At 45.0% G+C, this 134,443-nt stretch overlaps 2 protein-coding genes across 2 annotated transcripts; both read right to left on the bottom strand.

Annotated features, from left to right (window-relative positions):
- Nucleotides 1-18,517: 18,517 nt before the first annotated feature.
- Nucleotides 18,518-18,856, bottom strand: LOC102145385 (metallothionein-1E). Its single transcript, XM_045363914.3, has one exon. It carries the CDS (start codon nt 18,782-18,784, stop codon nt 18,599-18,601), a length of 186 nt encoding a protein of 61 aa, XP_045219849.2. The 5' UTR covers nt 18,785-18,856; the 3' UTR covers nt 18,518-18,598.
- A 5,387-nt stretch (nt 18,857-24,243) lies between these two features.
- On the bottom strand, nt 24,244-134,014 carry MAPK1 (mitogen-activated protein kinase 1). The gene is made up of 9 exons (XM_005567863.5): nt 133,688-134,014; nt 74,834-75,016; nt 72,711-72,900; nt 66,126-66,242; nt 56,495-56,609; nt 56,061-56,192; nt 38,351-38,460; nt 34,297-34,422; nt 24,244-28,168 (listed from the first exon to the last, which is right to left on the bottom strand). Exons 1-8 carry the CDS (start codon nt 133,804-133,806, stop codon nt 34,306-34,308), a joined length of 1,083 nt encoding a protein of 360 aa, XP_005567920.1. The 5' UTR covers nt 133,807-134,014; the 3' UTR covers nt 24,244-28,168; nt 34,297-34,305.
- Nucleotides 134,015-134,443: the final 429 nt, after the last annotated feature.

Genomic DNA, 134,443 nt, shown 5'->3' with positions numbered 1-134,443 from the left:
GCTAAACGTCCCATCCTAAACATCTGCCCTGCCTGCTGCCACGAACACATGGTTCGCCCTTTGTCCTGCGCCCCACGGCTTACTCGGCTGCCCCATCAGGGTAGGAGCTGTGTTCTTTCTCAGCTCCACGTGCCCTCTTTGGTTATGCCCACCTGTTCTGCAACTTTCAGGGCAAGTGACGCAGAAGGGCCTGGCCTGGGCTCCTCCCATGTCCACCTCCTATTCTTAGGGTTCCATCCCAACTGCTCCAACATTATGTCGCCAAACGTCATGTCGTCACATCTGGGCTCAGCCCATACCTTACTGGATGGTCCTACTAGCATTTCCTACAGTGGGGCGCTTTTTAAAAACACTTTCTTCACTTAGATTCTGGAGCCTTACTTTCTTCCTCACTGGCCTCCGTTTCCCCACCTGTCCTTACCCTCCTGATGTTGGAGGCCCCAAAAGTTGAGCCCTTAGGTCTCCTCCTTTCCCTCCACTGGCCTGACAGGTGATCTCCACCAAGCTCATTGGCAGTGGAAGACCACGGTGGAGCCTGCTACTGATCAAGTGTGTTCCTTGCCGACCACAGTGGCTCATCCCTATAATCCCAGTACTTTGGGAGGCCGAGGCAGGTGGATTGCTTGAGCCCAGGAGCTCAAGACCAGACTGGGCAACTTGGTGAAACCTCCTCTGTTTCTCTCCCTATATGTGTATATCTATATAGCTATATATTTATATATCTATATCTCTGTTTCTCTATATATCTATATAGATATGTATATATTATATAATATATACATAACATATATAATATATCTATATATAACCAAGCCTCTGTGTCTGCCAGCTCATATATATCAATCATATATATGTATTATATAATATATATATGCATTATATATTATGCATATATATCTATATATCTATATATAGAGATATATATATTTTTCAGACAGAGAGAGATATATGTGTATATATGTGAGCCACCACACCCAGCCCATTTTAACAATTTTAAGGGGGCAATTCAGTGGCATTCACATTGTTCTACAGCCATTCCCACTACCAATTCCAAATATATATATATATATATATATATAGGTATATACACACACACACACACACATACATATATATATGCAAAATTAGCCAGGTGTAGTGGCCACACGCCTGCAGTCCCAGGTACTTCGGAGGCTCAGGAGAGAGGATCACTCAAACCTGGGAAGCTGAGGCTGCAGGGAACACTCCAGCCTGGGCAACAGAACAAGGCCCTGTCTAAAAAAAAAAAAGTGTGATCCAGGCTCGGTGGCTCACACCTGTAATCCCAGCACTTTGGGAGGCCGAGGTGGGCAGATCATGAGGTCAGGAGATCGAGATCATCCTGGCAAACACGGTGAAACCCCGTCTCTACTAAAAAATACAAAAAATTAGCTGGGCGTGGTGGCGGGCGCCTGTAGTCCCAGCTTCTTGGGAGGCTGAGGCAGGAGAATGGTGTGAACCCGGGAGGCAGCGGAGCTTGCAGTGAGTGGAGATCGCACCTCTGCACTCCAGCCTGGGTGACAGAGGAAGACTCTGTCTCAAAAAAAAAAAAAAAAAAAAAAAAAGTGTGTTCCTCAGCACAAACCCTCCCCTGACCCCCAAGCTCTCACCTGCTGCAGCTGCCCACTCCCAGTCTGACTTGGAGGTCTACACTTTAAACTCGACACAAACCAAACCAAGCCTCTGTCTTCACCAGCTCAGTTAAGGGCATGGCCATTTCTCAAGGCACAGGCCAAATCCTCAGAGTCCTCCTTGACTCCTCTCTTTCCCTCACACCACAGGTCCAACTCCTCAGCAAGTCCCCGGGCTCCCACTCCTGTCACCAGCACCCAGGGCCTGAGCCACTCTCCTCTCTTGTCTAGATTATTGTCATTGCTCAAGTGGCCTCTAAATTACAAACTTTGCCTCCTTAACTCTATTCTTTACTGATCGATTCTTTTAGAACAAAAGCCAGATGTATACCTCCTCAAAAACCCCAGGTAAAAGCTAGAGTTCATTAATGGGCTGAAGTGATTTGGTTCCTTCCTCTCTTACCTCCTGAGTTTCCTATTACTGTCCCAGCAAGAGTTTAGCCAACTACAAAGTATAAAGTTTTTTGTTTTGTTTATTTTGAGACAGAGTTGCTCTATTGCCCAGGCTAGAATGCAATGGTGTGTTCTGGGCTCACTGCAACCTCCACCTCCTGGGTTCAAATAATTCTCCTGCCTTAGCCTCCCAAGTAGCTGGGGTTACAGGTGCCCACCACCACACCCCCTTAATTTTGTATGTGTGTGTGTGTATATATATATATATATATTTTTTTTTTTTTTCTTTTTTTTAGTAGAGACGAGGGGTTTCACCATGTTGCCAAGGTTGGTCTCAAACTCCTGACCTCAAGTGATCCTCCCACCTCGACCTCCCAAAGTGCTGGGATTACAGTTGTTAGCCACCACACTGGGCCCAGAGTTTGTACTGGGGCTCCATCACATAGGCGTGGGTGATGGCCCAGAAGGAGGAGCTTAGACCCCAGCCTCTGGGTGTGACCTGCAGCGCCACTTCCCTCTGGCAAGACACCTCCAGGGCTTGGTGATCAGCTCCCAGAAGCAGGTGCGCAGGTTAGCCCTCTCCCTGGGCAAGGTGAAATCCTCTGCTCTGCCGTCCCCCTGCGGACTGCTCTCTGGATGTTCCCACATCCTTGCTGTTCCCTTCCCTGCAAGGCTTCTCTCCTGTCAGCATCCTGGTCCCAGGGGCCCTCTCTCTGCACACTCAGGACCGCCCCCTCCGTGCTCTCTTTCCCTTGCACTGGTCTGTGTATTTCCCCTTCGCTTGGTTATTGTGGTCTCTCCTCCCCTCCCCAGGATGCGAGCAGGGGTTGGGAAGAGGCCTCGGTGTGTTCTCGGCTGGTCGCTGGTGCTGAGAGCGTCACTCGGCAGGACGGCTGAGGATTAGCTAAGACCCAAGACGCCAGGCACGGTCCACGCTTAGGAAACGCGAGCCTTCCTCCAGGTGCCCAGCTGCTTCCAGGGCAGGATTTCTTGGGAAGAGGCAGGACTGAGGGATAGGAGTAGCGGCTCAGTGAGAGTCCAGAGCTGAGAAAACAGATTTGTACCAGGGAGTTGCCCCACAGTGTTCCCAGGTATTGAAAAACAGCTGTCAGTCAGCTGGCCGTGGAGTTATCCACTCGAAGCCCAACATGGGTGAACAGACCTGGCTGCCTATTCCAGGCATGGTTAGGAGTATGGAGCCTATGAAATTGCTGCAGGGTTGGTGCCCATCACAGGCTCTCCAGCCCTGCACAGAATGACAGCATGTGTTGACTGATGAGATGGAGCCAGACCGCCGGAGGGCTGAGACACAGCAGAGGCTGAGGCCTCCCCAGGGGATCCCATCTGACTGGGTGGTACAGGCTGACTAAGTCCTTCACATGTGACTGCATTTGGAGAGAGAGTATTTAAAGAAAACATTGAGGTCATGAGGGTGGGCCTTAATCAATATGACTAGTGTCCTTATAAAAAGAGATTAGGCGACCAGGTGCGGTGGCTCACACCTGTAATCCCAGCACTTTGGGAGGCCGAGGCGGGCGGATCATCTGAGGTCAGGAGTTCGAGACCATCCTAACATGGTGAAACCCCATCTCTACTAAAAATACAAAAATTAGCCAGGTGTAGTGTTGGGCGCCTATAATCCCAGCTACTTGGGAGGCTGAGGCAGGAGAATCGCTTGAACCTGGGAGGCGGAGGTTGCAGTGAGCTGAGATTGTGCCACTGCACTCCAGCCTGGGCAACAGAGCGAGACTTCAGATCAAAAACAAACAAACAAACAAACAAACAAACAAACAAAAAACAGATTAGGCAAGACACAGTGGCTTATACCTATAATTCCGGCTCTTTGAGAGGCCCAGTCGGGAGACCCCCATCTCTAAAACAAATTATTATTTTTGGACACAGGGTCTTGCTCTGTTGCTCAGGCTGGAGTGCAGTGGCACGATCACGGCTCATTGCAGCTTCAGCCTCCTAGGCTCAAGCGATCCTCCCACCTCACCCTACCAAGTAGCTGGGACTACAGGCAGGCACCACCACGCCCAGCTAATTTTTAAATGTTTCTGTAGGCTGGGTGCCATGGCTCATGCCTGTAATCCCAGCACTTTGGGAGGCCAGTGTGGGCGGATCACCTGAGGTCAGGAGTTTGAGACCAACCTGGCCAACATGGTGAAACCCTGTCTCTATTAAAAGTACAAAATTAGCCAGGTGTGGTGGTGCACATCTGTAATCTCAGCTACCTAGGAGGCTGAGGCAGGAGAATTGCTTGAACCTGGGAGGGAGAGGTTGCAGTGAGCCGAGATAGTGCCACTGCATTCTGGCCTGGGCGACAGAGGGAGATTCCGTCTCAAAAACAAAAAAAAACTTTCTATGTTGCCCAAGCTGGTCTTGAACCCCTGGGCTCAAGTGATCCCCCGACCTCAGCCTCCCAAAGTACTAAGATTACAGGTGTGAGCCACTGTGCCTGGCTTTTTTTTTTTTTTTTTTTTAATTAGCTGGGTGTGGTAGCACATGCCTGTAGTCCCAGCTACTCGGGATGCTAAGGTGGAAAGATGGCTTCAGCCCGGGAGTCCGAGGCTGTAGTGAGGTATGACTGTGCCGCTGCACTCCAGCCTAGGCAACAGAGCAAGACCTGTCTCTTAAAAAAAAAGAGCGATTGGCCAGGTGTGGTGGCTCATGCCTGTAATCCCAACACTTTGGGAGGCCAAGGTGGGTGGATCACAAGGTCAGGAGATGGAGACCATTCTGGCCAACATGGTGAAACCCTGTTTCAACTAAAAATACAAAAATTAGCTGGGCATGATGGCTCACATCTGTAGTCCCAGCTACTCAGGAGGCTGAGGCAGGAGAATCTCTTGAACCTAGGAGGCGGAGGCTGCAGTGAGCCTGGAGCACACCACTGCACTCCAGCCTGGGCGACAGAGCAAGACTCCATCTTAAAAAAAAAAGAGAGAGAGAGAGATTAGAACACAGACACACACAGAGGGATGACCATGTGAGCCCACAGGGAGAAGATGCCATCAACAAGCCAGGGAGAGAGGCCACAGAAGAAATCCATCCTGCGGATGCCTTGACATTGGACTTCCAGCCTCCAGGACTATGAGAAAATAAATCCCTGCTGTTCAAGCTGCCCAGTCTGTGGTACTTTGTTACAGCAGCCCAAGCTGACTAATATACTGGATTTTGGGGGTAGAAGGATACTTACAGCAACTCTCCTCAAGGGTCGCCCAGCCTGCCTTCCACCCAAATCCTGCCTAAATCCTTCGGGTTGGCCAAAACTAAGCTGCCTGCTTTGGTGTAACTTCAGTGCAGGCTGGTAGAATTGCTGTGGATAAACAGGGAACTTAACCTCCAGGGTGCCAGTGGTCTCCTCTGCCAAGTGAGAGGCCGTGCTGTGTGGAGTGCCCTCCAGAGCCTCTGGAGTCTAAAGTTCTGTGACTTGCTAAGACTTTCCTTTATGATCAGAAAGCCCATTAGGAAGCAGGCAGGTGCTGTTGGCATAGCAACCACAAGTCATCTTATGTTCTTTCCAAATTAAAAATTTTCCAGCTTTAGAACTGAGGAGAGAAAGATGTAAGAGCAGAGATGAAATTAAGTTATTGATGGAAGCGGTTGCCATGGCATCATGCTGTCCTTGGAGTCTGCCAGCTGCCACTTGATTTCTCCATTTTTCGTGTAAATGAAGGAGTCCAAGAGAAGATAAGGACCAGCCTCCCACAGTGAGGGAGAAAAACAAAACGTATGTGTTCATTAGAAAGAGTTAAGTAATGATGGGAACCTAAAAAACATTTTAAGAGTAGTGGCCGGGCGCGGTGGCTCACACCTCTAATCCCAGCACTTTGGGAGGCTGAGGTGAACGGATCACGAGGTCAGGAGTTCAAGATCAGCCTGGCCAACATGGTGAAACCCTATCTCTACTAAAAATACAAAAATTAGCCGGCCTTGGTGGTGCTCACCTGTAATCCCAGCTACTCAGGAGGTTTAAACCCAGGAGGCAGAGGTTTTAGTGAGCTGAGATCGCGCTGTTGCACTCCAGCCTGGGCAACAAAGCCAGACTCCATTTCAAAAAATAAACAAACAAAACAGAGTAGCTATACACCCAATGTACAGGCCTTCTCAAAACTTACATGAATCACCCGGGGATTTTGTTAAAATGTGGTTGCTAAAATGGTAAGTCTGGGGTGTGGCCTAAGATTCTGCATTTTAGGCCGGGCACAGTGGCTCCCACCTGTAATCCCAGCACTTTGGGAGGCCAAGGCGGGCAGATCACTTGAGGTCAGGAGTTCGAGACCAGCCTTGCCAACATGGTGAAGCCCCGTCTCTACTAAAATACAAAAAAAAATAGCCAGGCATGGTGGCACATACCTGTGGTCTCAGCTACTCTGGAGGCTGAGGCATGAGGATTGTTTGAACCTGGGAGGCAAAGGTTGCAGTGAGCAGAGATTGTGCCACTGCTTGCCAGCCTGGGTGGTGCAATCTTGGCTCTGTCTCAAAAAAAGATTCTGCGTTTTATTTTATTTTATTTTCATTGTTTTATTTATTTATTTATTTATTTTGAGACGGAGTCTTGCTCTGTTGCCCAGGCTGGAGTGCAGTGGCGTGATCTCGGCTCACTGCAAGCTCTGCCTCCTGGGTTCACGTCATTCTCCTGCCTCAGCCTCCCGAGTAGCTTGGCTGGGATTACAGGCATGAGTCACCGCGCCGGCCTATTTATTTATTTTTGACACGGGATTTCACTCTGTTGCCCAGGCTGGAGTGCAGTGGCACAATCACGGCTCACTGCAACCTTCGCTTCCCAGGCTCAAGTGATTCTCCTGCCTCAGCCTCCCGAGTAGCTGGGACCACAGGCGTGCGCCACCACACCTGGCTAATTTTTTGCAGTTTTTGTAGAGATGGGGTTTTGCCACGTTGGCCAGGCTGGTCTCAAACTCCTGGATTCAAGTGATCCACCCGCGTTGGCCTCCCAAAGTGCTGGGATTACAGGTGTGAGCCACTGTACCCAGCCCATTATTTTAAATTGTGGTAAAATACACATAGCATAAAATTTACCATGTTAAACTGTTTTTTGTTTTTTTTTTTTTTGAGACGGAGTCTCGCTCTGTCGCCCCCCCCCCGAGTGGTGCGGTCTTGGCTCACTGCAAGCTCCGCTTCCCAGGTTCACGCCATTCTCCCGCCTCAGCCTCCGGAGTAGCTGGGACTACAGGCGCCCACCACCATGCCCGGCTAATTTCTTTTTTTTGTATTTTTAGTAGAGACGGGGTTTCACCGTGTTAGCCAGGATGGTCTCGATCTCCTGACTTCATGATCCACCCGCCTCGGCCTCCCAAAGTGCTGGGATTACAGGCTTGAGCCACTGTACCCAGCTTTTTTTTTTTTTGAGGGATGAAGTTTCATTCCGCCACCCAGGCCAGAGTGCAGAGGTGCAATCACTGCTCACTGCAGCCTCCTGGACTCAAGTAATCCTCCCATCTTAGTCGCCTGCGTAGCTGGGACTACAGGTCTGCGCCACTATGCCAAGCTAATTTTTTATTTTTATTTTTTTATTTTTATTTTTATTTATTTATTTTTTTTGAGACGGAGTCTCGCTTTGTCGCCCAGGCTGGAGTGCAGTGGCCGGATCTCAGCTCACTGCAAGCTCCGCCTCCCGGGTTTACGCCATTCTCCTGCCTCAGCCTCCCGAGTAGCTGGGACTACAGGCGCCCACCACCTCGCCCGGCTAGTTTTTTTTTGTATTTTTAGTAGAGACGGGGTTTTACCATATTAGTCAGGATGGTCTCGATCTCCTGACCTCGTGATCCGCCTGTCTCGGCCTCCCAAAGTGCTGGGATTACAGGCTTGAGCCACCGCGCCCGGCCTATTTTTATTTTTGTAGAAATGGGGTCTTCCTATGTTGCCCAGGCTGGTCTCAAACTCCTGGGCTCAAGCAATCGTCCTGCCTTGGCCTCCCAAAATGTTGGGATTACAGGCGTGAGCCACTGCACCCAGCCCATGTTAAGCCTTTTTTAAGTGTACAGTTCAGCAGCGTTCAATGTGTTCACACTGTTGTGCAATCTCCAAAACACTTTCCATATGGCAAAATGGAAACTGCACCTATTAAATAACAAGTCCTCGCGTCCCCCTCCCCACAGAGAGTCTGCATTTATGACCAGGTGATGACAGTGGTGCTGGTCTGTGGCCCACATTTTAAGCGTCAGCTGTCCTTTGGAGTCTTTCTTGATACCAGAGGCTGAGGTAAGTGGCAGGCAGGCCAGAGTGAGCAGGCCACACACTGTGCTTCCCAGGAACTTCCTGGCAGGTGGGGCAAGACACGGGGGTGATGAAACTTCATAGGAGTGGACAGGCTACCTCATTCACCAGTGTGACTAGCATTTGCTTGGTGCAGGGAGGATGCAAACATGGGCGGTAATGTGGAGACACTCAGTGACTGGCGCGTTTACTTGCTAAGTTTGCTAGACCAATTCCCTCATGCTGGCATGTTGGGCATTGGAGGCTACTCACCTTAGTTTTGCTATTATAAATAAGGCCGGTATAAACATCTTTGTATATGGGCTGTTTCCTCTTGAATTTTTGTCAAGAGAAGAAAATCTCAGGAATGGAATGACGGAGCCAAACTCATCTTCTTGTTGGCTCCAGTTGCATCTTCCAGATCCCACTGTATTCCTCTACGGTGCTGTTAACAATGCTAAAGGGGATGGATTTCTTTATACCTTTATGGCATTCGGCAGTTCTTTTTATTTTATTATTATTTTTTATTTTTAGAGATGGGGTTTCACTGTGTCACCCAGCCTGAAGTGCAGTGGCTCAATCACGGGTCAAGCGATCCTCCCACCCCAGCTTCCCAAGTAGCTAGGACTATAGGTGTGTGCCACCATGCCGGGCTAATTTAAAACAATTTTTTTTTCTTTTTTTTGGAGAAACGGGGCTTGCCATGTTGCCCAGGCTGGTCTCGAACTCCAGGTCTTAAACGATCCTCCTGCCTTGGCCTCCCAAAGTGCTGGACATTTGGCTTTCATAAGTTCTCTTTTGCGAAAAACCAAAGTCAGGTATACACAAAATGGCACTTCATCTTTAATTTGTGTTACCCTGTTTACTAATAGTGGATGCTTTCCTCATGTAAGCAGGCAGTTTTCCCTCACTGACAATCAGCTGGGGAGGAGGCAAGGTGTCTGTAGCTTCGTGATTCGTTACCTGTTTTGGAATGGACTTTTGTTATTGGCCACCCACGACAGATATGTCCCCAGCCCCCCGGCCCTCTGCACTGTGGTCATTGTTGGCATATGTGAAATCAGATACAAAGTACTCCTCTAGTCCTCTGGTTTGTCCAAGACCCTGGATTCATGGTTTATCCAACCACACCTGGTGAGCAAATACCCTGACCTTCTGGATTCATCTGTTAGGAAACGCACTGGGTAACAGGTATGAGAATGGGGGTGACTTCCAGTTTCAGTTCCAACACGTCAAGTCATCGCTCCTGCCCTTACAACAAAAACATAACTGAATAAAGTGAAACTCAATTATTTTCTTAGATCCATCAGGGAACTGAGGCCATAGGACAAGCCACCACCCCAAAAGCCAGAGAGGCAGGCAAAGGCCCGAGATCACAGTTTGCTGGGAGCAGAAGCCACCAGGGCCAGGAGCTGGCAGGAAGACTTAAAGGACCCCTTAAATGGCGACTTAGATGAATGGCCGGATTTTGTATGACTTTCAAGAGTCAAAAACTCATTGCAAGGGCCAGGCGCGGTGGCTCACGCCTGTAATCCCAGCACTTTGGGAGGCTGAGGTGGGCAGATCACTTGAGGTCAGGAGTTCGAGACCAGCCAGGCCAACATGGTGAAACCCTGTTTCTACTGAAAATACAAAAATTAGCCGGGCGTGGTGGTGGGCGCCTGTAATCCCAGCTACTTGGGAGGCTGAGGCAGGAGAATCGCTTGAACCTGGGAGGCAGAGGTTGCGGTGAGCTGAGATTGTGCCACTGCACTCCAGCCTGGGCGATGGAGAGAGACTCCATCTCAAAAAAACAAAACAAAACAAAACAAAACCACAACCTCATGGGGATCCAGTCTAAGCGGGACTCCCACACTTTTGTTGGTTTTACCTCCAAAGGGCCCCGTCAGGTTCTTATAGTGAAGAACGGAGGGAAGTCCCTTGTGTTTGACCAGGGAGAAGGGAAAAGCAACCATTCGGAATTGTTCCTAGAGTGTCCTCAACAACAAAGACCAGCCAGCAGGAGAGAAGACCTCCCAGAACCTTACCCAACACGGGGGAAGGGACACACTAACCCTTCTGACTTACCCAAGAGGGCAAGGAAAGCTAAGATGCACCTGTGAAGGTCACAGCCCAGGGACACAGGCTCACTACAAGACTGAGAGCTAATCGTGGGATCCCAGAGCGCTTCCCCTCCGTCCACACCTTGCCGCCCATCTGCAAGGCTCCCACACAATACAGAGGGTCACTGCTGAAAGAAGGAAGACTCAGGCTCCACTTAAGAAGAAGTCTCCAGGGAAAAAACAAAGACGAGAGGGGAAACAGAAACAAAGACACTGAAGACCATTTTAGCCTCTGACACGTACAGCAAAACACAGCCTCACTCTTAGCCAGAAAAACAGAAAAACTTCATACTAAAGGCTTATCCACCGCAGTGTTATTACCCAAAAGATCGCATCTTTCAACAAAAAATTGTGAGGCATGCTAAAAGATCAGAAAAAACACAGTTTGAAGAGACAAAGCAAGTGACAGACCCAGACTCAGATGGCAGAGACTTTGGAATGATCAGACTGAGAATTTAAAATACCTAGGATGAGTATGCTAAGGGCTCTAATGGAAAAAGTGGGACAAGCAAGAACAGATGGGTGATGTACGCAGAGAAATGGAAGCTTTAAGAGAGGAGCAGGGATTTAAAATGTTTATGTAGATCTGAGCTTCCAACTTATATCATTCTCCTTCCCTCTCAAGAACTTTTTTTTGAAACAGGGCCTCACTCTGTTACCTAGGCTGGAGTGCAGTGGTACGATAATGGCTCACTACAACCTCCACCTCCAGGGTTCAAGTGATCCTCCCACCTCAGCCCCCAAAGTAGCTACAGGTGTGAGCGACCGTGCCCAGCCAATTTTTGTATTTTTTGTAGAGATGGGGTTTCCCAATGTTGCCCAGGCTGATGAAGAACTTATTTTGGCCGGGCGCGGTGGCTCAAGCCTGTAATCCTAGCACTTTGGGAGGCCGAGACGGGTGGATCATGAGGTCAGGAGATCGAGACCATCCTGGCTAACACGGTGAAACCCCCTCTCTACTAAAAAATACAAAAAAAAACTAGTGGGACGAGGTGGTGGGCGCCTGTAATCCCAGCTACTCGGGAGGCTGAGGCAGGAGAATGGTGTGAACCTGGGAGGCGGAGCTTGCAGTGAGCTGAGATCCGGCCACTGCACTCCAGCCTGGGCGACAGAGCGAGACTCCGTCTCAAAAAAAAAAAAAAAAAAGGCCGGGCGCGGTGGCTCAAGCCTGTAATCCCAGCACTTTGGGAGGCCGAGACGGGCGGATCACGAGGTCGGGAGATCGAGACCATCCTGGTTAACACGGTGAAACCCCGTCTCTACTAAAAAATACAAAAAACTAGCCGGGCGAGGTGGCGGGCGCCTGTAGTCCCAGCTACTCGGGAGGCTGAGGCAGGAGAATGGCGTGAACCCGGGAGGCGGAGCTTGCAGTTAGCTGAGATCCGGCCACTGCACTCCAGCCTGGGTGACAGCGCGAGACTCCGTCTCAAAAAAAAAAAAAAAAAAAAAAGAACTTATTTTAACATTTCTTTTTTTTTTTTTTTTTTTTTTTTTTTTGAGACAGAGTCTCACGCTGTTGCCCAGGCTGGAGTGCAGTGGCGCGATCTCGGCTCACTGCAAGCTCCGCCTCCCGGGTTCCCGCCATTCTCCTGCCTCAGCCTCCTGAGTAGCTGGGACTACAGGCGCCCGCCACCGCGCCCGGCTAATTTTTTTGTATTTTTAGTAGAGACGGGGTTTCACTGTGGTCTCGATCTCCTGACCTTGTGATCCGCCCGCCTCGGCCTCCCAAAGTGCTGGGATTACAGGCTTGAGCCACCGCGCCCGGCCTAACATTTCTTATAAAGCAGTGCTACTGGCAAAATTCCCTCTGTTTTTGCTTGTCTAATAAAGTATTTATACTTTAGAGGCAGGGGCTTGCTCTGTGGCTTAGGATGGAGAGAAGTGGCACGATCCAAGCTCACTGCGACTTTGAACTTCTAGACTCAAGCAATCCTCCCGCCTTGGCTTCCCAAAGTACTGGGATTATAGGAGTGAGCCACTGTGCCTGGCAGTTTGTTTTGTTTTGTTTTGTTTTTGAGACAGTCTCGCTTTGTCTTCCAGGCTAGAGTGCAATGGCATGATCTTGGCTCACTGCAACCGACGTCTCTGGGTTCTAGCGATTCTGCTGCCTCAGCCTCTCAAGAAGCTGGGATTACAGGTGCCCACCACCACACCCAGCTAATTTTTGTATTTTTAGTAGAGAGGGGGTCTCACCATGTTGGCCAGGATGGTCTTGAACTCCTGACCTCAGGTGATCCACCCGCCTCGGCCTCCCAAAGTGCTGGGATTACAAGTGTGAGCCACCGCAACCGGCCTTGTTTTGTTTTTGAGACAGGCTCTTCTTCTGTCACTCAAGCTGGAGTACAGTGGTGCCATCATAGCTCACTGCAATCTTGAACTCCTAGACTCAAGTGATCCCCCTGCCTCAGCCTCCTGAGTAGCTGCGACTACAGGCTTGCGGAAACAAGCTGATTTTTTATTTTTTCCTTTTTCTTTCTTTTTTTTTTTTTTCTGGTAGAAGCAGTCTCACTTTGTTGCCCAGGCTGGTCTCAACCTGCTGGCCCCAAGAAATCCTCCTGCCTTGGCCTCCCAAAGTGCTGGGATTACAGGCATGAACCACTATGCTCAGCTATATTTTATCTCCATTATGAAAAAGTTTCATTGGACACAATATACTAGGATGGTGGTTTTTCTCTTTCAATACTATGTATAATCGGAGTGGTGGGAAGGGACACCCAATTATAGAGGGTGAACTTCTTGTTTCTCACCATTAAGCATGTTAGCTGTGGGTGTTTTGAAGATGTTCTTTATCAAGTTAAAAAAGTTCCTCTCTATTCTAATTTGCTGGGAGTTTTTACCATGAATGGGTGTCAGATTTTGTTGCTGAAGCTGGTCTCAAGTTCCTGGGCTTAGGTGATCCTCCTGCCTCAGCCTTCTGAGTAGCAGGGATTATAGTTGCAAGCCACCATACCTGGCTTCTTTCTGAATCTGTCTATCTGATCATGTATGATTTTTCTTTTTTAGCCTGTTGATGTGATGACCACAATTGATTTTTTTTTTTTTTTTTTCCGAGACAGTCTCGCTCTGTTGCCCAGAGTGCAATGGCACCATCTCGGCTCACTGCAACCTCCACCTCCTGGGTTCAAGTGATTCTCTTGCCTCAGCCTCCCACGTAGCTGGGATTACAGGCGCATGCCACCACGCCCAGCTAATTTTTGTATTTTTAGTAGAGACAGGGTTTTGCCATGTTGGCCCAGCTGGTCTCGAACTCCTGACCTCAGGTGATCCACCTGCCTCGGCTTCCCAAAGTGCTGGGATTACAGGCAGGAGCCACTGTGCCTGGCCCTGATTTATTTATTTTCTTTTTTTTTAGGCAGGATTTCACTCTGTCTCCCAGGGAGAAGTGACGTTTTGCCATCACTGCTCACTGCAGCTTTGAATTCCTGGTCCTAGGTGTTGCTCCCACCTCAGCCTCCTGAGTAGCTGGGACCACAGGCACTCGCCACCATGCCCGGCTGTCTGTATATTTTTTGTAGAGATGGGGTTTTGCCACATTGACCAGGCTAGTCTTAAACTCCTGGGCTCGAGTGATCTGCCTACCTCGACCCTAACGTGCTGGGATTACAGGTGTGAAGGTGTAAAATTGGCCCGATTTTTGAATGTTGAGCCAGATTTCCATGCCAGGAATCAATCCCACCTAGTCAAGACGTATACTTCTTTGTATACATTGTTGGGTTCTATTTGCTCATATTTTACTGAGCAATTTTGCATCTATGATCATGAAAAGATATTGCTCCATAGTTTTCCTTTATTTTTTATTTATTTATTTTTTGAGACAGAGTCTCCCTCTGTCAGCCAGGCTGGAGTGCAATGGCGTGATCTCGGCTCACTGCAACCTCCACCTCCTGGGTCCAAACGATTCTCCTGCCTCAGCCTCCTGAGTAGCTGGGATTACAGGCACGTGCCATCATGCCCAGCTAATTTTTTTGTACTTTTTAGTAGTTTCACCATGTTGGCCAGGCTGATCTTGAACTCCTGACCTCAAGTGATCCACCTGCCCCGGCCTCCTAAAGTGCTGGGATTACAGGCTTGAGTCATGGGGCCCGGCCTATATAACATCTTTATCTGGTTTTGGGATTAGGGTAATGCTGACATTATAGAATGAGTTATGAGTGATTCCTCTGCTTCTATTTTCTGGAAGAGATTGTAGAGAATTGATATTTCTGCTTCTATTTTCTGGAAGAGATTGTAGAGAATTGATATTTCATTTTTTTTTGAGATGGAGTCTCACTCTGTCACCCAGGCTTGAGTGCAATGGTGCCATCTCAGCTCACTGCAACCTCTGCCTCCTGGGTTCAAGCGATTCTCCTGCCTCAGCCTCCCAAGTAGCTGGGATGACAGGCGCCCACCACCACGCCTGGCTAATTTTTGTATTTTTAGTAGAGATGGGGTTTCACCATCTTGGCCAGGCTGGTGTTGAACTCCTGACCTTGTGATCTGCCCACCTGGGCCTCCTAAAGTGCTGGGATTACAGGCGTGAGCTACCGCACCCAGCTAATATTTCTTCTTTAAAACATCTGGCCCTGGTAGAGTCATGCCGAATGAGCTGAAAACTTAAGTTCACACAAAAACCTGCACTTGGATATGTTTACAGCAGCTTTATTTATAATTGCCAAAAATTGGACGCAAGTGAGATATTCTTTGATAGCCGAATGGAGGAATGGAGACACAATCAGTAGTATATCCAGACAATGGAATATTATTCAGTGACAAGAAGAAATGAGCTATGCAGCCACAAACAAACATGGAGGAATATTGACTGCGTATGGCTGAAAGAAGCCAGTCGGAAAATGACACATTCTGTTCTAACTACATGACAGTTTGGAAAGGCAAAACCACAGCAACAGTAAAAAGCCCCATGGTTGTCAAGGGTTGGCGGGGGATAGGTGTGCTGACGGTGCAGGGGTGGGTGTGTGGGACTCCATGTACTATCTGCTTAATTACTCTGTAAAAAGCGGTACTAAAAGGGTAAAATCTACTTTAAAAATAGAGAGATGAGCAAGAGGGGAGGAATGACCAGGTTTGCTGAAGAGAAGAGGCTTCGGGGCTTCACAGGGGTCAGGACTCGTCTAAGGGAAGTTTCATAACCATGGCCAAGGAGAGACATGGGCTCCCAGTGATCTGAGAGGATCTTGACAATGGAATGTTAACTACAACCTTCAAGATTTAACATTAGAGTCCTGGAGAGCCAAACATTTGTAAATGCAGTGCAAGGTCTACTTTTCATGCAGAGTGAACAGATGAAAGCATCAATGGCAGGAGGTAAAATGAAAGATTTCTGTGGACAGAAATGTCCTGGAGTTCTCGGCACCTGCATGTAGCCTCCTCACTGCTAGCTGACACGGCATTTTTTTCTTTTAAAGAGACAGGGTTTTGCCGTGTTGGCCCAGCTGGTCTCGAACTCCTGACCTCAGGTGATCCACCTGCCTCGGCTTCCTAAAGTGCTGGGATTACAGGCATGAGCCACTGTGCCTGGCCCTGGGTCTTGCTCTGTTGCCTAGGAGGAGTGCAGTGGTGCGATCATAGCTCACTGCAGCCTTGAACTACTGGGTTCATGTGATCCTCCTGCCTCAGCCTCCCCAGTAGCTGGGACCACAGGTGTGTGCCACTATGCCTGGCCAATTTTTTAAAAAATTATTTTTTGTAGAGGTAAATACAACCTGTGTTGTCCAGGCTGGCTTTGAACACCCAGTCTCAAACGATCCTCTTACCTTGGCCTGTCAAAGCGCAGGGATTACAGGTGTGAGCCACTACACACAGCACTGTTTTTGAGTTTTAATGCTTCCTCTTCTCTGGTTACCAAGGTAATACAAAGTATTAAACCTCCTGGTGTACCTGTCAAGAGGGTGCTGCACCTTAGAAATTCTCCAGCACACCAGGAGTGTGCTGCTCTCTGCTGTGGCCGGGGTGTGTGTGGTATCGGGCCTTTCCTCCATCCTCTGGAGTCAGATCTGGCAGGCACACGCTGTGCTTTAAGCCTTGGGGCTGGCAGTGGAGGCCTGGCCAGGGCCCTAGGCTGGGGTCGAAGGGCTGATCCTGAAAGGGCACAGGGCCAGCGGGCTGCAGCAGCAGCAGAGAGTGGCCTTCCATGGAAGGGGCTTCCCGGAGAAACTGCGTTACCTGATTCCCACCGCGTGTGCCTGCTGCTTGTGGTGGGCTGCCGTGCAGGGGATCAGGACAGTGGGGGCTCCTTCGGGGGTCTGACATGGGCTCAGAGCCAGAAATGTACACCTGCCACTTCCAAGGAAAAGAAAGCACAAAGCAAAGACAAAGAGGGGAGGGGAGGGGCGTGCAGCAGATCACGCTGTCACCCAGGTGGCCTTACTATCTCTGACCGCAACCTTGGGCTGCGCAGCTCATGGGAGCATCTAGTGGAGTCTTTGGCAATTGTGCCAAGGTGGGGCTGGGCCAATGTCTCAGCCACAAGGAGTCCTCACTGCCGCGACACTTCCTCCAGTGCCCAGATGTGGCCACCCTGGGTGGCTGGGGGTGTCTGTCTTGCCTCTGGCGCTCCTTTTGCCAGGGGGAGACTCTGTGTTCTCTGATCTCAGGTGGGGCCTCCTATTTTGATGACGTTCTTTTTGGTTTTTTTTTTGAGACGGAGTCTTGCTCTGTTGTCCAGGCTGGAGTGCAGTGGTGCGATCTCGGCTCACTGCAAGCTCCGCCTCCTGGGTTCATGCCATTCTCCTGCCTCAGCCTCCCAAGTAGCTGGGACTACAGGCGCCCACCACCACGCCTGGCTAATTTTTTGTATTTTTAGTAGAGACGGGGTTTCACTGTGTTAGCCAGGATGGTCTGGATCTCCTGACCTCGTGATCCACCAGTCTCGGCCTCCCGAACTGCTGGGATTACAGGCGTGAGCCACCTCGACCGGCCAACAGCACGTTCTTAAAACAGGGGAGCTTGTGTATACACATAGCTGAGTTGGTTTCGCGTTAATGTCGGATATGTGAGTGTGTTAGGCTGTTCTTGTGTTGGTATAAAAGAATACCTGAGACTGGGTACTTTATAGAGAAAAGAGGTTGAATTGGCTCACAGTTCTGCAGACCGCACAGGAAGCATGGCACTAGCATCTGCTTGGCTTCTGGGAGACCTCAGGGAGCTTTTACTCCTGGCAGAAAGGGAAGTGGGAGCAGGTGCGGCACAAGGCCCGAGCAGGGGTGAGAGCGTGAGTGTGGGGAGGTGCCACAGGCTTTTACACAACCACATCTCACAAGGGTAGCACCTCCCACCAGGCCCCACCTCCAACACTGGAGACTACATCTCAGTATGCTTTTTGGCGGGATCATCCAAACTCGTCATCAGCGAGCAACAAAGGGCTGCCAGGGGGGTGTGCATGCTACCCCACCCAGGTCAGCACAGTCACGCTCGCCCTGGGGGAGGACATGCAGCCACTGTGACCCCACTGTCACTCACCAACCAGTGACTCTGGTGTCTGCTTGGTGGGAGTCTAATTCTCCCTCTCTGAAAAAACGCAATGCCTTGGGTCGGCCTTGTCCTTGCAGAACCGTCTTCGCTTCAGTCTATCCAAGGCTCTCTTCCCATCAGAGAACAGCCGGTCACACTGTGGCTGGCTCCCTCCCCGGGGCCTGGCTGATGGTCCTGGGAGGGGCCGCAGCACAGGAGGCACATGTGCAGGCCACCTGCTCACCCTCTTTTCCACTTTCATCGCTTGTGAGAAAACAGAAACAAGAAAGGGGCTGCGTCCTTATCTGCCTCTCCTGCCTGCTGATTCCATTCGTATTCTGTGTTGCCTGCACATCGCAGGCAGCAATACCTTTCTCCTCAGAATTCACTTTGGCAGCCAAGCCCCCTTGCAGCTCCTCCTTGCCCTGTGCTCCCCTCTTTGGTAGGCGCCCTTTGAACACTGTGCCCCCAGCCTTGGGGCCCCGTTTCCCAGCAACGCTGAGTCCAGGGTGCTAATCCCCTGGTGCCTTCTGGCCACGGGCAGCCTTCACTGACAGTATGACTTTCTCCCATTTGAAATCTGCATTGGCCCAGCCTTTCTTTCTTAACTGAGACGTTGCAGATTTATGGAATTTTTTTTTTTTCAAGTCAAAATTCTTTTATGACAATAAAACAATCACATATTTAATATAAAAAGAAATGCAGAAAATGGCTCAGGGTTGTATTAAAAAAAAAATCCAGGTTGTGCAGGTTGCTGTATTTACATCTGGGAGCAGAGCTGTCCCCACATCAGGCACAGCAGCTGCACTTCTCCGACGCCCCTTTGCAGACACAGCCCTGGGCACACTTGGCACAGCCCATGGGGCAGCAGGAGCAGCAGCTCTTCTTGCAGGAGGTGCATTTGCACTCTTTGCACTTGCAGGAGCCGGCGCACGTGCAGGAACCACCAGTGGCGCAGGAGCAGTTGGGGTCCATTTCGAGCCAAGGAGATGCTGGAGCTCCCACCGGTAAGGCAAAAACGCAGTCAGGCAGTTGGAAAGTGCACTCTTTTTTTTTTTTTTTTTTTTTTTTTTTTTTTTTTTTTTTTTTTTTTTTTTTTTGAGACAGAGTTCTCACTCTGACGCCCAGGCTGGAGTGCAGTGGCGCCATCTCGGCTCACTGCAACCTCCGCCTCCTGGGTTCAAGCGATTCTCATGCCTCAGCCTCCAAGTAACTGGGACTACAGGCATCCGCCACCACGCCCGGCCAGATTTATGGATTTTTGTTTCCAATCTAGCAGTGACAGAGCTTTTTCTAAAACCGTGGGAGTCTGTGCTGCTCTCATTCCTGCACTTATTCTCCTTTAAGCACTTACTGCATTTGTAATTTTAACTTTTTTTTTTTTTTTTTTGAGATGGGGTCTTGCTCTGTCGCCCAGGCTGGAGTGCAGTGGCACAATCTCGGCTCATTGCAAGCTCCCCGCCTCCTGGGTTCATGCCATTCTCCTGCCTCAGCCTCCCGAGTAGCTGGGACTACAGGCACCCACCACCATGCCCGGCTTTTTTTTTTTTTTTTTTTTTTTTTGTATTTTTAGAAGAGGTGGGGTTTCACTGTGTTAGCCAGGATGGTCTCGATCTCTTGACCTCGTGATCCGCCCACCTTGGCCTCCCAAAGTGCTGGGATTACAGGTGTGAGCCACCGTGCCTGGCCAATTTTAACTTCTTTATATTAAATGGTTAAACTAACTAATGCCTGGCCTCTGGGAGGGCAGTCCCGTTTGTTTTGTTGACTGCAATACTCATCGCCTTACAAATGCATGTACTATCAGCCATTGCCTGCCCCTCCCCCATTTCTATGACTTCTCCAGTAGACTTAGTCATCCTTTCTATACTTTTAAACTAGTTAGATGACTGTACTCAATTCCCTAGCGAGGCCTTCCTGCTGCCAACCTGACGGTGATGCCCGTGCTGCCAGCTCTCTGTCCTACCTTGGTCCACTGTGGAGGCGTTAACAGTCACCTGTGGTCTTGTTCTGTTTTCTCAATTGCTTAGTCTTTTGTAACATTTGCTGTCCTCTCTCAGTTCCCATCACCTTTTTTTGGCTCCTCTGTGCCAGGCACATTATGCTATCTGTGGGAGGTAGACAGGTTCCCACCCTTGCTTATTCGGAGCAGGGAAAGTTCTACTGATTTCATTTCATAAAAGAATACCAGTGATAAAAGTACTTGAAAACCACTGCTTTGTGGAATGGGTAATGCAGCAGACTTTCAAAAGCAATTTAGAAAACAAATTGTCGTCCAGGCTGGAGTGCAATGGCACAATCATGGTTCACTGGAGCCTTGACCTCCCAGGTTCAAGCGATCCTCCAGCCTCAGTCTCCTTAGTAGTAGGCTCATGACACCACGCCTGGCTAATTTTTAATTTTTTTGCAGAGCTGGCGGGGTGGGGGGGGGGGGTCCCATATGTTGCCCAGGCTGGTCTCGACCACCTGGGTTCAAGCAACCCACCTGCCTCAGCCTCCCAAAGTTCTGCAATTACAGGTGTGAACCACTGCACCCAGCCACAAAGCAATTCTTGAAAAGCAACCAGGGTTGGCTTCCAAATGCTCAGCCCTATCATGGGTCTCATCCTATGGCCTTAGTGCCTTCCTCCTCCTTGTGTAGTTGGTTCCATCTCAGAAAACCTACATTTCCTAGCCTGTAAAGCTTAGCCCACTCCCCATGGAATGGGAACAATTTAGTAGTTTAAAGGAAGTATTAAGAAAGAGCACTCTCTGGGATTAAAGAGGGGGCAGGCTGAAGGAATGATGGCACGGCCACTGGGTCACTGCCTGACTCTCCAAACTGGTCTCAGAACTGGCCCCTCTGCACATGGACTGCTAGCTCGAGGGCCCGCACTGCTGAATGGCAGCACATCTTCCTACAGTGCCCTGTTTCAGGCTTGAAAACTTTGCCCTCGTGTCCCAGGGCACCGCACACCTCCACACCCCTTCTTCACACATTCGGCTTCCCTTGTCCAGGGTCCCACCATAGAGGAGCCTCCCCTGCTTCACCCACCACTTTCACAGCTCACAACTGGCTTCTGTTACTGTCTGGTCTTACTAAACAAAAGGGGCAGTGGCTCCTTCTGGCCATGAAATTCAAGGATTCCTCCCCAACTTCTACCAAATCAGGTACTTCTCTTACCTAGTATTTTAATTTTGACATGTCTTACCCAAGCCTGTGTCCGGAGCATGGTGGTTCTGTACTGAGCTGATACTGCTGGGATTCCTGTGCTTGGGACACATCCCAGTCAACTCAAGGGAGAGCATCTGTAGGCCCGATGTGTGCATGTGGGACATTAAACTCCCTTAGACTCCAAATTTGGGTAAGAAATTAGGAAACAAGATGGAAGGAAGAAGGAAACAAAATAATTTCTCCAGGCATTGGTGATTAAAGATGCCTTTCCTTTCAAAGCAAGCAGGCTGCTGTTTTCTGTGTGTGCCCCGTAGTACTAGGGTGACTCTCAGAGTACAGGGAGTGACAGTGGCCCAGAGGGTCCTTCTGATACCCAGATAAAGACAAAACTTTGCTTTAAATGGAGAACTGTTACTGTTCACATTCTTGCTGTAATCATCAGCTTTTACACACAATTTGTGGATCCCCACAGAAATACCACAGGCCCTGTGCGGTGGCTCACACCTGTAATCCCAGCACTGTGGGAGGCTGAATCATCTGAGGTCAGGAGTTTGAGACCAGCCTGGCCAACATGGTGAAACCCTGTCTCTACTAAAAATACAAAAATTTGCCAGGTGTGGTGGCACGTGCCTGTAATCCCAGCTAGTTGGGAGGCTGAGGCAGGACAATTGCTTGACCCCAGGAGGCGGAGGTTGCAGTGAGCAGAGATCACGCCACTGCACTCCAGCCTGAGTGACAGAGCAAGACTGTCTCAAAAAAAATATTAAAAAAATAAATATCACAGGCCGGGCGCGGTGGCTCACGCCTGTAATCCCTGCACTTTGGGAGGCCGAGGCGGGCGGATCACGAGGTCAGGAGATCGAGACCATCCTGGCTAACGCGGTGAAACCCTGTCTCTACTAAAACACAAAAAATTAGCCGGGCGCGGTGGCGGGCGCCTGTAGTCCCAGCTACTCCGGAGGCTGAGGCAGGAGAATGGCGCGAACCCAGGAGGCGGAGCTTGCAGTGAGCCGAGATGGTGCCACTGCACTCCAGCCTGGGCGACAGAGTGAAGACTCCGCCTCAAAAAAAAAAAAAAAATAAATAAATAAATAAAAAATAAATAAAATAAATATCACAAAGCTACTGACATCGGTCTTCTTGGCCTGCATATGGCTGAAAGGTGTTTTCCCTTCCCCCAGGGACTGGCAGCTCCAGGCATTTCCTGAAAATGGGAATTGTCCTGCTGCAGACCCTGCTCCTGGCCTCTGGTGCTATGACATATTTGGCAGGAACTCAGTGACTGCTGAATGGATCTGGAGCAGATAAGAAAGCCAGTGTGAAGTCCCAAGGAAACCCACAGGATTGGCACTGGTGTCTTCCACTGGGTATTTTGTGACTAAAGCTGGACAAGGTCTTTCTTCCCTCCCTCCTTGCTCCTGCCACCACTGTACATAATGTCACCATCTGCGGTGAGGGTGATATAGCTGGCCTCACAGTTCCCCAGGCAGCCCTAGACAACTTTCTGCTCTCCATAGACACAGTCTAGACTGGCGATGCTGAGGCGCTCTACATCATTGTCCAGACATGGTGGGGTCTAGGACCACTGCCCACACATGCTCAGACACAGCAGATGCCCAGTCATGCAGTCTCCGCCCACATGCCACAGCCCCTCCACCAGCCCTGTGGTTGCATCCCACATGGTCTCCCCACTGCACCTCTTCCCCTTGGTCTTCTATTTAGCCCAGCCCAGCTAACATGACATGCAGGCAGGGGGTGTCCTAGCGTCATTGCAGGCCCTTCCGGTGGTGGGCAGTCCTCCTATTACAATTTTCACGGTGGCTCTGCCTCATCGTCAGCAGAGACCTTGTCTCCCACCTTCACCTGCAAAAGACAACGTCATAGGGCACGAGCTCCCTCCATTCTCTCCTCTCCACCTGAAAATGATACTGTCTTCAGCTGTCCTTGGCGCCAGACTCAAGAGAACGAGCCCTGTGTCCATCCTGGCCCCATGGGGCCCAGTGCCAGCATCCCCTCCACTGTTTCTCCGCCTCTCTCTCCTTCTTCCTAGAGTCAGGGATGCTAAGCCTGTCCCTAGGAAAACCCATCCCTGTGCTGCTCCTCTTTGGCCACTCCCAAACTATGTCCCCCTTGGCTTCGGGGCCGGGGCTGGGGGTCTACACTTGCCTCCACAGCCTAGGGGTGTTTCCTGTTCCCCTCAGATGGTCCAGGCGAGCTCTGAACGTGTTGGTTCTGAGTAAATACAGTGAACCAGCCAGCCTAGATACCGGTCCGAACTGCCATCTGGAACTGCTGAGCTACTGCTGAGAGGAGGAGCCCATCACAAAGTGGGGAAAATGGGACCAGGTTTCTCTGCTGAACAAGGAAGATGATTATTCTGATCGCTTTCTACAGAATCTGGACAACAGGGAAGAGTGTTAAGTCTCTCAGGGAAAGGGCCAGTGGAATACTCTCACAGTGCTTCAAATACCCCATTGCAAACTCCCAGTTTACGTGCGATCAGCTCACTTCCCTGAAGGTTTCTGACAGGAGGGTTTCCTCTCAGATTAGCAGATACGTCTGTTTGCAGGCATTTTGGTGAGACCTTACAACAAAATTTAATGAAATACAGCAGCATTTAAAAAGACTTGCTATTTACCGAGTACTTGCTTTGAAGTACTATGCTCAACAGTTGAAATGTATTTTTATAATCTTTACCATATACAAGGCAAGTAATACTGCTTCCACTTTACAGCTGACAGTTTGAAGCAGAGAAAGCAAGCAGAGACGCAGAATGACTGGCCCACAGCCAGCTGCAGTTCTAAGCAGGGGATAGTTCTGAACCCAGCTGGATGAGTCCCAGGCCTGTGCTCTTTCCACAACACCACATCCAAAACATTTTCCAGTATCTTTGTTTTGTAAATAAGTCATTGCATAATGCCCAATATTGGTAAGAACCAAATGTCCAAGAACCCCTATCTTTATGACTTCTTGCTCTGAAATAAGGGGTTGCCCAGGACATCTGCCCAGCAGTGGGGCTGCTGAAGTTCAGGAGAATGAGGAGATGGGTGTAGGCTCCGCCTACCTCCCCCCATAGGCAAAGGTCTGCAGAACCACCTGGAGAACCCTAGGGAGCACTGACATCCCCATTCAACTCAAGGAGCAGCTCACAGCCCTAACACAAGTTACCACACGCAGAGCAAATCTGGAAGACATCTGGGGAACGTAATGAAGGACTAGACAATTTCACGCTTTCACGAATGAAACTGCAATTAAACTATACATGCACGGTGCTGTGTTATTTTGGTAATACAGGGACACAATTTAATGATTCTAAGGATTTTTTTGTAGTTTTTTTTTTTTACAAGTCAGGTGCCATAAACATTCAAATAATCCATCTTTTAAAAAGTACGTTTACAACATCAAAAGAATTAAGATGAAATATAAACCTTTCTACTTACAATTTTTATACAGATTAACCAAATCACAAATACCACAAATAAATGTTAATGTTAAATTGTAACAATATAATGAATAAACATTCAGATTCTTAATAAAATCTTCCTTTAACATTTTTTAACTTACCATTATGCTAAATAGTCTATGCAGAATTTTGGGGTGCAATACCAAGAAGGCACCAACAGTACAAAGCAGATACAAAGCAGTTTCAGAACTTTCTTGAGTGCTCTACACGGATAAACAGCACAAAAAAAGGCAACAAGCTTTAGGTAAACCTGGTGCAACCCTGGAGGACTTGCTCTGGATTTCCATTTGTTTCTGACCCATCGTGTCAAGGTGGATGACGTAAGAGAAACCGCATATTCACTGTGATAGCTTCTCATCTGCACTACAGGAGTATCATGTTTCAAACACCAGCATAACAATTTTAAAGCACAAATGCTTTAAAAATGTATAAGCGAAAGGATTGCTCAGATTTTCAAAACCATTACATTTACAAAAATATTTCCCTTAAACTTGGGATTGCTCCAAAACATTGATTTACAAATATAAAAGTATTATGGAAGGACTCAAAGCATGTGTGCATATGTATGTGTGTATTAACATACTGTTACCATACTATATAAAAGTTACCAATTTAAAAACCATATTAACATATAAGCAAATAAAGAGAAAACAGTCTCCTCTGAATGGTTGAAATATTATGTGGCATGCGGTGTGGGTAGTTTACCTTTGCGATTCCTTAGAGACAACCACTGGTGAGCCACATGTAGCTTGTCAAAGCTACCGGTTACATCTACACCCACTGCCTGCGCCCAAGAGCATAAGGAATGAGTGTGCACAGACCACACACTGTGCATGGCACACCGAATACACTATTCTTCTACCCAGATGCCACAATGTCTGCATATCTCTGCTAGCTTTGAGAACCTGTGTCAGGACAGAGTCCTCACGATGAGTTCTTTCAAATCCATCCCACTGGCTTGTTCGGTATGTCTTTTATACTAAATGAAAGGACTGGAATGTTTCAACAGGAATTTTTTGCTTACATTTTAGACACCAAAAAAGCTATTAGTCTGAAAGCTTATTTGAACATACTAATAGTGGAGGTGCTGTTCAGTGTCACTAATATGAACTAAGATGACCTAATCTGTACATTTTTACAAATGTAAGAAGAGCCAAAATGATGCATCTACTACACATGATAGTTAGCGCTTTTCATAGGTACCTTGGTTAGGACCATTCTCTGCCCTGTTACATTATGTTTGGCATGATTAATAAAAAGCACACAACTTATGGCTACAATGATTCTAGAATGAAGTTAGTGGTTTCATGCCAATCTGACTCCACAGTACCAGGAAGGGGAATGGGAAGGAGCTCATAGTCTCCAGATGTTAGTAGCCAAGGCTGTGGTTTTCTAATTAGAAGAGGATTGCAAATTAACCTCATAATACTAACTTTCCATTTAAAAAGTATAAAGAAACAAGAGTAATAAAACTGTCAATGTTTTAAAAATGAAAACTGACTTATCAGTGTTATCAGGTAACAGTCAAATTTCTGTGTCTTGTCAATGCTGTGTGGACCTTCAGATGGCAGCTCTGAGCACGCAAGTGAAAAGGGCGTATTTCAGGGCAAGAATAGAGATGTGGGTCTGTTTTCTGGGGATGAGCTGGCTATCCTTCCTCGGCCACAGGAGTGGTGAGCGTGAGCACCCTGGGCTGGGTGGTGAGGACTGCACGCTGCGGGGTGGCCCTTCCCAACACTCGGCTGTGCCCAGCAGCAGCTCTGGGGCACGCGGGCAGGCCCTCTTTAGAGAGAACCAGGGAATCCAACCTGAGATGGGGCTTCTTCGTTAGGGTTTGACAGAATATTTGAGACCTAAGATTGTGAATAAAGGAACATGACAGAATCGATTCTCCGCTGAGCAGAGGTAAAAAGGACCCTACAGAAACACCTTTCTAACTCATCTTATGTAAACCCAAGTGCTGGGCCAGTGCCTGGGTGGCAAAGTGAGGCCTGTGAGCATTTCTGTGTTCAGCACAACCTGAACCTGACTGTCCATTCAGACACGCTGATCCAGAGGAAAGCAACACTGAATCTTAACATGAATGTGAAGATAGAAGATGTACATTTATTTTCATGAATTACAAATGCGTTTCTGTTCGTATTAGCAGGCAGTCTTTATATAACCCATTCTCCATTGCTGTCAAAAATCAAACAAGAAAAAAGGACAGCTGAGAAATGAAAAGCTAAAAATAGAATTATTTTTCCTAAATGATCTGCTGGATAGCATTTTCTGTGGAACACAACTCAATCGAGGTAACAATAGAGTTTTCATTTCAATTGTAGGCATGTGGCACTTGGACAGTCATCTCTGCACAGAAAGCTGTAACAGTCATGCGAGGGTACAGTAATTATTGAACAAGGCAAATTTCTCACCACAGAGAGCAGTGGGGAAGTCAAGAGGAGGCACCGCACTGGGACAGAACACCGAGTCAACTCCACAGTACACAGTGGCAGGAACAAATACTTAAAGAGATCAGTAAAATATGGATAGAGCTCCAAACACGAGTTAGTGCTAGCTTTTTCTGACGGTCTGACTCAGCAGTATCAGAAATATTTGAGTACTTGACGACAAACAGTGCTTCATGTCATGAGCTCATGGAGGCTTTATTACAAATTGTTATATTGTAGGTTGAAAAACGAACTTGAGATGCTGACATGCTGTAGAAGGAAAAAGAATTGTATACTTTCTTATTTAAAGACGCAGTGTTCCTCTCTGCTAAATCCTCAGGCATGGAACATGGTTACTGAAACACGCACATTTGAAGTAGCTCAAAGGCGTATGTGCACCAGCATGTGGAGTTCCACCCTGGGACATCCCCAGAAACCACCCACAGCTCAGCACTGCAACCTTTGTACTTCTCTCACCAAATGCCGAGTGAAGCTGCCACTTTAAATCTTTTTTTTGTAAGTCTTACAAACATTAAGTACTGCACATAATGCTTCTTGGCAAGTGTTACACCTCTATATGGTACAAGTGACCACAGTAAGTCTACAGAGTGACATTGCTGGGTGCAGTACTTCCTTTTTATTTAGAAAAATGACTGCATTTCTAAAAGCTGGGTCAATAGCACATACCTTATAGATGTTAGTGACTACCATGATATGAGAAAAGACGTGGACAAGTGCTCCCCAAGGATTCCCGAGACGGAAGCACTTGCTGCAGGCTGCAACATCAGCCAAGGTATTTCCACAAGCTCCTGCTCTGGGGCAACAGTTATGGTCAAAGGGTGAAGTGCAAATAAGGGGCTGTCACTGACTTAAAGTGCCCTAGGCAGTAGCCTTCCCTATCATAAAGTGAGATGCCAGTGACTCGAGATAACTGGGGAAGAATCTCTCTCTGGTGCGGCTGCATGGTCAGCAGGGCATCATGTAGAAAAGGATTCAGGAGAGGGAGGAACCACTGCATCTTTCAAACCAGAAAGCGGTTAGTGACTAAAGCAACAGTAAGCAGTAGGTGCACTGAAGTACATACTGCCGCAGGTCACCAATAGGTGACACACACAGGGCTGCCAGGAGGAATTCTCTGGACTGAAGAAATTCTTTGAAAGCATAAAAGCCACAACTACCAGAAACCGCCCCTCCAAACGGCTCAAAGGAGTCAAAGTGGATAAGCCAAGACGGGCTGGAGACAGGACCAGGGGTCAAGAACTGGGAAGAAGAATACCGATGTCTGAGCACGTCCAGTCCTCTGAGCCCTTGTCCTACAGAAACACAAACAGACCACTGAGTTAAGAGTGAGTCATGTGAAAACAACATTGTCATCAGCATCACAAAACACAAAAGTGACAAGAGTGAACCACATTAAAACAGCAGCAGCAGCAATAGCATCATGAAAATAGAAAAGGGAAAAAAAACTCCTGCAAAATGGCCATCTCATTGGACACACTTGGGCAAGAGTAACACACGGCAGTTCTGAAGGGGCCAGGGTCAGCCCTCACTTCACAGGCACCTTCTCTCAGACAGTTCTGAGGTGGTTTCCACAACACTCATAGATGAGAGACACCACTCCCCCAGCCTACACTGACTGCAGTGTTCCCAAGATGCCCTTTATTTATCATAAGATATCCAACACTAGTGCTCGCTTTGGCAGCACATATACTAAGATATCCAACACTACTCCATGGTCAAAATTAGAGTTTAAGGGCCTTTGTAAAATAATACATCTTTACGCAAAAGGGTCTTCTGCCGCCTCCTATTCTTAGCAAGTCTCTTTCTAAATGACCAGCTAGGACAGAGTTAACTGCACAGTCAGGGGACAGTGCCCTGTTAATAATGCTCACATTTTCTCTGACTGAGGGCGAAACAGTCCTGGTGGGAAGTGTGAGTGGGGGTAATGGGCTGGGGTTTTAGCAAGGAGCTGTGACTGGTTCCCACCGGCAGGAGAGGTGCTGATCACGCAGGTCAGAGGTGACCTGACAGCTATGTTCCCATGAGGCCTCTGAACCAGTGCCCTGAAAGGAAGCATTTCCCTCACTCTCTATGCCCGGCCAGGGCCCACCTGGAGTATCACACCAGGCAAGCACAAGCAGCACGCTTTCCCTGTTTTTCCAATGTCTCTACTTTTACTTGGAGAAATTCTATTCCAAACCAAATCTACTCCAACTGTTTACAGGCCAGTGGTTCTCAGATGCTAGCCTGGAAAGCACCTGGAGGGCTTGCTAGAACAGATTGCTAGGGGTGGGCACAGAGCAGCCACACCTGCAGAGCCACTGCCTCATGGCTTCCACTGTACATAATGAGTGAACTTCACTCCCAGCTATCGATCACTCTGTCCCATCCGGTTTTTTTTTTTGAGACAGTTTCACTCTGTTGCCCAGGCTAGAGTGCAGTAGTGCACTCTCGGCTCCCTGTAACCTCTGCCTCCCAGGTTCAAGTAATTCTCCTGCTGTAGCCTCCCAAATAGCTTGGACTACAGGCACCTCCTACTACACCCAGCTCATTTTTATATTTTTAGTAGAGGCAGGGTTTCATCATGTTGGCCAGACTGGTTTCCCTGACCTCAAATGATCCACTTACCTAGGCCTCCCAAAGTGCTGGGATTACAGGCATGAGCCACTGCACCCAGCCTGTCCCATCCTTAAAAATGTGAAAACAGCCACTCAAATAATGTTTTGCATTCTGTGGTTCGGATGAAGAAGGTGGAGAAGGCCACTGGGGCAACCAAGTGTCTCAAAATGCAAACAAAACAGACTCTTCCCTTTGGAGATTCTCATTGGTGTGAAATGTTTTCCAGCATGAAAATCTAGCAGAGTATCACTTATTATTTCACAGAGCACTTTCAGAGCTATGGTTTTCATCTGCCACTCAAGAGTTGGGGCAAGAAGAACGGGTGTTACAGCCAAACTGTGGACTTGGAGATGGGCTGAGAGGGAGAAGTAGTCTCTTTTATGTAGAGGTGAAATGCAGCCAAACCTATGGGTTGGCAGGATGTTAAGCTGCCCTAAAATGCTTTCATCTTCAATAAACCAAAGGAAAATGCGGTTCATGCCCCTACTGATCAATCCACCTGAGAAAACTCACAATCAGGCGGACGAAGAAGAAAGTTGAGCACTGACCTCTACCTTCACCCGCCTCACAGGGTAGGAGACTGAGGATATGGGCTGGGTAGGAATGAGGCTTGTCACAGGTAGTAGGCATGTTCAGTTTTTTTTTTTTTTTTTGAGACGGAGTCTCGCTGTGTCTCCCGGGTTGGAGTGCAGTGGCGCTATCTCGGTTCACTGCAAGCTCCGCCTCCCAGGTTCACGCCGTTCTCCTGCCTCAGCCTCCCGAATAGCTGGACTACAGGCGCCTGCCACCACGCCCGGCTAACTTTTTGTATTTTTAGTAGACAGGGTTTCACCGTATTAGCCAGGATGGTCTTGATCTCCTGACCTCGTGATCCGCCTGCCTTGGCCTCCCAAACTGCTGGGATTACAGGCGTGAGCCACCGCGCCCGGCCGGCATGTTTAGTTTTTAAACTTGCCCATGGAAATTGACCCCCTTAAGCAAAACACAATGAATATACTTTGACCCTTTAAGATCTTTCGGCCAACACTACAAATATCACTTGATTGCTTCCTCTACCAAAGGGGCCCCACAGCTGTGCTCTGTGGTCCTGGGGTGTTATGTTTCTAGGCCCTTCCTGCTGCAGCCAAATGGTCAACAGTGCCCTCCCAGTGTTCCCTTGTTTTATTACACGTTTACCTCCTGAGTTCTCCAATTTAGAGCTCCTGATCTCCGGTGTGTGGGCTGAAAACTCAGAGACAATGCTCCTTAGTATTGTGAATGAGTCCCGAGACCTTTCCCAGGGAGCAAGGCTAGTCACAGGCAGTGTGCAGCCTGCCACTGTTTCATGCTGGCAAACATTTCAAGAAAATGGTATTCTGGGTCCAAAATACCTGGATTCTCTGCTTAGTTTTGCTACTTGATGTACAATCTTGAGCAAAGTGCTCAAAGGCTCATGTCTTCAGTTTCCTCAATCATAAACATGGGATGCATGCTGACTTCCCAACATTCTGTTGTGATCACCAAAATGAAATGTTTATGAAAGAACCTATCCCATAGTTTAATCAGCCAACCCAGCCCCAGCTTCCCCTGGATTCATGTGATATTCTAGATGATTAAATTATAAGTCAGTCTAGATGTTGGCAACTTCCTTTGCAATGAATGGATAAAATGAGATGGGTTGATGGGTAGATAGAGGAACAGATGGACAGATCTATGAGAAAACTAGTAAGATATTAATGTTAACTGTATAATCTAGGTGGTGGGAATACGGCTGTCTACTGTAAATTCCTTCAACTTTTCAGAATAGTTGAAAACTGTCATTAAAAGAATGTTGGGGGAAAAAATCATGCTATAAGCACACAGGGAGCATCTGTGTGTCTTTTGTGTCTGGAGCAAATGAACAACACACAGAGGTGACTGTCCTTGCCACGCTGGGACTCTCAGAGTGGTGGTGGACCCGATAGGGATACTGGTCCCCCGCCTTGCAAGGCTGGCTTCAGGAGGCTGTCAGCAACTGTGTCCTGTGGCCCCAGGAACAACCCTGCCGCTGTCTTGTCATCCTTGTGCCTGCGGTGCTGCCTGTCTCCAGTGGCCTGGCCAGCTGTCCCCCAAGTCCTTGCTCTCCGAGGTCCTCCTGCATCTTTACTGCCGCCAGAGTCACCTGAGCCATTGCTTCAGGTCAGGTAGCTACCTGTGAGGGAGAGCTGGGCTCCTGGGGAGGCAAAGGCCACAGCCTGGGCTGGCCTCTTTCTCTGCAGCCCCCTCTTGCTCTGCTGTCTGGCATGACCACCTTCCAGGTTCCACACAGCCGTGCCCCTCCCCAACCAGCAAAGAACCCAACTGTCAGGTTTCAGCTGCAGCCCAACTGCAAGTCGGCCACACTCTGCGAGGCTTTAATGTCTGCCTTACCCTCTGGGGCCCACCATGCCCGTGCCCACCACTGGGACTCTGTATACTCCTTGTTGTTTACATTTCCTGCTATGAGGCTGCTGGAAAGCAAAGCCTGTGTCTTATTCATCTTTGTTCCCTTCCTAACTGGCAAAAGGAAGTGCTCAATGCTGATTAAGTGATGAAAAATGAATTATCACGTCAACCCCAGAAGCTCTTTTATACTAAAAATGTGCATAGTTGTGTCTGTGTGCCTTTCTCCCCTACTATGGGCCCCTTTGAGGCCGCATTTAGATCCTGCTTGCTCCGCTTGCTCTTGGTGTCTAAGGTAGACTAAGCAGGCAGCACGCCTGACCTCAAGCGACAGAGAAGATGAGATGATCACAGACCACCACCTGGCTGAGGGAAAATGACTGTGAAAGGAATTGTGAAGGAAGAAAAGCAACAGAGGTTGCTCAGTTCCATCTTCTAGGTTCTGTAAAGGGCAAAAGAGTAAACCTCTCAGGCCTCACAGGCCATCCAGGTCTGTTGTGACTACCCCACTCCACCGCTGTAGAGGAAAGGCAGCAAAGGTAACCTGTGAGCAAATCCAAGGCCCTGTGCGGCTCCATTTACAAAAACAGGCAGCGGCTGACCAGGGTCTAGTTAACCTGACCTTGTACTGGGAGTGTGTCCTGGAGCCTCACGGTGGGGCAGGGACTCTTGAGAAACAGAGACAACTGCTCCACTGTGAGCGCCTCATGGAGGAGCCAGGAAGGAAGCTCTGTGGGGACTGCAGGTGTGAAAATGGTTGGATCCTGGGGCCCAGCTTTCTGTCAGTGAGTGAGTGTGCAAATCACTGTGGCTAACACCTCCTCCACTAGACAGCCACATGAGTATGGGGCAACAGAAGACAGGAACCAGCTCAGTCCCCTGCTGATAACAGGCTTCTTTCTCAGTCACTACGCAGGGCTTATGGCTAGCAGTCCATTGCACATCCTGTTTGCCTGACTCCACAACACTTCCCTTGGGTTTGAGAGATCGTCTTTTGGGGTGTGTCTGGTGTCAACAGCAAGCTAAGCGAGGGCTTAACAGTGCCAGCAGCCCTGCCTCCCCTAAGTTGGTAGGTTTAGAAAATTCGCAGTCTTTCAGACTTTGCCTTTCCTCCTTCTCTTGAATTTGCCGCTTCTCACCACTTCATTTCTAGTCCAACGCTACAGCCCCTTTGGTATGGAAGACCAGGCATTTGTTCTTAGCTGATGTCCTACCCAGTCTTCCCTCATTTCAACCCCTCCTGCTTTGATGTCAGACTTTTGAAAACACCATTTTCCATCCCCCAAACTACCAATTCCCCACTCTGTTGCCCTGCCTGGCTTTCAGCGCTATCTGCTTGGAGGCTGTGTGGGTCATGTCAGGCCTCAGCTCATGTCTGCTTGGTTCTTTGTCCTCAGTGACAGGGAATGGACACCTGTAACTGCAACACGGTTCTGTCCAAAGCATCTCCCCAGCAACTGCTTCTACCTTGGCTCACAATTCTTTATTCACTGCTCTTTTCTACAGAGTTCTAAACACAAGTCCAGTTCTCTCCCCTCTTGTCATATACTCTCTAAAATCAAGATTTGCCTTCTTTTCCTGTATACTATTTTTTTTTTTTTTTGAGAGAGGGTTCACCCAGGATGGAGTGCAGTGATACAGTCATAGCTCACTGCAGCCTTGGACTCTGAGATTCAAGAGATCCTCTCCCCTCAGCCTCTCAAAGTGCTGGAATTATAGGCATGAGCCATTGTGTTGGGTCTATTCAATTTTTAAAATCTACCAATATTGTCACGTTGTTCACCTCCCCTTATGACCTAAGCACATGCAGCTTCTGTGCAGGCCCATGTAAATCCCCGACTGGCCAGCCCAGCCTCCATCTCTTGGATGAAGTTTCCCCAGCTCTCCAGCCTACACTGCTAGTCTGAACTGGTAACACGGTCTGGGCCCCTTGCATGTGACATCAACTGTAGAACCAGGTCCCAGCTAGGAGTTTCTGAAGGGGCAGGCACAGAGGACCCTAACACTAGATTTATTTAACTGGTGGCTCTGCATTCCCTGGGAAGAAGGGAGTCCTGAGGCGAACCCTTTCCAGAGAGATGCTCATGTAACTGTGAAACTGCTCTGGACAGGCAGCAAGGAACAGATGAGAACCCAAACATGAACAATCTAGAATATGAAAAAGTTGTTTCCAAATAATCACATTCACTACCCTTGAGAGTAAAGGAGGTACCTGGAGTTTCTAATAAACAAGAAAGAGATTCCTAAAAGAATATATGTAACTTTCTAAATAATTTTTAATTCTAAATTAAAAAAAAAAAAAACCTTTCAATAAGGAGCTTGGAAAAGAATACAAAATAACGGACCTCGAGGAACACAACATTCTAGAAACAAAAGGCAGTGCCTCCCTTGCTGGAGTTCACTGTATTAAAGCTCCAGGTACCTGACAAATTTAAGATCTGTATCCCGGCTGGAATCTAGCAGTCTCTTCAAAAATTAGTTCTTTGAGCTTTTCCTTAGGCAAGTCATCCAATTCCATGTCGAATTTGAATGGTGCTTCGGCAATGGGCTTTAAGAGAAAACAAAACATTTAACAGTCAAAGTTGTTATGGGTAAGGCAGTAATTTACTGATTCATAAAATGACCACTGCTCAGATTCTGAATTTATACAACAGGACTGATGTCTCATAAAAACTTAAGAGTTGCTGGCCGGGCGTGGCGGCTCACACCTGTAATTCCAGCACTTTGGGAGGCCAAGGTGGGCGGATCACTTGAGGTCAGAAGCTCGAGACCAGCCTGGTCCAACATGGTGAAAACCTGTCTCTACCAAAAATATAAAAAATTAGCCGAGTGTGGTGGTGCACGCCTGTAATCTCAGCTACTCAGAAGGCTGAGGCAGGAGAACTGCTTGAACCCAGGAGGCAGAGGTTGCAGTGAGCTGAGATCGTGCCGTGGCACTCCAGTCTGGGGGACAGAGCGAAAGACTAAGAGTTGTGCCCACACTCCGGAAGGTCTCATAAGCACTTAGACCAGGAGCAACTGAATCCGTTTATAAAGTGTTCTTCTGAACTTATCACAAATCCCAGAAGAATTTTAAAATGTTTTAAGGCAGTGAATGCTGAAATAAGAGAAATGTGCTGCTGTGGAGGTGGTGGGTGTTTATCCAATCAACACCCATAATACTAAAATACATGCATTTCGTTAAATAAATCATGGTATCTTTATATGAAAAAACATCTTAGAGCTGTTAAAAATTAAGCTGTAAGGCCAGGCGCAGTGGCTCACACCTGTAACCCCAGCACTTTGGGAGGCCAAGGTGGGAGAATCATTTGAGACCAGCCTGACCAACATAGCAAAACCCCATCTCTACTAAAAATACACAAAAATTAGCTAGGCATGGTGGCAGATCCCTGTCATCCCAGCTACTTGGGAGGCTGAGGAAGGAGAATTGCTTGAACCCAGGAGGTGGAGGTGGCAGTGAGCTGAGATTGCGCCACTGCACTCTGGCCTGGGCGACAGAGCAAGATTCCATCTCAAAAAAACAAAACAAAACAAAACAAAAAAACTGGCCAGGCATGGTGGCTCACGCCTGTAATCCCAGCACTTTTGGGAGGCCGAGGCAGGTGGATCCTGAGGTCAAGAGATTGAGGACATCCTGGCCAACATAGTGAAACTCCGTCTCTAGTAAAACTACAAAAATTAGCTGGGTGTGGTGGTGCATGCCTGTAGTTCAAGCCACTCGGGAGGCTGAGGCAGGAGAATCGCTTGAACCCGGGAGGTGGAGGTTACAGTGAGCCGAGATTACACCATTGTACTCCAGCCTGGCCTGGTGACAGAGCAAGACTCCATCTCAAAAAAGAAAAAAAAAAAAAAAAAAAAAGGAAAGAAAAAAGAGAAAAAAAATAAACTGCAAGGAAGATTAATAGGAAAATGCCTATATTGTGTCAAGAAAATGAAAACTATTTTATTTTAAAAATTTAGATACAGAAATATAAGACTGAGAAGGAAATACTCCAAAATGTTAATAACTTTAACAAGATTATAGAGCTACATCTTTGTAGTATGAAAAAAAAAAAACACTCTTATATTTTCTCACAAGTTTTCTTCTTCTTCTTTTTTTTTTGACACAAAACCTTGCTCTGTTGCCCAGGCTGGAGTGCAGTGGTGCAATCCTGGCTTATTGCAACCTCCTCCTCCTGGGTTCAAGTGATTCTCCTGCCTCAGCCTCCAGAGTAGCTGGGATTATATGTGCCTGCCTGCCACAACACCCGCCTAATTTTTGTATTTTCAGTAGAGACAGGGTTTTCACCATGTTGGCCAGACTGGTCTACCTCTGACCTCAGGTGATCCGCCCACTTTGACCTCCCAAAGTGCTGGAATTACAAGTGTGAGCCACCACACCTGGCCCCATTTTTTTTTTTTTGAGACTGTCTCATTCTATTGCCAAGGCTGGTGTGCAGTGGCATGGTCTTGACTCGCTGCAACCTCCACCTCCTGGGTTCAAGTGATTCTTATACCTCAGCCTCCAGAGTGGCTGGGATTACAAACACGCACTATCATGCCCAGTTATTTTTGTATTTTTAGTAGAGAAGGGGTTTCCCCATGTTGGCCAGGCTGGTCTCCAACTCCTGACCTCAAGTCATCCGCCTGCCTCGACCTCCCAAAGTGTTGGGATTACAGGCGTGAGCCATCGTGTCCAGCTCCCATTTTAATTTTTAACCATACTCCAGAAAGCTATTTAAGTAAAATATGCGCTTAAATAGCTTAGTCTAGATCAAAGAACCCCATACACACTCAGTGACAAACAATGATATTATTTTTTAGAGAAAGAGTTTTGCCTGTCACCCAAGCTGGAGTGCAGTGGTGTGATCACAGCTCAATGAAACCTTGATCTCCTGGGCTGAAGCAATCTTCCCACCTCAGCCTTCTGAACAGCTGGGACTACAGGTGTGAGCCACTGTGCCTGGCCACATTTTGATTTTTACTGCCCGTGAACTAATGCAATGTTACAGAACTAAGCTGATGATGATACCAGTTGTCAGTCAGTGAATGCCTAGATTCTCACGTCTCACCCATGTAATCCTCACACGAGGCCTTTAGGAGGAGGAAGCACAGACCCCAAACTCCGCACTAAGCTTTGGCCATCCGAAAGCGGACAAGGACTCATGTCCAGAAGAATAAATAGCTCAACCCGAAGGAGGGCTATGCATCTGGGATCACAGCAGGTGTCCTACACGCATCATCCACTATCCCAGCCAGCTGATTTGGACTCAGAAGCTTGGGAAATCTCCAGCCCACTAAGCTTAGAAGAACCCCAAACCTGTATTCCCACCTATTCTGTGTTACTGGCTACGTTGTAGGTATTTCTTTTTTTTTTGAGACGGAGTCTCACGCTGTTGCCCAGGCTGGAGTGCAGTGGCCGGATCTCAGCTCACTGCAAGCTCCGCCTCCCGGGTTCACGCCATTCTCCGGCCTCAGCCTCCCGAGTAGCTGGGACTACAGGCGCCCGCCACCTCGCCCGGCTACTTTTTTGTATTTCTTAATAGAGACGGGGTTTCACCGTGTTAGCCAGGATGGTCTCGATCTCCTGACCTCGTGATCCGCCCGTCTCGGCCTCCCAAAGTGCTGGGATTACAGGCTTGAGCCACCGCGCCTGGCCCGTTGTAGGTATTTCACAAGCTGCCTCATTTGTTGCTGGAGGTAGGGAGATGGATGTGGAAGGGAAAGCTGATTCTTTCAAAAACAGGAGGGTAAAGACTATTCTCTGTGCATGTGAGCCTCAACTAGAACAATCCAAACTTTTGGTTCATACTGCATTTTTCTTTGTTATCCTCCAGAGATTAAAGTTAAAACTGAACCCCAGAGGAACCAGAGAGCCAAGGCACTAGGACTGTCTTGGAGAGAACATGACATGCAGCTTCTTCTACTCGAATGCCCCGCCTGCTCTGAAGAGCTGCCACATCCACTCTGGCCTCATCACTTCTTACAACAGACTCTCATGTCCTTGTCTCTAGGGAATAGCACACCCGACATGGAGTCGCCAAGCCACAGTGGAAACTGTCCAGGTTGACTTCCCTCCCTATTCTGTGTGCTGTCCCTGTCAGCAGGCTGACCACCTCCTCTCCACTCTGGCCATCCTCAGGGCCAGCACATCACTTCAGGTGTCTCTTCCTATCAAACCATGACAATGGCCTCCAGTCTCAGACCCCTGTCCTCTCTGTGCTCCACACTGGTGCAGCTGTCCCCTTTATACATGCATTTTCCCCACCCCTACCTGTTGCAGGTAGCCTGGAGGAAGTCTGCTGAGATAGAGAGTTATGCGGGGAGAAGGTTTCAAGCTGTGCCCCACAGCACTCATCCTCAAGGCAAAGGTGGGCTTGTTGGAAGAACCAGGTATGGCACCAGGTACATCTCAGGAAAATCTAAGCAAGATATGGTTGGTCCACTGCTGGCTGATCTATGTCCCTGAAGCAGCAGCCAGGAACATGAGCTCTTACCTCGTCACTCGGGTCGTAATACTGCTCCAGATATGGGTGGGCCAGAGCCTGTTCTACTTCAATCCTCTTGTGAGGGTTGAATGTCAACATTTTGTCCAGTAAGTCCAGAGCTATAAAGAGAAAGGTTTTGCAGTAGTGAGAGCAGGAGTAGTAGTCACGGAAATACTTCAATTTCCTGTTTAAGTAAACTCACCCACAAAACAACTAACCTAAGCATGACTACGGAGACAGCAGCCAGCACAAAAGATTCTGACTGTATCTCCAAGTCTCCTGAGACTGTGAACGTAGGGGCTGACCACCTGACAATCGCAGACCTCATCACTCGGGAAGGAGCGGGGATCATGATTCGAACCCAGGTCTGCCTACAAAACCTGGACTTTTCCTAAGATAGGACTCTGCGCTGCAGGTATCAAAGGCAAAGGTTTTATGTATGTACTTTTCTCAGATCAACTTGGAAGTCATTTTTGTCCTGGTCTATTTGTCTCCTGACACACAGAACAGGTCTCCAAGGTCACAGAAGAAAACACTCTTCTTCCAGGATCTGGTTGAGAGACATGTGTGGCCAAAGGCCTCCCAGCCAACTCTGCAGCTGAGTCTTTCTGCAAGGCCCAACGCCTTAAGTCCTCTTTTGCCCTGGCCAATAGTCAATAGCTGAGCAGTTCTTTTACCGCTAGGGTGCAGCAGCAGGAACAAACGTGGATCAACTGCACTGTGATAGAGGGGGCGCTGACAAGCAGCTCACCCTGATGGCCCCCATGGCTGGCCCCCAGTCACCACCTCAGCCAAAAGACGGCTGGAGGGTCTGGCTAACAGTGGCTGGGACAAGGGTTAAGAGAAATGTGAGGAAATACTGTGTTTAGTAGCAGGAGTAGGTGTATTGAGAAACAATACATGCTAAAGAACATTATTGTTCTGGTAAAAAGGTAGCAAAGGGGCTCCTTTTAAAAATATTTCATGTATCCTTTTATTTAGTGATGCTCAGACTACTGGTTTCAATTTAAGTAGCAGGTCTTTTCTTCAAATTAAACCCTAAGAGGAGCCTCAAGATATGGCAGAGGTAAAAAAGAAGATACTCTGTCTTCCCTTAGGTCCTAGTTCACAGCCTGAGGCACCCCAAAAAATCCAAGCCTCCAAGGAACAAGTCTGAAAAACTAGCCAATCAATAAAAACCACAAATTTTTAGACAATGTAGTGACACTAAAACAAGACAAAAACAGGCTAGGTGTGGTGGCTCACGCCTGTAATCCCAGCACTTTGGGAGGCTGAGGTGGGCGAGGTCAGGAGTTGAAGACCAGCCTGGTCAATACAGTGAAACTTGTCTCTACTTAAAAAAAAGAAAAAATACAAAAATTAGCTGGGCGTGGCAGCACATGCCTGTAGTCCCAGCTATTCAAGAGGCTGAGGCAGAAGAATTGCTTAAACCTGGGAGGCAGAGGTTGCAGTGAGCTGAGACCGTGCCACTGCACTCCAGCCTGGGTGACAGACCGAGACTCCGTCTCAAAAACCAAACCAAACCAAACCAAAAACACTGGCACTACTTAATGAAGTCTCTTTTCTGACAATGATCATTTCTTTTTTTTTTTTTTTTTTTGAGACGGAGTCTCCCTCTGTCGCCCAGACTGGAGTGCAGCAGTGCGATCTTGGCTTACTGCAAGCTCTGCCTCCCGGGTTCACACCATTCTCCTGCCTCAGCCTCCTGAGTGGCTGGGACTACAGGCGCCCGCCACCACGCCTGGCTAATTTTTTGTATTTTTAGTAAAGACGGGGTTTCACCGTGTTAGCCAGGATGGTCTCGATCTCCTGACCTCGTGATCTGCCCGCCTTGGCCTCCCGAAGTGCTGGGATTACAGGCGTGAGCCACCGCGCCCAGCTGGCAATGATCATTTCTTATTAGGTTATTTGTAGGTGGCAAGGTCAACTTCATCCATCTGCAAATTAGCACATACTATTAAGCCCTCAAAGTAGAATGATAAAATATCATTTATTTCTTCTTAAAACATTTTAAAATTTAATTGTATGTCCCTTCTCACCATTCCTAGAATGATGAACAATCACATAAAATTTGGTACAATACTCATGATCAGTTTAAGGAAATCACTTCTAGCTCACTATTTTGAAGTAAGTTAGTTTCCACTGTTTACTCACTAAGAAAATGTTGCCTAACCCTTAAGAACAGTCAGTAGACCTTCCGAAGGGACTGCTTGGGTGCTGGGTGGAGGTGGGAGACATCTAGCCACCTGAGGTCATTGAAGGGCTGTGGGTATGTATCTGTGCTCAGCACCAGCCCCCAATTTTGACTTCCCTTGTTGCAACCCCTGACCTTAAGACAACAGGAGATGATAAACATGGCAAACCACATGCTGGACATAATGAGAAATTCTGCATAGAATACATTTACAAGTTATGTATGTTTCTATCTATAATCTTTTCAATACATACAAGTGCACTTTAGGAAATTATGGAATAATGATATTTTGTTTTATAGCCTAGAGAACTTTTCAGAGTAGAGAATCCAGACAGGTTTTGCCGTGACTGAAGCAGCATCTGCGCAGTAGAAGAGGTGGTTATGCCTGCAGCTGGGACCCTGGGTCTGTGGGCACACAAACTGGCTAGGTTTAGCAAGTGGCCCTCTCAAGGGTCAGAATAAAGAAGCATGATGATCAAGAACCCAGGCATCTCTGGCTCAAATCCTACTTCCAACGAACACTTGTAGATATGTGTACAAGACACACAACCCTTGCCCAATCTTAAGATTCCTGTGGTCTATGATATAGGTAATAACTCCCACTTTGCTTCCTGCTCCCAACCAGCCCTCCCCACATAGAACTCACAGACATTTTCTCAAGGACTTTCTTGAAACTAGATTAAGTCATTTGGCTTTTCACTCAGTTAGACACTGTCTGTGCTAGCAAAAGTCCAGGAGGCCTGGACCACAATGAGATTCTAATAGCACTACTTCTAAATCACTGGGGGCAGGAGGGTCCTACCCAAACTTGTTAGTGTTAAGCAGAGAGGCACTCCAAGCCAACTGGATGTTTTGCAGCTTAAGCATTTCTGAAACAGATCCATTAGTTCCTTCAAGTTAAATAAATTCTAGGCCCTTAAACCTCCAGGCATAAATTTCGAAAGAAGACAGCTTTATTAAAAAAGATTTGCTACTTGAAAAATAGCTAGAGCTCTAGCCTTCTTTTACTGCAAGTGTTATTTCTACATTATTCATAGCTACAGAAGGAGAAAAGGAGAGAAATGGGAAGCAGCTGGCAGGTGCGGATCCCACAGTCAAGAGTGTCCGGACTCCCTCCTCCCACGCCACATGGGCATCCACTGGTAACACTCAGAGGGTGTGAATCATGGTTGCCCGTGTAGATGCTTACTTGGATACAGGTTTTATTTCTCCTAAGAGACTGGAAGTCCCTTTGAGGCTAGTATTACATCTGACCACAATTCCTGACTTTCCCAGTGCCTTCCAGAATGCCACATCTTCTCTTTCTGTGTTTTTTTTTTTTTTTTTTTTTTTTTTTTGAGACGGAGTCTCGCTCTGTCGCCCAGGCTGGAGTGCAGTGGCCGGATCTCAGCTCACTGCAAGCTCCGCCTCCCGGGTTTACGCCATTCTCCTGCCTCAGCCTCCCGAGTAGCTGGGACTACAGGCGCCCGCCACCTCGCCCGGCTAGTTTTTTTGTATTTTTAGTAGAGACGGGGTTTCACCATGTTAGCCAGGATGGTCTCGATCTCCTGACCTCGTGATCCGCCCGTCTCGGCCTCCCAAAGTGCTGGGATTACAGGCTTGAGCCACCGCGCCCGGCCTTCTTTCTGTGTTTTTTGAAACAGAGTTTGGATTTTGTTCTATGGCCCAGGCTGGAGTGCAGTGGCATGATCATAGCTTACTGCAGCCTTGAACTCCTGGGCTCAAGCAATCCTCCTGCCTCAGCCTCTCGAGTAGCTGGTAATACAGGCACATGTTACCACACCCAGCTAATTTTTTTAAATTAATTTTTTTTGTAGAGATGGGGTGTCACTATGTTGCCCAGGCTGGTCCTGAACTCCTGGGCTCAAGCGATCCTCCTGCCTCAGCCTCCCAAAGTGCTGAGATTACAGGCATGAGCCACTGTGCCTGGCCCTTCCCTCTTTTTTTTTTTCTTTTTTGAAACGGAGTCTCGCTCTGTTCCCCAACCTCCACCTCCTGGGTTCAAGCGATTCTCCTGCCTCAGCCTCCTGAGTAGCTGGGATTACAGGCGCCTGCCACCACGCCAGGCTAATTTTTTGTATTTTTAAGTAGAGACGGGGTTTCACCATGTTGGCCAGGGTGGTCTCGAACTCCTGACCTTGTGATCCACCCACCTCGGCCTCCCAAAGTGCTGGGATTACAAGTGTGAGCCACCACGCCTGGCCAGCCTGGCCCTTCTCGTTAACTTCAACTAGTATATAACAACCTGACCCCAACTCTTTCTTCTAATCCATCATCCTTTTTTCCTTCTTGCCCTGTCCTGGACCTGGGGAAAGCCAGTCGACTGGCTCTCCACAGTGCCTCTTCGTGTCCATCTTGACTGCCTCGTGAAACTCTGACCCTGAATCAGTGCTGCAACCTGTCACTTCCATCCTCAACTCATGTTTCTGTGCAGGGCCAGAGAAAAGACTGAACTGTGCAAAGTGTGCCAGTGCGACAGTGCTTCTCAAACTTTCTGATCTCACAAACTCTTTATACTCATAAAAACTACTGAGGGTTGATTTAAAAAGCAGTTAATTCCGCTCATAGCTCAAATAGTTACATAAGTGCTTCTCCCTGAGAAAACCACCACATTCAGTATGCAGCAAAAATGCTGTATATGTGTCACACAGACATTGTGAAGACATGTATTAAGGATGGATTTAATATGGTGAGTACTTTTCACTGGCACTGGTTTGAGCTGGTTTGAGCTGTGGCAGTGTAGAGCTCAGTAACCTCTCTAGTTCCACCGCCTTGACCTGGCTGTGGTGCTGCGGGCTCTGCTCACCATTGCTCCTGTGCCACAAGTGCTGATGGCAACATAGAGAGCAGTGTGAGTAACTCCTTAAGAGGATTATTAAAACAGCTTTAACCTCATGGATATCCTGAAAGGATCCCGGGGATCTCAACACTATCAGTAACTACTGTGCTACAAAAAATCAAGATTTTCAGTCTCGTCAAGGCCCTCAACAGCTTCTGGAAAGCCTTGGTCAGCCCCCTCCTCTACTCTCAGATTTCACCCAACTTGCATGGCTTGAATCATGACCTTCTTGCTAGCTGACCCTCATTACTCTCAGCACATTTTCTTGAGGATGCTACAGAGAAAACTGAGGTGCCCAAGAGTGATCTTCCTGGAATTCCCTCCTAGCCAGATCCACACATATCCTTATTGACACTGCCAAGAAAGATATCCTCTCTCTACCCAAAGTCAATTCTCCCTAACTTGTGGCCTGGTCCACAACCCCTTCCCCTCATGTGGACCAGTCATTTCTGTCTCCACTTTCCATTTCTTTTTTTTTTTTTTTTTTTTTTTGAAACGGAGTCTCGCTCGGCCGCCCAGGCTGGAGTGCAGTGGCCGGATCTCAGCTCACTGCAAGCTCCGCCTCCTGGGTTCACGCCATTCTCCTGCCTCAGCCTCCCGAGTAGTTGGGACTACAGGCGCCCGCCACTGCGCCCGGCTAGTTTTTTGTATTTTTTAGTAGAGACGGGGTTTCACCGTGTTAGCCAGGATGGTCTCGATCTCCTGACCTCGTGGTCCGCCCGTCTCGGCCTCCCAAAGTGCTGGGATTACAGGCTTGAGCCACCGCGCCCGGCTCCACTTTCCATTTCAAACTTCCCACTTCCACTCACTGTTTCAACTCCTCTTGCGTGGTCACCAACAAGCCCCTCACTGGAAAATCAACCCACATTTTCCAATCTGTATCTTGCTAGACCTCTCTGCCGCACGGACACTGCTGTGCATGCCTACTTTCTCAAAATGCCATCTTCTGCTTCTGTGGTATCACATGGCACTAGTTTCTTTTCTTTGTCCCTATTCCATCACTGGCTGAAGGTTTGTGTTCTTCAACTTCTCACAATCTCACTCTTTTTTTTTTTTTTGAGACAGGGTCTCGCTTTGTTGCACAGGATGGAATCCAGTGGTGTGATCTCGGATCACTGCAACTTCTGCCTCCTGGGTTCAAGCGATCCTCCTACTTCAGCCTCCTGAGTAGCTGGGATTACAGGTGTGTGTCACCACATCAGGCTTATTTTTGTATTTTTGGCAGAGACGGGGTTTCGCCATGATTCTCAGGCTGGTGTTGAACTCCTGGGCTCAAGTGATCCACCCACTTTGGCCTCCCATAGTGCTGGGATTAGAGGCATGAGCCACCGCACTTGACCACAATCGCATTCTTCTATCTTTTCAATCCCTTGCATGATTTGAAAGACCACAGGTTAAATACCTCCCAAAGCTATCTTGAGTTGAGGGTGACCAAGCTGTAGATTAATAAATCCAACTCTGTGTAGGTAATAAAACATATAGCCTATGATTCAATTTATAATCAATGTATGCATCTACATGGGTAATAACAAAGTCTGCAAGCTTTCCAAACATTAGGTTATCTGAGAAATGGAGACAGACTTCTTACAGAAATTGCATTTTTTAATTAAAAAAAAAAAGCGGGGGCCAGAAGCGGTGGCTCACGCATGTAATCCTAGCAGTTTGGGAGGCTGAGGCGGGCAGATCACCAGGTCAGGAGATCGAGACCATTCTGGCTAACACAGTGAAACCCCATCTCTACTAAAAAATACAAGAAATTAGCCGGGCATAGTGGTGGGCGCCTGTAGTCCCAGCTACTCCAGAGGCTGAGGCAGGAGAATGGCATGAACCTGGGAGGCGGGGCTTGCAGTGAGCCAAGATCTTGCCACTGCACTCCAGCCTGGGCAACAGAGCGAGACTCCGTCTCAAAAAAAAAAAAAAAAAAAAAAAAGTAGGTCTGGGTGTGGTAGTGGTGGGAGGATCCCATGAACCCAGGAGTTCAAGACAAGACTGGGAAACACAGTGAGATCCCATCTCTACAAAATTTCTTTTTTTAAATTAGCCAGGCATGGTGCTTGCCCGAGCCCAGGAGTTCAAGGCTGCAGTGAGCTGTGATTGTGCCACTGCACTCCAGCCTTCTAGCCTGGGCAACAGATGGAGATCCTGTCTCTTCAGGGAAAAAAAAAGAGGATGAGGGCAGAAAATAGAATTCCTTATCTTCCTTCACTCTTGGGGTCACCTGCTGGTTGTGCCCACCAGCATCCATCCACTGGCTCTCTATAATCCATCCAACTGTGTTTGCCATAGGGGAGTGCTCAGGCTTGCCCACGCTCCCGGGCTGTGCTGTGGGAATGGTGACACTGACTAGGCCACATTCACCTGAGTCCCCTTGGCCACAGTGACAGATCAGGGATAGGCATGGCATCCAAGCTGAGCACAAAGAGATGATGAGAGTCAGCCCAAGTCCTGGCTGCAACGATCAGGTCAAGTCTCTTATTGCCACCATAAGAAGAGAGGCTGACCTAAAGACAGTCCAGAGCAAGGCAAAGCTGGATGATAAAGAAGTCCAGATTCTAGACACAGTGTCTGTGCCCATCAATCCACATGCAACTGAACTTTTCAGTTATCAGAGCCAATAAAACCCTTTCTCAGGCCAGTAAGTTCTTGTTATGTGGAACTGTGGAACTGAAAAGACCTCAGACAGCTGACACACCAAACCTGGTCTTCTGGTCTGTGTGAATGACTCACCCACATTCCCTTGCTCCCCAAGCACCATCATTCAATGGTAACCACTGCTTATCTTTTCACATATGTTGTTGAATTCTTTTCTGTGCATTTTCTTTTAGAAGGCTGAAATCACAATATGTATGACAAATGCTGTTTTATTTTCCCTTAGTAAATACTGCTCATTAGTATTTTCTCCCACTATGAAAACTCTGTAAAAAAAAATCACTTTTAGCAGCAGTAAAATATTCCTTTAAGTAGATGTCTCATAATTTACTCAGCCATTTGATTAACATTTGGCACTTAGGTTGTTTCTAATGCTTTACAGGTGCCTTAAATTAAACATAGACTAAACCAAATTCTCAACTGCTGTCACCCAAACTGCTCCTCCTATAGTTATCCTCAGATCTGTATTTCCTTGTAGACTGTGTGTTCTTGTCCTTTGCTTATTTATTTATACACTGTGGTCTTAGATTTGTCTCTGCTCTTTAGATACTAATAATATTAATCATGAATCTAAAGTTAATAATAATTCCTTAACTCTTTTAATTATCCTATGAGGTGGGAACTACAAATTGTCTCAATTTTGGGTTGAGGAAATCATGAAACAGAGCTTAAATAACTTGTCCAAAGTCAAAAATCCAAGTAGCAGAACCCTAGTGTGAACTCAGGAGGCTGATTCCAGAGCACTGGGTATCACCACTGCATTTTGCTGCCTTCTACAGAAGAGTTAGGAGAAGATCAAGTGTTACTCAATTTAGAACATTTTAGACCTACTGTCCATACCTAATCTAATTTTATTTAGCTTTTAAACTTTTATATGTCTCTCTTTCCTTGATGTTTGTTTTAAAACACAGGAAGTCGGCCAGGCACGGCGGGTTACGCCTGTAATCCCAGCACTTTGGGAGGCCGAGGCGGATAGGTCACGAGGTCAGGAGATCGAGACCATCCTGGCTAACATGGTGAAACCCCGTCTCTACTAAAAATACAAGAAATTAGCCGGGTGTGGTGGCGGGCGCCTGTAGTCCCAGCTACTCGGGAGGTTGAGGCAGGAGAATGGCATGAACCCGGGAGGCGGAGCTTGCAGTGAGCAAAGATGACGCCACTGCACTCCAGCCTGGGCGACAGCGAGACTCCGTCTCAAAAAAAAAAAAAAAACAAAAAAACCCCCACAAAAACATAGGAAGTCTTTCTCCATGCAGAGATCAGAAAAATACTGTATACTCTAAATATTGTTAGTTTTTCATGATACAATTTTTAAGTATCAATTATTTTAGAATTCATTTTGATGTATAATGATTTAAATTGATTTTCCTCCAAATAGCTATTCAACTAGCCCAGTACCATCTGCTGAATAATAATTTCTTCCCCCTCACTGAAGTCATTTGAGAGAATCGTAAGCTAAGACTCCTTTACAGAAAAATCTACAATACTGCTGGTTTAAGGGATACAGCAATCAAAAATTTCCAACAAACATGAAAAAATTTCAATCTCACTCTTAATTACAGAAAAACAAATTAAATGCCACTCCCCCATTTAGTTGGTAGACCTAAAAGTTCAATACCCAGAATTGCTGGAACAAAAGACATGTGACAGAATCGCTAGACTGTCCTCTACAGAGACTCGACCAATTTACACTCCACCAGCTCTCTCTGAAAACGCCCTTTCCCCACAGCCTTGACCACACAGTAGGGTATCAAACTTTGATGTTCGCTTCTGTGATGAGGAGGGCGTTAAAAAAAAAAAAAAAAAGCAATTCCTAACTTTTTGACTTTTCAATGTTTGTATCTTGCATAATGAGTAAAAATGAGTACCTTTTATACATTTAAGAGCTGTTTCAACTTCCTTTTTGGTAAACTCTCACTACCTGAACTTAAAAATTCTAGCTTGTAAGTTTTTTAATCTCTTGAGTTCCCTGAGGTCTTCCATTATTTCTTGACAAACTTAGACTATCAGTTCTGTAAGAACGCGCTCTCTCTCTCTCTCTTTTTTTAATGAGTCCTCAGACCTCCTATCTCCAAACACGTTCTTAATCCCACTTATTGCTGGTACTATGTATGTCCAGGACCTTAGAAGCCTTGATGGCACAGAACAGATACTCAAATCTATTCACTGAATGAATGAATTTATGTATGTTTTCTTAAAAATATAAAAACAACTGGCCGGGTGTGGTGGCTCACCCCTGTAATCCCAGCACTTTGGGAGGCCAAGGCGGGTGGATCACGAGGTCAGGGGATCAAGACCATCCTGGCCAACATGGCCAACATCCTGGCTAAAAATACAAAAAATTAGCCAGGTGTGGCAGTGTGTGCCTGTAGTCCCAGCTACTAGGGAGGCTGAGGCAGGAGAACTGCTTGAACCTGGGAAGCGGAGGTTGCAGTGAGCCGAGATCGCACCACTGCACACCAGCCTGTGTGACAGAGTAAGACTCCGTCTCGAAATTAAATAAACACATACATACATACATAAAAAGCAAAAATTAGCCAGGTGTGGTGGTATGTGCCTATAATCCCAGCTATTCAGGAGGCTGGGGTGGGAGAATCGCTTGAACCTGGGAGGCAGAGGTTGCAGTGAGCTGAGACTGTGCCACTGCACTCCAGCCTGGGAGACAGAGTAAGACTCTGTCTCAAAAAAAAAAAAAAAAAAAAAAAAATTAAGCCAGGCACGCCACGTACTTGTGATCCCAGCTACTCAAGAGGCTGAGACACAGGACTGCTTGAGCCCAGGAGGTGGAGGTTGCAGTGAGTTGAGACTGTGCAACTGCACTCCAGTTTGAGTGGCAGAGTGAGATCTTGTCTCAAAACAACAACAACAAAAAAGCATGGTAGAACTGTTGAAGTGTTGTTCTGAGATTTGGTCCCAAGAGACCTTGCAGCATAGGCTCTTGCTCTTTTGGAATATTTATGCCATCATGAGAAGCCACTGAGTCTAGTCTACTTTAGGATAAAGAGGCAACTGCAGGAAGGACCAACTGTAAGATATTAAACCACTACAACTGAGGGATGGTGGAGGGAGCCAGCAGATGATAGTAGTGCATGGCTGAACCAGGCGGGCTCAGCAGAACTACTCAGCTGCACCAGCCCAATGGACTCAAGAACAAATGCATGGCTCTTGTTTCAAGCCTGAGTTTTGGAGTGTTTTTTTAAAGCAGCAATAGGTAACTGATGTAAACTTTAATGTCCAATGTGAGTATGGCTGAAGGACACTTATGGGTCATCCCTACAAGGGAACATTAGGTAGTCACTCTTTAACAACTAGAGGCCGGGCACGGTGGCTCACACCTGTAATTCCAGCATTTTGGGAGGCCAAAGCAGGTGGATCAACTGAGGTCAGGAGTTCGTGACCAGCCTGACCAACATGATGAAACCAGTCTCTACTAAAAATAAAAAAAAAATTAGGCCAGGTACAGTGGCTCACACCTGTAATCCCAGCACTCTGAGAGGCCGAGGCGGATGGATCACGAGGCCAGGAGATCCAGACCATCCTGGCTAACAAGGTGAAACCCCACCTCTACTAAAATACAAAAAATTAGCCGGGCATAGTGGCGGGTGCCTGTAGTCCCAGCTATTCGGGAGGCTGAGACAGGAGAATGGCGTCAACCCAGGAGGTGGAGCTTGCAGTGAGCCAAGATCTCGCCACTGCACTCCAGCCTGGGCAACAGAGCGAGACTCCATCTCAAAATAAAAATAAAAATAAAATAAATAAATAAATAAATAAAAATTAGCTGGGCCTGGTGGCAAGTGCCTGTAATTCCAGCTACGCAGGAGGCTGAGGCAGGAGAATAGCTTGAACCTGGGAGGTGGACGTTGCAGTGAGGCAAGATCGCACCTCTTGCACTCCACCCTGGGCAACAGAGCGAGGTATGGAAAGATGTTAGACCTACAAATGCCAGTGGTATGAACATTCACACAATCCTGTGATGCAGGTACTATCAATAATCATATAAGAAAGAAAACCGGCTGGGTGCGACGGCGCATGTCTGTAATATCAGCACTTTGGGAGGCCGAGGCAGGAGGACTGCTTGAACCTAGTAGTTCAAGACCAGCCTGGGCACCATAGTGAGAACCCATCTCTACAAAAAATACAAAAATTAGCCAGATGTGGTGGTGCATGCCTATAGTCTCAGATACTTAGGAGGCTGAAGTGGGAGGACTGCTTGAGCCCGGGAGTTTGAGGTTGCAGTGAGCTATGATCATGCCTCTGCACTCCAGCCTGGGTGACAGAGCAGGACTCCATCTCAAAACCAAACCAAACAAAAACACAATCCACCACTCCCCCTAAAAAAGAAACAAAAGAAAACTGAGGCTCAGAAAGGTTAAGGAGTTTGTCTAATAGTCACACAGCTAGTAAGAGGCTGGGTTGTGGACTGTACCCAGGAGGTCAGGCTACAAAACCTGTACTCCTAACACCTGATGCTATACTGCTCCCTGTAGCACCACCAATTCCCATTTCTCCACTTTCTTTATTTTATTTAGAGCTTTGCACTACTTCTTCATTATATTCACCCAATACCAGCATTGCAAATTTAATTTCCTGGATTTTAGTGGTGTCAATTATCTGCATGAATGAATCTCAAACTTCATAATCTTAACCTAAAAAAAATGGCCAGCAGTGGTGGCTCACGCCTGTAATCCCAACACTTTTTTGTTTTTTTTTTTGAGACAGAGTCTTGCTCTGTTGCCCAGGCTGGAGTGCAGTGGCACGATCTTGGCTCACTGCAAGCTCCGCCTCCTGGGTTCATGCCATTCTCCTGCCTCAGCCCACTGCAAGCTCCGCCTCCTGGGTTCATGCCATTCTCCTGCCTCAGCCTCCCGAGTACCTGGGACTACAGGTGCCCGCCAGCTAACTTTTTTGTATTTTAGTAGAGATGGGGCTTCAGCGTGGTCTCGATCTCCTGACCTTATGATCTGCCCACTGTGGCCTCCCAAAGTGCTGGGATGACAGGCGTAATCCACCGTGCCCAGGCTGTAATCCCAACACTCTGGGAGGCCAAGGAGGGTAGATTGCTTGAGCCCAGGAATTCAAGACCAGTCTGGCAACGTGGGGCAATGCTGTCTCTATGAAAAATACAAAAAATTAGCTGGGCGTGGTGACATGCGCTTGTGGTCCCAGCTACTCAGGAGGCTGAGGTGGGCAGATCACGCGAGCCCAGGGAGGTCGAGGCTGAAGTGAGCTGTGATCATGCCATTGTACTCCAGCCTGGGCAACACAGTAAGACCCCTCTCAAAAGAAAAAAGTGAGGCCAGGTGAGGTGGCTCACGCCTGTTAACCCCAGCACTTTGGAAGGCCGAGGCGGCGGATCACCTGAGGTCAGGAGATTGAGACCAGCCTGGCCAATGTGACGAAACCCCGTATCTACTAAAAATACAAAAAAATTAGCCGGGCATGGTGGCGTGCGCCCATAATCCCAGCTACTCAGGAGGTTGAGGCAGGAGAATCGCTTGAACCTAGGAGGTGGAGGTTGCAGTGAGACAAGATCACACCATTGCACTCCAGCCTGGGCAACAAGAGTGAAATTCTGTCTCAAAAAAAATTAAAAATAATAATAATAAAATGAAATAAAAAACAAAATGCAGGCTGGGTGGGAGCTGTGGCTCACGCCTGTAATCCCAGCACTTTGAGCGGCTAAGGCAGGTGGATCACCTGAGATCAGGAGTTTGAGACCAGCCTGACCAACATGCTAAAACCCCATCTCTATTAAAAATACAAAATTAGCTGGTCCATGCCTGTAATCCCAGCTACTTGGGAGGCTGAGGCAGGAGAATCACTTGAACTCGGGAGGCAGACGTTGCAGTGAGCCAAGATCACGCCATTGCACTCCAGCCCACTGGGCAACAGGAGCAAAACTTGAAAGAAAGAAAGGAAGAAAGAAAGGAGGGGAGGGGAGGGGAGAAAAAAGAAAATGAAAATAAGCGGCCGGGCACGGTGGCTCAGGCTGAGGCAGGTGGATCATGAGGTCAGGAGTTCAAGACCAGCCTGGCCAAGATGGTGACACCCCATCTCTACTAAAAATACAAAAATTAGCCAGGCACGGTGGCAGGCATCTGTAATCCCAGCTACTTGGGAGGCTGAGGCAAAGAACTGCTTGAACCCGGGAGGCAGAGGTTGCAATGAGCCGAGATCACGCCACTGAACTCTAGCCTGGGCGACAGAGTGAGACTGTCTCAGAAAAAAAAAAGGAAAAAAGAAAATGAAAACAAGCATAAAAAAAGAATCAGAAATAGTTTGATGCAAATCATGATTAACTACAGACAAGAGTAAGGAAACAAATAGGAGAGGAACATCTGGGAGTAGGCCTTTTTTTTGTTTTTTAAGAGAGAGAAGAGTCTCTCCGTCAGCATGGAGTGCAATGATGCAATCACAGCTAACAGCAGCTTTGACCTCCTTGGGCTTATGCAATCCTCCCTCCTCAGTTCCCCAGGTAGTTCAGACTACAGGTAGGTACTACTACACTTGGCTGAATTTTGAGTTTTTAATTTTGTAGAGATGGGGTCTTACTATGTTGTCCAAGCAGGTCTCAAATTCCTGGCCTCAAGCGATCCTCCTGTGTTGACCTCCCAATGGGCTAGGATCACAGGCATAAGCCACCATACCAGGCCTAATGATGCATCTCTGTTGCTTATGCACCTCTTTAAAAAAGCGACTCAGGAAATAACATTTAGTAACATTTAGGTAACATGCTTAGGAGGTATAATATACAAGCCAATCTAATCAGTAACATGTATTATGCATGTGACATTCTAGCTAAAAATATCCTACCATCAAAATACATTACAGGCCGGGTGTGGCTGCTCACGTCTGTAATCCTAACATTTTAGAAGCCCAGGGTGAGCAGATAGCTTGAGCTCAAGACTTCGGGACCAGACTGGGCAACACGGTGAAACCCTGTCTCTATAAAGAATACAAAAATTAGATAGGCATGGTGGCGGAGGTAGTTCCAGCTACTCAGTTGTAGTCCCAGCTACGCAGGTGGCTGAGGTGGGAGGATGGCTTGAGCCTGGGAGGTGGAGGTTGCAGTGAGCCGAGATTGTGCCACTGCGCTCCAGCCTGGGTGATATAGCCAGATCTGTCTCAAAAAAAAAAAAAAAAAAAAAAAAAACCCCAAAACCAAAATACATTATATAATTACAACCACACAGATAGAAGCTTGCACACATTAGTGCAAAAAAAACGAAAGGTTACTGTGGGATCCTGGTGATCAGGATCATACTCCCTTACCATTCCTCCTATACTTCTTAACTGTCTACAATGATGAAATTCTTCTACCTTTATATGAAAGATTAAAAGAAAGTTTCTCCCATTTTCAAAAGAAATTCAGTTCTAAACAACCAAGTATTTCTCAACCTTCACTCAGGTCAATACATAAAACCAATTCAACATTTAAGTAGACAGTTGTTAAATCTACATATACACATATATTCATATGCATGTACAGATAAACACATATAGATAAAACAGGAAGTTAGAAATAGCTAAATTTCTAACAGAAGACTGGATAAAAATGCTATAAAATCATTAACGATAAGCTAGATCTATGCACTGATGTGAAAAGATGTTCAAGACACAATTCTATTAACAATGACATTTAGGGAATAATTATAAAAGAATTTTACCTTCTTAAATATTTCTATAATTTCTGAATTTTTAAAAAAGTTAACCCTTATAATAATTATTTTAAAAAAATTAATTATAGAGAAAATACGTACACGTATGCAGATAAAGATATGGAAGGACAAGCACCCTATTCAGATTCCCCCCTCCACTTTTAAGGAATCCTGTTTTTATAAATGGGCCCACCTAGATAATCCACCTACCTAGAGAGACAATCCAGGAAAATCTTCCTATCTTTTTTTTTTTTTTTGAGACAGAGTCTGGCTCTGTAGCCCAGGCTGGAGTGCAGTGGTGAGATCTCAGCCCACTGCAAGCTCCCCCTCCTGGATTCAAGCCATTTTCCTGCCTCAGCCTCCCAGGTAGCTGGGATTACAGGTGCCTGCCACCACGCCCAGCTAATTTTTATTATTTTTTATTTTTTTATTTTTTTTTTTAGTAGAGATGGGGTTTCACCATATAAGCCAGGATGGTCTCCATCTCCTGACCTTGTGATCTACCCACCTCAGCCTCCCCAAAGTGCTGGGATTACAGGTGTGAGCCACCGCGCCTGGCAACCTTCCTATCTTAAAAGTCAGCTGATGGGCCTACTCTGGGCATACCACACCGCTCATGCATTAGCCCTGCCCTGTAAGGAGCAGTTGGAAAAAAAAAAAAGGTCAGCTGATAAACAATCTTGATTGCATCTGCAACCATAACTCCTGTTTGCCAGGGAACCTAACACAGTTAATAGGCTCCAGAAATTAGAATATAGCCATGGGGGTGGATGGGGGGGTCATTATTCCGCCTATCATGGTTTTATAATAGTATGATGTTTTAAAAACTAGCTGCCTAATATATTTAACAGGTACATGTTAAATGGGAATAAAGGATAATACAATTATTAAACGAAGATGACCTAAAAAAAAAAAAAGGGTAAAAATCAAATGTATCACTTTTTTCTTTTATGGGTACTCTAAAAAATCTTTGCCGGCCGGGCGCGGTGGCTCAAGCCTGTAATCCCAGCACTTTGGGAGGCCGAGACGGGCGGATCACGAGGTCAGGAGTTCGAGACCATCCTGGCTAACACGGTGAAACCCCGTCTCTACTAAAAAATACAAAAAACTAGCCGGGCGAGGTGGTGGGCGCCTGTAGTCCCGGCTACTCGGGAGGCTGAGGCAGGAGAATGGCGTAAAAACCCGGGAGGCAGAGCTTGCAGTGAGCTGAGATCCGGCCACTGCACTCCAGCCTGGGCGACACAGCGAGACTCCGTCTCAAAAAAAAAAAAAAAAAAAAAAAATCTTTGCCTAACATAAGGTCATGAAGATTCTCTCCTGTTTTCTTCTTGAAGGTTAATAACTTTAGGCCTTATATTTAGGTTTATGTTCCATTTTGAGTTTTGTAAATTTTGCATATGGGTGTCTAATTGTTCCAGCACCATTTGTTGAAGAGACTGACACAAGCAATGACGTGGATTTTTATAAATCTCAAATGCATTATGCTGAATGTGAGAATCTAGACATAAAAAGGCTACATACTCCATGATTCCATTAACATGACATGCCAGAAAAGGCACAACTATAGGGATAGAAATCAGATCAATGATTGCCAGAGACTGGGTTTGGAGAGGGGTGACCCACTACAAACGGCACAAGGCAACTTTTGGGGATGATGGGAGTATTATTCCACATCTCAATTGCAGCGGTTGTTATACGACAGTTCATGTTTGTTAAAATTCAGAGGCCCGCACAACTAAAAAGTGTGAATTTTATTCTGTGTAAATTATTATTCAATAAACCTGATTTTAAAAATTATCAAGTGACAAGATGAAAAGGTGTGATTTGTTTGCAGGGTTCAGCGCTGTGGCTCACGCCTGTAATCCCAGTACTTTGAGAGGCCGAGGCAGGCAGATCAAAAGGTCAGGAGTTCGATACCAGCCTGGCCAGCATAGTGAAACCCTATCTCTACTAAAAATACAAAAATGAGCCGGCGTGGTGGTGCGTGTCTGTAGTCCCAGTTACTCAGAAGACTGAGGCAGGAGACTCGCTTGAACCCAGGAGGAGGAGGCTGCAATGAGCTGAGATTGGGGCACTACATTCCAGCCTGGGCGACAGAGTGAGACTCTGTCCCAAACAAAAACAAAACAAAAGAAAGTGACCTTAATGCAAGTTAAAATTAGCAAAGAAACCAAAAGGGGGAGAACTAGACAGTCATTACCAGGCTCCCTTACTGCACTGCCACTGTTTCCCAAAAAAAGGGAAGACAGCAATTCAGAGTGAGCACTAAAGAAAGCATTATCCAATAGCCATAGGCTCACTTTTCAGGCTAGTGACCTAACAATTTAACAAACATGAAGCTAAGTCTAAGAAAAAACTAATCAACGAAATAACATTTACCTTTGGAGTCAGCATTTGGGAACAGCCTGTTCCATGGCACCTTATTTTTGTGTGGAAGAGAAAGCAAATAGTTCCTAGCTTTTAAATTTATTATACAATTCAGGTCTTCTTGTGATGGGGATCCAAGAATACCTATCAGATAAAAAAATTAGCTGTTAGTTATCAAGACCAAGGCAAATGACTACACACCATCAACTGTGAGTCAGAATGAACCCTGATAATTAACGGTTTATCACCACCCCTAATGCTTACCTTTCTTAAGTTTTTACACAAAAGTCCTTAACACTTTAAATCAGGGAAGGTTAAAAATTCACACCTACCACAGGTTAAAGAGTGTATTAGAATTCTTCTTAATTTAATGAAGTGACTTTGATATAAGCTGTAGGCAGGCAAACTTGAGTAAATTTAGCTCCTGAAGGGCTCGGGAACCTTACCCAGAATGTGGTTCAGCTGGTCAAGATAATGCTTCCCTGGAAAGATGGGCCTGTTAGAAAGCATTTCTGCCAGAATGCAGCCTACAGACCAAATATCAATGGACTTGGTGTAGCCCTGCAGGAGAAAGAGAGACAAGACTGAAAATGGCATCTGGTGTTATAGGACATGAAGAGATCTTCCTGTATGACAGGTACATTGCTGATGGGACTCTGAACTTCTCCTTTGACTCCACAATTCGGAAAGATGAGTAAACAGCATGGAAAAACAAAAAACAATTTGGCTTTCTTTGAGAAGCTGAACAACCAAGATTATGTGATTTTATTTTTCTCTTCATAGTTGATTAACTTGGGCTGGGCACAGTGGCTCATTCCTGTAATCCCAGCACTTTGGGAGGCAGAGGTGGGCAGATCACTTGAGGCCAGGAGTTTGAGCTTAGCCTGGCCAACATGGTGAAACCCCATCTCTACTAAAAATAAAAAAAAATTAGCTGGCCATGGTGGTGGGTGCCTGTAATTCCAGCTATGTGGGAGGCTGAGGCAGGAGAATTGCTTGAACCCAGGAGGCAGAGGTTGCAGTGAGCCAAGATTGTGCCACTGCACTCCAGCCTGGGTGACAGAGTGAGACTCCGTCTCAAAACAACAACAAACCCACAAAGTTGATTAATTTATTAAATTAGAATTTCCAAAGTATACATCAGTCCTTTTTTGAAACAATTTGAGAGACAGATTTAGAATTGTCATAAATTGGAGCTGGAAAAAGAAAAAAGGTCTAAAAATCTTTTCTGGGCTGGGGGGAGAGTGTGCTAACTCCAACATATTTTACCAAGCTCTTCTAAAATATTCTCGGCTGGGCATGGTGGCTCATGTCTGCAATCCCAACACTTTGGGAGGCTGAGATGGGCGAATCACCTGACGTCAGGAGTTCGAGACCAGCCTAGCCAACATGGTAAAACCCCGTCTCTACTAAAACTACAAAAATTAGCCGGGTGTGCTGGTGGGCACCCATAGTTCCAGCTACTTGGGAGCCTTAGGCAGGAGAATCACTTGAACCTGGGAGGCAGAGGTTGCAGTGAGTCAAGACTGTACCACTGCACTCCAGCCTGGGCAACAGAGGGAGACTCCATCTCCAAAAAATAATAATAATAAAAAATAAATAAATAAATAAAAGAATTCTCATCTTCTTTTCCTATTCATTTTTCAGGAATATATTTTCTTTTAAAGGAATCCTGTTAGAAGTCATGGGAGGATACTTTGGGAAGCTGAGGTGGGAGCACTGCTTGAGGCCAGGAGTTTGAGGCTGCAGTGAGCGCTGTTAGACTCCTAATGGCAGCATGTGAAAGAAAATGCATTTCCTCATGTCCTCAACAACACCGGGTATTATCTAATTATTTTATTATTATTATTTTTGCCACACACAGTGGCTCACACCTGCAGTTCCAGTTACTCGGGAGGCTGAGGTGGGAGGATCACTTGAGCTCAGGGATTGGAGGCTGCAGTGACCTATGACTGAGCCAATGCATTCCAGCCTGAGTGACACAGTGAGACCCTGTCTCTAAAAATAAAAATTAAAAAAAAATCATGTAAGGATTCTGTCTGAATTATAACAATGGTGCAAAAAAGATGTTTCTCCAAGGAATATAAGCTGACTCTTCTAAAATTAAGAGATGGTGTCATCACTCTGTCACTCAGGCTGAAGTGCAATGGTGTAATCATGCCTCACTGCAAAATCAACTTCCTTGTCTCAGGTGATCCTCTCACCTCAGCCTCCTGAGTAGCTGGGGCTACAAGCATACACCACCACACCTGGTGAATTTTTAAATTTTTTGTAGAGAAGGACCCCCACTATTTGCCCAGGCTGATTTCAAACTCCTGGGCTCAAACAATCCTCCTGCCTCAGCCAAAGTACTGGGATTATGGCATGAGGCACCATGCCTGGCTCCAGATGAGCCTTCTAATACAATGAAACGAGAAGTAAAACACTGCTTTTCTGATATTCATGTAAAAAATGCATGACACAAAACTGAGGGGCATTCTACAAAATAGCTCATCGGCACTCTTAAAGGAGACTAAAGAAACACAACAACCTGTCGCTATGAAAAGTACAAATATAAATAAGTAAATTAGCCAGGAGCGGTAGCACGTGCCTGTAGTCTCAGATACTTGGGAGGCTGAGTTGAGAGGATGGCCTTGAGCCCAGGAGGCGGAGTTGCAGTGAGCTGAGACGGTGCCACGGTACCCCAGCCTGGGTGACAGAATGAGAACCTGTTCTTTTTTTTTTTTTGGAGATGGAGTCTGGCTTTGTCACCCAGGCTGGAGTGCAATGGCGCGATCTCAGCTCATGCAACCTCCACCTCATGGGTTCAAGCGATTCTCCTGCCTCAGCCTCCTGAGTAGCTGGGATCACAGGCGACTGCCACTATGCCCAGCGAAATTTTTTGCATTTTTAGTAGAGACAGGGTTTCGCCATGTTGGCCAGGCTGATCTCGAACTCCTGACCTCATGTGATTTACCTGCCTCAGCCTCCCAAAGTGCTGGGATTACATGTGTGAGCCACTATGCCTGGCCTGAGAACCCGGTCTTAAATAAGCAAGCAAACAAACAAAACCCATGACAGTGTAACATGTGAGCCTGTGCCCAGGTGGTGGGGTGGTTTGGGTGGGGTATAGTTCAAAGGTTATTGGGATAATATCCAAAATGTGAATATAAACTGTGCGTTAGATATTGAATCAGTATTAAGTTTTCTGATTTTGAAAACTGTACTGTGGTCATGTTAGAGAATACTCTTAAGGCAGGGTTTTTCAACCTCGGTATGACTAACATTTTGGGCTGAGGAAGTTTCTATTGGGAGGGCGGTTCTGTACATTGTAGGATTTTTAGCAGCATCTCTGGCCTCTTGATGCAAGGAGCACCCCCTACCCCTCATTGTGACAACCAAAAATGTCTCTAAACATTGTCACATGTCCCCAGGGAACAACAGAACCATGGTTTGAATACATACTGAAACAAGGTAAAGGGGCATAACTACAATTTACTCTCAAATGACTCAGAGTGCGTGGGAGTGCCCACACACATGCACACAAAGAATGATAAAGCAAATGAGGCAAAAGCTAAAAAATCGGTGAGCCTGAATCTGGGGTAAAGGGTATTTAGGAGTTCTAACTGGCGGTTTTATAAGAGTGTTCCAGAGACGCCTATGGGTTCCCTCTAGAGGATTTGAGAGGTCACAGTACATTTATTATACTACTATGACATTTTCATCCTTTTCAGTCACGAGTGGAAAGGAGATTTTTCCAGATGCAATATGAAGAGTGATGATTTGTACATGAGATGTGACATTTGGAATACCTGTGTAACTCAGTGAACCAGTATTTTCCAAATACGTAACAAAATCATGCATGAGTATGAGTGCAAGGTAGACTAAAGAATTTTAACAAAATAGTATCAAGAGTTCACTGATATGATTTCAGATTCCACACTGCAATTAACCTTTAAGAAACCACCACTTGTTCAAATTGGAGGTAGTATCAAAGAATAGCCACAAGTAGCTGAAAAGACTACTAAAATTTCCCTCCTTCTTCCAGCTACATACCTGTGTGCAGAGTTTTCCTCATGAACTTAAACCAAAACAACATATTTGACAGACTGAATACAGAACCAGATGAGAATCCAACTGTCTTCTATTAAGCCAGACATTAAAGAGACTTGCAAAAATGAAAATAATGCCACTCTTTTGTAAGGTTGTTTTTTGTTTTGTTTTTTTTAAAAGACAGGATCTCACCCTGTTGCCCAGGCTGGAGTGCAGTAGTGTGATCATGGTACACTGCAGCCTCAATCTCCTGGGCTCAAGAAATCCTCTCATCTCAGCCTCTTGAGTGGCTGGGACTATAGGTGCACGCCACCACGCCCAGCTGATTTTAAAATTTTTTGTACAGACCGCAGGGTGCGGTGGCTCACGCCTGTAATCCCAGCACTTTGGGAGGCCGAGGCGGGCGGATCACAAGGTCAGGAGATTGAGCCCATCCTGACTAACACGGTGAAACCTCGTCTCTACTAAAAATACAAAAAAAATTAGCCAGGTGTGGTGGCGGGCGCCTGTCCCAGCTACTCGGGAGGCTGAGGCAAGAGAATGGCATGAACCCAGGAGGCGGAGATTGCAGTGAGCTGAGATCGCACCACTATACTCCAGCCTGGGCGACAGAGCGAGATTCCATCTCAAAAAAAAAAAAAAAAAAAAAAAATTTTTTTTTTTGGACAGACAGTTTCACTATGTTGCCAGGGCTGGTTTCAAACTCCTGGTGATCCTCCTGCATTGGCCTCCCAAAGCGTTGGGATTATAGGGAAAAGCCATCACGTCTGGCCTCACTAAAATGTTTTTATTGTGGAAAATAAACTTATTCTTATGAAAAACGTATAACTTAACATGTAGTGGGTTTACTATTTAAAAATTAATGAATACATTTTCAAGTTTCATATTATAGGCCGGGCGTGGTGGCTCACGCCTGTAATCCCAGGACTTTGGGAAGCTGAGGCGGTTAGATCACCTGAGGTCAGGAGTTTGAGACCAGCCTGGCCAACATGGTGAAACCCCGTCTTCACTAAAAAATACAAAAATTAGCCAGGCATGGTGGCAGGTGCCTTAATCCCAGCTATGCAGAAGGCAGGAGAATCGTTTGAACCCAGGAGGCGGAGGTTGTAGTGAGCCAAGATTGAGCCATTGCACTCAAGCCTGGGGGATGAGAACAAGACTTCTCTCAAAAAAAAAAAAAAAAAAAAAGTTTCATATTTAAAATAACAATAGATATAACCTATATACATAAAAAAATGTGTGTAGGTCCTTGTTTTTTTTTTTTTTTAAAGACAGTCTCACTGTGCAGTGCTGGAGTACTGTGGCACGATCTTGGCTCATTGCAACCTCCACCTCCCGGGTTCAAGCAATTCTCCTGCCTTAGCCTCCAAGTAGCTGGGATTACAGGCATGTGCCACCATGCCCAGTGCATTTTTTGTATTTTTAGTAGAGACAGGGCTTCTCCATGTTGGCCAGGCTGGTCTCAAACTCCTGGGCTCAACTGATCCATCTGCCTCAGCCTCCCAAAGTGCTGGGATTACAGGTGTGAGCCACCACACCCAGCTGATTCTTGATAATTTTTAACATATGTAAAGGGATCTTGGCCGGGGGCAGTGGCTCATGCCCGTAATCCCAGCAATATGGGAGGCTGAGGTGGGTGGATCAGTTGAGCCCAGGAGTTTGAGACCAGTCTGGCCAACTTGGCAAAACCCTGTCCCTACAAAAACACACAAAAATTAGCCGGGCATGGCGGTACACGCTTGTAGTCCCAGCAAAACGGGAGGCGGGGCCAGAGGAACGCTTGGGCCCAGGACAGGGAGGCTGCCATCCTGGGTGACAGAGAGAAACACTGTCTCAAAAAACCAAACCAAAACAAACAAAAAACAAAAGCCAGGCGCGGTGGCTCACGCCTGTAATCCCAGCACTTTAGGCTGAAGTGGGTGGATCATCTGAGGTCAGGAGTTCAAGGCCAGCCTGGCCAATGTGGTGAAACCCAGTCTCTATTAAAAATACAAAAATCAGGCAGGCATGGTGGTGGGCACCTGTAATCCCAGCTACTTGGGAGGCTGAGGCATGAGAATCACTTGAACCTGGGAGGCGGCAGTTGCAGTGAGCCGAGCACTCCAGCCTGGGTGACAGAGTGAGACCCATTCTCAAAAACACAGAACGAACGAAAGAAAGAATGAACGAACGAACGAACGAACGAAAGAAAGAAATGTAAAGGGATCCTGAGACCAGAAGGTTTGAGAATGGCTACCTTATACTTTTCTTACAACTTTTATTTTTTTAGACAGTCTCACTCTGTTGCCCAGGCTGGAGTATAGAGGCATGACCTTGCCTCACTGCAACCTCTGCCTCCTGGGTTCAAACAATTCTCATGCCTCAGCCTCCTGAGTAGCTGGGATTACAGGTGTCCGCCATCATGCCTAGCTAATTTTTTGTGTTTTTAGCAGAGATGGAGTTTCACCAAGTTGGCCAGGCTGGTATCGAACTCCTGGCGAGTAATCCACCCATCTCGGCCTCCCGAAGTGCTGGGATTACAAGTGTGAGCCACCGTGCTTGGCAACTTTTCTTTTTAAAAATTTTTTTCTTTCCTAAACAAGCTAAAACAGAGCAAGTTTTCTGAAAGCTGAAATTCTACAAAACGTTACAAATATGTACACAGAGTGCTCTAGCTTCTCAAAAGTGGGACAATATGAGTTAAAAAAAAAAAAGAAAATTAAAATGGACAACACATAAAAAAAAATTCTAGGCCGGGTGTGGTGGCTCACGCCTGTAATCCCAGCACTTTGGGAGAGGCCGAGGTGGGTGGATCATGAGGTCAGGAGATGGAGACCATCTTGGCTAACACGGTGAAACCCCACCTCTACTAAAAACACAAAAAATTAGCCGGGCGTGGTGGCAGGCGCCTGTAGTCCCAGCTACTCAGGAGGCTGAGGCAGGAGAATGGCGTGAACCCAGGAGGCGGAGCTTGCAGTGAGCCGAGATCGAGCCACTGCACTCCAGCCTGGGCGCAGAGCGAGACTCCATCTCAAAAAAAAAAAAAAAAATCCTGGGTCTGTAATAGTGTTTTAAAAACAAAGATAGGATACACAGGAAGAGAAAGGTAAATGGGAAAAATCTTCATAGAAGAATGCTAGCTAATACAAGTAAAAGGAAGAATAAATTTAGAAAATTACCATTTTATAACCCCCAATATGATAACTGACAGAAGTAAGTGCTGAATCACTGGGGGAAGCCTGCTGGGAAACAGATTCACATACACCATTCTCCAGGAATCTGTAGTGGTCATGTCAGAAACGTGCAAGCTACATCTCATCAGGAAGAACTCATCGGAAGAATCCACAATGTGAACCACTTTGTGAAACAACTGATCTGTACATTGCAAAGTACTGAATATCTTGAAGAAGAGAGGAAGGGCAAGACTGTTCTAGACTAAGAATAATGCATGAAACAATTAAATCATGTGTTGAAAACAGAGTTACTTAGACTTTTTTAGGGGGATGGGATGTCATGAAATTAATGCTGATCATTTTATGAAAGGCTAAGGGTACTCTAGCTGTGGGAAGAACACTTTCTTTGTAAGAAGCATTAGTATGCCCCAAAGGGTCTAGGAGTGAAGTGGTATATGTTGCTGAAGTGTCACACGGTCTGACAAAAGAGAAGAGACAGAAAAAGAGAGAGGGAGAGAAAGGAAAGAGTAAGAGAGGGAAGGAGGGATAGGAAATATGACAAGATGTTAACAGCTGGAGAATCAAGGACAGGGGCATATGGGTGTTCACTCTACTCTCAATTTTTCTATGGGTTTGATAATTCTCTACATTAATAAAAATGAACAAAATGAAGACAACTGTTAGAAGTAACATTCTCAGGCTACAGGTATTGCAAATAAGAAAAAAATGAACACTCAATTTTCACTTTGGTGACCCTGCAAGTAGAAGGAAAAGCTGGTCATCTTGAAGAACACCCTCTCTGGCTACTTCTGCCTGGAGGGTAATCAAGAAGTGAAGACAGTGGGGGCATCTAAGTCAGAACGGAGACTGCAAGACCAAGAAGCCACACCAGGACAAACGCACACCAACAGCTCCCTTTACAACTGGCACTGAACACTGGCATGCCAATGCTCCTTGTTTAGAATGGCTGTCACGTGGCCAGTCAGAGAAAGAACCTGTTATGTGGGATTATTTGTGATACAGAATTAGAGAGTCAACATGGCATTTTCTCCTCTGAAACATCTGTTACACCAAATCCTTCTTTATAATGGAATTTATGTTAATGAGATTTTACTTTTATAACTAAACTGAACAAATGTAGGACATCAAGAAAAACTAAATGCTTTAAACAAATTCCATTTCCTTATGAAAAAAATCTAATAGCTTATCTGTACTCACAAAGGATGGAGGAAGAGAAAGAAGCCTATGAGCTAATTAGACCTGTTGTTTCATTTCCACTAAGCCTCTCAGGACTATTTCTGGTTCCTGGGCCCTAGATACAAGATCCAATGTCTATTTTTGTTGCTTTTCTTCAAGTATCTTTACATGATAGCAGATGGAACTGTGTTTAAGAATCTTATAAACCTGAGACACTAGTTATAGGTAGTATGTCAGGCCTACTTAACTACTCAATTTTCACACCTTATTCATATATTATTTGCAAATGACAGTAAAAATACTGAATCTCAATCTCCATAGCAGCCCTCAATTTTTGCCTCCTGGCTCATAAACCCAACAAAAAATGTCACACTTCACTTTTTTGGGCTTTTGTAAACTTATTTATGACCAAGACACAGACCTTGCCAGTACAGTGTGGATGAGACCTGGTGCACTCTCTATAGCCACTCACAGATGCAGAGGAAAGCACTTCATTTGGAAGCAGGAAATCATGGAAATCATATAATTTCAAAAGAATCTACAGCAGTTCCTACTATGTCCACATTTATGTTTTCTTCAAGTACAACAAATTACAATATAATTCTGCCAAAGAGACATTCTTCATTATCAGAAAAATTTGACCTTTATAGAACAGCCCTGGCCCATGTTTACAGAAATACACATTACTGAATAACCTCTACAACAAACCCAGCGCACACCTAACAGTGACAGCGATAAGCAGGACTTCAGGACAGCTGTCCAAGGAGTGAAACACAGACCACTTATGGTAATAGTGACTGGAGAGGCACACCCTCTCCTACTCTACAACCGTCAGCACTATACCAGCTGAGGTAGAGGCTGAGCCCTAGGGCCCAGAAGTTCAACGCCAAACAAAATTTAGACAGCACCTTGGGGCCAGGTGTGGTGGCTCATCCCTGTAACCCCAGCACTTTGGTGCGGGGGCTGAGGTGGGCAGAGCCCTTGAGCTCAGGAATTCAAGACCAGCCTGGGCAACATAGGAAGACCCCCTACTTTTACAAAAAAAATTAAAAAATCAGCCAGGTGTGGCCAGGTGCAGTGGCTCACGCCTGTAATCCCAGCACTTTGGGAGGCTGAGGCAGGCGGATCATGAGGTCAGGAGATAGAGACCATCCTGGCTAACACGGTGAAACCCTATCTCTACTAAAAATACAAAAAATTAGCCGGGCGTGGTGGCGGGCGCCTGTAGTCCCAGCTACTAGGGAGGCTGAGGCAGGAGAATGGCATGAACCCAGGAGGCGGAGCTTGCAGTGAGCCGAGATTGCACTATTGCACTCCAGCCTGGGCAACAGAGGGAGACTCCATCTCAAAAAAAAAAAAAAAAAAAAAAAAATCAGCCAGGCGTAGTGGTGCACTCTGTAGTTCCAGCTACTCTGGAGATTGAGGTGAGGAGGGTCACTTGAGCCTGGGAGGTTGAGACTGAGCCGTGATGGTCCCACTGCACTCCAGCCTGGGTGACAGAGTAAGACCCTGTCTCAAAAAAAAAAAAAATTAAATTAAATTAAATTTAAAAAAAAGACAGCACCTTGGCTCTGACCAGGTAGGCCAACTCTCAACAAGTAGAAACAGAGAGAGAGGGAGACTTATGGCTTACTGCAATGCATTCAGAAAGTTCTCCTACTTACTGGATTTCTTTTTATGCAAACTTAGTCCTTACCTTGGAATTCAACATAATTTCTGGAGCCCTGTACCAACGTGTAGCCACATATTCTGTCAGGAACCCTGTGTGATCATGGTCTGGATCTGCAACACGGGCCAGGCCAAAGTCACAGATCTAAGAGAGAAAAAAACAGGATAACTTCTTAGAAATTCTAACCTTTCACAACAAAACATCACAAAAATAAAAAAGGCAATAGCAATCATAATGATACTAACTAGTTGTTCCCATTACTATGTTGCAGATACTTTCTGGGCATTCTAGAAATTCATTAATTAATTTTCCCAACAACCTGAAAAGCAATCAACATGTTAGAGACCAGGACGCAGGCTGAAGAAGTCTTTATAGAACACACTTTGAGAAGCATCCCTACCTTTCATTATCTGCTTAGCACAAAGCAATATCAATTAGGTGAATTGACAAAAACTGTTCTGGGTAAAGTCACCAAAAACAGCCAGTACCCTTTTCTCAGCCTGTCCTGCTGGAGCTCTGACGACTGCTGTGAAGATCTGCACTGACCTTCTATTTCTCAGACTCTACTTTCTGTGAGTCTTCTACCTAGTCTATAAATATAAGTATTTCCATCTTCCCATTTCCTTCTCCTTCCAGGTAGTCAAACCTACTCCCAAAGTTTTTTTTTTTTTTAAGTTTCATATACTGAAGAATATTTTATTTTTAAAAAATTCATAGTTTCTCATTTTCTCCGGTCTCAACCATCTACTGGCCTTTCATCATCTGGTCCTCCAATACCATGGTGTGGCTTATTTTCTATTTTTGGTAGAGATGGTGTTTCACCATGTTGGCCAGGCTGGTCTCGAACTCCTCCTCTCAGGTGCTTCAACCACCTCAGCCTCCCAAAGTGTTGGGATTACAGGTGTGAGCCACCAGGCCTGGCCATGATTTTTTTTTAAGGTCTGTCAACACTATAATATCAAAGACTAACCAAATTTACATGACACTAACCAATACAATGCCAACGCTACAAAATAAAAAAAGGAGTAGTACTCAGTATAATTCCATACAAAGGAAAATAAAGATATGGTTCAAGAAAACATATCTTTTGGGCTGTGTAAATTCAGATTTTCAAAAACAAAGGGAGCTCAAAAGACGTGTTTCATTTGTATCTATCACAGTCTTCCACAGGCACAGCCAGAATTTTCACGTGTTGTGATCCCAGCATCTTGTGACTCCTACTGGGATTTCTGTGGGATCAGTCTAGTAAACAAGGGTACAGACTACTATAGGTCACATTCCCTGGTAGTTACACTAGAAATGTGCTAGCAGAGCCTCCAAATAGGGTCTGTAACCCTGGTGAGTTCCCGTGGTCCTGAAAAATAAAGTCTACAAGAGAGGATCCTGGAAGGGTCCTGAGATGTCAATGTCTGCTGGGTCTTAAGCTTCAGATAATAAGTGCAAAGCATGTTTACAGAAACCAAAAAGCAAGCTTATTTCTGTCGGCCTTGACTGATACCAGAGCCAAAAGTTAAAGGTCTAAGACACTGAAAATAGCTGGTATCAGTAAGGGTTCAAGAGTAAAAAACACTTTGTAACACAGAAGCCATTGGATAAAGGGACGAAATCCTCTTGAAAATTCAAAAGGACCTAAATAACAAGAGGTCAGTGAGGCTGCAAGTTACAAACTTACTAGGCCAAGGGTCCTGTGGGAATGGGCATCACGGTCACAAGGCACTGAGGATGTGATAAATGTGTAGTGATCCCAGAGCTCCAGGAAACACAAGTCCTCTCCTCATGTGGTGTTCTATGTACATTGTCGTATGTACATATCATGTAGTATGACAGGTAGTTCATGTCATATGTACACTGAACTACCACTGCCTCTTGCTCTGCTTGGACATGCTCACTGTACCAAATCAGTGACATACCATATCCATCTTTGAATGAGATTCTCTCTTCTTGAATTTATATCCATGAGAATGATGTACATACAGTGCTGCATACTTTTTTTTTTTTCTGAGACGGAGTCTCACCCTGTCGTCCAGGCTGGAGTGCAGTGGTGCCATCTCAGCTCACTCCAACCTCTGCCTCCCAGCGATTCTCGTGCCTCAGTCTCCCAAGTAGCTGGGATTACAGGCGTGTGCCACCACACCCAGCTAATTTGTTTGTATTTTCAGTAGAGACAGGGTTTCACCAAGTTGGCCAGATTGGACTTGAACTGCTGACCTCAGGCCATTCGTTTGCCTCAGCCACCCAAAGTGCTGGGATTACAGGCATGAGCCACGGCACCTGACCACTGTATACTTTTAAAATATTAGTGAAGGTTGGGTTGGGTGTGGTGGCAAACGCCCATACAATCCCAGCACTTTGGGAGGTCAAAGCAGGCGGATCACGAGATCAGAAGTTCGAGACCAGCCTGGCCAATATGGTGAAACCCCGTCTCTACCGAAAATATAAAAATTAGCCAGGCATGGTGGCGGGCACCTGTAATCCCAGCTACTTAGGAGGCTTCGGCAGAACTGCTTGAACCCAGGAGGTGAAGGTTGCAGTGAGCTGAGATCATGCCACCGCACTCCAGCCTGGGCAACAGAGCAAGACTCTGTCTCAAAAAAGTATATAAAATTCAAATTAAAATAAATAAAATAAAAAAAAATAGTGAATTGTACCACTTTAAATATTCAAAATATAATGTTATGCTTCTGATTCCTTGTGTTAACTTGGGTATTCAAGACGATGCCTGAATTATGCCATGGCCAACAACTCATGTGTGTGTGAGTGTGAGTAGGTGAACAGAATGGCCTTAAAGACAAGTCCATAAACTGGGAAGAGACAACAGAGAAAGTAGTCTGGTTCTGTTTGTTTTATTCTTAAGGATGAACACTTTCAAGTAAAAATAAGAGCCAATTCTTCCCAGAAATGTTATATGCTTAAAATATTGATTGAGAATGTCTCTCCAAAAACAAAAGCAATCTGCCATAACAGGGCTATGATGATAACCAAAAGAAAAAAAAAACACGAGGAGACATAAAAATATTCACTGCAAATTTTCAAGAAAATCATTAAGTGTCAAAGAAGCAGTACAGCCATCCTAAACATAGCTTTATTTGTTTTGTGCCCACCTGACTCTTAGTTGCACTGATCCAGGGAAAGAAGCTGGTTCCATCCCACGTGGAAAGGACATAAACCTGTATCAGAAGGATCCCAAGGGGTGACAGAGTCCAATCCACACAATATCAGATGAAGGAAGCCGTCCTCTACAACACCTTACTGGACATTGGCCACCGTGACAAAACCCACTGCTTTTTACACACAGTTCTAGACGGTTCCCCATGATCTACTTGCAACCAACCTTTCCAGCTTAGTGTCAATGACTCCCTATTACTCATCCAATGCTGCAGCCACAGGGAGGAAGACTCAGTGTTTTCGGTAGTAGTCCCTCCCTTATTTTATTTATGTACCCTCTGCCTACAATACCCTATGTCCAATACAGCCGCTGGCCTCCCACAGGAAAAGCTACCCATCCTCGAGGGCCAGCACAGACACCACCTTCTTCCTGCTGCCTCCTAGCCCCAGCCAGAGCTAAACCACTTCTCTCCTTTGCATCTGTACACCATTTTTTTTTTCCAATCTCAGTTACAGAACATCTCATTATAATCACCTACTGTCTACCAGATTTCTGATCTATCAGTTTTCAGATTTCAAGGGCAGACCCTCATCTCTCGTCTGGCATATCTCACAGGGTTTCTCATAGGAGCGTCCGTCAAACTGAAATCCAACAAATGATTATTGCTAGACATCTATACATACTTAAGTAGCTTTATTAAGCTATAATTCACACATCATAGAATTTGCTCATTTAAAGTGTGTAACTCAATGGTTTTAGTATAATGGTGGACTTACACAACCATTACCACCATCCAATTTGAAAATATTTTTATAACCTCAAAAAGAGATTCCAGTGAGTTAGTATTCCTTCCTTCATTATTCTCCCAACTCCTCCAGCCCTAGGCAATCAGTAAGCCACAAATCTAATTTCTGTCTCTATGGATTTGCCTATTCTAGACATTTCATGTAAACAGAATCATACAATATGTGTCTTTTGCGACTGCCTTCCTTCACAGACATAACGTTTGCAAGATTCATCTATGTTGTAGTGCTATGTTATCAGTGCTTCACTCCTTTCTCTTCTACTGTGTGGATCCACCACATTTTATTTATTCATCAAAAGTTCAACATTTAGATTGTTTCTACTTATTGGCTATAGTGAACAATACCGCTATGAAAATTCGTGTTCAAGTTTTTGTGTAGATGCATGTTTTCATTTTCACTAAGGAGTGGAATCCTCACCAACACTTATTATCTGACTTTTTAAATTACAGCCATCCTAGTTAGGATAAAGTTATTTCAATGTAATTTTGATTTGCATTTTTCTATTGACTAATGATGTCAAGCGTCTACCATTCCATGTGCTTATTGGGAATTTGTATATCTTCTTTAGAGAAATGTCTATTCAGATTCTTTGTCCATTTTTTAAACTAGGCTATTTACCTTTTCATTTACTGAGTTATATTATGAGTTCTTCATATATTCTAGTTGTAAGTCTCTTACCAGATGTATGATTTGCAAATACCTTCCCTCATTCTGTGGCTTGCCTTTTCACTTTTTTGATGGTTTGCTTTGTAGCACAAGTTTCTAATCTTGATGGAATTCACTTTTTTTCTTTTGTTGCCTGTGCTTTTGGTGTCATGTCTAAGAGGCTTTGCCTAACATAAGATTGCAAAGATTTACTTCCATGTTTTCTAAGAGTATTAAAGTTTTAGCTTTTAAATTGAGTTCTTCAATCCATTTTGAATTTTTTTTCCCTTTTGAGACAGGGTCTCACCCTGTCACCCCAGATGGAGTGCAGTGGCACAATCTCTGCTCACTGCAACTTCCACCTCCCAGGCGCAAGCAGTCCTCCCACTCAGCCTCCTGAGTAGCTGGGACCACAGGCACATGCCCCATGCCCAGATTAATTTTTTTGTATTTTTGGTATAGATGGGGTTTTGCCATGTTGTCCAGGCTGGACTTGCTCCGGAGCTCAGGCAATCCACCTGCCTTGGCCTCCCAAAGTGCTGGGATTACAGGCGCAAACCACTGCACCCAGCCATTTTGAATTAATTTTTTCATCTTTTTGTATGTGGCTATTCAGTTGTACCAGACTCATTTGCTGAAAAGACTACTGTCTCCCCAATGAAGGGTCCTGGCATCCTTGTCAAAATTCAGTTGACCAGAGATATACGGGCTTATTTACTGACTCTCGCTTCTATTCCACTGACCTATATGTCTATTCTCATGCCAGTAGCACACTGTCTTGATTACTGTGTTTTGCAGCAAGTTTTGAAATCAGGAAGTGTATCAGTCCTCCATATGAATTTCCATATGAAGTTTAGGATCAGCCTGTCAATTTCTATAGAAAAAAAACAGCTGGGGCTTTGATAGGGATTACACTAAATCTGCAGATCAATTTGGAGAATACTGCCATCTTAACAGTATTAAGTCTTATGATCCACGGACATGGGATATCTTCCCATTTATTTAGGTCTTCTTGAATTCCTGTGCATTTTTTTAGACTGAATCGACATCGCTCTATCACATCTAAGATATCCATAAATTTCCCTCCTTGTTTACCTGCGACTCCCATTAAAATAGAAATATGTAAATGCTGCACATTTTCAGGAGAACTCTGAGGACTGTAAAGAATTTGAGGTTTTCTTATTTAGTTGGAATGCCATATTAGGTATTAAAGTCAGTGAGGTTAAGTTTCATGCTGCTATCTTTTGAATAAAATGTATTGAACAAAAATGTTACCAACGAAACAGATGATTTTAAAACTAATACATAATGTACATGATCCTGTTTACCTACATAAAGTATAAAAGTACACATGTATGTAAGAGCATAGAAAATACTTTGGGAGAAAATACACCAATTTGTTTTTTGTTTGTTTTTTGAGGACGGAGTTTTGCTCTGTCACTCAGGCTGGTGTGCAGTGGTGTGATCTCGGCTCCCTGCAACCTCCGCTTCCCAGGTTCAAGCGGTTCTCCTGCCTCAGTTCCCATGTAGCTGGGATTACAGGCGCGTGCCACCATGCCCAGCTGATTTTTGTATTTTTAGTAGAAATGGGGTTTCGCTATGTTGGCCAGGCTGGTCTCGAACTCCTGACCTCAGGTGCTCCACCCACCTCGGCCTCCCAAGGTGCTAGGATTACAGGTGTGAGCCACTGCAACCGGCCACCAATTTGTTACAGTAGTTAGTTATCTTGGCCTGGTGCTGTGGCCCATGTATGTAATCCCAGCACTCTGGGAGGCCGAGAAAGGAGGACTGCTTGAGCCCAGGAGTTCAGACCAGGCTGGGCAACATACTAAGACTCTATCTTAAAAAAAAAAAAGAAAAAAAAAAGTATCTCTGGGGAAAAAGGAGCAATGGGATAAGGAAGAAGAGGACTATCACTCTACTAGCATTTTTGCCATAAAAATGTTTTTGGGCATTTCTGGTGTCATTTAAAATACGATAATGACAAATATAACTACGCTTCAGTGAAAGAGTTTTTCAATATATATCAGCTTAATAGTTAATAACCTGGCTGACCTTGAGATCACAGGTGGTGTTGAGCAGCAGGTTGGAAGGCTTGAGGTCACGGTGCAGAACGTTAGCTGAATGGATATATTTTAACCCTCTGAGGATCTGGTAAAGAAAATAGCAGATATGGTCGTTGCTGAGGTGTTGTGTCTTCAAGAGCTTGTAAAGATCTGTTTCCATGAGGTCTTGTACTATATATCTGTTTGCAAAGGTTAAGTAAAACACCAATTAGCTGGTCATATTTAGCAAAGCGTTGAAAACAAAAATGCGTCCTCTCTTGACTCTCTTCCCAAACAGTCCATTATTACACTATGAGGCCCTTAAAGGAAAGAAAAACCTGAGGAAAACTTGGTTTCTTTCATGGAAGGAACCTGAAGTCGTTAACTTCTTTTCGGTCCTGTGAGATGGCAAGAATTACGGCATTACATCTGACTGATGCAGCTATGGGCCTAGACTGAGATCTGAAACAGGCTGTTACAGAAATTCTGGTCAATCTTCAAGTCTCAACCTCTTTGTTCTCTAAATTGTCCACCATCAACGAACCCCCTCCAAGGTTTGTTGGAAATACTGGTGGCCTGTAAGTAGCACATATTCCCTCCTCTGTTTGGTCCAGTAACCTGTAATGTCACTATTCTTTTTCCTTTTTGTTGCCGCTCCCCTCCTTTCCCAAGTTCCTCAAAAGCCAAACATAAAACTTCCAGAAATACAGGTCTAGAAACATACCCTTACTAGTAAATCCAACCCTAAGTCTATCTATTTTCTTACTCTCCCATAACTGTTAAGATCCTAAATAAATAAGACTATGGGCAAGTCGTGCTAAGAAGGGGTTTGTGCGTGTTTTGCTCCTCTTGCTTTCTTGCCTGGTCACTTATTTAACTACCTAAAACTTCAGCTATGGCTACTTTCTTTCTTTCTTTTTTTTTTTTTTTTTTTTTTTGAGACGGAGTCTCACGCTGTTGCCCAGGCTGGAGTGCAGTGGCGTGATCTCGGCTCACTGCAAGCTCCGCCTCCTGGGTTCACGCCATTCTCCTGCCTCAGCCTCCTGAGTAGCTAGGACTACAGGCGCCCGCCACCGCGCCCGGCTAATTTTTTGTATTTTTAGTAGACACGGGGTTTCACTGTGGTCTCGATCTCCTGACCTTGTGATCCGCCCGCCTCGGCCTCCCAAAGTGCTGGGATTACAGGCTTGAGCCACCGCGCCCGGCTGGCTACTTTCTTTCTAACAGAAATTAAATTATTAAAGCATTTAGCCTTTAACTTCATCATAGTATTATTTCATTAGCAGTATTTCTGCATTTTTTTTTACTCTCTCTGTGTAAATAATATTCTCCGTTTCTTACAGATTTATGCTAGAGGCGGCGCAGCATGGGATTCAAAGGAAACATGATTTTAAAATCTGTCATTTGAGAGAGGCTTATTTTCATGGCAAAAGTAAAGTAGGACCAACAGGTGGTAGTGGCAGGAGGCATTTCACTTCAAATATCACTACAACTTATTAACAGAGCTGTTTAAAAATGGAAAGGCTGCCTAGAGACAGCGAGCTCCCGCACCCTGGAGGGTGGAATACAAATTGGGTAAACTGATAGGAGTGCTGTATAACCCTCTCCCTTCTGGCAGATCCTCTTCAGTATACTTAACCTCTCTATCTTTCAAATGGAGTCTTTGCCCAGGCAGCATCCTCTAGACCTATTCAGTCCAGATATCTAAATGTTGGTCATAGTTAATCACATAATTTCAGAGCCCAGTTGACCTTAAAGATCATGACAACTAGTTCCTTCATTTTAAAGGAGGGGAAACTGAGACCTAAAGTGGTGACCTGATTCTAAGATCAGGACAGTCCTAATTTCACCCGGTAGATAGCCAGGGCACCCTCTTTCTTAGTCTACTACTGATCTTCCCTTTACCTTTTCATCATCACAACAAACCATCTCTTAGACAGAAAAAAACATGACTGCAAATGGAGTTAACCAAGATTTTCCATGACTAGACTTAGGGAGTAAATAGCAAACAGATTACGATTTTCCCTTTAGCATGTTTAAAGCACTTTTCCTTTAAGTTTAGGAAATTTCAAGTTCTATTTACTCAACAAAGTTACCAAGCAGTGGAATTGGCTAGTTGCCTAAAAAGGATACACATCTTTCATTTGCTCGATGGTTGGTGCTCGAATAATGTCATTGATTCCAATGATGTTCTCATGTCTGAAGCGCAGTAAGATTTTTATCTCCCGCAGGGTTCTCTGGCAGTAGGTCTGGTGCTCAAAGGGGCTGATTTTCTTGATAGCTACTCGAACTTTGTTGACATTATCATAAGCAGAGCTTAAAAGAGAGAGAAAGACAGATGGCATTAAAAACAGCCCTCAGAATAGTTGAAGAATGCAAACTGGCAAAGTATTATATTTTTAACACTCTGTGTAAACACCTGTTTCATACCTGTGAAGGTAGCATGTATATTATCCACAAAAAGGCCTCAAGCTAGGGAGGATGGATGCAACTGACATGAGATAGCATACAGCGACACTCAAAACTAAGACAGAACCTAGACCTGTTAACTGGGTGAATGTGTATTTTCATAAACCCAGAAATACACAAACAAGCATTTTCCCATTGTCTTAAACGGCAACTGCATTCTGGTGAGAATAATCACTTCTGCCTCCAAAACACCTTCCTACTGTTGTATCAAATTCCTCTGACACAGAAGAGACATTCAAATAACCGACAACAGTACATCTTTATCCCTAACAAAAATGGACCCAAGAGAACACCTTGATGATTTGTATCAACTTTGTTTCTCTCTCTTGCAAAATGACATGACCATTTCTTCCAAGAAACTGAATCAAGATGTTTGGGTAGTTTTATAAGAAAACCTAGAAAGTATTATTCGAAAAACACATCTGCGGCAGCAACATGGGGCCCAGTTCTTTCCAAGTTGTCCTTAATGTCTAATATACCAGAATTCTAAGTAAAAGCAATAATAAAAATTATACCTTCAATTTTATGAATTTGAATCTTGAGAATTACTACTATCTTTATGATAAACATTCTATTAAAATCTTGTGTATAAGAAATTTTCATACTAATAAATGTCAACATCTGGTCCACTGACCAAAGCAATAAAATAACACTGACAGGCAATAAGACAACATTTCTTGTTTCCTTGGGATAAGTGCTAGAACAGAAAACAGTAAAATAACTTTATTCTAAAGTTTACGCTTCTAAGGCCGGGTGCAGTGGCTCACGCCTGCAATCCCAGCACTTTGGGAAGCTGAGGCGGGCGGATCACTAGAGGACAGGAGTTTTGAGACCAGCCTGGATGACATGGTGAAACTCTGCCTCTACTAAAAATACAAAAAAATTAGCCAGGCATGGTGGCACACACCTGTAATCCCAGCTACCTGGGAGACTGAGGCACAAGAATCACTTGAACCTGGGAGATGGAGGTGGCAGTAAGCCAAGATTGTACCACTGCACTCCAGCCTGGGCAACAGAGTGAGACTCTGTCTCTAAATAAAGTTTATGCTTCTATAATAATATTTATCAGTCTACTAATCCAAAGAATTATTGATATATTTATCTGATTCTATGACAAGATAATGCTCTAGAGGGGAACTTTGTCTTACTAGGATCCAATTATCCTACAACACCATTAACACACAGTACACAGGTGGCCCCAAATGCTCTGAAATATAATATATTTTCTTAAGTAAAAGAACCACTACTCAAATCTTATTTTGCTTTGGTTTGGTGCATGAGGCCCTAAGCCAGTAATTTTCAACTAGACAGGCAACAGCATACATAATAATAATAATTTAACATAGCATTAAAAAGCATATATAATAAGCAAGCTTATTCAATATTGGGAATATTTTTAGAAATAGAAATTCTATTTTGGTAATTCAACCCATAGAACAAGAGTTCAATGACAGGACAGATTAGTTACAAAATACTGGTTTAAACTCAACATTACAACTTTCTAGTGTTAATATTATAAAGTTCTAGTGTTAACAGTCAAATGTGGCCATAATTTGCTCTGCAAAATTATAATCCAACAAAATTTTTGGAGAGAGGAGCTTATGGTCTGTGTGTCCCTCTACTGTATCAACACTCAGTGACGAAATGACTGCCCCCCGCTTTTTAAAAACTTTTTTGGGAAGGAGCCTCGCTCTGTCGCCCAGGCTGGAGTGCAGTGGTGCGATCTCGGCTCACTGCAAGCTCCGCCTCCTGGGTTCATGCCATTCTCCTGCCTCAGCCTCCAGGAGCCTGCCACCACGCCCGGCTAATTTTTTGTATTTTTAGTAGAGACGGAGTTTCACCATGTTAGCCAGGATGGTCTTGATCTCCTGACCTCGTGATCGGCCCACCTCGGCCTCCCAAAGTGCTGGGATTATAGGCGTGAGCCAGCACACCCGGTCAACTGCCTCCTTTTAATTGAGAAAACATGAGATCATCCTCATCTGGTACCACTTGAAAAAAAGGAGTTTGGTCCATGGAGTTTGGTCTGTTCCTGTCTGCTCCACTTAACCATTCTGCTGCCTTTTTGGTTTACGCAATCTATCTTTCAGAGAACTGATGACAAAGAGGGATGCACTCTTCCATAACAACTCCATACTTGCTAGCTTCTCCTTGGATTTATAGGTGTTGTTTTATATATTTTATTGTTGATACTTGGGAAATAAGGCAAACCATGAACTTTCAGGTGTCTATGAATAGTTTATGCTTTAAAATCACTTTGACATTACCAACTGTATCTTGTTTTGCTCAACCCCTTTTGTCCCTAACTACCACCACACTACAGGTTTTTGCTATGTGTCTCTTATCACAGGAATCTAAAGATGGTTCATTAAAAAGGAACATTAACAAAGAAGGCTGGGCGCGGTGGCTCACGTCTGTAATCCCAGCACTTTGGGAGGCCAAGGCAGGTGGATCATGAGGTCAAGAGATCGAGCCATCCTGGCCAAAAATGTGAAATCCCGTCTCTACTAAAAATACAAAAATTAGCTGGGTGGAGTGGTGGACACCCATAGTCCCAGCTACTCGGGAGGCTGAGGCAGGAGAATTGCTTGAACCCAGGAGGCGGAGGCTGCAGTGAGCCGAAATCATGCCACTTCACTCCAGCCTGGCAACAGAGCGAGACTCGGTCTCAAAAAAAGGGGGGGGGGGGCAGTCCTAATGGGTATGTGGTGATAGCTCATTGTGGTTTTGATTTGCATTTCTCTAATGATTCGTGATGATGACCATCTTTTCTTATGTCTTCTTTTGAAACGTGTATTCAATGTTACGCCTTTTCTATTTTATTTTATTTTATTTATTTATTTTTTTTGAGACGGAGTCTCGCTCTGTCGCCCAGGCTGGAGTGCAGTGGCCGGATCTCAGCTCACTGCAAGCTCCACCTCCCGGGTTCACGCCATTCTCCTGCCTCAGCCTCCTCAGTAGCTGGGACTACAGGCGCCCGCCACCTCGCCCGGCTAGTTTTTTTGTATTTTTTTAGTAGAGAAGGGGTTTCACCGTGTTAGCCAGGATGGTCTCGATCTCCTGACCTCGTGATCCGCCCGTCTCGGCCTCCCAAAGTGCTGGGATTACGGGCTTGAGCCACCGCGCCCGGCCACACCTTTTTTATTTTGAGACAGAGTCTTGCTCTTTCGCCAGGCTGGGGTGCAGTGGCATAATCTCCTGACCTCGTGACTCGCCTGCCTCGGCCTCCCAAAGTGCTGGGATTACAGGCGTGAGCTACCCACCACGACCAGCCAGGATTGCCACTATTAAAAACAAACAAACAAACAAACAGAAAAGAGTAAGTGTGAGGATGTGGATAAATTCGAACCTTGTACTCTATTGTTGAGTGTGTAAAATGGTGTAACCACTTGGAAATTCCTCAAAAAATTAAAAATAGAAATCCCATATGGTCCAGCAATCCCACTTCTGAGCATATATCCAAAACAATTCAAAGTAGAATCTTTAAGAGTTATTGGCAGGTTCATGTTCACTGCAGCATTATGCACAATACACAAGATGTGGAAGCAACCGAAATGTCCACTATGGATGAATGGATAAAGAAAATGTAGCATATACATAGACTGGAATATTATTCAGCTTTAAAAAAAAAAAAAAACAAGGAAATTCAATTCAACATCCAAAACCATGGCTGGCTAATATTTTTTTATTTTTTATTTGTTTATTTATTTTGAGACACAGTCTCGCTCTGTCACCCAGGCTGGAGTGCAGTAGCGCATCTTGGCTCACTGCAAGCTCTGCCTCCCGGGTTCTCGCCATTCTCCCGCCTCAGCCTCCTGGGTAGCTGGGACTACAGGCACCCGCCACCACGTCTGGTTAATTTCTTTTTTTTTTGTATTTTTGGTAGAGACACAGTTTCACCGTGTTAGCCAGTATGGTCTCGATCTCCTGACCTCGTGATCTGCCCGCCTTGGCCTCCCAAAGTGCTGGGATTACAGGTATGAGCCACTGCGTCCGGCCAATTGTTTTTAATTTAAAAACTTTTTGGTACAGATGGGGTCTCGCTATGTTATCCAGGCTGGTCTTGAACTCCTGGTCTTAAGTGATCCTCCCACCTCAGCCTCCCAAAGTGCTAGGATTACAGGCATGAACCACTGTGCCTGGCCTGAATTAATATTCTTAATTGTCTACACTACTCAGTGTGGTCTGCAGAGTCAATGTAATCCCTATCAAAGTTCCAATGCCATTTTTCACAGAAACAGAAAATGCAAGCTTTAAATTAATATATGGAACCACAAAAGACCCCATATAGCCAAAGCAATCTTGAGCAAGAACAAAGTTGGAGGCTTCATATCACCTGATTTCAAAATACACTACAAAGCTATAGTAACCAAAACAGCATAACACTGCAGGGATAGGGTGAAATGTGCAGATAATTTGTTAGAGTATAAAGTTTCAGTTAACCAGGATGAGTAAGTTCTACAGCTCTATCCTACAGCAAAATATAGAAGGAGTTCCGAGTGGTCCCAGCTACACTGAAGGCTGAGGTGGGTGAAGGCCACCCGCGTGACCGCAGATAGCTGCCCTCGCATCGGTGTGCTGCAGCGTCAAGTGGGACGGCCACCGGTATTATATACTTGCAAACTGCTAAAAGATTAGATCTTAAACATTCTCACCACAAAAAGTATGTGAGATAACAGATACGTTAATTAGCTTGATTTAATCATTTCACAATATACACATATATCAAAACATCATGTTGTACACCATGAATATATACTAATTTTTTTTCCAGCACTTCCACTTCAGCTTCATATACTAATTTGTATTTGTCAATTATACCTTAATAAAGCTGGGTGGGGGGCAGGGAATCAGCATGGTACTGGCATGAAAACAGACAAATAGACAAATAGAACAGAATAAAGAGCCCAAACATAAAGGATAGTCTCTTCAATAAATGGTGCTGGGAAAATTGGATATCCACTTGCAAAAGAAGAAAATGGATACTTATTTCACACCCTATACAAAAATCAAATCGAGACAGATTAAAGACAAAAACTGTAAAACCTGAAATCATAAAACTACTACAAGAGGCCGGGCGTGGTAGCTCATGCCTGTAATCCCAGCACTTTGGGAGGCCAATGCGTGTGGATCACAAGGTCAGGAGATCAAGACCATCCTCGCTAACATGGTGAAACCCTGTCTCTACTAAAAATACAAACAAAGACAAAAAAAATTAGCTGGGCATGGTGGCAGGGCGCCTGTAGTACTAGCTACTCAGGAAGCTGAGGCAGGAGAATGGTGTGAACCTGGGAGGCAGAGCTTGCAGTGAGCTGAGATCGCACCACTGCACTCCAGCTTGGGCAACACAGCGAGACTCCATTTCAAACAAACAAACAAACAAACGAACAAACAAAACTACTAGAAATATAGGGGGAAAGCTTCTTGACACTGGTCTGGGCAATTATTTTTTGGTTATGACCCCCAAAGCACAGGCAACAAAAGCAAAAATAGACAAATGGAATTGCATCAAACTAAAAAGCTTCTGCACAGCACAAGCAGCAATCAACAGAGTGAAGAGACAACGCACAGAATGGGAGAAAATATTTACAAACCACATATCTGATAAAGGGCTAATATTTAAAATATATAAGAAATTCAAACAATTCAACAGCAGGAAACAAACAAAATATTTTAAAATGGGCAAAGGCCAGGAGCAGTGGCACTTGCTTGTAGTCCTAGCAATTCAGGAGGCTGAGGTAGGAAGACTGCTTGAGACCAAGAGTTCAAGACCAGCCTGGGCAACATAGAGAGACCCTGTCTCAAAAATGGAAAAAAAGGCAGGTGGGTGTGGTAGAGAGTGGGGGCAAAGAACCCAAACAGACATTTCTCAAAATAAGACATACAAATGGCCAACAGGTATATGAAAAAAGGCTCAACATCACTAATCAGAAAAATGCCAATCAAAACCACAATGAGATATCACCTCACAGCTATCAGAATGGCTACTATCAGCTGCGTGCCGTGGCTCACACCTGTAATCCCAGCACTTTGGGAGGCCATGGCAGGCGGAAAACCTGAGGTCAGAAGTTTGAGACCAGCCTGGCCAACATGGTGAAACCCTGTCTCTACTAAAAATACCAAAGTTAGCCAGGCGTGATGGCAGGTGCCTGTAATCCTGGCTACTTGGGAGGCTGAGTCAGGAGAATCACTTGAACCCAAGAGGCGGAGGTTGCAGTGAGCTGAGATGGCACCACTGCACTCTAGCCCAGGCAACAAGAGTGAAACTCCGTCTCTGAAGGAAAAAAAACAAAAACAAAAACACGTAAATGTTCTTGCCCCCACCACACACAAACGTAACTATGTGAGGTGATGGGTATCTTAATTAGCTTTACTGTGGGGATCATTTCGCATGGTATACATATATCAAAACATCACATTGAACATAGTAAATACATTCAACTTTTATTTGATAATTATGCCCCAATAAAGGTGGGGGGAAAAACCAAAAAGGTCATTCTATCACATGCTATAACATGGATGAAGCTTGAGGACATTATATCAACAGAAATAAACAAGTCACAAAAAGACAAATACTGCATAATTTCACTTATATGAGGTACTGAATATTAATAAACTCATAGAATCAGAAAGGAGAAAGGTGGTTACAAATGGCTGAGGAGAGGGAGAAATGGGGAGATGTGTTCAAGAGTACAGGTTTTCAATTTATTTTCCAAGATGAAAAAGTTCCACATCTGTTGTGCAACAATGTGAATATACTTAACACTACTGAACTGTGTACTTAAAAATGGTTAAGACGGTTAATTTTGTTTTTTGCCAAAACATATAATTAACCAAAACAATTTTTCTTTGTAAAGAGATGAAGTCTCGGATGGGCAAAGTGGTTCATGCCTGTAATACCAGGACTTTGGGAGGCCGAGGCAGGCGGAGCACGAGGTCAGGAGATCGAGACCAGCCTGGCTAACATGGTGAAACCCCGTCTCCACTAAAAATACAAAAATTAGCAGGGCATGGAGGCACGAACCTGTAATTCCAGCTACTCAGGAGGCTGAGGCAAGATAATTGCTTGAACCCAGAAGGCAAAGGTTGAGTGAGCCAAGATCGCGCCACTGCACTCCAGCTCTAGGCGACAGAGCAAGACTCCGTCTCAGGGGGGAAAAAGAGAGAGAGAGAGAGAGAGAGAGAGAGAGAGAAAGATGAAGTCTCACTATGCTACCTAGGCCGGTCCTGAACTCCGGAAGTCACTTCCTCAGCCTTCCAAGTAGTTGGGACTACGTGCATATGCCATGTAAAAAAAAATTTTTTTAAGGGGGAATGAGACATGTTAAAGAGGGAAAAATATTAAATTTTAATTTTTTTTTTTTTGAGATGGAGTCTCGCTCTGTTGCCCAGGCTGGATGGAGTGCAGTGGTGCAATCTTGGCTCACTGCAACCTCTGCCTCCTGGGTTCAAGCGATTTTCCTGCCTCAGCCTCCTGAGTAGCCGGGACTACCGGCGCCCGTCACCATGCCCAGCTAATTTTTTGTATTTCAGTAAATGGTGAAATGTATTTCACCATTTTGGCCAGGATGGTCTCGATCTCCTGACCTCACGATCCACCCACCTCGGCCTCCCAAAGTTCTGGGATTACAGGCGTGAGCCACTGCGCCTGGCCCTTTTATTTCTTTCTTTTGAGATGGGCTACTCTGTCACTGATGCTAGAGTGTACTGGCGCAATCATGGCTGACTGCAGCCCCAACCTCCCACGTAGCCAGTAGTGTAGCAGTGTAGCGGGGACCACAGGCGAGCGCCACCACGCTTGGCTAATTAAAAAAAGTTTTTTTGGAGACGCAGGGTTCTACAATGTTGCCCAGGCTGGTCCCGAACTCCTGAACTCAAGTGATCCTCTTGCCTTGGCCTCCCAAAGTGCTAGGATTACAGGCGTGAACCACCACACCTGGCCAATAATGGGGGAAACTTTTATCCAGCATTGGGTTAGTACCTTCTATATATTAAGAACTATTCTAACATTAGGATGCAAAGATTATGATTAATACTCTGGGCCGGGGATGGCTGCTCACACCTGTACTCCCAGCACTTTAGAAGGCCAAGGTAGGCGTATCATGAGATCAAGAGTCTGATACCAGCCTGGCCAACATGGTGAAACCCCATCTCTACTAAAGATAAAAAAAAAATTAGCCGGGCATGGTGGCACATGCCTGTAATCCCACCTACTTGCAAGGCTGAGGCAGGAGAATCGCATGAACCCAGAAGGCAGGGGCTGCAGTGAGCCGAGACTGTGCCACTGCTCTTTAGCCTGGGCGACAGATCTAGACTCCATCTCAAAAAAATAAAAAAATAATAATACTCTTCCCTTGAGGATTCCAAGATATTGAGACTGTCCAGTTATCTTAAATGAACACAACCTCAAGTCCCAGATGAATTCTATCCTAAGACCCATAAATCATGGAGAATGGGAGGATATTAAGGTCCGAAGTGAGCACACCCATCTCAAGTCTCAAAATGGATAGATTCCTGCTATTTGATAAGAAAAGGAAATGAGATTCCTGCTATTTGATAAGAAAAGGAAATTAGATTCCTGCTATTTAATAACAGGAAATGAACTATTGATATATGCAACACAGATGCATCTCAAATAATTATGGTGAGTGAAGCCAGACCAAAAGAAACGTATTTCCATTTATAGAAAATACAAAGTAATCCTAGGTTTACTTTGGATTTACCCCCAGGGTTGCCTGGGAATGAGAGGAAGAAGATTACAATTGGAAAGGAGGTAACTTTTGGAGGCAATGAGTATGTTCTTTATCCTGACTGTGTTGATGGTTTCGTAGGTGTATAATGTATTAAAACTTATCCAACTTTATACTTTAAATGTGTGCAATATTTTGTGTATCAATTATTTCTTAGTAAAGCAATTAAAAAAAAAAAAAAGGAACCAGGGCTCTTTGGCCACATGATCCATTTCAGTGCTGCGGCGAGTGGGAAACAGATTCCAGAAGCGTACTGATCAATAAACGCAGAAGTCCATGAAATTCTGGAGTAGATTATTTAACAGACGTTTTTGTGATCGCTTAGGGAAGAAAAGGGAACCAGCATGAGTCAATTATGAACAAGTCATGCTAAACTAGCTTTATTTCCTGTTTTGATAGGGTTACCACAACAACACGAAATGAAGACAGAGTTTCGGTGAATTCAAGCCACGCTTGTCAAGAACTTCCCATTTGTGAGGCTTCATATTAGGACTGGTGGCAAAAACAAACAATGATCCTGCTCTTAAGAAACTTGCAACTTTGTGAGGGAAGGAGACAGGAACACAGAACATACTTTGCCTTTTATCATAGTGAAGCACTTCTGAAACACGAGGAGGAGCTGGGTTAATTTCAAATACTAAGGGAAGGATTAAAAGAAGATGAAGCCCACAAAAGCCATATCCTGAAGGATGAGTAGGCTTCTGACAGAAAAGAAGACCGCAAAGAAAAGAAAGAGGAAACATGAGGCGAGGTAAGCGACTGAGACATCTGTGGTCACTGGCCACTAACCCTCACCCAGCCATGCCCATGCCCATGAGAGAAGGTTTCTGGGGTCAGGGGACCATGCTCCTCAGGTGCCCCAGAATCCCCTGCATCTGGAAAAGTGTAGGTCCACACCCAGCAGGTGCACTTCAGGTGGTGGTCAAAGGGGCAGCTGCTCGCTGGCATGTACTGAGCCTAGACTGTGCAGGCAGGAGGCCACACACATGTGCTCAAGCTCACAACACATGGACAGTGCTGTGGCTGGGGAGGGAAGAGGACTATGCTGAAGGCCTGCTCTGCTGGAACTACTGACACAGAACTCTACGGAGTCTGAGTATTTTCTATTTGAACCCAACCTTTCAGGTCATTAAGAAGGTATACTAGGCCTGGTGCGGGCATGGTGGTGCACGCTTGTAATCCCAGTACTTTGGGAGGGTGAGGAGGGCAGATCACTTGAATCCAGGTGTTCGAGATCAGTGTGGACAACATCATGAAACCCTGTCTCTACAAAAAATACAAAAATTAGCTGGGCATGGTGGCACTTGCCTGTAGTCCCAGCCATTTAGGGGACTAGGCAGGAGGATCACTTGAGCCAGGGAGGTTGAGGCTGCAGTGAGCCATGAATGTGCCACTGCACTCCAGCCTGGGTGACAAAGTGAGACCCTATCTCAAAAAAAAAAAAAGGAAAAGAAGGCATATCTGTCATGGCAGGAGGAGACAGCAAAGTCTGCTTAATGTTTCTTAGGTCGATCTTTTTTTTTTTTTTACGGTATGTAAGGCTCCATTTGTATTCTTAACCTAGGCGAGGTAGGCCTGGGTCTGGGAGGTACATAAAGAAAGTGGAGGTGAGGGACAAAGATAGTTTTGAGCATCCTGATTTAAAAATCTAAGGATGCCTGTGGGCGATTCAGATAGAGGAGACGACGGTTCCATCCTTCCAGCAGCATCAGGAGAGATCATGCTGGAAATCCTTAACAGAAGCCACAGTGGTTAGCATTCCTGCAGAGAGAGAATTTCAAGAAAAGAGGTTGGAGGACAAAACTCAGGAGCAGCATGAGGATGAAGAATCAGTTCAAGAAAATGGAAAGAAATGATAATGGAGTAAGAACCTTTAGGCCAGGTGCAGTGGCTCACGCCTGTAATCCCAACACTTTGGGAGGCTGAGGTGGGAGGATCACGAGGTCAGGAGATCAAGACCATCCTGGCGAACCTGGTGAAACCCCCGTCTCTACTAAAAATACAAAAAATTAGCCGGGCGTGGTGGCGGGCACCTGTAGTCCCAGCTACTTGGGAGGCTGAGGCAGGAGAATGGCGTGAACCCGGGAGGTGGAGCTTACAGTGAGCCTAGATCGTGCCACTGCACTCCAGCCTGGGCAACAGAGCGAGACGCCGTCTCAAAAAAAAAAAAAAAAAAAAGGACCTTTGTTGTCCAACTCCAAAGGCCATGTCCATGTACTTCTGCTTAACCATGTAGCAGAACCAGAAAAGGGTGGTGCTTCCCAAGACAAAGAAGGAAGGCGTTTCAAACAGGAGAGAATGAGAAAGGTAAGAACTGGAAAGCATTCACTGAATCTGCATGCAACCAGACGATGTGTGGTAACTTTGGTTCAAGTAAGGAAATGGAGAGGATGGGGAGAACAGCAGGAGTACGGACGACTACTTTTTAAAGACTGATAAGGCAAGGATAAGGAAAAAAACTTAAATCCAGGTGAAAAACTGAGAGGCATAGGGTGTTATGAAAGCCACGGTCGGGGGTGGGGGGAGGGGAGGCTGAAGGCTGCAGGACCAGGTAGGGTAAAAGAGAAGGCTCCAATCGCTAACTAGGGGGGGAAGAGAAGTGAGAGTAAATTCCAGGCAGAGATGTGGGGCAGTGGTGTAGAGGCCTGTGGGAACCTGGGGTGACAGAGTGTCTGCAGAGAGGGGGACACACAGGAACATGACAGGGGAAGCTGGAGGGTGGGCAAGAGCCAGGCCATATTTATATTTTCATAATTGTATCCTGGGAAGCCACCAAAGGATGCTAAGCAGACTTTAAGCATGCCAACATTTATATTTTTACAACATTTCCTCAGGTAGCAGCTTGTTGAAAGAATGGGGAGGATGGTGCACTGGGTCACCTGCAGGCAAGGAGCCCTTTCTGCCAACTCAGAATGAGGGGAGCCACAGCTCTGGATAAATGGGCAAATAGTAGGCTCACAAGAAATGGGTGCTTATTTCACAAACCTCCCACGTCCCAGCAGGGTCCTGTTCAAGCAGTCTCCATCCAATTAGATGAAATTCCTCAAGGGCACAACTATATGTTCTAAATAGCTCATGTGTTCTTTACTGCAGCTGCAACCAGCTCATGTGTTCTTTACTGCAGGGCAGGAAAAAAACAGTATCCTTATCTAACGCCTGTCAACGAAGATATGCTAACAAAAATCCTACAGGTGGCCACAAATGCCATAAAAAACAAGCTGTTAGCCAGAAGTACTTTGGTCCTGACAACTCAGCTTCCACCTGTCCTAGCCCCAAAATACATGAAATACTAATGGGCCCCAGGCTCAAGTGACCCAAGATATTTCAAATGTCTTTTTCTTTTCTTTCCTTTTTTTTTTTTTTTTTTAAGACAGAATCTTGCTGCCACCCAGGCTGGAGTGCAGTTGTGCAATCTCGGCTCACTGTCATCTCACCCACCCAGGTTCAAGTGATTCTCCTGCTTCAGCCTCCCAAGTAGCTGGGACTACCTACAGGCACAGGCCACCAAGCCCAGCTAATTTTTTTTTTAAGTAGAGACAGAGTTTCACTATGTTGGCCAGGCTGGTCTCAAACTCCAGACCTCAAGTGATCCACCCACCTCAGCCTCCCAAAGTGCTGAGATTATAGGCATGAGCCACTGCGCCTGGCCTATTCTTTATTCTTAAGACTTTATTCATTTGAAAGTTTTGCTTTTGTGGTAAGGTACAGTTCCTTTCACTGATGTTTATTTGTTCTATCATTTCTCCTAACACCCTACATCCTGGAGGTACTTGTGTTTTTGTAGAAATATTTAGGTCTGTCCATGGCCCTGACCCTGTCAATAGGGCACTTGACATTACCATTGTTCTCCAATGCCCACAGAAGCTCAAAAAGCAATGAACCAACCTGATCCCCACAGCTATACCACTTCCAATACAGCTACCGCATTCTTTTTTTTTTTTTTTTTTTTCTTTTTTTTTTGAGAGAGAGTCTCGCTCTGTTGCCCAGGCTGGAGTACAGTGGTGCGATCTTGGCACACTGCAAGCTCCGCCTCCCAGGTTCAAGTGATTCTCCTGCCTCGGCCTCCTGAGTAGCAGGTGCGTGCCACCACACCTGACTAATTTTTGTATTTTTAGTAGAGCGGGGTTTCACTATGTTAGTCACGATGGTCTCAAACTCCTGACCTCGTGATCCACCCGCCTCAGCCTCCCAAAGTGCTGGGATTACAGGTATGAGCCACTGTGCCTGCTCATCTCCTCCTTTCAACACCATATTTACTACTGTGTGAAAAGCAACAAATGTTAATATAGTTAATGCAATACATAGTACTTTCAAGTCTTGCATCTTCCTATGTGAAGACTTCGGTTTTTGGTGTATTTTATATGAGGCAGACATATATACTCAGTAGCAATTTAAGTATATTAAAGGTATTAAAAAACAGAGTTCTTAGGAGCTTGAGGATTCTGTTTTACAAAAAAAGACTGATAGTACTTGAAATCAATCTTATAGACTGGTGGGGTTTGTGATTAAGTATGAAGAATAAGAAATGTCCATATCTGCCCATGAAATCATTTTCTCCCTGTGCTCTGATTACAATTGATAAACATTCAAACTGAGATTAAAACAAAATTCTACACATTAATCATTTATGCATTCACTTTACATTAAACTTGCTTATACGTACTGAAAATACTGCTTTGTCTTAGTTTATAGATGTATATTACTCAAAATATTTATAGTTTATTTACTGGCCAGGTAATGATGGTACTGAAAAGAAGTTATCAACAATTCTTATTTAATAGTATCTAATTTATTGAGTGTTTATTATCTGTCAGGCTCTGCTCTATGTTAGTATCTGTGGACCTCTCTAAGAAGGTGGTAATTAATGGTGCCTTGAAAAGCAGGCAGGATTTTAATAGGCAGCACATGAAAAAGCACTTAAGGAAGAAGCAGCTACAGGAGCTGAAGCATGGAAGGCTGAGTACCAGTGCTGGATAGTTCAATATGGCTGGAGTTTACACCTGTCCAGGGAAAAACAAAAGGTGATGTTACTGGAAAGCTGAGAAATCTGTACTTTACTTCGATAACAGAAAATGAAGAGTCCAGATGTGGTGGCTTATGCCCGTAATCCCCGCACTTTGGGAGGCTGAGGCGGGTGGACCACCAGAGGTCAGGAGTTCGAGACCAGCCTGGCCAACATGGTGCAACCCCATATCTACTAAAAACACAAAAATTAGGCATGGTGGTGCGTGCCTGTAATCCCAGCTACTTGGGAGGCTGAGGCAGGAGAATCACTTGAATCCAGGAGGCGGTGGTTGTAGTGAGCCAAGATCATGCCATTGCACTCTAGCCTGGGTGACACAGTGAGACTCTGTCTCGGGGAAAGCAGGACAGGGGAAGGCAGAAGAAGGGAGGGGAGAGGGAGGGAGGGGAGAGGAGGGGAATCAGAAACACGGGTATAGAACTGACTGAGGCTGGGTGTGGTGGCTCATGCCTGTAATCCCAGCACTTTGGGAGGCCGAGGCGGGTGGATCACCTGGGGTCAGGAGTTTGAGACCAGCCTGACCAACATGGTAAAACCCTGTCTCTACTAAAAATACAAAAATTAGTAGGTTCCTGTAATTCCAGCTACCTGGGAGGCTGAGGCAGGAGAATTGCTTGAACCCAGGAGGTGGAGGGTGCAGTGAGCCAAGATCATGCCACTGCACTCCAGCCTGGGCGACAGAGCAAAACTCCATTTCAAAAAGAAAGAGAGAGAGAAAAAAAAAACTTGACTAAAGAGGCTAAAACTAGACATAGGGAGACTAGTTATAATTCTTGAAATATCTACACCCATCAACACTTTGAAATTACAGTGCTTGTTAGACTTGCTGCCTGATCTTGCTATTTACGGCATCAGTAAAGAAGGACATATAAAGGCTTCTTAATTTTTCAAAAGTGGTATTTCAGTATAACTGACTCCCTTTGTAATCTCACATTTTATTCATTTAAAACATTAATCTGAAAAGGAGCCACAAGTCTCACTAACTGCCTAAAGGATTCACGGCATTAAAAAAAAAAAAAAAAAGGCCGGGCGCAGTGGCTCACGCCTGTAATCCCAGCACTTTGAGAGGCCGAGGAGGGCGGATCACGAGGTCAGGAGATCGAGACCATCCTGGCTAACATGGTGAAACCCCGTCTCTACTAAAAATACAAAAATTACCCGGGCGTGGAGGTGTGCGCCTGTAGTCCCAGCTACTTGGAGGCTGAGGCAGGAGAATGGCGTGAACCCGGGAGGCGGAGCTTGCAGTGAGCCGAGATCGCGCCACTGCACTCCAGCCTGGGCGACAAAGCGAGACTCCGTCTCAAAAAAAAAAAAAAAAAAAAAAAAAGATGAGAACTCTTGTTTTAAGGGCAATTTATAGATGCACTGGAAATGGCAGGGACAGGAAACTAGTACAGAAGTTTGTATTCAAGAGAAAAAAACGTCAGTTTGGGATCTAAAAGGATGTGCATCAAATAACTTTAAAAACATTCAAATGTTAAAGTCAATTTTATTTATTAAATAATCACCTACATTACGTTAAGCACTGTGGATAAAGCAGTAAAAATAGAATGCTCTCTGCCCTCATTAAACTATATGAGAGGAGATAAAGAGACACAGAGGCCGGGCACGGTGGCTCACACCTGTAATCCCAGCACTTTGGGAGGCTGCGGCGGGTGGATCACCTGAGGTCAGGAGTTCGAGACCTGCCTGATCAACATGGTGAAACTCCGTCTCTACTGAAAATACAAAAATTAGCTGTGCGTGGTGCCGTGCATTTGTAGTCCCAGCTACTTGGGAGGCTGAGACAGGATAATCGCTTGAACCAGGGAAGCAGAGGTTGCAGTGAGCTGAGATCGTGCCACTGCACTCCAGCCTGGGTGACAGAGGGAGATTCCGTCACAAAAAAAAAAAAAAAAAAAGAGAGAGAGAGACATAGATATTAATAAACATATTTGTCATAAATATATGACTATATTATACATTATGATAACTGCTAAGGAAAATGCAAGTTATATAATTAATGTTATTAAGGATAACTAGAAAACTTAGTTTAAAATAGAAGCTTATGGAAGGCTCTTCTTCTCTTAAGGAAATTAGGAAGGCATTTAAACAGAGAACTGAAGGATGAGCCAGAATTAACCAGGTTGCCAGTAGCACTCTCAAGTCAGTAAAACAATTAAAAAAAAAAAAGAAAAAAAAAACCACCCACCACATCACTGAAGGGAGTGGTAAAGTCCTTGGAATGTGTAAGAGTAGTGACGGTGGAAACGGAAAGAGACAGCCAAGACTGAAAGGGAAAGGCTACTGAATGGGATCCATGAATGAGATGGTGAGCAGAGCAGGCCAGATAAGATGATCAGGGTCAAAAATGAATTGTGCAGATAGGAGAAAAAAATTGCAATATGTAGGACTTGTATTTAGAATACATAAAAAACTCTTAAAACTTCAAAACAAGACTACAAACAATGCAATATTACAAATAGGCAAAAGAATAAACACTTCCTTTGTGACAACAAATATGAAAATATGACGAATGAGTCATAAAGGAAATGTAAATTAAAACCAAATATCCATTAGAATGGCTAAAATAACTGACCAATACCAAGTGTTGGGGAGGATGCAGCAAAGCTGAAACTCTCATATACAGATGTCTGTAGGAGCTTTATTCCTAACAACCCCAAACTGGGTACAACCCAAATGTTAATTAACAAGGAAAGGGTAAACAAACTGTGGTACATGCATGCAACAGGACAGTACTCAGCAATAAAAGGAAGTACTACTAATCCATGAAACAAGGACAAATCTGAAAAACACTATGCTAAATGAAAGAAGCCAAACACAAAGAGAACAAACTTTTAAATCCCATTTATATGAGATTCTAGAAAAGCTGAAGCTAACCTATAGTGATAGAAAGCCGTGGCCAGGTGCAGTGGCTCACACCTGTAATCCTATGACTTTGGGAGGCTGAGGTGGGCGGATGATGGTTAGGAGTTTGAGACCAGCTTGGCCAACATGGTGAAACCCCATCTCTACTAAAAATACAAAAATTGGCCGGGCGCGGTGGCTCAAGCTTGTAATCCCAGCACTTTGGGAGGCCGAGACGGGCGGATCACAAGGTCAGGAGATCGAGACCATCCTGGCTAACATGGTGAAACCCGGTCTCTACTAAAAAATACAAAAAAACTAGCTGGGCGAGGTGGCGGGCGCCTGTAGTCCCAGCTACTCTGGAGGCTGAGGCAGGAGAATGGCATAAACCCGGGAGGCGGAGCTTGCAGTGAGCTGAGATCCGGCCACTGCAGTCCAGCCCGGGTGACAGAGCGAGACTCCGTCTCAAAACAAACAAACAAACAAAAAAAACAAAAATACAAAAATTAGCTGTGTGTGGTGGTGCAGGTCTGTAATCTCAGCTAGTCAGGAGGCCAAGGCAAGAGAATCGGTTGAACTTGAAAGGCGGGAGGTTGCAATGAGTCGAGATCGCGCCACTGCACTCCGGCCTGGGTGACAGAGCTGGACTCCGTCTTAAAAAAACAAAAAAAAAGGCCGGGCGCGGTGGCTCAAGCCTGTAATCCCAGCACTTCGGGAGGCTGAGACGGGTGGATCACGAGGTCAGGAAATCGAGACCATCCTGGCTAACACGGTGAAACCCCGTCTCTACTAAAAAATACAAAAAAACTAGCCGGGCGTGGTGGCGGGCGCCTGTAGTCCCAGCTACTCGGGAGGCTGAGGCAGGAGAATGGCGGGAACCCGGGAGGCGGAGCTTGCAGTGAGCCGAGATCCGGCCACTGCACTCCAGCCTGGGCGACAGAGCGAGACTCCGTCTCAAAAAAAAAAAAAAAAAAAAAAAAGGAAAGAAAAGAAAACCGTGCTTGCCTGAGGCACAAACTGACTGCAAAGGTGCCCAAAAAAGCTTTCTGAAGTGATGTAAATATTCTGTATCTTTATTGTGGTGGCAGTTACACAACTACATACATGTGTCAAGATTTCACTGAACAGTACACATAAAAAATACATTTTATTGCATATAAATTATATCTCAAAAGGTGATTTTTAAAAAAATTTAGCTGTGCTACAAAATTAACGGGTTGATTCTCTTTCATGGTTCATAAGCTTGTATTCAAGGAAATTCCAAGATAAATGCTCTCCAAACAAGTTTTGAGTAATGACAGTATCATTAGAATAAATGCCCAGCCTTCCACAATCATTTCAAAGGCTTTGACATAAAATTTCTAATATTTTTAGGTTTTCTTCCCATCCTCTCCATCCCGTCATTATAGTCATGTCTCATAGTAGAGCCTCAATATTTGTGGATAATAGATCCACCTTATTTAGACAAACGTTATCATCATGCACAAGCACCATATACTGTAGCAACTAAAACGCTACCTATCAACTGTTTAATGGGTTATTTTTAGGGAAAGCTATTAAGCTGTTCTCTAAGCCACCCATTTTGGTGAACTTTAATTATCTGAACACGAAACTACAGTACTTTGTTTCACAGATAAAAATTAACTTGTCTTCAGATGCTAAGTTAGACTGAGCCAAACTAATGTTCCAAAAATAAATAGGTAGATAATACTAATGATTGCTTTAAAAGAAAATGTATTCCAAAAAAAAAAAAAAAAGAAAATGTATTCCTTACTTTAGGTTGGTTCTCTGACAATTCACTAACCAAGAAAAACAGTGCAGAGGTTTTTTTTTTTCAGATGCTGCAAACCATTAAGTGAACAATTAAAAGCTAGCCTAAGGTTATTTTAGCAATAAAACCAGTAACAGTAAATGCTTTGCATTTAGAATTATTTTAAGAGCTAATGTTCCAACGTACTATAGGTACCATGGCTTAAAATCTGGTCATTAACAAGTGTGCAACTTCTCTAGAAAAGGTGCTCTGGAGAGCCCAGAGCTTGAACAAGTTTTGTTGGTTACATACACATTTGTCAATTTCTTCAGTAATAAAATAGGCTAAAAGACCCAGAAAAGGTTTCAATTCTGGTCCTATCCCTCACTAGCTGAGAGACACTAGTTGAGTTACCTAGTATCTCTGAGCAACCATTTGCTTGGCTAGAAGATGAGGAAAGTCTGGGGGTTGTGAAGATTACAGAAAAAGCAGATGCAGCCTAAAAGATAGTAAGTCTTCAAAAAAAAGTTGTAAGGTCTTTTAAAAATTTTTTTTACGGCCGGGCGCGGTGGCTCAAGCCTGTAATCCCAGCACTTTGGGAGGCCGAGACGGGCGGATCACGAGGTCAGGAGATTGAGACCATCCTGGCTAACATGGTGAAACCCCGTCTCTACTAAAAAATACAAAAAAAACTAGCCGGGCGAGGTGGCGGGCGCCTGTAGTCCCAGCTACTCGGGAGGCTGAGGCAGGAGAATGGCGTAAACCCGGGAGGCGGAGCTTGCAGTGAGCTGAGATCCGGCCACTGCACTCCAGCCTGGGAGACAGAGCGAAACTCCACCTCAAAAAAAAAAAAAAAAAAAAAAATTTTTTTTTACTTGGCCGGGTGTGGTGACTCACGCCTGTAATCCCAGCACTTTGGGAGGCTCAGGCGGGCGGTCACAAGGTCAGGAGATCAAGACCATCCTGGCTGACATGGTGAAACCCCATCTCTACTAAAAGTACAAAAAAATAGCCGGGCATGGTGGCGGGCACCTGTGGTCCCTGCTACTCGGGAGGCTGAGGCAGGAGAATGGCGTGAACCCAAGAGGTGGAGGTTGCAGTGAGCTGAGATCATGTCACTGCACTCCAGCCTGGGCGACAGAGCAAGACTCCATCTCAAGAAAAAAAAAAAATTATTTTACTTATTATTATTAATCACATTTATCATGTGATACCCTAAAAAGGAAGTAACATCAGAAAAGAACACTGAGCTTTAAATCAGGAGGTCTGAGTTTTAGTCCTATTTCCTACATATATGCTTTGATAATGTTGGCCAAGTTACAAAAAGAAGATTCCATTATTTCATGTTCAGGCTACATCCAAACATAAGCAGCACAAAACAAAAAATATGGATAAAGAGAATGAAAAAAAAACCCCACACTCAGTTATACATGTGTATGCATAGACACTGACATAGAGGAAGACTTGTACTGACATATTCAGAAAAGGTTCCACAAATTTTTGGTGAACTGTAGTACCCAAATTATTAAAGAAGTATGAAAAACATTTCTCTCTTCATGAATAGGAAAAATAAGTCTATTTTACTTGATCTAAGATACACTATCAGGATTTAGTATTGTGACTATCCATCATCTTAAAAATCCATAACCAAGCAGCTTTGTTTTACTTAAAGCATGCTAGGGTAGCCCAAAGTGAGACTTGGTAACAGATACTCTCTAACGCAAAGCAGTTACTACTTAGAAGTATTTTGAACTTGCCATGAGAAAGAAAAGGAGACCCTGATGAAATAGATGGGATACCCACTTCTTGATCACTTCCCTACATTTCCTTTCTCCTCAATTATTTCCTCCCACTTTCAGTGGAAAAGAACTTTACAATGGTCTGGGTGAGACCAGCTGGCAGTGAGTTATGACAACAACTAGAAGTAATATCAACACACACCAAGAGCATTAAGTGACCTGAGGTAGAGTGAGAAAATGAGGAAGGACCACATTTAATCATAATGATCATAGTCATTAGCACAGTGCTAAGAACTTAAGAAAAATTCTTATATTATCTTCACCACAACCCTATGAAGCATAACCCCTACTTTATAGATGAAGAAACTGAGGCAGAATGGAGGGTCAATTAACTTGTTCATGATTACATACCTAGTAGTTAACAGAACTGAGATTCAAATTCAGGTGTGCTGCCCCCAAAACCCATGTTCTGAACCATGACACCTTATATAGGCCAATAGTCCTTGGCCACAGCCTCTTGTGGTGATCAACCAAGTTCAGGTTCATGATTGAGCCAGATTCGAACAGGTCAATTGAAAAGAAGCTGAAGAAGGCAGGCAGTAAGGACAAGAAAAATAATAATAATGATCATGATATAGAAAATGTACTGCCTCCCAAAGTAGCCTATAGTTCTGGCTACTTAGATCTATTTCCTCAGGATAAGTCAAAACCTGTCTCTCCTGAAATAAGGCAAGTATGTGTTGTAAATGAGGTGTGGGAGTATGGGAGAGCAGGCTGGAAGGCAAAAGATGTGAAAGCAAACCAGGCACAGGGAAGGTGAGAAAGGGACCCGAATGGGGACAAGTTAAAAGAACACATTGAAGACTCAGCAGAAAGAATCCAGAGATGTTTAGTGCTGCCAATCATGACAATTAAAGTGATTTTCTCCAGCATATATCAGCAGTCTGAGCAAGATCAGACAAAATAAACAGTAGGGTTCCTGTACAGCGGGAGTTGAGGGATCAGGAGAACTGAGACAATCTGGTCAGAGTGGGGAGGTTAGCAGACAGAATCCAGAGCAAGGCCAGAGAGGACCAGCACACCGGGAAAACATAAAGGTGAGGGTCTCAAGCCTGGGGACCTCAGGGAGAGAGGGCAGGATAGGGAGCCATAGTCTGAAAAGAGGATGATCTACTTTGTCATGGTGACCCTGGCATGCTTTTGTAAGTTGCACCCAACGAGTCAAGTCAAAGGAAGAGATGCTCAGACGACCACCTCTGTCACCGAAACAATAGAGTGAAGAAATGCAAATATTTTCTGAACTGCTTTACTTTCAGAAATATTAAACACCTGTCTCAGAAATGAGGAAAATGACTCTCTAAGAGGGGGAAAATGTTTAAACTTGCAGTATTCAGTATTACTATCTAAACTGAAAAGAACTGCCTGCACAACTAAGCAGGTGGTGAGATGTTATATAACAGATGCTAAACTAGGTAAAGTGGAAAAATGTAATACATAATTATAACTTTTAAATGCCAGTAAGAAAATCTTCAGTCAGCTCTGGAAAACTAATTTTACTTCTTTTCATGAAAAAGTTGCAGTTGGTTTCTTTTGCAACCTGTCATGATAGAAGAGGAATTGCAGAAGGAAAGGAAGATCCTAAACAAAACTGATAATCATTCATCTGTATGTGTTTTAAAATATATGCAAGGAAGTTTTCATATATGGCTGGTGGGAATGCAAACTGTACAACTCTTCTGGAGGGGAATTGGGCAATACCTAAGAAAATTATATATGTGTACATCTTTTAACCCAGCAAACCTACTTCTAAGAATCTACTCTGGCCAGGCGCAGTGGCTCACGCCTGTAATCCCAGCACTTTGGGAGGCCGAGACGGGCGGATCACGAGGTCAGGAGATCGAGACCATCCTGGCCAACATGGTGAAACCCCGTCTCTACTAAAAAATAGAAAAAATTAGCTGGGCATGGTGGCGGGAGCCTGTAGTCCCAGCTACTCGGGAGGCTGAGGCAGGAGAATGACGTGAACCCGGGAGGTGGAGTTTGCAGTGAGCCGAGATCGCGCCACTGCACTCCAGCCTGGGTGACAGAGCGAGACTCCGTCTCAAAAAAACAAAACAACTGTAATCCCAGCACTTTAGGAGGCTGAGACGGGCGAATCACGAAGTCAGGAGATCGAGACCATCCTGGTTAACATGTTGAAACCTCGTCTCTACTAAAAAAAAAAAAATACAAAAAACTAGCCAGGCGAGGTGGTGGGCGCCTGTAGTCCCAGTTACTCCGGAGGCTGAGGCAGGAGAATGGTGTAAACCCGGGAGGCGGAGCTTGCAATGAGCTGAGATCCCGCCACTGCACTCCAGCCTGGGCGACGGAGCGAGACTCCCTCTCAAAAAAAACCAAAAAAACAAAAAACAAACAACAAAAAACAAACAAACAAAAAAACAAAAAAAAAATCTACTCTGAAGGTACACCTCCAATGATATGGGAGAAAAAAAAAACACATATGCACAAGGTTATCCACTGTAGCACTATTTGTAATTGCAAAATACTGGAAACAATCTAAATGCCCACACATTGGAGGAGACTGAAGACACTATGGTATATCCACATGGAGTATTATGCAGCAGTAAAAATAAATGAAAATCATTCTAAGATGTCTAAGAACTGACACAGAATGAATTCCAAGATACATTGTTAAGTGAAAAAAGCAAAGTAAAAAAAGATTTAGACAATGCTATCCTTCATATAAGAAATGGGAATAAGAACACATACAGATATCTGCTTATTTGTACAAAAGAAATACAGGAAGGATAAACCAGAAACTAAAGAGATCAGCTACCCACAAGGGATACGTGGGAAAGGGATAAAAGGAAATGGGAATGGATGGTAGGGATAAGGAAGGGGTGATTACTTCTCTGAGTATATCTTTTGTATAGATGACTCAAAACCAGAGTAATGTAGCACATACTAAAAAAATTTAAAAACTCAGAATACAAACAATAACAAGCGAATCTAACTGCATTACAAACGAATAACATAAATACACTGAAGAGCATGAGGAAGAAACTTTGAAAACCTATTTTGACTGAATATCGTAAAGCTAAACAAAGCCATAAAAACTGTAACACAAATCCTGTTACCTAGTTAGTAAATTTGTGTTTCTCACAAAGATATGGGTTAGCAATTCTGACACTAATTCATATTGACAGTGGTACTGAAAAAGTAAGTTTTAAAAAATGAAGGATAATGACAGCCTAATAATTGGCAAAATAATTACAAATATGGGGGAAGGCTAAAATAAACCATACAGTGTTGGATTAGAATGAGATATCGGTATGAACTCATTTGTAACATATACACAGACATACACAGAAATAAACATAGATACATGTGTAATATGTAGCTGAGTATACATAAGCCTATTTCCTAGTTCTGTTTGCTGAGAAGACTTAGAAGCAGTGACACCCGGTAGCAATGAGCACACTTAAAAGCATACTGACAGCCGGGCTGTAATCCCATTTTGGGAGGCCGAGGTGGGTGGATCATTTGAGGTCAGGAGTTTGAGACCAGCCTGGTCAACATGGTGCAACTCCTCCTTTACTAAATAAATACATTCCTTTACTAAATAAATAAAAAAATTAGCCCGGCGTGGTGGCGGGCACCTGTAATCGTAGCTACTCAGGAGGCTGAGGTAGAAGAATTGCTTGAACCCAGGAGGCGGAGGTTGCAGTGAGCCGAGATCATGCCATTGCACTCCAGCCTAGGGGACAGAGCTATTGAAAGGGCCTAGATTGGGCCGGGCGCGGTGGCTCAAGCCTGTAATCCCAGCACTTTGGGAGGCCGAGATGGGCGGATCACAAGGTCAGGAGATCGAGACCATCCTGGCTAACACGGTGAAACCCCGTCTCTACTAAAAAATACAAAAACCTAGCTGGGCGAGGTGGCGGGCGTCTGTAGTCCCAGCTACTCGGGAGGCTGAGGCAGGAGAATGGCGTGAACCCGGGAGGCGGAGCTTGCAGTGAGCTGAGATCCGGCCACTGCACTCCAGTCTGGGCGACAAAGCGAGACTCTGTCTCAACAACAACAACAACAACAAAAAAAGAAAGGGCCTAGATGCCAATCTGAAAGAGCAAACAAAAGCTGAAATTTCTAACAATCTGAGCAACAAAATAAATCACAGTATTAGACTAAGTCCATAGAAAAAAACATGCATCCATGAATCCACACCTACATAAACAAGTGAATACATGAGAGGGAGGATAGCTCTTCCTTACAGATGCACTCCAATTAATACAGAAGGAATGAAGGAAATTGGGGGGAAAAATCAGACTTAGGCAAAAACCACACTAATAGTTGCAGATAAGACCCATGGATGGATGCTAAAATTAGTGAGTAAAATTGATCACAGTCTCAGAGTACATCCCCTAAGATATCTACGACAATAGTTGTAAAAGGATAAACAGGCAGATACCACCTTAACCAAATGATTAACATCTAAGACACGGCAACATCATGAATTCTCAGATACGGTGTGCTGAGAAGGGCACAGCACTTAAAAATGATTAGAATGATTAGAACCTCATTCTAATCATGAAAAAAATCAGACAAGGCCAGGCGCGGTGGCTCATGCCTATAATCCCAGCGCTTTGGGAGGCCAAGGCGGTTGGATCATCTGAGGTCAGGAGTTCGAGACCAGCCTGGCCAACGTGATGAAACCTCGTCTCTATTAAAAACACAAAAAACTAGCCAGGCACAGTGGTGAGCGCCTGTAATCCCAGCTATTTGGGAGGCTGAGGCAGGAGAATCGATTGAACCTGGGAGACGGAGGTTGCAGTGAGCCAAGATCGCGCCACTGCACTCCAGCCTGGGCAACAAGAGCAAAACACTGTCTCAAACAAACAAAAAATCAGACGAGCCAAATGCAGTGGCTCACACCTGTAATCCCAGCTATTTGGGAGGCTAAGGCAGCAGGACTGCTTTAGCCCAGGAGTTTGAGGAAGACCCTGTCTCAAAACAACAAAAAAATCCCTAAGAAGAACTGTCCCAGACTGTGCGTATGTGCATATATGAATTGGGATTTTATCTTTTAAAGGACCCCAAGTGATTCCAAAGCTCAACTAAAATGGAGAGTTACTGCACCAACCCTTTTCTTCTCAGCTCACTTTGTCCTGGGCCCATATCTCATGGTTTTAGGTCTACCGTGCAAGTACCTTCTCTACAGAACAAAGACAAAACAATAGAACCCAAATTCTTCCAATTCCCTTTGGGATCTATTCCCTTCTCCTGCCTACCAGTATGAACTTCTATGGGATTATGCTGATGAGGAAAAACAAATTACATTTAAGTGACTGACACCAAAAACTGGAATTACTTCACAGATGAGAAACCTGGTCCCAGATACAATGCACCTTCTGGTCCTCAGTATATTCAATTTTAAAATCATTGTTTTGATTTTGATTTCTAATTGTTAAGTTGAAATGTTTCTTTAAATTTTTAAGTTGTTTAAAATGTGTGTGTGTGTGTGTAAGAAAGAGAGATCTTGCTCCCCCATCCTCGCCAGCCTCATCAATCTCCACCCATTACCATTTTTATTAGTTGCTTATCTTTCCATTATTTCCTCATGCAAACACAAATACACATTAATTTACTTACACATATTAAAGTGATTTCTAAATATGAGGAGGCATCAGACTCATCCAGGGAGCTTTTTAAACATGTAGACACTTAGTTTCTATTCTGTACCTATTGACTGAACAAAACCCCTGGACAGTGGAGCCTGGAACTTGACAGAGTTCTCCCAGGCAGTTTTCTGTGACAGACACACCTTTCAGGGTATTTACCCCAGCCCATATCACCTTTACCCAATAGGGGTCTGTCCCATTTTGTCTGTGCTGATGAGAGTACTGCTCCTGGCCACAGCTGATGAGGTACTACCCAGCCCAGACAAGAGTCCATTCTAAGGCAGAGCTGGGCCAACTAGCTCTTCTCAGAGAGCCTGGAACTGGAGCATAGAGACTCCAAGGGGCCAGGCTGGCTGGCAGAAGACTATCTGGTTGCATAACTGGGAATGCTGGGATGGACCACATGCACCCAGACTTCATTTTGCAGAGAGAGAAGAGCCAAGCAGTAGACAGATCTGGACTGCAGAAACAAGGCCTGCTGCTCCACAGAGAATGACAGAAGTACTGCCTTGGTTCCCAGTGACTTCCCAATTCGTCAATCTAGTCCTCCATTCCTCGGGTCTTCAGTAGGTTTTCTGGAGTGAGTGAAGGCAGCAGGAGTTTCAGCAGTCGTCCTGCAGATCATCTGTTACTCTGAATATGCAGTGGGTTAGTGCTGTGGGCGTGGCTGTTATCTGGGGGCAGGCTGAAAAGCTGCAACATTGCCACTGACTCTGGCAGTTATTTCTCTGTCTAGGTCTTTGCTTGTGTTTGGAACAGATGTATTTACTGCTCAAGAGTGCAAGTGAGGAGACAATATGGGAAGAAAAGAAACTTATTTCAGAAATAAGATTTCCACTGTAACTTGAGAAATAAAAAAATTTGAGTAATTTCACAAGAACTCATAATTCTGTTTGACTAGTATTCCGTAGGATGACAGTGGCAATGTGGCAGCTTTTCAACCTGCCCCCAGATAGCAGCTATGCCCACAACACTAACCCACGATACATTCAGAGTAACAGATGATCTCCAGGACGAATGTTCAAACTTGTGCCGTCTTCACTCACTCCCGAAAACCTACTTATGTGATAGAGTATATTTGAAGAAATCACCTTAAAACTATTCAACTTTTATTTTGGGTCAAGATACAAAGCCTTAGTCTTGGAAGTCCTGAAACCTGAATTCAAGTTCTTGCACAGTCATAGCTCTGTGCTTGTAACCTCGGGCAATTATCTTAACCTCACTGAACCTCAGTATCTTCCTCTGTAAAATGTAAAGAATACTTATCTCACATATAAGGTTACTTGGATGAATAGGTATATGAACTTGTTTCATAAATTCAATACAAATACAAACAGTGTCACTGCCATCTAGATTTTTATCACTTTCATCTCCAATCTCATTTTTTCGTTATTTTAATATAATTTTAAATAATTACTTTTTCTTTTTTTTTGAGATGGAGTCTCGCTCTGTCACCCAGGCTGGAATGTAGTGGCGCGACCTCTGGTCACTGCAACCTCCACCTCCCAGGTTCAAGCGATTCTCCTGTTTCAGCCTCCCAAGTAGCTGGGATTACAGGCACCCTGTAATTTTTTCATATTTTTAGTAGAGATGGGGTTTCACCATGTTGGGCAGGCTGGTCTCGAACTCCTCGTCTCAAGTGATCTGCCTGCCTTGGCCACCCAAAGTGCTAGGATTATAGGGGTGAGTCACCACACCTGGCCCTTAAATAATTAAATTTAATAATCATCATTCTTATGCTTTTTGTTGATAATTGTAAACTCTGCACTAGTTCTCCTTATATTTCTTTTCCTTTTGTTTTTTTTGATACAGAATCTCGCCTTGACTGGAATGCAGTAGTGCAATCTTGGCTCACTGCAACCTCTGCCTCCCGGGTTCAAGAGATTTTCCCATCTCAGCCTCCCGAGTAGCTGGGATTACAGGTGCCCGCCACCTCAGCAGAGAGAGAGTTTCGCCATGTTGGCCAGGCTGGTCTTGAATCCCTGCCCTCAAGTGATCCACCTGCTTTGGCCTCCCAAAGTGCTGGGGTTACAGGCATGAGTCACCAGGCCTGGCCAGTTTTCCTTATATTTCGTTAGATACAAAAATTATGAGGCTGGGAGCGGTGGCTCACGGTGTAATCCTAGCACTCTGGGAGGCCGAGGCGGATGGATCACTTGAGGTCAGGAGTTCTAGACCAGCCTGACCAACATGGTGAAACCCTGCCTCTACTAAAAATATAAAATTAGCCAGGCATGGTGCTGCATGCCTGTAATCCTAGTTACTTGGGAGGCTGAGGCAGGAGAATCACTTGAACCAGGGAGGCAGAGCTGCAGTGAGCCAAGATCGAGCAAAACTCCATCACACAAAAAAATATATATATGTGTGTGTGTATATATATATACACACACACATATATATGCTAATTTCTAGAACATGATAACTACATAGGACTTTAAAATAGTTAAAAGTACTACCATAGAGTCTAAGTGACTTAGCCAGTCACCCAAAAACAGAGCTAGGATTAACCCTTATTCATTCTTCTAAATTCTATGTTCTTTCCATTATACAAGTATGTGCCCAGAAAGTCCTACACAACAGAACTCTGGGAAGAGCTAAGCTGAGAAATGGTACAGAATGCCGCCTTCAAAACCCAAGAAAATAAACACATTATAAACAAAGAACAAAGATAAGACTCAACTGCAAGGAACACAGCAAGCAAATTTTAAAGGGCAGCCCAGGAAGGAGCTGGGAGTGTTAAGTACAAACCATCCAGGCTCAAGAGAAAAGGAGACGGCTTTACAGAATCAGAAGTCCACAAAAAGTCAGGCATGATGGCTCACACCTGTAATTCCAGCATTTGGGGAAGCTGAAGCAGGTGGATGGCTTGCCCCTATGAGTTTCAGACCAGCCTGGGCAACACAGAAAGTGGTCTCCATTAACACAAAACATTTTAAAAATTAGCTGGGCATGATGGCTCCTGTCTGTAGTCCCAGTTACTCGGGAGGCTGAACTGAGGGAGGAAGGGGCCCAGGAGTTGGAGGCTGCAGTGAGCTATGATCACTGCAGTCTAGCCTGGGCAACAGAGACCCAGTCTCTAAAACTAACTAAAGAAATAAATAGCAGGAAGAAGAAAAAAGAAAGATCTAGAATGTAGGAAGAGAATGAGAAGACACATACCTGGACCCAGCCAAAAAAATTAAAAATTGACAATGATTACTCTCGAAATTGATGTTATGAAATCAATGCCAAACACATAAATAAATAAATCCTGATACAAAATAGTAAAATGCATGCAGAAATGTAAGCAAACAAGAGTGCAAAAGAACACTTGCACACTCAGAGTCAAGTAGGGCTGGTTCTACATTGTTAAAGGAGATAGAGGCTGGTTGCTACATGCTGGGGGAGGGAAGAAATGGAGAGTGACTGCTAACGGGAGTGGGGTTGCTTTTTGAGGTAATAAAATGTTCTGGGATTAGAGGATTAGACAGTGGTGGTGGTTCCAAAACTTTGTTAATGTATACTGAAAACAACTAAATTATATACTTTTTAAAGGTGGAGTTTTTCTTTTCTCTGGTAGGTAAATTATGTCAAAAAAAAAAAAAAATGGTCCCTTAAAATAAAAATCCCTATTCTCAGATCATTATTTCAGGAGCTAACATTTAAAAGAGAGATCCTTTCACTCTGGAAAGCTGACAGTAATCAAAACAGGGCATGAAAGCCTGGAGTAGGGAGACAGATCAGCTCTGGGAGTTGGGGTGGGGAAGAGGAGAGAAAAGGCATCTTGATGATACTTTTTATCCTGGCCAACCCACTTCACCAGAGAAGAAAAGCTGATAAGCACTCAAGACAGAGGCCCTACAGTAAAAAATTTAGAAGTATATAGGCCGGGTGTGGCAATTTGCACCTGTAATCCCAGCACTTTGGGAGGCTGAGGCGGGCAGATCACTTGAGGTCAGGAGTTCAAGACCAGCCTGGTCAACACAGAAAAACCCAGTCTCTACTAAAAATACAAAAATTAGCCAGATGTGGTAGTGGTGCAAGCTTGTAGTCCCAGCTGCTTGGGAGGCTGAGGCAGGATAATCACTTGAACCCAGGAGGCAGAGGTTGCAGTGAGCCGAGATCATGCCACTGTACTCCAGCCTGGGCGACACAGTGAGACTCTAAAAAACAAACAGACCAGTGAGACTCTAAAAAACAAAAAAACACACACAGAATGTAAAAGTATACATCTAGGGGGAGAAAAAAACTGTAGGGCTCATGCCTGTAATCCCAGCACTCTGGGAAGCTGCGGCTGTGGACTCCTTGAGCCTAGAAGTTCGAGATCAGCCCTGGGCAATATGCAGAAACCCAGCCTCTACAAAAAAATACAAAAAAATTATCTGTAGCTGGGTGTGGTGGCGTGTGCCTGTAATCCCAGCTACTCAGGAGGCTGAGGTAGGAGAATCGCTTGAACTCAAAAGGCAGAGGTTGCAGTGAGCCAAGACTGCGCCACTGCACTCTTGCCTGGAAGACAGAGCGAGACTCCGTCTCAAAATTAAAAAAAAAAAAAAAAAAAAAAAAAATCTGGGGTGATGGTGTGCGCCTGTGGTCCCAACTACTTGGGAGGCTGAGGTGGTAGAAACACCTGAGCCCAGGAGGTTCTGCAGTGAGCCATGATCATGCCATTGCACTCTAGCCTGGGCAACAAAGTGAGGTTGTCTCTAAAAAGTTAAAAGTACATTAAAACTAAAATGAGGGCCGGGTGTGGTAGCTCACGCCTGTAATCCCAGCACTTTGGGAGGCCAAGGTGGGAGGATCGCTTGAGTCCAGGAGTTCGAGACCAGCCTGGGCAACATAGTGAGCTCCTGTCTCTTGAAAATAAAAAATTTAAAAATTTTTAAAAAATGAAAAAATGAAACAATACAAATGCCCAACAAATGAGGAGCAGTTATATAAACAACTTGTTTTTAATACAATTTAACGTTATGTTGATGTTACATGTTGGAGTCAGATACATAGAAAGAGGAAAAAACAGGACACACAGTATGGAATAAACATTAAGTAGGCTTAAAAAACAAAACAATCCTTGCTGAGAACTGGTTCAGCAGAGCAAAGGGAGCTTTTAGCCTGAAGTGGGAGGGAGAAAGTGAAACAGTGGGCAGGGCCCTGAAAGAAACAAGGATAGTAGTGCTTCAAAGGGAAGTAGAGGTTTTGGCTTTGTTTTATTTTTAGGACAGGAGAGTAATCAGCCCCTAGGAATTTGGATGAGATCATCCAGAGAGAGCGTATGGAACACAGAGGGCCCAAGAACTAAGAACAAAGAGTCAAAGACTTGGGAAAACCAGAGGTATCTCAGCAAAGTAGTAGATGTAACTTTTTAAAAAGGAAATGGCTTATAACATCAAGTGCTCCAGAAAAAAATTAAAATATTTTGATTTTCCAGGGAGAATGGCAAAAAAAGGGGAAAAAGAATCTTTGGTGAGGAAGGCCTTCAGGAAAAAGCAACCAGTCCAGAAAGATCAAAATCAAAACAGACTGTACATACAGTGTGCACACCATCAGTTCAGAGTGCAAGAGTGGGGGTAGGCAGTAAAGTCTGGCTGTCATAGGCAGAAGAGGTGGGCAAAGAAAGCAGAGCGAGCAGGACGAACCATTCCCGAGAGAGCCTGGCTATGAAGGGGAGAGAACAAATGGCACTTGTCTTGCAGACTCTGAGGCAGGTCCTAGGAAGTTAAATTTAGGACTACATATCAATTTAAAAGTACTGGATAGAGTAACAAAGAGTGATTTTTCAGTAAATCACTGTACAGCAGAAGGCTTGTTTTTGTTGATTTTAAAAATCTTTCATGGGAGACTGGAGAGATGCTGGCCAAAAAATACAACATTAAAATAAAATCTTTCACTATAAAACTAGCTAATACGGCCAGGCGTGGTGGCTCACACCTGTAATTCCAGCACTTTGGGAGGCTGAGGCGGGTGGATCACCTGAGGTCAGGAGTTTGAGACCAATCTGGCCAACATCATGAAACCCTGTCTCTACTAAAAATACAAAAATTAGCCGAGCCGTGGTGGTGTGCGCCTGTAATTCCAGCTACTTGGGAGGCGGAGACAGGAGAATTGCTTGAACCCGGAGGCGGAGGTTGCAGTGAGCTGAGATGGTACCACTGCACTCCGGCCTGGGCGACACAGCAAGACTCGGTCTCAAAAAAATAAATTAAGTAATTAGTTTTTAAAAAATGCTAGTACAACTTCAGAAAACTAAGAATATGATTTTAAATAAAAATAGTAGTTGGCCGGGCGCGGTGGCTCAAGCCTGTAATCCCAGCACTTTGGGAGGCCGAGACGGGCGGATCACGAGGTCAGGAGATCGAGACCATCCTGGCTAACACAATGAAACCCTGTCTCTACTAAAAATACAAAAAAATTAGCCGGGCGCCTGTAGTCCCAGCTACTCGGGAGGCTGAGGCAGGAGAATGGCGTAAACCCGGGAGGCGGAGCTTGCAGTGAGCCGAGATAGCGCCACTGCACTCCAGCCTGGGCAACAGAGCGAGACTCCGTCTCAAAAAAAAAAAAAAAATAGTAACTAAACTAAAAAAGCAAATCCTGTATAAGCCCTTAGTTACTTGGGAAGTCATTTAAAAGTTAAGCCCGGCCGGGCGCGGTGGCTGAAGCCTATAATCCCAGCACTTTGGGAGGCCGAGACGGGTGGATCACGAGGTCAGGAGATCGAGACCATCCTGGCGAACACGGTGAAACCCTGTCTCTACTAAAAAATACAAAAAACTAGCCGGGTGAGGTGGCGGGCGCCTGTAGTCCCAGCTACTCGGGAGGCTGAGGCAGGAGAATGGCGTAAACCCGGGAGGCGGAGCTTGCAGTGAGCTGAGATCCGGCCACTGCACTCCAGCCTGGGCGACAGAGCGAGACTCCGTCTCAAAAAAAAAAAAAAAAAAAGTTAAGCCCATTATCATCTCAAGTTCCAAAACTTATTGGAAGGTAAATATCAAAAGTGTGGTGCTGGCACAAAGAAAAAGGATATAGATTGATGGGACAGAAATGAAAATCTAGAAATAAACCCATCTATGGTCAACTGATTTTTGACAAGGCTGCCAATACCACTCAGTGGGGAAAGGACAGTCTTTTCAACAAATGATGCTGGTACCACTAGACAGCCATGTGTAAATGAATAAAGCTGGATCCTTACACTTCACAATATACAATGGCTCAAACACTTAAATGTTAGAGCTAGAACAATAAAACTCTACGAAGAAACATACGGATAAATCTTCAGGGTAAACCCTGAAAATCTGGCAATGGATTCTTACATATATATGACATGAAAAGCATAAGCAATGAAAGAAAAAATAGATAAATTGGACTTGACCAAAATTTAAGAAGTTTGTGCTTCAAAGGACACTAGAAAGAAAATGAAGACAACTCAGAGAATGGGAGAAAAATATTTGCATATCATGTATTTGATAAGGAATTTGTATCTAGAATGTATAAAGAATTTTAAAAACTCAATCATAGGAACCGGGCATGGTGGCTCACACCTGTAATCTCAGCACTTTTTGAGGCCGCGGTTGGTGGATTACCTGAAGTCAGAGGTTTGAGACCAGCCTGCCCAACATGGTGAAACCCCATCTCTACTAAAAATACAAAAATTAGCCGGGCATGGTGGCGGGTGCCTGTAATCACGGCTACTCGCGAGGCTGAGGCAGGATAATCGCTTGAACTGGGGAGGCAGAGGTTGCGGTGAGCTGAGATCGCATCACTGCACTCCAGCCTGGGCAACAGAGTGAGACTCTGTCTCAAAAACAAAAACAAAACAAACAAAAAAACTCAGTAATAGGCCAGGCATGGTGACTCATGCCTGCAATCCTAGCACATTGAGAGGCCGAGGTGGGAGGACTGCTTGAGCCCAGGAGTTTAAGACCAATCTGGGCAACATGGCAAGTCCCTGTCTCTACAAAAAATTAAAAATTAGCCAGATATGGTGGTGCATGCCTGTGATCCCAGTTACTTGGGAGGTTAAGGCAGGAGGACTGCTTGAGCCCAGGAGTTCAAGGCTGCAACGAGCCGTGATTACATCACTGAACTGCAGCCTGGATGACAGAGTGAGACCCTGTCTCTAATAAAAAATAAAAAGATCAATACTTCAATGTATGTTTAAATGGTTAAGCACAGAATTACCATAGGACCCGGTAAATGAAAACCATGACCACACAGAAACCTGAACACAAATGTTCGTAGCAGCATTATTCATAATAATAAAAAGATGGAAACAAACCAAGCTCCATCAACTGATAGACAAGCAAAAGGTGGTGTAGCCACACAATGGACTATTATTCAGCCATAAAAATGGAATGAAGTACTGATAAATGCTACAACACGGATGAACCTTGAAACATTACACTAAGTGAAAGAAGCCACATGTGATGCCATTTATACAAAATGTCCAGATAGGCAAATCTATACAGATAGAAATTAGATTGGTAGTTGCTTTACATTGAAAAAGAAGGGGAGAGAGAGAGAGTAAACAGCTAAAGGGTACAGGATTGGTTTCTTTCTTTCTTTCTTTTTTTGACACAGGGTCTTGCTTTGTTGCCCAGGATAGAGTGCAGTCGCATGGTCACAGCTTACTATAGCCTTGACCTAGGCTCAAGCAATTCTCCTGCCTCAGCCTCCCGAGTAGCTGGGACCTCAGGGCCATGCTACAATTCCTGGCTAACTTTTTTTTTTTTTTTTTTGGTACAAACTGGGTTTCACTATTTTACCCAGGCTGGTCTCAAACTCCTAGGCTCAAGCGATACTCCTGCCTATGCCTACCAAAGTGCTGAAATTATAGGTGTGAGCCACTGTATCCAGTCAAGGGTTTCTTGTTGAGGTGATTATTCTAAAAATTGACTTTGATGGTTATTAAACATATCTGTGTATCTATTTTAAAAAGCTACTTTGGGAGGCCGAGGTGGGCAGATCATGAGGTCAAGAGATCGAGACCATCCTGGCCAACATGGTGAAACCCCGTCTCTACTAAAAATACAAAAATCAGCCGGGTGTGGTGGTGCACACCTGTAATCCCAGCTACTCGGGAGGCCGAGGTGGGAGAATCGCTTGAACCCAGGAGGCTGAGGTTGCAGTGAGCCAAGATTACACCACTGCACTCCAGCCTGGCGACACAGACTCCATATCAAGAAAAAAACAAAACAAAACAAACAAAAAACAACATGCTGAATTGTACACTTTAAATGGGTGAAATGTTAGCAAAATATATCTCAATAAAGCCTTGGTTCTTTTGAAGTTAAGTCCCTGGGGCAAGAAATACACTAGATGAACTTGGAACATATTGTAGTGCCAGGAAGGTGCCAAAAAATTTTTTTACATGTAAATAATTAAGGTATGTCAAAGAGACACAGAAGCCAACTGAAAGAGCTCCCAATGCCCAAAGCTGGAAAAATATAAGCACCAAAACTGAAGTGCCACTGGGATTGTAATCCAAAATATAAAATTAATATTCACAAGTCCATAGTGATACACACAAATGGGGAGAAGAGACAATCTCCCAAATAGAAGAATACCAAATAATTTATGTTGCTACTCCACCATCAAGGAGGTGGAAGGTAACTCCCTACTCCTTCAGTGTGGGGTACACTTAATGACTTGCTTCCAGTGAGTACATTATGCAAAGAGGAGAAAACAGTGAGACGCCTGGCAAACACCACTTTAGCCAGGTGATCAAGGTCAACAACAAGAGTGTTCTGTTGACAGTATATGCCCTTGGTGTGACGTGATGAGAATGGCACTATCTTTGTGGTCTTCCTGCCCCCCAAACCCATAACCCCACTTTAATCATGAGAAGAACATTAAACAAAGCCGGGCATGGTGGATTGTGCCTGTAATCCCTGCTACTTGGGAGACTGAGGCAAGAGATCACTTGAGCATAGGAGCTTGAGGCTGCAGTGAGCTAAGATTATGCCACTATGCTCCAGCCTGGGTGATAGAGTAAGACCCTGTCTCTAAGATAAAATTTTTAAATAAAATAAAAAATTTATTTAAAAAAAGTTAAGCCCTTTTAGTTTTAGTATTTAAAAATATTGCTAACAAGTAAAAGAATGTATGAATAATGATACGGTTTTAAGTTGTTTTTTTTTTCTGAGACGGAGTCTCTGTCACCAGGCTGGAGTGCAGTGGTGCAATCTTGGTTCACTGCAACCTCCGCCTTCCGGGTTCAAGCAATTCTCCTCCCTCAACCTCCCAAGTAGCTGGGACTACAGGCATGCGCCACCATGCCCAACTAATTTTTGTATTTTTAGTAGAGATGGGGTTTCACCATGTTGGCCAGGATGGTCTCAATCTCTTGACCTCGTGATCCACCCGCCTCAGCCTCCCAAAGTGCTGGGATTACAGGCGTGAGCCCACCATGCCCAGACAGTTTTAAAATTTTGACTGTTGGCCAGTTGTGGCGGCTCATGCCTATAATCCCAGCACTTTGGGAAACTGACGTGGGTGGATCGCTTGAGTCCAGGAGTATGAGAGCAGCCTGGGCAACATGGTGAAACCTCGTCTACAAAAATTACAAAAATTAGCGGGCTGTGGGGTGCGCCTGTAGTCCCAGATACTAAGGGAGGCTGAGGTGGGAGAATCGCTTGAACCTGTGAGGCAGAGGTTGCAGTGAGCCAAGATCACGCCACTATACTCCAGCCTGGGTGACAGAGTAAGACCCTGTCTAAAAAAAAAATAAAATAAAATCTTGACTGTTTTCAAAGACTGTTTAGTGGTCTGGAAAATGCTTATACTACTGTGTTGGGTCAAAGATTCAGAATACCAAATGATATGAGGTGTATAAAATGTAATCCAAATTTTAATAGGAAAAAATGTGCCAGGATGTTGACAGCAGATACCCCTGGGTAGCAGCATTATAGGTGAATGCTTTTTGTATATAGGTGCCTTCCTGTATTTTCCAAATTTTCTCTAATTAAAGAAAAAAAACTGAGATGATCATCAAACTATATTATTTAGGCATTACAAATTGTAGCAAGTTCAGGAGAAGCACAGATTCATTAGCCCTTAGAACAAAGCTGTTTAAGAATTCAGTATTTTTCAGATTTTAGAAAGGTAATACAGTGCATACATATGTGCATACATCCCTGGTGAGGTCTGGTGTGTATCCAGCAATCCAGCACTGATATTTCTGCAGCCAACATACAAATAATCACACTAGATGGGAAAAATAAAGACTATGAACAGCCTCATGGCAGTCTAGGTCAGGTTTTGCCCCAAATGAGCTTATAAAAGATACCCAGAAAGGTCTGAAACTCTGAGCTGCAAATAAAGCACTGTGGATCTGTGGACGGATCCTGAATGAGGAATGAGTTTCAACCATCAGAACCAATTCCAGTGGTGACGGGCCCCTCCCTACGGTTTTGCTGAAGTAAGAACACTTTATTTGTGGTGTGAGGGGTACAGACCATATTTGGAGATGAGAAGACATCAGAGGCAGAAAAGAGGCAAAGAGAACTCACTTCTTCAGCGAAGGGTAAGGCTGAGCTCTCCTGTCAGAGGGGAGAGTGCAGGGGTCACCAGGCAGCACTCTGAGGATTACTATATCTCAACCAAGCCCATCAAGTTTGTACTTTTGATATGTCTGATAATTTACTCAAGTTATGTCATTTAACAGGTCAGCCAAGCCTTGGAGATCTAGTCAGAATGCCCGCATGCATATTTTTAAAATTTAGATGTATACATACTTATATTGGAGAGTAAAGATTCAAAACCCAAATAATTACTAGGATATTTTTAAAGAACACGTGAGATTTATTAGGAGTAGATATAGTGATCAAATGGTTATAAAAGACAGGAACACTTAACATTAAGCTCCAGTGTACTTATCCCCTTTATAATGTTGATACTTACGATACAGTATGTAAATAAAATATTACCTACCTTTACATTGTAGCAATAGGCTTACCTTTTAACATGGCTTTGCTACAACCAACAAGGTGGCATCCACTCTAGGTAGTCCACATTCAGCTTCCAACCATCCCATTAAAATCCCTTCTGTCTTAGTCTGTTTTGTGCTGCTATAACAGAATACCACAGACTGGGTAATTTATAAGAAAAGTATTTCTTATAGTTCCAGAGGCTGGGAAGTCCAAGGTCAAGGGGGCCTGCATCTGGCAGAGGCCTTCTTGCTGCATCATCCCATGGCAGAAGGACAAGCAAAGGCAGGAGCATAAGAGACAGAGAGGGCCCAACTCGCTTTTAGAACGACCCACTCTGTGATAATAAGCTAAGTACATTCATGAGGGCAGAACTCCCATGGCCAAATCAGGTCTTTTTTTTCTGAGATGGAGTCTCACTCTGTCACCCAGGCTGGAGTGCAGTGGCGTGGTCTTGGCTCACTGCAACCTCTGCCTCCTGGGCACTGTGTTGCCAAGGTTGTGGAGAAACTGGAACCCTTTTGCCCTGTTGGTGGGAATGTGAAAAGGTGCAGCCGCTTTGGAAACAGTATGGGAGGCTGAGGTGTGAGGATCACTTGAGCTCAGGAGTTTGTGATTCCTCAAAATTAAACACAGAATTACTATATGATCCAGTAGTGCCCTTCTGGGTTCCTACCCAAAATAATCGAAAGCAGGGTCCCAAAGAGATAGTTGTACACTTATATTCATAGCAGCCTTATTCACAAGAGGCAAAAGCAACCCAAGTGTTCACCAACAGATGAGTGGTGTGTATATTTACAATGGAGTATTGTTCCACCTTAAAAAGGAAATTGTGACACATGCTACAACATGGATGAGCCTTAAGGCCATTACAGTAAGTGAAACAAGCCAATCATAAAATCGACAAATATTGTATGATTTCACTTATATGAGATAATGAGAGTAGTCAGATTTCAGAGACAGAAAGTAGAATGGTGGCTGCCAGGGGCTTGGAAGAAGGGAAAATGGAGAGTTGTTATTTAATGGGTATAGAGTTTCAGCTTTGCATGATGTAAAGAGCTCTGGAAATTGGTTGCACAATGTGAATCTACTTAACACTACTGAACAGTACACCTAAAAATAGTTAAGATGGTAAATTTTTTTTTTCTTTTGAGACGAAGTTTCGCTCCTGCTGCCCAGTCTGGAGTGCAATGATGCAATCTCAGCTCACCGCAACCTCTGCCCCCCAGGTTCAAGCGATTCTCCTGGCTCAGCCTCCTGAGTAACTGGGATTAGGCATGCACCACCATGCCCGGCTAATTTTTTATTTTCAGTAGAGACAGGGTTTCTCCATGTTGTCAGGCTGGTCTCAAACTGCCGACCTCAGGTGACCCGCCTGCCTCGGCCTCCCAAAGTGCTGGGATCACTGGTGTGAGCACCCGGCCAAGATGGTAAATTTTGTTATGTGTATCTTACCATAACTTTTAAAAAAGCTCCATGAAATTATCTATGTACATAGGTGTCTAGCCTATATCCCACAGTCATTCACTCCAATACTTTATTCTCTACCCCATCCTGGGATGCATAAAGATTGCTCTTAGGATTACATAGTGATTTAGTTAATATAGTCATTTCAACACTCAAAAGACATGATCATGATCCTTGTTTCACCAGAGTAAAATGAGATTCTGAGAAGTTACAGGACATGCTCTAAGTCACCCAGGCATTAGTGCCAGAACTTAATTTTCAAATGCAGTTACTAATTTGATAAATGAGATATGCTACCTGCTGTTCTTAAAAAGGCTTATAACTTCAGTGAGGCTATTCCTTTCTTCATTCATGTATTCAACTAATGCAGAGAAATGAATGGAAAAGTGAAGAGAAGAGAAGATGAAGACTATTACGGGGATGGCACAGGGTTAGCCAGCCTTATTTCTCTGTTATGCAAATGGGGAAACAGACCTAGGCATGAATCTGCCTGATTCAACAAATATTTCCTGAGTACCTACTATGTGCGATGTGTATACTAGGTGCTGGGGATACAGCAAAGTCCCTACTCTCAATGAAAGGGGCCAATCTTTTTATTCATCTTTAGTTAATTTTAAGCATACAACAGCTGTCTCAAACTTTCTTCACACTTTCCAAGCCCCTGATCCCTCATGCACTCTTCGCAGATGCCCCACCTTACCTCTTACCAGAACCTAAAGCCACCTGGCATAAAATCCCTTGACCACACTCAGATTGGCATGCTTTTGCTGTGACATCTGTTTCTACAGCATCCTTACCTTCTTCTCTTGAGCTGAGGGTAAAGATCTCTTTCTTTCCCATCTGTAATCTCACAATATCTACAACTACACTAGAGACAATGGAGGTACAATACAGGCAGGAGATCTGTTCCTCACTCCTCCGAGGCCTTCCTCCAGTGAATATCTCTTCTAACATTGTCAATCATATCCAACAGAAAAAGAGATCTCTCCATTGGTACAAAAACCTACAGCTCCTAAGATGATTTTGACTCTCACTGCTAAACTTCTCAAATAAAAATTCTTCCACTTTAGGTCTAATTATCACTCAAATGCTGTTAGAACTGTGGGCGGGTCACTACCCCTGCCTAGGTCTGTTTCCCCATCTGCATAAGAGAAATAATTATGCTTTATCTATCCTACAGAAGTGTGAAGAGGTTTGATATGACAGCAGAGAAAGCAATTTAAAAAGTACAAAGTGCTGTATAAAAGACATTTTTATAATTATTCTGTTTTCACATGCTATCTTTATTCCATTGATCTGCAAGTACTTCCCCACAGTTCTAACTCTTGTATATGTAAGCAAAGTGCAAGTCTGTCACCTTCCACACAAATAGAGTGCCCCCACCTCCACCAAACACACCCCCATTTTCTTTTTCCTTATTTCATGTTCATCTGGAACTGGTAGACTTTAGGGCTATTGTGGCATCTGGGGCCCTTCTGAAACTAATCAAAGAAGCCAGAGCAATGATGGGGGGCCTGAAAGAGAAACCCAGGCTTTCAAGAAGCCTACCAGAGAAGAAGAGCATCCAACTAGAGCTCCAAATATACGACGAACACAGAATTTATCTGCAGAGATCACTGCTGATCAGATGCAGGGCAGCTGATATAAGAACTCTACAGACCAGGACCACATCTTACTAATCTTGTATTCCCCCACCCCATTAATATAGTATCTGTTCTTCATGTTGTGATGGCCATTAAGCATTCAGTGAATTAATCCCCATAAACGATTTTCTAGGCATCTACTCATGCCTGGAAATCTGATTTTCTCTCACCTTTGGAAATTCCAAATCTAAAAGGAATAATAGCACTAGAGAAAATTCACAATCACCTGAAATGGGCAATTTGTGGACACAAATGACTCTGAGGGCATACAGGAAAAACAGAAGTTATCTGTCCAACTTCCCTTCCTATGTTCTAGTTTCTATAGTATCTCCATGTTTGAGAACCACTGGACTACATGAAGAAAGTTTGTTAAGTCAGTTGCCAAATTCTAGGTTCCAGAGAATACAATCTAAAAGAATGTAAGTCTGGCCAGGAAGATAAGTCTAAGAAGAATATAAAGAAAATGCTCTTGACTTGTTTCCAGTAATTTAGAAACCTAGAAGTTCAGACAGACCCTGCCAGATTCAGCACACCTGAAAACCATAGGCAAGGCTTTAAGCAAAAAGCTACTAATTTCTTGCAGTCTCACGGTGCTAAGGAGACAAAAATAGTAACTTAAGATCAATCAGGAGTTTAAGAACCTTAGTAAACATAAACACCTCAGGTTCTCAGAATCCATGGACGGCTACACTTCTAGGAGTAAAGGGGAGCAAAAATCAGAGGTAGACAAAGCCACATAAAAACTGCAACCAATACTCAAATCAGCTCATTCTCTGACTAAATTATGGTTATCTGTTACCACTGTATCTGCCTATCAGTGAGTAGGGCGAGCTCTCTCTGGAGAAAAATGTCACCTACAGCATCTACGATTTTCATACACAGTATCCAGGATTCGCTTGAACGTTACCAAGCATACAAGGAAACAGAAACGAGAAAAAAGGGACAACAAAAACATATCCACAGTGACCCAGTTACTACTTACTGAAGATGGTCTTTAAAATAGCTGTAATTCGGCCGGGCGCGGTGGCTCAAGCCTGTAATCCCAGCACTTTGGGAGGCCGAGACGGGTGGATCACGACGTCAGGAGATCGAGACCATCCTGGCTAACACGGTGAAACCCCGTCTCTACTAAAAAATACAAAAAACTAGCCGGGCGAGGTGGCGGGCGCCTGTAGTCCCAGCTACTCGGGAGGCTGAGGCAGGAGAATGGCGTGAACCCGGGAGGCGGAGCTTGCAGTGAGCTGAGATCCGGCCACTGCACTGCAGCCTGGGTGACAGAGCGAGACTCCGTCTCAAAAAAAAAAAATAAAAAAATAAAAAAAAATAAAATAGCTGTAATTCAGCCGGGCGCAGTGGCTTACATCTGTAATCCCAGCACTTTGGGAGGCCAAGGCGGGTGGATCACCTGAGGTAAGGAGTTCCAGACCAGCCTGGCCAACATGGTGAAACCTCCTCTCTATTAAAAATACAAAAATTAGCTGGGCATAGTGGCACTTGCCTGTAATCCCAGCTACTCAGGTGGCTGAGGCATGACAATCGCTTGAACCTGCGAGGCAGAGGCTGCAGAGAGCGAGACTGTCTCAAAAATAAAAAATAAAATAACAGCTGTAATTAATACGCTCAAATCAGATGACAAAATGATGAATTCCACCAAAGAACTGACATTTATAAAACAGAATCAAAGATTCCATTAAGATTATGAAAAGGTGCCAGGCACAGTGGTTCATGCCTATAATCCCACTACTTTGGGAGGCCAGGTGGGGGGTGGATCGCCTGAGGTCAGGAGTTTGAGACCAGCCTAGCCAACATGGTGAAATCCCATCTCTAAAAATACAAAAATTAGCTGGGCATGGTGGCGCGTGCCTGTAATCCCAGCTACTTGGGAGGCTGAGGCAGGAGAATTGCTTGAACCCAGGAAGCAGAGGTTACAGTGAGCCAAGATCCTGCCACCGCACTCCAGCCTGGGCGACAAATTGAGATTGTCTCCAAAAAAAAAAAAAAAGAAAAGAAAAGAAAAGGTAACACTCGAATGGAGAGAAAATACTTGCAGCACATGAATCTTAAAAAAGACTCGTCAGAATCTACAAAGAACTCCTATAATTTAATGAAACAAAAATCTCCACAGAAAAATTTGCAAAATAACCCTTAAATACTTCACGAGATAGCCAAATGCCTCATAAACATACAAAAAAGAGTTAAAACACCAAAAAAGAGCTAAAATATCAGAGAAATGCAAACAAAATCCACAATGCATACCACTTCATACCCACTAGAGAGGCTAAAAATGATACCAAGTGTTTTTGAGAATATACACTGGTTTGAACTCTAATACACTGCTAATGGAAATATCTTACCACTTCAGAAAACTGGCACATCCACTAAAGTGGAATCTATGCACAGACTGACACAGTCATTCTGCTACTAAGTATATACCTAGCAGGTCAAGGTTGCTCACGTCTATAATCAGCCCAGGCTGGTCTTGAACTCCTGGGCTCAAGTGATCCTCTCACCTTGGCCCCCTGAAGTGTTGGAATTACAGGCATGAATCACCACAACTGGCCACTTTTCTTTATGTATATTTTACTTCAATAAAAGTAAAGAATAAAAAGGGAGAAGAGTCTGAAAAGAACAATTATCACAAAACTAAGGAATGTACTCAACTCTTTTTTTTTTTTTTTGAGACGGAGTCTCGCTCTGTCGCCCAGGCTGGAGTGCAGTGGCGCGATCTCCGCTCACTGCAAGCTCCACTGCCAGTTCACGCCATTCTCCTGCCTCAGCCTCCCGAGAAGCTGGGACTACAGGTGCCCGCCACCACGCTCAGCTAATTTTTTTGTATTTTTAGTAGAGACGGGGTTTCACCGTGTTCACCAGGATGGTCTCAATCTCCTGACCTCATGATCCGCCCGCCTTGGCATCCCAAACTGCTGGGATTGCGGGTGTGAGCCACTGTGCCCGGCCGGAATGTACTCAACTCTTAAGAAGATATGAGAAGGCGTTTCTAAGGTACTAGCAACATTCCCTTTTGCAATTCGAACAGTGATTACACATATTTAACTTATTCTGTAAACAGTACTTTTTTCTTTTTTTTTTCTGAGACAGAGTCTTGCTCTGTCGCCCAGGCTGGAGCGCAGTGGCGCGATCTCAACTCATTGCAGCCTCTGCCTCCTGGGTTGAGGTGATTCTCATGCCCCAGCCTCTGGAGTAGCTAGGATTACAGGCAGGCGCCACCATGCCCAGCTAATTTCTGTATTTTTAGTAGAGACAGGATTTTGCCATGTTGGCCAGGCTGGTCTTGAACTCCTGACCTCAAGTATCTGTCCGCCTTGGCCTTCCAAAGTGCTGGGATTACAGGCATGAGCCACCATGCCCAGTCACAAACAGTACTTATATCTTACATATGTTTAAATGGATATTTCAAAATAAGATTGAAAGAGGTAAGAAAATACAATAGTAAATGTAGAAATAAGTGAGATAAGGCCGGGCGCGGTGGCTCAAGCCTGTAATCCCAGCACTTTGGGAGGCCGAGACGGGCAGATCACGAGGTCAGGAGATCGAGACCATCCTGGCTAACACGGTGAAACTCCGTCTCTACTAAAAAATACAAAAAACTAGCCGGGCAAAGTGGCGGGTGCCTGTAGTCCCAGCTACTCGGGAGGCTGAGGCAGGAGAATGGCGTGAACCCGAGAGGAGGAGCTTGCAGTGAGCTGTGATCCGGCCACTGCACTCCAGCCTGGGTGACAGAGCAAGACTCCATCTCAAAAAAAAAAAAAAAAGAATCGGCCAGGCGCGGTGGCGGGCGGATCACCTGAGGTCAGGAGCTCGAGACCAGCCTAGTAGAGATGGGGTTTCTCCATGTTGGTCAGGCTGGTCTCAAACTCCTGACCTCAGGTGATCCGCCTGCCTCAGCCTCCCAAAGTGCTGGGATTACAGGCATGAGCCACCGCGTGCGGCCAAAATTTACTAGTTCTTGAATGCTGAATCTTGCCCCGCTTGGGTAACTGGAAACACTCTTAATGTTACTATAAACTCTTACACTGCCTTGGTGGCATTAATTAAATAGCTCTTTCTAGCAGTTGTGTTCAAGTGCACAGAGAATCACAAATGTCTTTCCTTTCTAGCTCCCTTTGGACAAAAGAGAGAAAGAATTTACAACACGTCTAAAGATTGTCACTTTTATCATCCCCTTGAATGATAAGTGATCAGGGCTGTCCCAAAAGAACGCCTGAAAACATTACAAAATGTTATCATAGGTAGAATGGCTCACTAAGGGGATGAACATTCTGGCAAGTCTTAATCTAGCATTACTACCAACTGTTTTTTCACTAGTCCAAAACATAACATCTAATATTTTTATATGCCTATATAGCCCTGCAGTAATAATTAACGTGTGAAAGGTCTACACTGATTTTTTTTCTTTATAAAGTATTCGCCTCAACCATGGAACAGAAACAAAGTTGATTTAACGGGAAAAATGTAAATTTATTTGAGGATACGTTCAGCATGGCTAAATTGAAAAGGGAAAAAAAAATTTCAAACAAACCCCAAAAAGAAACATTTTAACATCTGTAGTGAAAAAGCTAAATAGCAGTACACTGAACTTGGTTACTAACAAAACAAATTCTTGTGGCCAAGGTGAGGCAAAGATACTACTCTACTTTGCTAGCTTGCCTTGTGTTCAGAGAATTCAAATATTAATGGGGCAACGTATTGTTTTTGCTTTATTTTCTTCAGCTGTGCAGTAAAGTCTTTTCTTTCATAGAAAGACTGTACCAAGTTCTTTCTTTTTCAGAACTGCTTTTAAATCAGTTCCATTTAAGTATTTCTCCATCTCTCAAATTTGACATTTTTCATTACACCTTTTTTTCCCAATGCCAAAATAGCAGCATTAACCTTCATTCCAGCCACTAGGTAAAAACTCTCTTCAGTCAAATACATGAATAATCTAATTTGTGAGGTAAACGACTACTGGCATACAGTATTACAAAGTTCCAACCTTACTTGCAGACCAAAAAAAAAAAAAAAAGTCATTTTCCTCAAGGGTTTAATTGTGGGCTTTTAATGTTGAAGTAAATCAATTTACTAGTTTTTAACCTATTTCAAGTTTTTTCCTATTTCATTATATCTCAATAATGATTATCCAGAGATTTCTGAGGTAAATTACACTAAAGACAGCTCAGTAACTGGGAAACAATCTACACACGAATCTTCTTAATATATAGCATACACACTAATTTCATGTAATGTTCCTGAGGGCGGCGACAATATTAGAGCTGTAAGAGACCCTAGAAACCATCCCAATCCCTTAACTCCACAGATGAGAAAAACAAAAATCTGCAGAAGCAGAGTGACCAGCACATGCCCATGTGACATGCCATTGGAAGCAGGGACTAAGACTCAGGTCTCTTGCCTTCCAGGCCAGTCCTCTTTCGGTAGGCTAAAAGCTGCCTTTCACAGCTTCCCACAAATTTCAACACATCCTCACTCAAGTACTTTTTTGAAAGGGACTCACTAACAACTCTTTAGAGAAAAGGAACTATATCTCAAACCATAGAAAAGTTCTACATCTAGCTTATCAAACTTTTAGTCTCCGAAGCATGTGAGAGTAAGTTTGTCAATATTTCTTTCTCATTATTCCCCAATACTTTAGTGACTATTTGCTACAAACAAAACAAGACTATTCTCCCACAAAATCAAAATGCAACCGTCGAAATAATCAACACTCATCTGTAAGATTATGACCAAAGGCCTCTAAGTCAGAATCCTGCCCCGGCGAAATGATAGGGCAGCCACATGTGGAGCCTCGTTAGCCTCAGATAGCTGGTCCCCCACCACATCATAGCTGAGGACCAGATATGGAAAGTCCCTCATGCTGGAAAACTTGGCGCAGTAGAAAGGCGACCACCCTTTCGCCCGTAACACAATGCACATTCACAGGGGACCCAGTGCTAAACCATTCATAGACAACCTGTTCCTGGGTTGGGGTTTTGTACCCAGCAGAGCAGTCAGCCATTGACACAAGGGTTTGTAACAAAAAACAAACAAAAAAACAAACAAAAAAACAAACAAAAATGAAGGAAAAAAATAAAAAAGAAAATACAAAAAAAAAAGAGTTAAAAAAAAAAGAAGATAAAAATAAAATCATTAACACAGATATACGACGACAATCTAATCTTCAGACCTCATTCTAGTTTTGCCAATCATGCCGACTCAGAATTATGAACCACATGGAGTTGCCATGTTTTTGTACACTACTTTAATGTGGAACAATTCCTCAGTGTTTTCTTGGTTCCATGATCTTGACTTAATTTTGAGGTTTACAGGCTAGTTATTTTGTAGAATATCCCTAAACTCAGGTTTCCCTGATGTTGTCTCCTGAAGATCTGGATTATGCATGAAACACTTGACAGTCCCTATTCTAACTATATAAAGATGTTCCTTGACTTACTATGGGCTTACATCCCAATAAACCCATCATAAATGGAAAACCTCGTAAGGTGAAATGCTTCTTTTTTGGAAAACTTCTTGCTGTGGCCAGGCAGGAATGTGGTGGCACAAGGACGGCTCACTGTAGCCTTGACCACCCAGGTTCAAGTGATCCTCAGCCTCAGGCTCCCAAGTAGCTGGGACTATAGGCATGTACCACCACACCTGGCTTTTTTTATTTTTAATTTTTAGCACCTTTAGTACAGACGAGGCCTCACTGGGTTGCCTGGATTGGTCTCAAACTCCTAAGCTCAAGGAATCCTCACGCCTCGGCCTCCCAAAGTCCTGGGCATGAGTCCTGCGCCCAGCTTAGCTGAAAATGCATTTAATACACCTAACCTACCAAATATCACAGCTTAGCTTAGCCTACCTTAAACATGTTCAGAACACTTACACTAGCCTACAGGTGGGCAAAATCATCTAACACAAAGTCCATTTTATAATAAAAGTGTAGAATAACTCATATGATGTATAAAATACTACACTGAAAATGAAAAACAGAACAGTTGCATGGGTACTCGGAAGTAAGGTGTCTACTGAATGTGTATCAATTCCATACCATTGTAAAGTCATCTGACCACCAAGCCAAATATTTGTACTTCTGCACATTCTGCTTTACATAGAGACTGAGGCAAAAGGGGATTCTCATCTTGCCAACCCTGTTTACTTCAAAGGAGTAACAGAGAATTAACTAGGTACCAAGTGCTCAGCACTTCAACTATACTGTTTTATTTAATCCTCGTGACAATCCTTTGACCCCTTACTTGTGACTGGCAAGTTACCCAACTTTTGTTTCATTTTCCTCATCTGTAAAAACTGGAGAGTGATACACACTCCCTGGAGAATGGCAGGGAAAACAGCACCAAGAACTTTAACCTAACAAGTCAGAAATCAATGAGAGACCCCTTTTGACAACTCCCACCTTGCCCTTCAGACCTTCCGAGATATGCAGCTTTATTTAATAAATGACCGCACCTTGGGCCTCAGCTGACTAGACCAGAGGCAGACACTCTCCCAGGCTGGAAAGGCCAGGTGGAGTTAACTCTTCTGTGCAGAATGATCTCCCTAACAGTGTTTTTACAGATTTTGTTCCACTTGGAATTGGATTCAGAGTGTTCTCAGCCTCTGGTCATTAAAAAACCTGAAGACACACACCTTCAGGGAGCTAGGGTCAGCTCTCCTCTGCTTAGTGCATGGGGAAGTGACAAAAGAGAAAAGAGGGGGAAAAAACCCAGCTGTTCAGAGACGTAGGGTGCAAGAAGATTTTGTAACAGTAAAGAGGGAGGGAGGTAGCTCCGTTGGTCTATTTTCCAGTTCCTCGTTCCAACTATACCTGAAGCTTTAACTGCACTTTCTATCCTTGCAGTAACATGACAAAGGCCCCCAGATCTTAATCATAAACTTTTCATTTTTTATAATGCAGTCCCTACAAGGTAGTGTCTAAAGCACTCCAGCACTCTACCCTACCTTTTACCTAGCTAGCTCTAAGTCTTCCTTCAGGTCCCAGCTTAAACACCACTTCCTCCAGGAAACCCTTCCTGACTACTCACCATATCTTAGCTTCACCTTTTATATTATCCAGTGGCACTCCACACCTCATCACACTCAGTAAATGTTATTACTGCCCTGGTGGACTGTAAACACCAAAGTGTAAGAACAACTTTTGTTCACTACTTTGTTTCTACTGCCTAGCACATAATCAGGTACATGTTTAATAATATTAAATGAATGAAAATCAAGAAACTGGTAGAGGTAACTAGAAGGAATGGGAAGAAATCAACACTACTTCCTGATAAAAACTAAGTTGCTAGATGACAGAGCCTTTGGAGATAAAGAAAAAACAAAAACAAAAAACAAAGTTACTTTAACTCTAATCCTTTCTAGCCTCTTCTTCAGGTCTGTCTGCAATGACATAATCATTTTATACTTTAGGGCTAATCCATTCAGAAACCCAGGCTGTAGGAAGTATGTTTCTAGGTAACTCGGTGTAACAGAGAAAACCTATAGTAGTTAAAAGGAAAAAAGGTTACAGTATTTGGGGTCTACATAATTCTCAATTTAGATCTCAGTTCTGCAATATACCTACTGGCTGTGAACCCAGAACGAGTTACCTGAGACCTAGTTTCCTTATGTGTAAAGTGAAAAATATAATACCTCAAAGACAAGGATGATGGTCAGGTGCCCTTTGGGAGGCCGAGGCGAGTGGATCACGAGGTCAGAAGTTCAAGACCAGCCTGGGCAACATGGTGAAAGCCCATCTCTACTAAAAACTACAAAAAAAAAAAAAAAAAAAAAAATTAGCTGGGCACAGTGGCAGGTGCCTGTAATCCCAGCTACTCAAGAGGCTGAGGCAGGAGAACTGCTTCAACCTGGGGGCAGAGGTTGCAGTGAGCCAAGACTGCACCACTGCACTCCAGCCTGGGCAACAGAGTGAGACTGTCTCAAAAAAACAAGAAAAGAAAAAAGACAAGAATGAGAATGAAGCTGAAACCAGCAAGGCAGGCTTGCAACTAACATTAGTCAGTTGGTCATGGCATATACCATGCAGACACCTGCTATCCAGCTCCTACTGGCCATAGGTTCAAACCCCAGGGCCTGCCTTGAGTCTGAGAATCTGGGAGGGACCTTGGAGAGCATCTATCCTGTGGGTTGCCCAACATCATTTTTAAAGCAATCAAATCCTTTTTCCAAATGGAATCTAACCCTGCTAACCCTAATAGTTACTACCTATGTGAATTGAAAATGATAATGACTGCCAGGCACAGTGGCTCATGCCTGTAATCCCAGCACTCTGGGAGGCCAAGGCAGGCAGATCACGAGGTCAAGAGATTGAGACCATCCTGGCTAACATTGTGAAACCCCTTCTCTACTAAAAATACAAAAAAATTAGCCCAACGTGGTGGCACGCGCCTGTTGTCTCAGCTACTCAGGAGGCTGAGGCAGGAGAAATCACTTGAACCCGGGAGGCAGAGGTTGCAGTGAGCTGAGATCGCGCCACTGCACCCCAGCCTGGGTGACAGAGCGAGTCTATGTCTCAAAAAAAAAAAAGGAAAATGATAATGACTAAAAGGAAATTAAGAAAAAGAAAAAAAACTAAGGACAGAGGAAGAAAGAAGGGAAAGGGGAGGGGAAGGAGGTAGATAAAAGAAGAGCAAAGAATGGAAAAAACAGGGATTAGGGGAGAGGATGCTGTATGTGAAGTTTCCCTACTTGGGGTGAGGCCTGAAGCCCCTAAAAGAGGAGAATGTTTGAAAACCACAGACAGAGCCCAATCCTTTCATTTTATAGCTGGGGAAACAGAAACACATAAATTTTGTTCAGCTGCCTATAGCTTTCTCCGCCTGTGGTTCTGCTCAGTTTCCAGAAAGCCTGGGTAGGGTCTGAATCCTCCTGGAATCTCCCTTCCTCCTTCTGGTATGGTGTGGGCCATTTCAAAGCTCAGGTGGGTGGCCTTTCCTAGAGGGAGCAGAGGCAGTGCAGCTACTGGATGAGCTCAGTGTGGGAGCCTCAAGAAGTGAAAGAAAAAAACCAAAGTTAAAGGGGAGCAAAAAGCATCTCAGGATTAGGCAAGAGGGTGGGTGGAGTAGGCTGGAGGCAAGGAGCTCTGGATGTTTGTTGGGGAATCAGGTGTTTTTCAATCAATAGGTATTTAAATTGTGAGCAAGGTGAGGAATAAATTACATATAGCTTTTGGGAAAAGTCAACTTGAATTTATACACATCAGATTATGGGAATGGTGTAATGGTTATAGCTAACTACCAGGAATACATCATTAAGGATACTATTAATATAAAAATCAATTTTGTTTTGAGTTATCCTTTTACTCTAAACTCTGCTCAGAAACACTAGATTCTTCTGTCACTTACGTAAGCTGCTCTCTTTGCATCTCTGAGCTCCAAAAGTGTACAAGAGACTTCTTGATTAAATGGCAAGTAAACAATGAGCAAGCAAAACTAAGAATCTCAATCAAGATCTCTGTCTCCAGGTCTAGAGCTTTTATAGGCATGTTATTGCTGTTCCTGCCTTTCAAACAGCTGGTACAAACACCCAGCAGAGATCCATGAAGAGAGTGCATTAACAAGAAGCAACAAGGCAAAGTTCACAGAGACGAGCTTTAGAGAAAAGCAGGACTTAAATAGGGCCTGATGTTTCTTGGGGCGGGCCGGGGTGATGTAGTATGGGCATCTTGGCAGGATGATTCTCCAGTGGAGGGAGTGTACCATGCAATCCAGATCATTTAGCATGTCTGCCCCTGACATGCCTACTGAAGGCCAATAACACCCCCTAATCAATGTGACAACACAACAAAAAGCCCCCCCACCAATACATTTCCAAATGCCTCTGTAGCAGGGAGGTAAAATCACCCCCACTGAATACCACAAGATAAAGTAGGCACAATGCAGCCAGGTGCGATGGCTCACGCCTGTAATCCCAGTACTTTGGGAGGCTGAGGCGGGTGGATCACCTGAGGTCAGAGGTTTGAGACCAGCCTGGCTGACATGGGGAAATCCTCTCTCTACTAAAAATACAAAAATTAGTCAGGCGTGGTAGCACATGCCTGTAATCCCAGCTACTCAGGAGGCTGAGAGGCTGAATTGCTTGAACCCAGGAGGCGAGGATGCAGTGAGCCTCCAAGCAAAACTCCATCTCAAAAAAAAAAAAAAAAAAAAAAAAGTAGGAACAATGGGCAGAAAGCATAAGAGACAAAGTGGGGGTGGAGCCGGGCGCGGTGGCTCAAGCCTGTAATCCCAGCACTTTGGGAGGCCGAGACGGGCGGATCACGAGGTCAGGAGATCGAGACCATCCTGGCTAACACCGTGAAACCCCATCTCTACTAAAAAAATACAAAAAACTAGCCGGGCGAGGTGGCGGGCGCCTGTAGTCCCAGCTACTCGGGAGGCTGAGGCAGGAGAATGGCGTGAACCCGGGAGGCGGAGCTTGCAGTGAGCTGAGATCCGGCCACTGTACTCCAGCCTGGGCGACAGAGCGAGACTCCATCTCAAAAAAAAAAACAAAAAACAAACAAACAAAAAAAAACAGTGGGGGTGGAACTGGCAGAAAGAGGGACATCCTTTAATGACTCTGTCACCTACAAGATCAAGTCCAAAGTCCTTAGCAAATAATGCCCTTCAGGATTTGGCCTTGCCTACCCTCAGCTGTGTTAACTCCCACCTTCTTACTAAGGCACCCTAGACTCCAGCCATCCCAAGAAATTTGTGGCTTTCCTGACCTGATGCACTGTGTTCATGCTCTTTACATGCACACTTCGCTTTGCCTAGAATGCACTTCTCAAGGCAAACTCCTACTCACACATCAACACTTAGGTCAGAAGTCTGGGAAGCCATAGAAAGACAGCCCCAAGTCACTCTGCTCTTCTTTTTCTCTCAGCACTTCACAAACTCCTGGACAGCACTGGTATCTTTTCTGTATTATTCCCTAATTCCATCCCATTATTTGGATGAAGAGTTCAATAAACATTTTCTGAGTAAATAACTCTGCATGAAATGTTTTATTTATTTTTTATTTATTTTTTTTTTTGAGACAGAGTCTCGCTCTGTGGCCCCGGCTGAAGTGCAGTGGCCAGATCTCAGCTCACTGCAAGCTCTGCCTCCCGGGTTTACGCCATTCTCCTGCCTCAGCCTCCCGAGTAGCTGGGACTACAGGCGCCCGCCACCTCACCCGGCTAGTTTTTTGTACTTTTTAGTAGAGACGGGGTTTCACCATGTTAGCCAGGATGGTCTCGGCCTCCCAAAGTGCTGGGATTACAGGCTTGAGCCACCGCGCCCGCCCTGAAAGGTTTTAAACGCTAAAAAGTGATACAAGCAAAAGTAGACAACAGATACTTCTTGTTACTGAAATAATCTATTTTCTCAACTCTCATCTTTGGTGGAGCATAACTTAGGAACCAGACAAACTGGGGTTGGTCTATCACTTCCTAGCTGTGTGTCACTGGGCAAGTTAACTAACCTCTGTGTGCCTCAAGTTTCTTCACTTGTGGGGTAAAAAACAAACATAAGTTACCACTTTTGCTGCATGGTTATATGACTTAGCATTAATGTATGTAAAATACAAAACAGAGTGCTGAATAAGTGGTAGTTCTACTAGTCTGCTATAATCACAATAACCTTAACAAGACAAGAAATTCTGCCATCAGGAATGTGATCACAGTGAAATTTTAGTTGAAACGATCCCCTCTTTTTTTCTTTTATTCATTCAGCTTTCCCAAGTTGAACATCATCGCTTTAAAAAAAAGAAAAAGAGGCCAGGCACAGTGGCTCACACTGTAATCCCAGCACTTTGGGAGGCTGAGGCAGGGTGATACCTGAGGTCAGGAGTTTGAGACCAGCCTGGCCAACATGGCGATACCCCGTCTCTACTAAAAACACATAAATTAGCCGGGTGTGGTGGCACACAACTGTAATCCCAGCTACTTGGGAGGCTGAGGCAAGAGAATCACTTGAATCCAGGACGCAGAGGTTGCAGTGAGCCAAGATTATGCCACTGCATTCCAGTCTGGGAGACTCTGAACAAGAACAAGACTCAGAACAAGACTCTGTCTCAAAAAAAAAAAAAAAAAAAGGGCTGAAAGTCAACAAATATGACTTGTCAGCTGCATTGTTTCCCTTCTATAGTATTCAATACCAATCCCTTAATGAGTACCATCTCCCTTGGCTACTTTCATAATGTGCACTCCCAGTTCTTTGGTCTCTCTGGCCACATTTCCTCTGTCCTCTTCCATAACTTGCCCTTTATTGACACAGTAAAGGCAGGCACTCCTTTGGCTTAGTTCTCAGATGTTTTATCTACTCTCAATGCTTCAATTAACATCTCTATGGAGATGACCCCATGAGCTCTCTTGTCGCATTCAGAAACAGTATTTCAAACTCAATTTATCCAAAATAGACACTTGCTATATTAGTCTAAGATGACCAAGCATACTAAGAGTGTTTCAATCTCTCCTCTCCTTCCTCCCTGTCTACACTGTTCTCTTATACATCTGACCAGTCATCAGCTTCCTCTTCCCTTGCCAGAGTTACCTGGTTGGTCCTTCTGTTCTACTTCAGTGGTTCGTAATGTTTCTGGGATAATGGACTCTTTTGAAAAAATCTATCAAATGCTATGTATTTTTTACCAAAAAGATAAATATAGAAAACATCATTGCAATCTCACCTAACCAATGACCCAAATAAGAATCTGTGCTTGCCGGGCGCGGTGGCTCACGCCTGTAATCCCAGCACTTTGGGAGGCCGAGACGGGCGGATCAGGAGGTCAGGAGATTGAGACCATCCTGGCTAACACGGTCAAACCCCGTCTCTACTAAAAATGCAAAAAATTAGCTGGGCGTGGTGGCAGGCGCCTGTAGTCCCAGCTACTTGGGAGGCTGAGGCAGGAGAATGGCGTGAACCCGGGAGGCGGAGCCTGCAGTGAGCCGAGATCGCGCCACTGCACTCCAGCCTGGGAGACAGAGCGAGACTCCGTCTCAACAACAACAACAACAACAACAAAATCTGTGCTCATCTACTTAAGATTTTAACTACTATTTACACAAATTTTCATCTTCAGTTCCTGCTCCCCTCTTACAAATTTTAAGATGGCTTCTGGATATAGCCTGAATGGCCTACAGGCATTACAAACTTAACACGTTCAAACCAGAACTATTTCTCCCTGACAAATCTACTCTGCCTAACAGTATTCCTTTACTTGGATAATGGCACCACCATCTCCCAGGCTCCCAACCCAGAAGCCTCAGAATGAACAACCGCCCAGAGCCAATCAACCCGCAAGCCTTGCTCTATCTCAGAAATTCCTCCAATCCAAATCCCACCTCTCTTGGTCTCTTACCCTTTAAGGTCTCATCATCGTTTGATTCCACCCATACTTGCCATGATTAAAAACTCTTTCTACCACTCTTCCCACAAGGGTCCCTGTTACTATTTCTGTCAATACAAAGCTCTTCACCTCCACCTGCCACCTTTCGCTGCCACTTTATTACTGCACCTCTAGGTGGTTACGCTTTCCTAATTTATTTCCCCACTCCAGTTCTTCTTCCTTCATTCCCACTAGTGTTGATTCGTCTTCCCAAAAAATTTCAAAATTGACCATGTATGACTGCCTCTTTCAAAACAAGGCCGGGCGCGGTGGCTCACGCCTATAATCACAGCACTCTGGGAGGCTGAGGTCAGGGGGAATCACTTGAGGTCAGGAGTTCAAGACTATCTTGGCCAACATGGCAAAACCCTGTATCTACAAAAATACAAAAAAATTAGCTGAGCGTGGTGGCACGCGCCTGTAGTTCCAGCTACTCAGGAGGCTGAAGCAGGAGAATCGCTTGAACCTAGGAGGCAGACGTTACAGAGAGCCGAGATCATGCCACTGCACCCCAGCCTGGGCGACAGGGCAAGGCTCCATCTCAAAAAAAAAAAAAAAAAAAAAAATTAAATAAATAAATAAAAAGATGCTTCCTCCACTGAACAAATATACAGTAAAACTTACTTTTGCCTTTGGAGTCCTCTACAGTTTGCCACCTAAGTACATTTCCAGGATTAGATTCCACAGCTCAAGCTGTCACTTGCTCCTATTATCTGCACATCAAAATCACACCCACTCTTAAAGGCCCAACTCAAACCCCACTCTTCATCTTTACATCCTCTACATAATGATTAGGAAAGGGCTCTAAACAAAATAGTCACAATTCCTAATGAATTGATAAGGAAATGGAGGGGGATAAACCTAAAAAATGGCTAAAAATCCATAAACCCTTCTGGAAACATTTTTTAAAAGATCACTATTCAAATATTAGTGAATATTTCAACAAGCCCTCCATAAACCCAGCACTGCTAGCCAACATTTATTAAATGCTAATAACGTGCAATGGAGAAGGTTAACAGCAGGGTATGTCATCAACCTGATAAAAGGCTATAATCTGGATCTAGGATTCAAATTCCAATTATATTTGTATTTCACTTAGGAAAAGAAAATCACAAAAAGAGGACTTAGCATTTCAAATGGAGAGTCAGATGGTCAAATAAGCCTACAGCAGTGACAGAAGTGGTTCCCACATCTAAATAACTTCAGACTAATAAAAACCTTATCAGACAGGAGAAATCTTATCAGATGGGGGTATCTTTTCAATTGACATGTCCTAAACGTAAAAGACTTTTTTCAGTCCACATTTTAGATAAGCTAATCTTGTTAAAAGGGCCAAAGGATGTGATGGGAAATTCTGAGCCTCTCATAATGAGACATGTTCACTGGCACGCTTCCCAGTGAGTGCAACAGCAATGAGATGTATGGTGGAGAAATAATGCTACTGGCAATACTTTCTCTTCATTACTTTTCAGGGCCTTACTTCTTTTAGGCTCGACCTAATTTAAATTCTCTCTTGGCTCCTAAGCCTGTAAGTTCATATTAATTTTCACAGTTGTATTCAGCATTTTGCTCCTAAAGAAAGTGAAAACATTAAAGATTCAATTAAAGTCTCTTTTAAAAGAATTTTAACTAATCTTTCTGTCTAGCTACCATACTTGGTAAAACATGCCTTCTATGGCATTTCTAAAATTATGATGATTGAAATTTGAATACATTTCTGAAACAGACTTGTATTTACTTTGTAACAGTAAGATACAGAAAATTCTGCAAGTATTAATTACACTAAGGAACGCAGAGTGTTTTCCTAAAGACAGCTGAAAAGAGCTGCAGTGTGTCTAGTAGAATCTCAGTCTACAATCTTAATAACTCTAGTTCTATGACCTCAGGAATTGGCTTCACCTCGAAACACTTTCTCACCTGAAAAAAGGAATAACACCATCTTTTCCTCCCTCAATGTGGCTGTTCAAATAAAATGAAATAATATATGTAGCACAGTACCTGCCACGAAGTGCTCAATAAATTATTAGTTTACTTCCTTCAGTCAACACAAAAGACACATTCACAAGATTCAGATTTAAGGAAATCTATTTCCACAAGTCCTCACCAGCACAAAATGCTACCGCTAGTTTGCTTTAATAAAAACAATACCGTCAGCGGGGCGCGGTGGCTCACGCCTGTAATCCCAGCACTTTGGGAGGCCGAGACGGGCGGATCACTAGATCAATAGATCGAGACCATCCGGGTCAACATGGTGACACCCTGTCTCTACTAAAAAATACAAAAATTAGCCGGGCGTGGTGGCGCGCGCCTGCAGTCTCAGCTACTAGGGAGGCTGAGGCAAGAGAATCGCTTGAACCTAGGAGGCGGAGGTTGAAGTGAACAGAGATCGCGCCACTGCACTTCAGCCTGGGCAACAGAGCGAGACCCCGTCTCAAAAAAAAGAGAGAAAGAAAAACCGTCACTATCATTTCACTTTTCTAAGGGACCTGAATCAAGATGAGGGAGTCTACACGTGATTCTGCAATAACTCCATTAAGGCTGCATACATAATGACCACTAAATCATTAACAGGAGTCCATAGCAATTGGGCTAAAACATCTGGGAGCATTTATGCTGGTAAAAGAGCTCACTTGGGGGCTAAAAAAAAGTCAAATTAGGCCCAACTCTAAATGGATCTTTAATAAATGAAGAGAGTAATGTTGGTTTATCCTTCCTGAAACGCTAGCAGTACGATATTAAAATCCACTTGAAAGTACAAACTTCAAGACGGAAATACTCCACCAACACTGGTGTCAGTAATCCATTTTAGAAAGCCTGCGCGGAGACCACCATTAGCACCGCTGAGGACAGTTAATGAAAGCCGTTGGCTGCAAACAGAGGCGAGGAGAGAAAAATTATTTCGGTGTTCTGCACACACACGGAGGCGAACCGCTTTCAGGACCTCAGCAGCCACCGCCGCCAACACCGACAAGCATCTGATGGAATTCCCGGTTTTACAATCGAAAGTCCAAAAGAAGGCCATGATACTAGCAAATTGGGGGGTGGAGGCGCTTCCGTTGCCTTCCCGAGGGTCCAGACTTTAAAGGCGGCGCTGCGCCCGGGGCCGAGGGTCCACTAGTCCCGGCCTCCGCCCCCCGCCCCCCACGCTGCGCCCCTTCCCGAGCGACCGCCGGCCCGGGAAGCGCGAGAGCAACACCACCTAAACCTCAACCGGCCCAGGGCCCCGCCCGAGCCCTGGCGCGCGGACCGCAGTGAAGTCCGGGTTCGAGGTCGCCGCGGCGCCCGAGGCCGAGGCGCCGGCGAGGCCGAGGCTGCGTCCGCTGCGGCCCCGGGCGGCGGGGGGGCCGGGCGTGGCCGGGCGCGGACACTCACCACACCATGCCGTAGGCACCCTCGCCGATGTACGAGAGGTTGGTGTAGCGCGGTCCCACGTCGAACACCTGCCCGCGGACCATCTCCGGGCCCGCGCCCGCCGCCGCCGCCGCCGCCATGTTGGCTGCCGGGCCGCCGCCGCCTCCGCCGCGCTGAGCTCGACGCTCGGCGGCCGCCGCTCAGCTTCTATCGCCCCTCCTGAAGGGACTGTGCCGCCGCCGGTGCAGCCGCCGCCGCTGACCGGGAGGAGGAAAGAAGACGCCGTGTGGCAGACCTGAAGAGCCCACGACAACTCGGACCGACTGCCTGCCTGCCTGCCAGACTGACGGGCGGGCCGGCGGGCGGGCGCAGGGAGGGGCGCGCGCCGAGAAGGGTGCCCGGGCGGGGCCAAGCAGCGTGCATGCGGATTGGTTCCTAGCGGCTGGGGGCGGGGCCGCGCGGCCCAGCGGAAGCGGCGGGCTCCGGGAGGGGCACTGCGCGGCGTTGACTAAGGGGGCACCACCGGGCGCGGTCACGTGCGTTCGCGGGGGCGTCGGCGCGGGACTTGTCTCTTCAGACACCCAGGGAGACAGACGTGGGGCAGAACCCACGGGGCTGAAGTGAGAGATGGCAGGGGCCCGGGCGAGCACCCGAGGAAGTACCGAACAGAGCCAGCGAGGGACAAGGGGCTGTGCTTGAGGCCCGACGACGCGCCATAGCCCGGCCGCGCCACAGCTCAGGCCTCTGCGAATCCGTGGTCCACACGCTGATGAACTT

This window comes from Macaca fascicularis, chromosome 10 (genome assembly GCF_037993035.2).
Source record: "Macaca fascicularis isolate 582-1 chromosome 10, T2T-MFA8v1.1".
NCBI classification, from domain to species: Eukaryota; Metazoa; Chordata; class Mammalia; order Primates; family Cercopithecidae; genus Macaca; species Macaca fascicularis.
This window is presented reverse-complemented; position numbering and strand designations above follow the sequence as displayed.

What these genes read in the sequence shown, in the direction of transcription:
- LOC102145385 (XM_045363914.3), bottom strand. Translation starts at nt 18,784, where the DNA reads ATGGACCCCAACTGCTCCTGCGCCACTGGTGGTTCCTGCACGTGCGCC.
- MAPK1 (XM_005567863.5), bottom strand. Translation starts at nt 133,806, where the DNA reads ATGGCGGCGGCGGCGGCGGCGGGCGCGGGCCCGGAGATGGTCCGCGGG. An exon ending in ACACCACCTGTGATCTCAAG is followed by an intron (nt 66,243 to 72,710) that starts GTCAGCCAGGTT and finishes TTTCTCTCTTAG; the next exon opens with ATCTGTGACTTTGGCCTGGC. An exon ending in AAATTATGTTGAATTCCAAG is followed by an intron (nt 56,610 to 66,125) that starts GTAAGGACTAAG and finishes TTTCTCCTGCAG; the next exon opens with GGCTACACCAAGTCCATTGA.